The sequence below is a fragment of the Spermophilus citellus genome, assembly GCF_964194105.1.
Source record: "Spermophilus citellus genome assembly, chromosome: 8".
NCBI lineage: Eukaryota > Metazoa > Chordata > Mammalia > Rodentia > Sciuridae > Spermophilus > Spermophilus citellus.
In genome coordinates, this window is record NC_138189.1 from 55,650,753 (window position 1) to 55,772,648 (window position 121,896).

Consider the following 121,896-nt stretch of genomic DNA (forward strand, 5'->3'; position numbering starts at 1 on the left):
TATATAAAAATATATGTGGGTATATGTGTGTGTGTATTGAGATGTATTACACACACACACACACACACACACACACACACACATACACACACATACACATCTATCGTCTTATTGTTTCTGTTTCTCTGGAAAATCCTGACCAACATGCCATCTTTAGAAAAAGGCAAGTCATAAGGGCTAGGGATATGGCTCAGTGGTAGAGCACTTTCCTAGCATGCTCAAGGCCCCAAGTTCAATTTCCAGCACCACAAAGGAAAAAAGAAAAGAATAGAAAAAGGCAAGTCATAGAGAACACCACTGGCAGTGTCTAGTCAAACATCATCTCCTGAAGGAGAATTTCCCAGTGAACCAAACCATTTGTAAGGCCATCTGTAACATGTGAAAGATGCAGGAATTTGAAGCTAAGGAACCCCATGTAGTCCAGGCCTGGTGGATAGGTCCATCTCTATCTTGAACTATATATATCCTTCACATAAGCAATACGTCAATCTTTTTATGTCTAATATTTTTGTTCAAATAGAATTATATGATTACAATTTCTCTTAAGTCTTTCTCTAGGGAGACATGAGTAATATTATGAGTAGTCTGGCTATATATAATGAGAACTCTGCTGCTCATTATAAACTGCTAAAATTGTCTGATTTTAACTTTTTTAAAAAATATAATGATCCTGTCAAGAAACTTAACCTAAACAGTCCAAGAAAAGTATGTAGCAGTTTTAACATACCTGCTAAGACCACTTCCCTTGTAAGAGATTTCTTAGTCATGTCTATACCATTTTACTCTGCCTCCCTGGCTACAAATGTCTGGATTAGGGATGTATACTTTACCTGGCCAACAGTCTATGAGATACCCTCACTCAAAAGCTCTGCTCAATACTGGCCTCCTACACAAAATGGTGACTAGTTCAACTAGTTGTGCTCCTCTCTTGGAAAATTCAAACTGGAGACTTAGAAATAGTTGGTAACAACTGAATCATTTAAAATGAAACAGAGAATAGCTGTGTCTCTATACTAGTGGCTGTCAGTAGAGGAGAGAACCACAGTGCCTGCAAAATCATAGAGCTGCTGGCAGACATCACATCAATTACACAATCTTGGCTGACATCCTGTCTCCATGAAGACTGACAATTCATCTGCCCCTATTTTGCTTTCAAAAATTAAGAAGCATATTTTATTCTTACAGTTTATAATGGTAAAAGCCACAGGTTGTTATGTTAATGGGAAGAATAATTTAGCCACAGTTATCTTGTATGGTATAATGGGAGATAAGGGTAAACTCTTAAGATTTAGAGCATGTATGAAAATCTAAAATGTCTACCCAGACAATAGTAACATATGTGAATAAAGCCACCGAGGTATAAGAAAGTAAAAAAAGGACATTTGCCCTGTTGAAGGGAGCATTTCTTCCCAGGTTTGGTCATAGTTATCATTTAGAAGGAGAGATGCTGCTAACCAGAATTTCCAAGTTGTAAATGAGATAATGCATATCAAGTGGTTAGTATGTGCCCAATACCTGTAAGTGCTCATTAATATTAGTTATTATTGGTTTATATCATTTATAATCATTAGCTGTCACATATCTAAAGGAATCATCTGGAGAAATGAACCAACTTGGCAATTTATATTTTAAATTTTTTAGCATGTTTTTATCTCACAAATATTAAAAAGTTTCTAAATGGTGTCTTAACTGATTCATGAAACCCCTAAAATTTAAGGTATGCTGACTTTTGGCTTGCTTCTACTAATGATCCATTGGTTTGAAGGAACAAGAGCCTACCCATTTCTTGGTTTTTATGACCTATATTTTCCCTGGATAATTACCCCCAAAGACACTTTCAGACATTGCCTATCAGAAAAAAAAATGCATATTGGCTAAAATGTGATTTTCAAGTTGGTTTAGGCCTTTAAGAAGAGACTACTAGTTCTGACCAGATCTTACAAAACAAATCAGTGATTTCTCTTGTCTTTGACAGTTTAAAAACTGAAGTTTACTAATAAATGAGTGAGGAGACTATCTTCCAAAACAACAAAGTAATGCAATATGCACACAGGCCAAGCACTTTCACATTATTTACAACTCTAGACTTTAGAATGGTAGCAACTGATTTGTTTTGTTGTGTTTGTTTTATAACAAATTGAAGAAGGACCCATCACTAAGATAAAAGTTAATTGTGGACTTCCTTCTATTTTACCAACTTGTACAACTGAACATCCACAACATATTTAAATCACAAGAAAGTTTCGAATTATATAATGGTGTATTGGGAGAGTCCATTCAAATTCAGTTTCCTGCCTACGAGCAGTATGAGTAGAACAGAGCATACATGGATTCTGGAGTCAAACTAACCTGGATGCAGATTCTGACATGCTTATCAGATATGTATCTTTAGTAAATTCCTTAATCTGTCTGAACCTGTGTTACCATCTCCAAAGACAGGGACAATAAGTCTGACTTTAAGGCTGATATGAAGATTAAATGAAAAAAGAAAAAGTATCTTTCTATTGTATTTTTCAGACACTTAATAAATGGTTACTTTCTCATTTTTATTCCATCATCCTCCAGCACAATGTGAGGATTAATCAAGTTATTCAAACATTTCAGGAAAGAAGGAGAGATGGCATAAACGTCCTTAGATGCAATACTGAAGGACAAGGGTTCTTCCCCCTCACACTGTGAGTTATTGTGCTACCCCTTCATCCCAGGTAGATCTGTTGGAGTAGCTGGAATAGAGATGTCAGTGTTTGTCTACTTGCTATTTATTTAACAAACTTCCCAAGCCCTCTTATATGATAGGCACTGAAGATAACTGATAGTAAAATATTCCTCTAACTTCAAGGAGCTCTCATTTCAGGTCATAATAGTATTTCCTAAAGTGTATTCCACAGGACATCAGTTCCACAAGTAAGAAAATGTTATAAGAAAACTAAGTTTGGGGGAAAGTTTTTATATTTTCTTTACTATAAGGTTTTTCAGAACCAGTAATTTGCTTAGGTCTTAAAATGCAGTGTTCTTTTTGATCACAGGACCTTTTCTTCAAGGAGTATTTCCAGAGGCTAGCAGTATTTTTCAGGAATATTTTGGGCAGAGTAGACCTATAGAACTGTGGAAGTTTCCCTATCTGGTGCTCTTGCAAACCCTCTAGGGAGGTGGGTGGGAAGCAGGCTTTTTTTTTCCCAGTGTTTGGGTAGTGAATCTCCTTTTCTAATAGGGATCATAATACCTGCCTCCTAGAGTTCTTGGGAAGAATAAATATAATAACATAGGGAAATAAATAGGCCTAGAGTGGAAGTAGAACCTAATAGATAGTCTTCCCTTCCTCCCTTATTTTATGCTAGATTTTATTATATCCTGAAAACCATGGTACAACCAGTCAGAGATAAATATATCCTGCTAGTTGAAAGGGCAAAAGCATATGCTTCATCATAGTACTTTCTCTATCATTTTGAATGCAGTTTTGTACCTCTTTGCATTTCTGTGTTCCAGCCAGAAATGCTGAGACAACAGAAGAGCAAGTATGTATTCATCATCTTGTCCAAATAAGAAATTCTGACTGCCATTAAAGAGAAGTAGATCTTATATTTATACATCAATTGGTTCAGAGTCCTACATTTTTACAACCAAGCATTACCTTGCTCTATCAAACATTCACTAAAATCCTCCAAACTTTTTCTTGGCCAAAAAATTCCAAAAGCGGGGGTGGTGGGGATGATATATGTGATGATATTTAAGCCATCCTTTCATATGTCCTGAAATGCAGTGTCTAAGATTCATAATATAGATTCCTCAATCATTACTAGAATCCATGTCTGTTAGAAATAGTTCAACTGTTTTTTTTGTGATAAAGTTAAATCTGAAAAAATAATCAGGAAAAACATAAGCCTTAATACTACATTTACGGGCTGCGTTGTAGCTCAGTGGTGGAGCTCTTGCCTAGCATATGCAAGGCATTGGGTTCAATTCTGAGCACCACATATAAATAAATAAAATAAAGGTCCACTGATTTGTAGTCAACTTAGGCTGACTTTGAACGTGTGATTCTCCTGCCTCAACCTCCTGAGCCACTAGGATTACAGGTGTGCTCCACCAAACCCAGCACTATTCTAGAAACTTCTATTATTGCTTTTATTGACCTACAATGGAAGCTTGAAATATTAGCCGTTACCCAATATGACTATACTCTCTTCCCATTTTTCCCTTCTACTCAAGCTTATACATGATATTCCATCAGACTCTTTCCCTGAAATACTTAATACTTATCCATTCAGTCACCAACTATTAATTGAATATCTTGTTGAATCTCATCCTTCCTCCAAAGACCAGGTTGCATCTATTCTCCTCACACCTAGCCCAAAAGCCCTAAAGAATTTCTCCACTTCCAAAATTATAAAGCATTCTTTCCTAGAAGTTCCAAATCTCATGACATTTGGAACTGAACTATTGACATTTGGAGCAGAATGTTTCTGTGCAGGGCTGAACACTGGCCTCTATTCACTAGATGCCAGGAGAAAATCCTCTCCATTCTTCCAACCCAGGGCAAATTGTGACAATTAAAAATCTCTTTTCAATATTTCTTAGATGGCAAATTTTCCCTGTTTGGGCAAAAATATTCCCTAATTTAGAATCACTATCCTGTAGCATTCTTATTTTGAAGGTTAACCCACATGGGTTTATGCCTCTGATAATATATATGCTTTCTAAGTTATTAATTTATTAGTACTTGTATATTTTATTAATGATTTTTGTATGTATCATCTTTTTGTAAATATCTAATAAAACCCCTATAGACAAGTGAATGTTCATCTGCATCTGCCAATGACTGATAGGTCCCTGTCTTTAACTTGGTGATTGAATTCATTTTGAAACTGTACATAAGAGAAAAGGCACTGGATCCAGATGCCAGAGTTCTATTGTTCATAAAAGGATAAAATAGAAACTTCTTTATAAAATTCTTATGAGGATTAAATTAATATATGTAAAACATCCAAACTAATACCTACTCATAGTAAATACCATCCAAACATTAGTTGTTACAATACACATAGAACACCAAAAGATACAAGTTAGTAGAGTTATTTCAATATTACAGGAATGTTTCATAGCATTAAAAAGAATGAAAACTATATCCAAAACATTAAAAGACAGTAAAGAGAATAAAATGTTAAATATCTATAATAAGCAAACTGTCACAACATAGTATATAAATGCCAAATTAAAGATAAAAACATTGAAATTCAGATAGACATCTAGATTCAGGAGGCATTCAGCAGCCCAAATAGACAAGATCAAAGAAGACCCTCTCTATGACACATGGTAATTAAAATGCCTAACACACACACACACACACACACACACACACACACAGAATTTTAAAGCCTCAAGAGAAAAACATCATGCCACATTGAGAAGCAAGCCAATCAAAATTACTTCTGATTTCTCAGCACAAACTCTAAAATCCAAAGGGAATTGGAATGATGTTTCAAGCCCTGAAAAAAAATAACTGTCAAACAACATTGCTATATCCAGCAAGGCTATTCTTCAGAATTAAAGAAGAAACAAATACCTTTAAGATAAGCAGAAACTAAATTAATTCATAACTACTAAGCCATCCCTACAGAAAATATTGAGAGAAATAACTATACACAGAAGAAATAAAGAACAAATTCCAGAGTTTGTAAATAGACAAATGTCATCTAAAAGATACCTAAGCAAATGAGAAAGAGGTCCAAATTAAATATTAAAAATAAATCAAAATACCAGGAATTAATAAACATCTCACTGTAATATTGATGAATGTAAATGGCCTCAATTCTCCAATTAAAAGACATAGGCTGGCAGAAGGGATTAATAAACAAGACCAAACTATGTTTGCAATAGATACAACTCACAGGCAAAGACAGCCACAGGGTGAAAGTGAAAGAATGGAAATTAATGTATCATGTAATTGGAGCCCAAAATATAAGAAGTATTAACAACTCTCATATCCAACAAAGCATATTTCACTTCAAAATCAATCAGAATAGACAAAGTAGGTCATTTCATAATGGTAAAGGAAATAATCAAACAAGAAGATATTAACAAATCACATTCAACAACAAATTAAGAAGATTTATATCATAATGAAGTTAGTTTCACTCTAGGAATACAAGGATGTTTTAATATATGAAAATCAGTAAAAAAATATTAATAATTCACCACATAAGTAGAATCAAGGACAAAAGTCACTTGGTCACCTCAATAAATGCAGACAAAGCCTTCAACAAAATTCAGCACTCATTCATAATAAAAATACTGAAGAAACTAGAAACTAGAAGTAACCTACCTCAACATTACAAAAGCTATAAACAATAAACCCAAAGCCAATAATATGGTAAGTGGTGAAAATAGGAAAGCACTTTCTCTAAAATCCAGAAAAAGGCAGTGTCTTAGTTATATTTTAATTGAAGTAAACAAAATACCCAACAAGAGAAACTTAGGAGGAAATGTTTATTTTGACTCACATTTTCAGAGGTTCAGTCCATGGTCAGTCAATTTCATTGCTGTTGGCCTAAGATGAGACACAGCCTCATGGTTATGGTGGTCAGAAAGCAAGGGGGAGAAGCTACAAAGAATATAAATATTTTTAGGGTATGCCCCCAGTGACCAATTTCCTCCAGCCCTACTCCACCTGCCTGCAGTTACCACTCAGTTCATTTAGGTTATTAATCCATCAAATGAATTAATTCCTGCTGAGGTTACAGCTCTTATGATCTCAGAAATTTCTCCTCGGAACATTCCTAAATTAACATAGGAGCTTTGAAGGGAACACCTAATATCCAAACCATAATAACAAGGATGCCCACTCTCACCACTACTATTCAATATAGAATAAGAAATTATAGACAGAGAAATTAGACAAGAGGAGGACATAAAAAGGACAAAAATAATAAAGAAAGGAGTTAAATTATCACTGTTTGCAGATTATATGATCCTATGCTTAGAAGATCCAAAACATTCCATCAGATGACAGCTAGAGCTAATAAACAAATTCAATAAAGGAACTGAATATAAAATAAATTTACAAAAGTTAAGAGCATTCTTATACTCCAATAATGAAACTTCTGAGAAAGAAATCAGGACAACAATTCCATTCTTTTAACATTTTTCCCCATTGTTGACTTTATTTTCAAGATTATATGTTTTGTTCATTGCCTGAAACTCTGTCTTCTGAGTGGTCTAGCCTATTGGTAATGCTTTCCATTCAATTTTCAATTTTGTTTATTGATTCTTTCATTTCAAGGAATTTTGCTTGATTTTTTTTCAGAATCTCTCTTTTTCAAGTAATCTTTCACTTCCTGTATTTTCTCTCTGATTTCATTCCTTATATTGTCTTTTGTCTTGCAGATCAGTTTAACTATACACATTCTAAACTCCTTCTCTGACATTCCTTCCACTATAATGTTAATGGATTGTTATTGAAGTATCTTGGTTTGAGGTAATTTTTTCCCTTGCTTTTTCATGTTGTTCGTGTGTCTACCCATCTAACACTATGGATCTGATGCAGTGGAGTTTCTACCCTGTAGACTTATAGTGCCTCTGAAGGTTTCCAGTACCTCACCATTTAGGGGAAGACAAATAATAACAACAACCAATGCAAACAATATAAAGCATTACCAAATTGTTCCTGCTGTAACATCTACAAAGTTAATTGTCACAATAAATAGAAATGATATAGTCAGTTATTGCCTACAGTAGAAACAGTAAGTTTGCAAAAGGGTTTACAATTTTGAATTGTGGACAGAGAGAGAACAGAAGTGATGTAGGATGTGATGATTAGGAGGGAAGAAGAGAGAAGACAGAAGGAAAAATTAAAGAAAGAATAATAGAGATGGGCTATTATCAGATGAAAACAAAGAAAGAGAATCAAGGATAACATAAGTGAGAGAAATACATATATATAAAGTAAAAATTTTAAAAATTAAAAATAAACAATACAAAACAAAACTGAAATATTCTAATCAAACATCCTATGCCTCAAAATACTGACTCATGAAAAATAACTGGCTTCAAAAATGCTAGAAATTAGAAAAAAACAAATATGAATATGTATAAGCATGAACCAGTAAGGTCACAATTAAACAGAGAAAAGGAAAAAAAAAAGATTTCGATGAAAAGTTCAAAAATTGTTTCCATTGTTCCACTGGAGTTCAAAAGATTCTCAGCTCCCTTCTCAGCAGTGTTAAGTGGGTCATCTGGAGTGTGATACTTGCTCCACCCTTGTAGTAGGGTTGTTGGAGTAAGAGAGAGAGTCTTGTAGGCAGAACTCCTGGAAGCCGAGTTTAGGCTTAGGTAGGCTCCAGGTTCTTCACTGAATGCTAATTAGTCTGGAGATTTGCCAGTCCACTCTGGAAGACTGCACCCCTGGGTTCCATTTGTGTGGTGGAGGAGCCAATTCTTAGCCTACTCTGTTACCTACAGGCTGCATGTTTCCTGGTCTTGGGTTTAGTCTCCAAACTCAATCTCTCCCACCCCTTCCCTTTCAAATTCCAGGAGCATCTCTCCCAGCCCAGCTGGAGGCAGCAAGATTAGGGGAGAAGGGGGAGGGCTAGTGGGTTTCCACGACCAGTATTCCCCTGTGTAAACCCTTGTCCATATTTGATTTTCTGGTCACTTAGGCACACTCCATGTTGTGCAGTATGTATTTTCCAAGCCTGTATTTTGGGGCAAACTCTGGTTTGCCAGGAATTGGCTGGTCTCCCAGCTGCTGGCCACAACACTGCAGCTGCAAAATGGTTCCTCCCTCTGTCCTTCACACACAATCAGGACAGATGGGGCACAACACAACACAAGGATGTTGTGCAGAATGCCTTTCAGTTTAGTCATGCAGTCATGCAGTCTCCTTGATCTCTAAATTCTCCATACACTGACACATCTCAGGTCTCCTAAAATTGTGTGTTCCTTTAATTCCCTTATCCTTCCATTTTGCTGGTGGGGGGACTGCTTTGCCTGGTACCTCCTGCAGCAGTGGTGGTGCTGGGGATTTGTTCCTTACTTTATTATATCCAATCTCCTGAGTCCCCAATCTGCTTTGAATGTCTAGTATTAAATCCCAATAAAGTCCTCCCCTGTCCTTTTTTTTTTTTCACCCACCTTGCTGAGAAGCTGCCTGTCTGCTTTCTGGGTTTCGTACCATGGAGCAACCAGGAAAGTGACCTTCTCTATTTCTTTTTTTTTTTTTTCCATCTAACAACAAACCCTCTCTTGATGCCACTTTCTTCCTTTGGTCCCAATTAGCCTGTCTTTCTAGCAACAATCCTTGAGAGATTTGTCAGAACTAGAAAAACAGTCCTAAGATTTATTTGGGAAAAATAAAAGACCCAGAATAGACAAAACAACTAAGCCAAAAAAGCAAAATCACAATGAACAATTTGAAAATATACTCAGAGCAATAATAACAAAGACTGTATGGTACTAGCATAAAAACACATACATAGAACAATGAAACAAGAGTATAAGACACAGAGACAAACCCACATAGGTAGGGTAACATGATCCTTAACAACAAATACCAAAAACATACATTGGCAAAAAGAGCCTTTTTAACAAGTGGTGCACAGAAAAATGATTATTCATGTGTCAAAGAATGAGCTAGATCCCTGTCTCTGACCCCTCACTAAAGTCAATTCAAAATGTATCAAAGATCTAGGAATTAGACCAGAAACTTTTCAATTACTAGAAGAAAGCATATGGCCAATACTCCAACACAGGCACTGACAACAACTTCCTCAATAGAACTTCTAAAGCTCAGGAAATCATATCAAAAATTAATAAGTGGCTAGGGAAGAATAGAAGCATTTTGGATGAGCAGAGAGTGAAAGGAGGGAAGGAAATATGGAAGCAGGTGTGATAGTAGAATGAATCAGACATTATTTCCCTATGTTCATATATTATTACACGGCCAATGTAACTCTACATCATGTAGAACCAGAAGAATGAGAAGTCATACTCCATTTATGTATGATGTGTCAAAATGCATTCTATTGTCATGCATAACTAATTAGAACAAATAAAATATAGGAAAAAATAATTAACAAATGGAATCCCATAAATTAAAAAGCTTCTGCACAGCAAAGGAAACTATTAAAACAGTTAATATTCTTAAGAGAGAATTCTGAAGAGAAAACCTATGGATCAGGAGGAAATATTTGCTAGCTACTCTTCTGACAAGGATTAATATCCAGAATACATAAAGAACTCAAAAAACTGAACACAAAAAGAAACCAAATAATCCAATTAATAAATGGGCAAATGAACTAAACAGACATTTCTCAAAAGGAGAAATACAAATGGCCAACAAATATATGAAAAAATCTTCAACATATTTAGCAATTATGGAAACACAAATCAAAACTATACTGAGATTTCATGTCATGCCAATCAGAATAGCAGTCATCAAGAATACAAGCAATAATAAATGCTGGAAGGGATATAGGGAAAAGGAGCACTTTTATACTGTTGAGAGGACTGCAAATTAGTACAACCAGTACAGAAATCAGTATATAAAGGTTCCTCAAAACACTAAGAGTGAAACTACCTTATGATTCAGCTATACCACTCCTTGGTATTTAACATAAAGAATTAAAGTCATACTATATTGATACATGTATACCCATGTTTATACCAGAACAATTCATAATAGCCAAATTATGGAACCAGTTTAGGTGTTCACCAAGAGATGAATGGCTAAAGAAAACATGGTATATATACAAAATGGAGTTTTATTCAGTCATATAGAAGAATGAGCCAAGCACAGGGACACACATCTGTAACCTCAGCAGCTTAGGAGGCTGAGGCAGGAGTATCACGAGTTCAAAGCCAGCCTCAGCAAATGTGAGGTGCTAAGCAACTCAGTGAGACCCTGTCTCTAAATAAAATACAAAATAGATCTGGGGATGTGGCTCAGTGGCCAAGTGCCCCTGAGTTCAATCCCTGGTTACCCCCCACCCCCCCCCGCCAAAAAAAGAAGAATGAAATTATGTCATTTGAAGGGAAATGGATGGAACTTGAAAACATTATGGTTAAGCTAAGTAAGCCAAACTCCAAAAGCTAAGAGTCATATCTTTTCATTCATATGTGGAAGCTAGAGAGGAAAATAAGAAAGAAATGTGGAAAGGGAGGATCTCATGAAAATCAAAGGGAGATCAGAAGAGAAAGTGGTGTCCGGTAATAGGTAAATACTATGGAACAATCAAATTAGACTGTTATATTGGGTGCCTGGATGATTATGTAACAACAAATCCCACTATTGTATATATTAACAATGCACCAATAAAAATATGGAAAAAACAAATATTTGGAATTCAGAGAATGCTGAGAGCCATTGCCAAGTAGGAATGACGCATCAAAATTTTCTTGTCAGCCTACCCCGTGTTGCTTAGAGGAAGGACTCTCCATTGTGGAAATGGGCTTGTCTTAGACTCAGGTCATTTGCAGTGACATTGCATGTATGCTTTAGTAAGGTGACCTTGCTCAAGGACCAGGGCGGATCCGGGTTTAGGGCGGATCAGGTTTTAGGGAGTATCCCGCTCTTTGGGCTTAGGGCGGTTCCAGGTTTAAGGTGTACCCTGCCGGGAATAGGGCGTATCCTGCTGATTAGAGCCTGGTGGAGTACGTGGATTTTGCCCAGAACGTGAATTTTTCCCCAGAACGTGTTTGTAGAGGGCCGGTGTGAGTTCGGGAATAAAGAGTTGCTGTTTGAATCTACAAGGCTGTGAGTGGCTCATGATTTTGTGCCCAGCCAGACTGCGGCAAGAGAAGGGAAAAATCACAGTGGAATAGAATGGTTAGAGAAGGAGTTATAAAAGAGGTAAAATCTAAGTAGAACTTTAAGCAATAAGTATTAAGAGGGTAGAAAAGTTGGAAAGACCCACCATGTTCATAGCAGCTTTATTCACAATATCTAAGAATAAGATAGAGAACAATAAGATAGAGAACAATCTAAATGTCTATCAACAGATGAATGGGCAAAGAAAACATGGTATATACATATAATGGGATATTATTCATCCTCAAAAAGAGGGAAGTCCTGCATGGACAACAATGTAAATAAACCTAGAAGACATGCCAAGTGAAATAAGCTAGTCACTGAAGAACAAATACTGCATAATTCTACTTATATGAGGTATCTAAACTAAACACACACAGAAGCAGGAAGTAGAAGGAGGGAAAAATGGATAAAAGTTATGTTATTCATCTACAAGATGAATAACTTCTAGAGACCTACTGTACAACATACAGTAGGGCCTATAGTTAAGAAAACTATATTGTGCACTATAAAATATGTCAAGAACCAGGTACCATGGAGCACACCTGAAATCCTAGTGACTCAGGAGGTTGAGGAAAGAAGATGGAAAGTTGAAGGCCAGCCTCAGCAACTTAGCAAGACCTTTTCTCAAAAGTAAAATTTTAAAAAGGGCTGGAGAGTGACTCAGTAGTTAAGCACCCCTGGATTCAATTCCCAGTACCACAAAATATGTTTAAATATATTAAGATAGACCTCATCCTAAGTTAATTACAAAAATTAAAAAACACCCCACAGAATAACACAAGGAAATTTTTGGAGGTGATGGATATGTTTACTGCCTTGTTTGTAATGATGATATCATGAGTATGTATACACTAAATATGTGTTACTTTTTGTACTGATACACTTTTTGTACTTATTTTCTACCTCAATAATCCTTTAAAAAGTCCAATATGAAGTACACTTAGCATACATGTTTCTTTATTTCAACAATAATAATTCATGATCAATAGACATCTTCTGCATGCTAAATATGTACTTAATATTTATTATTACATTTAAATTTTATTAAACTAATGTTGACATCATAAATCACATTTTACAAATGAAAATATTAAATGTAAGTAACAGAGGGAATTTAAACAGATGTATTCTTAGTCACTATACTAACATCTTCTGCAGGATCTCCTTGTCCTAGAATTTTTCGTATGAGTTTTTCTGTAGCATATTACATAAGGGGTTTTGTTTGTTGTTCATTTTTGCTGTACTCTGGATGCAAGCATGTTATAGCTTTTTATCAGCACTCTGGTTGTTCTTCATATAGGTACAGTCATGACCAACATTATTTGTCCGCTGCAGTTATTGCCTCAACAACTGTAATGACTAGAAGAAATTAATTTTATACTAATTTCCAATTTTCTTGTAATTAAAATATGATTCATAGAATTTATTAGGATACTTATCAACTTTCCCAAAAACATACAGCAAAATGAAACCAACTCCAACTGATTGCAACAGTCATTATTACTGTATCAATGCACAGTAGCTCACATAAAGTGAGAGAAAAAATTGGAAAGGTAAGTTGAAATGTTAATTTAACTGTCTAATTACAGAGAGTAAATTTTACATGATAGCCTTAAGATCCTTAAAAAGTTTGTGAGTAGGGCAGCGAAGTGCTGAAACCAGTATTTAAGAAAACTTTGCTGTTGGTATGCAAGATATCGGAAGAGAAAAAAAAAAATACCAGGTAAACATCTGAAAATGAAGAATACAGGAGTAAGCATGAAGGACTTTTGAAGATAAGAAGAAGCAATATCAACTATGATCTATTGGATATTTTGCTTAAGAGCAAAGTAGAACATATGAATCCTACCAAAACAACTTCATCACTATTCCATAATCATGTTCATAACTTGTAAAACATACACATACCATCATTCCCCATTTTAGCAGTCTCATGGATTCAGCATCAATTTCCATACAGAGGAAATGCCTACCATTGGGTCTCTCCTTTAACTATTCTTGGAGTTCATACCACCTCCTCCAACACACACACACACACACACGCACACACACACATACTTCAGTGTCCTTGTGGCCCCATGTTTCAAGCAGTTTCTCCCACAAAAAGGACAGTCAACACATTTATTAAGCATCCACTGTTTGGCAACTGTTACATATTCATCATTTCAGTGAATTTTCAAGACAAGCCTGTGGCTATAAATTATTAGCCTTATATTATGAAAAAAGAAACCATGGCTCACAGAGACTAAGGGACTTGATCAAGCAACAGAGTTTGGGGCAAGTGGGGAGAATAACACTTTTATTTCAATAATATCTTACTGTTTACAAAACACACTGATATTATTTCTTTGCATCCTAAAGATAATTTTGTTATAAGTGGGAGAAATGGTTTTCCAAGGACAGCTTATTAGATAAACATTATTTGAAGCTATTAGACCTGTACTTGGTTATGGAGATGTCTTTCTTCCAAAATACCAGTTTCCTCCATATTCCCTATAATTGGCAAGATCTCTACTTCCCTAGAGTGTACTGAGTCATCCCTTCTTTAGAAACTGTTCCTTCTGTGCTTAACCCTACCATGTGTTAAATCACACCTTTGGAAAGACTAAGAGGGGCAGAGATGTAACAAAAGAGATGATTTTCTATCTATAGCTACAATATTTTTATCTATTCATGGAGAAAAACCCATCCATGTTGATGTTAACCTTTCAAGGGACCCAAATTTGCCTTATTAATCTGGCTTGATACCAATGCCTAGAAATGGATTTATCTAAAGAGTGAAGTGAGAGTTGTGCCCATTTATCTGATTGGTTCATGGAGAATCTTCTGAATCTTGCTCCCCTCCCCACAAAGAATATGCACTCAAAGCCTTACCCAAAGTGATTATTGCAGAAGGTTGAATTAAAATGTCTTACAAAAGCTTGATTTTCTCTAATCAGTTATCTTTGGATATGAAAATACCTGGAAAATTCTGTGGGGAAAAAAAACACAACTCTTTCCTTATGCATCTAATATTTCACCTTCTCTTTCAAACCCAGGAAGATACTTTAGTGTTTACCTCAAGAGTGAATATCTGTTGGAGGGAAGGAAAGGAGTTACTTTTACCACAATAAACCTGAGTTTGAAACTCCTGAGATTGCTGGCACTGGGTCACTAGCTTTATCTACAGATAAATACTTGCACAAAAACAGATAATGGCTTGTTTTGCAACTATTTTACGTATATTTCCCTCAACTCGCCAAAATGATTGTCTTTAAAACCTATGTCCGTTTTTCCCTTGCTGTTTTCCCTGTAATTCAGTTCTCTGAATAAACATAAGGGTTGAGTTACAATTAAAAATAATGAAACCCTACAGGGCCAATGTCCTTGCATGCAATAAAAGGGCGTGGGCTAATTGCAGGAGCAGAGATTTTTTTTTTTTCCTGCATTTTGCTTCACTTTGATTGGTGCACCACTACTTTAAATAAAGGTTTCTGATCTTCCCTAAATGAGAGGTACAGAGCAAGTCCTAGGCACAATCCAGAAAAAAAATTTAATCTTCTTTCCTTAGAACTATCTTGATTAGCATCAACAGGCCCTGAGAACACAGTGAATGTCAGCATCTAAGGTAAAATGTGATTTTATGGTTTCCATATATTTCCTGTAAGTTCTTTTTTCCTATCTTCAGGCAACCTTTATAAAGAAGATTTATCTTCATCTGTCACTAGATACTGAATAATAGCTTATTATAATCCATTAGCATGTTTCAGAGAAGACATAACTAATAACCATCCAACTAAGCAAAAAAAAGACTTAACTATAGACCTTTTCTTTTTACTATCTGTGATTATTAGTGACAGTACCTAATTTAGAAAAGTATTAGGAGATAAGCAAATTTATTTATTATTCAGATCTCCACTTATGTAAGAGCAAAGAGCCTTTTGAGCTTACAGAATAAATTTAGAAAGATAATTCATTTTAGGAGGAAAAACTGAATTGGGGGACATATATTCGACTAAAGCCAAAAGAAATTAAAATATTCCATTTACTCTAATTTGACAAAGATAAGTTTTGGCATACTTACATAGGTAATCTAAACATCAAATGATATATCCCATACATCTGCAAATAAAGGTTTATTGAAATTGCATTGTAAATGTATTTCAAAATTTGTCCCAAAGTTTAAGCAAACTATAGTTTTCTGTTAATAGTACTTGATAGACCAAGATTTCACATACTGGAAGGGATTTATTTATAATTTGTTTTATGAAATGCAGCACAAAATTTAAAGAATATCCTTAGAGGTCATTCCTAAATTGTCATTTAGATTGTAACTCCATAATAAAGTGTTTAGATATTTTTAATTGCTTGCCAATTCATTCCAGGAACAACTAAATTACAAATCTTTTTGGATATTTTTTTAAAACTTGATTATTTTGGAAGAGCATAGATTCAGATTCACTTTTTTAAATGTCTTTTAGCCACGATGTAAAAATTTACCTGATTTAATTCTCCACCAATTGTGTTTTAGATTTCATTTTTCAAAATGAAAGACTTGATACTGATCCTGTGCCTCCTGGAAATGAGTTTTGCAGTGCCGGTAAGTTTATCTTCTAGAGTATACCCTACATGGGTTCCTGATAGTTTGATATCAGGCAACACTGAAATGACATTGGCTAAGAGTCCTTACATGAACTCATTTGATTTAATTCATTGGTATAGATTCTACTGAATCAAAGTCATGCAGCTCACATTTCAGCCTTATTATCAAAATGCAATAAGTCCGTCACATATTTTTTCTATTCCAAACAATATTTAAAATATCCCAAAGACAATTTCTAAGTTTTATTTCATTCATTTGAAGTTAAAAGACTTAGGGGGCATCCACAATACCATGGCACAATTTTGTTATTAACTCCTTGCTATATCATTATGATATTTAATGGAAAGAGAAAATTTCTCTGAAAAAAAGTAAAGTATACTTCTTCATTTTAAAAAGGACAATATTGGCCAAATTACTTTGATTACAAAACTAAGCTAGGTAATTCTAGTTAAAGTTAGTAATTAAGTAACAAATTTACCTTTTAGGGGTGAAATTGTGTGACAGAGAGCTGCAATTTCTCAAAACAGGTCATGGCAATGGGGCTAAGTACATGTCATCCGATCCACACAATCATATAGGGTAAGGATCTCATACAAACATGATCTCTTGGAGCACTAAACTACTTCAGTTAAGCATGCAATTCTGATATGTCAAAGACTTTATTCAGTTACTATATGCATTAGCAATTACACACAGACTACATGCAATTACATGCACATACCATGCATCCAGCTATGAGGTAGGCACTGGAGACATGAAAATACATTAAGCCACGATCTCTTATCTTGAGGAGCTCATAGTTGGCCTCAAATGAGCTTCAGAATATTTTAATTCCTTGAGAGAAAAGGTTATAACTATTTGGGTTCCTTAAATGTTTTAAAGAGGATGAAAACTAATTATAAGAAGGAAAATTTCAATTTCCACAATAAAAGTAGAATTTCTGTCCTATCATGCAAGATGAATTTTAAATGAAAGAAAAATTGAGGTTGCCACCCTAACTTAACTTTATATGGTACCAACATTAGGGTCTACCTCAACTATCTATTACATTGATACTATGAACCTTATCTGATCTATACCTTAATCAATCAGGCCCACTCTGAGGAACAGGACAATTCCTTACAATTGTCCATCAAATCAGATATTCGTCTCCTTTTAATTCCTCATTGAAAATGTATTTTTATTTACATTTATGTAAATATTGTTCCTTAATTCATGCCTTGGAACATATAGAAATATATGTTCCAGAATATACTTAAATTTTGTCCTGTAGTTAAACCTATCTGTGTTATTTGTATTCTGACTAATGGGAAGGAAGAAGACTGCGCTCTTACAGTCCTCTCAAATTCTGAACAGTCTGCTGTATCATACATACTCATACCCATATATACACAGGTACTCACAATCATTCTTCCTATCTAAACAACTAACCTCCTTCTCTACCCAGAATGTTTGCTACACATTTATAATGTCCAAAACTAAATTATTTAGAAAAATTTTCACCACAACTCAGAAAATGGGATTTTACTTACATGAAAAAGTAGGGAGTAAAATGATATGGGGTACAATTCCTGAACTTCTTACTTCTAAAGGAAAAAATAATCCCAATATATTTAGTAGACATTCCATAAATATATGTAGTGCAAATGAAAAAAAAGGCATTCCTTGACACTAGAAATGTAAATATCCAAAGAACTAAAAACTTTAAAAATCCATTTACCCTAATTCCTACTCTTCTATTCTCCATTTTGTGCCCTGGTATTTGCACATATTAATATGTAAAAATATAAGGAAGGCTTAAAAAGGAAATAATTAAATTTTTAAACTAATTTCTGTAAATACAGCTATAATTTTAACAACTTTCAAGTGAACATATTAAGTATAATAGCACAGTACCTAGTGCTAGAATGCTTTTTATTTAAGGAAAACCAGCCTGGATGTGATTTAAGAATACAAAACACAGATCAACAGGTTGATAGAGTAATCATCCACTAAAGATGATGGAAGACTTGTTAAAGCCCTTTGAATGGGAAGCAAGTTAGGTCTTGCACATGATTTTTCTCAATGCCATAAACCAAAAACATGGAGGTTTGTTGAAAGCACATGAAAATTCAGCTCATGTGTAACCCCTTTGCTTTTTATGTAATATTTTTAAAGAAATTTTGCTTTATCTATTTACTACTATTACTTCTATCTATTTTACTACTCTTTTGTTGCTTTACTTCTTATTGTGTTTAGCTTTAAATCAAATTTTGCTTTTAAAGTAACATAGGAGTAAGCTATGCATAAAAATAAATGATGCATAGGTAGCAAAATTATTAAATATTATGGTAATTCTCCTAAATAACTTAAATTCTTCTTCATTCTGTCCAAAATACCAATTCATTTGAGTAATAAACCAATATGGTGGCCTCTCAGCTAGCCCTTATGTACTGGGGTGATTTTCTATTCCCAACAAGCATTTAAGAAAGTTTCTAAGAGAACTCAAAATTATTCTTATTTCAATTTAGATGTTTCCTCAGCAACCTGGGGCACCAGGCATGGCACCTGGCATGGCTAGTTTGAGCCTTGAGGTATGTATTACTAGAGTTTGTATATATAATATTTACATTGGCATGTCCCTGATCATGGAGAAACATAAGAAACTGTTTTTAGTTTTCCTAGTCAGAAGTCTGTGACTGTCATCCCGAACAGTTCTAGATACGTTAGTGAGATTTATTAGAGCTTTATTCTATAATTCTGCAATTTTAAATTTGCAGGTGCTTTAAGCTTTCAAACATAATCTATATGTGAATCAAAGCAATAATTATAATTAATACCTTATATTATGTACACATTAATGTAATTATGACATTAATTAAAACACATTGCTCTATAGTCACAAATGGTTTATATTTAGCCATGCCACTTATAATATCTTACATAATAAAGTTTTCATGAAGAAAACGTACCCGCACAAATTTATTTGTTCAAAAAAAGTGCTAAAATCAGCATACTACAGGAAAACAGCCACATCAATATTTAATAGCAGCAAATTCACAATAGCTAAATTGTGGAGCCAGCCTAGATGCCCCTTCAGTGGATGAATGGATTAAAAAATGTGGCATATATATATAATGGAATTTTACTCAGCAATAAAAGAATGAAATCATGGCATTTGCAGGTAAATTGATGGCATTAGAGAAGATAATGCTTAGTGAAGTTAGCCAATCCCCCCCAAAATTGTCGAATGTTTTCTCTGTTATAAGGAGGCTGATTCATAGAGGGGAAGGGAGGAGGAACATGGCAGGAATAGACGAACTCTAGATAGGGCAGAGGGGTGGAAGGGAAAGGGAGGGGCAGGGAGTTAGCAAGGATGGTGGAAAGTGATAGACATCATTATCCAAAGTACATGTATGAAGACACGAATTGGTGTCAACATACTTTATATACAACCAGAGATATGAAAAATTGTGCTGTATATGTGTTGTAAGAATTGTAATGCATTTTCTGTCATTTATTTTTTATAAATAAATAAATAGTATTTGCATTGTACTATAATACCACCTGTATAGCCTGTATTTCCCTTACTGCAATTCTCATAAATAATATATGGTCTGATTAGACAATCCCCAAAACATAGAAACTTCTGACCATACAATAAAACATTTACAGCTATAAACAGAAATTTAGGAGTTCATAAATACCACAGTTTCCACAAGGCATTGCAAAATTTCCTTCTTTCATAACAATCTGAGGTCAGCCAGTAGGTATATGGGCTAGACGTTTATCTCACATAGAAGCTCATTTCTTTGAAATTTTCTTCTCACTTTCAAGTTAAACTCATTATAAAGTACTCTAAATCTTTTCCCATTAAAAAAGTAAAATTGACTTTTTGATGATATAGTCACATTCTTGATAATCTATCCAGATGTTTCTTCCAATGTATTTTATACTTATGTTTTTGAAGTCTTTTTTCTCGGGAAAAAGTTGAAGATTGGTTTGCTTTGTTTGGTGTGTCTATTTTTCCAAATTGTTTTTCAAATTGAATGTGTTTAAGATAAAGTAATTTAAGTAGGGGGAAAGATTTAATGAAGCAATATCCTCACAATTACACTTATATTTCAGTTGAATGAGCCATTTTTCCATGTTTAATGTGACCCCCACACACACTTAACTGACACTCTTCCTTCTTTAATTAATGATAATAGCAAGCTCATTTTTTATTAGAATAACAATAATGGCAAATCCACACTTTCACATGTACATCTCTCAGTATGATTTGGGTCTACTCATTTTTTTATTCAAGTTAACCCATCCCACACTTTACCTTGATAATGTTAAATGTCATGAGAAATCAACTGGGTCAAAAGGCAGAAAATTATAGACATCGTTATCCAAAGTACATGTACTAATGCGACAAACACTAATTTTATTTTATTTTTTACTTAATAGACAATGAGGCAGTTGGGAAGTCTCCAGGGATTGAATGCACTTTCTCAGGTAATCATATTTTCAAATATTTCTAATTCAGAAATTAGTGGTGGTGATGATGGTGGTAGCAACAGCACCATAATTCAAAAAATTTGCTTATGAATAGATAATATCCTAAATACTGAAAAAACAAATAAGTAATTGAGATTGCTAAAAACAAAATAAGGTGGGTGGCAGGGGAAAACAAACACAATATTGAATTTTCTTTAGTAAAAAAAAATCCTGGGCTGGGGGTATAGCTTAGTGGTAGAGTATTTGCCTACCACATGGGAGGCACTGGGTTCGATCCTCAGCATCACATAAAAATAAATAAATAAATAAATAAAGGTATTGTGTCCTATCTATCTACAAATAAAAAAAAATTAAATCCTTTCTTACATTATTGGTTTTATTATATAGCCCAAAACACATGTGCTTAAAAAGCTGAATCTTAAACAAATTTATAGCAATACTGCAGTCTTACCCAGAATGAAATTTTTGTCTGTTGGAAGAGAGAATTTACATTAACCAATGTTATTTTTACTTTTTATTTGTATTCCATAAGATTGAAATGTAAGTATGTTTGTTTTGTTTTTTCTCCATGTTTATAGTTTTCTAGATTTGGCTTTGGGAAATCACTTAATTCTTTGTGGTTGCATGGTCTCCTTCCACCACATTCCTCTCTCCCGTGGCTAAGACCAACAGAACATGAAACTCAACAGGTAAGCATGAGTTTGTTTGAAATTTCAAGCTTTAAAATCTTTCCCCACTTGTCTTCTTTAAGTTATGTTATATTAGAAATAAGAACTAGCAATTTAGGATTAATTATTCTAATACCAAATAAAATAAATCCTATAACAACTGTTATTAATTAGGAAATTTAAATTTTCAACCCATTTGCTTATGTATTTCACATAGAAAGATAATGGCCTCCGGGTTCCATCCTCAGCACCACATAAAAATAAATAAAGGCATTGCGTCCATCTACAACTAAGAAAAAAAATTTTTAAAAAAATACAAAAGAGCAATGTTAAAATTATTAGCAAGGATAATAGATAAACAATCCTTGGAATTAAAAACAGATTATAGTTTGGACTATTTTCATTTTAAAAAATTATCTAAATATAATTCCCAAAGGCTAATTTCAAATGATGACAAACATCTTTGTTAAAACACAACAAAACCTATAGAATTCAATAAATATATCAATCTGTTAATCATTATTTGTTGGGTGCCTAACAAGTATAAAGTTAATCAAACTGTGCTTTGGGATAAAAATAAATGTATTTTAGAATGACTCCAAGCTTATAACATTTCAAATGTTTTGGGAGATAAGACAACATATTACAAGGTGCTAAACTGCATTGTAGAAGTAATAAATAGCATGAGAGTTTACACATGCGCAATGGTTGAAGAGGCAAAACAGAGCCAATTATTATTAGACTTCCATGCCAGTTTGAGGAATTTGTAACTGATCTACAAGAAATATGGAGCCACTCAGCACAAGTAATTTCTAAAAGAATCAAACAAACATGGTGGTTTTGACAGTATCTTTTAATTCCAGATGGTCTTCCTCATCAGGAGCATTATATGACAGTCCACATTTAGTAGTCAATAAATTATGTTAATGGTGATTGTTTCTTCACTTGACTAATTTTTCCAAAATGAACTTCATGATGAAGGGATTTGATGTGTATTTTATTTAGTTAGCTCTTATCTTTTCATTAACTCACAATTTATTAAGTACCTACCATGTGCCAGACACTTGTTAGGAACTAGGTTAATATGTTAAATACAAGAGCTATAAAGATAAAATACATTATTTTTTCTCAGTTACCAGGAGACCAAAGATTTATGACAAATAATTACAATGCAATGAAAGTAGTAAAATAAAAATACATACAGGTAGTCATAGAACCCAGAGGAGGAAATGAATGATTCATTCCATTAGGAAGTTCAAGTAGCTTTCCATCTCCCAGAGCAATGTTTATCCCAAAGGAGGTAGAAGAAACAAACATACCCAAAATTTCTTCAAATAAAATCAGTTCTGCTTCCTATGTAAATACTGCTTTAAGTCCCCTAACATTCCTTCCAAACAAAAACCACCCAAGTCTTTTGCTGTAGAAATTCTAGGCACCACACCCTTCCTGACACTCTTTTCAAATTTTTCTACAGTATGAATATTCTTTGCCTGTGCATCCCCCACCTCTCCCATCACAGCCATCCCTGCAGCCTCAACAGTCAGGACTGAAACCTTTCCTCCAGCCCACTGCTGCAACCGCTATCCAGGCAACAGCCCAGAAGGGTGGTCCTCAACCTCCAATGCATCCAAGGCAGCTGCCCCTGCAGGATGGAGAACCGCCAGCAACTGAGCAACAGGTGGCACCAACAGAGAAACCACCAACATCTAAGGTAATTCTTTTCTCTATATTCAGATCAGGATCACCTACTAACCCAATGAAAGAAAACTAATTAGCTGGCCAATTCTAAAAATCGCAGCCTTCAGAACTAATACACGAAAATATAAATGTTATTGATCAGCCTTTCATTTTGAGGACTATTTTTTTAAGTAAAACATAAATATTCATTTGTACCCTTTACCACCAGAGATAAGACACATTCAAAAAAATATTCTGTGCTTTTAAAACTTGGCTTCTTAGTTGCAAAAGGTGAAAGTTTTCATAGGATACAGGGCAGCCCAGAGAAGTCCAGGCAATCTACCATCATTTTTTCATTTGTTAGAAAGACAGAGGAGAGGATTAATCCTTCAGTATAACAAGTAGGATCTTATATTATCGCCTCTCTGCAGAGATGAAAACCAAAAGTACAAAAGTACCTTTAATAAAGTACCTTTTTTAATTGTTTTATTTATTTTTGCATTACAATTCTTAATATGCCATTATAACATAATTTATCGTATCTCTGATAAAGTATCTTTAATAGAGAAAAAAAACAATGGACAGAAAAAAAGAAGATATACCATGTAACTATTATGCTGGAGGTATTTAACATTCTCCCATGTCACCCTGCCTACAATCTAGAAAGATAGATATACAACATAAAGGTCATATTATAAAATATATATATGATCATCCCTTTTAATATCTATAAAGATAGATATAATTATCCCTTTTAAGGACAAGATAGACTTAAAGAAATTACAGAATTTGGCCCGGATTACATAAAATCAAAGTGGCAGAGCCAGAATTCAAACCAAGTATGTTCCAATTCCAAAATTCATTACTTTTTATCCTGCAAGATATAGCAATTCTGGCCAGACACACACAATAAAATTTAAAGGAAAAGTGAATTTTAGATCTAGCAAATTGTCCTGCCAGGACACTTGAGTCATGTTAGTAAAAGACAATTGTAAATTCTTGGGTCATCCCCTCAAAAGACTAAAAAAAATAAAAGAGAGAAACATATTTTAAATTGTTTTATTGTAATCGTAAATAAGTGTCTGTTCAGTTTGTTTATTTTGACTGGTAACTTTAATCCTTATCTATGATATAGCTCCTGGTAATGGATTTTGCTGGTCCACAGGTTCCATCAGTAAGTATAGATATCACTGAGATACTTTCCTAGGAAAAATATATTTGTATTTCAAAAAAAATTTAGCGAAATTTTTAATTGTTCCATTTGTCTATAAATATGAAGTATTATGGGTTCTTTTGTTTCCTGAAACGTTAAGTACCAATTCTTCATAGTAATCCATCTGAAAATTATTTCATATAATTCTTATATATTACTGTAGTGGGATTTGCCTATGTAAATTATTTGTTTTATTTTTACCACTTAAAGTTGTTCCATATAGCCCGTGTGATATCTCGGGGACCACTGCCACAAAACAAACCATCTGCAGTAAGTTTGTTTGTTTTTAAAATACAGCTTCTCTAAGTGTTTGCAATTTGATTTGAAAGTTCTTTCCTTGGAAAAAGCATTTTGTGATAACCATTTTATTTTGTGTAGCTTTATCCAGGAATGTTTTACACGTCTTATGGAGCAAATCAACTGGTAAGTTCATATTCTATTAAAAGTATATTTAATTAAATATCATCTTGAGGGCTAAAATTATAAAAATCCAGACCTCACATAAGATATTGCAAATAAATATTCTCTAAGTGTCTACATTATCAACTGAAATGGTAAGGAGGCACAGTTCCCTATTTGGATAATTCTGGCCAGACACAACAATTAGCATTAAGGAAAAGTGAATTTTAGATCTGACAAATTGGCTACATTTTTTCAAGAATGACTGGACTTTCTGCTCTGTCCCTGGATACTGCATTAATATTAAGCCTTAAGGAAATGCTAAATGACTTTTAACTTTGTTTTAGTAGATAAAAGGTAATAAAAGGCAGCTGGTTCATAATATGATGCACTGTTTCTCTTTGAACAGAATGCTCCTACCAGACTTGGCATGATGAGTTCAGAAGAAATGGACGTGAGTAATGTCTTCTAACTCTTCTTGAAATAGTGACCAAGAAATAACAGTCATAGATGACTAGCTACAAAAGACACTAACCATGAAAGTAGTCAAAAGATCACAGGACTTAGATTTTTCTACTCCCAAACCAGAAGCTTGACTCTGAAATAGTATCAAAAGATTTCATCGCATTTCCTATAGAGGAATTCCTGTGTTTTTAAATTTTTTCTTATAGTTGTAGAAGGACAGCATGCCTTTATTTCTTTGGATTGAACCCAGTGCCTCACACATGCAAAGCAAGTGCTCTGCCACTGAGCTACAGCCCTCGCCCAGGAATTCCTATGTTTTTTAATGATAACCATTCTTGAGTATAGGGTTCTGCCTCATTCTTTGTGTATGATCAGAAAAGACACCTCTCCTAAAAGGGCATCAGCAATGAACTGCAAACACTTTTAAAAAAAAGATATATGCAGTTCAGACACAGTCCCTTTCTTTCTAGGATCATTTAATCCCTTAAACACTCAATTCAATAGCAGCAAAAAATAATTCAGATCACAAAATTAAAAGATCAAAAAGGAAAAGAAAATTAGCCAAGTTTAAAATTTGATCATTATAAATTTAAAGTCCCTAAGTCAAGGATAGTATATTCTTATATTCATATCCACATATGAAGAGTACAGTTTAATATTTGAAATCAATAAACCCACACATCTTAACATTTTTTTCTCAGAAATTCCTGTTACATATGTTAACAAAGATAACAAAGCAAAAGTTATATTAAATTAACAAGGTATTGTCAACTATATATACTATCAAATTAATAAATATACACAAATGCTATCACTGAAAGAAAACTCATAGCTCAACATTTTTGAGTGCCTTTTGTTTGCTATATGCATAGAAAGATACCATAAATAAGATAAATAAGATTCCTGCTTTTATAGAATGCATAGAAAAGACAAGCACAGTGCAGATAATGTGAAATTCCTAGGATAAGGGCAGTCCCTGTCTTATTAAGGAAAGAAAGAAGAAAGGAAATATAACTAACCCAGACCAAGGATTCCCACCAAGAGCTGAGACTCAGAACAGAGTCAGAGAAGGCAGAAGTAAAGAGTGTTGAATCTATATAACATGAACACAACTGGCTGCAAATTAAAAATTCAAATTAAATGCTAATTATCATCTTATACTATCAATCAAGTTATTTATATTCTGACTCATTCCCAAGAGATTTTGTAGTGGCTTATGAAAAACACACAATAAAAATAGCCAAAGAAAATTGAAGGTAGGATTTAAAGTGAGTCAAAACTGTAAGGAAATGAGAATACAAACATGAGTCACACATTGCTGATCACCACAAACATCCCAGATTACCTTGTAGTAAAGGTAGAAAAGAAACATGATAAGTTATGGAATTCTATTTTAGTTCCTTCAGACAAATCAAGCTTTTTTAAAAATTATACTTGGTTAGAGGAAAGGAGAGAAGGAAAAAAAAGGAGAAAAAGAAAGAAAAATTCTTACATGGGGCTTCATTCATTTGGGGAATACTTTGAAATGCCATTGACAAGATCTTCCAAAACATTCTTCAACAAACACAGTTATGGATTTCAGTTTTTGTTTGTTTTCTGATGGTTGTAGCCATTTCAGCTGTTTGTTGTTTTCTTAAAATTAAATTCAAACTAACTTTTTCTTTCTTCTGCCCTGTGCCTGCTGCTCTCCTCACCCTCCAGCCAAGCATGGTAAGGAGACTCTATCTACCTTTCACAGAAGTTGCCTTCCCCCACTTAGATATGTGCAGAATCCTTTCTATTATATTTTAAAGCTAGTTCAATGAGAAATACATTTACACAAAGCTGTCAGCCAGTTCCCTGTTCTCTATCAATTTTTTCCTAAATTCTCAGACAATATGATCAGGTATAATTGTGTGACATTGCTAATAGAATGTACTAACGGTTTCCTTGATAAATGTTGGTTTTTCCAGGGAGGAAGAGGAGGCCCCTTGGGCTATGGAGCCATGTTCCCAGGATTTGGAGGCCTGAGGCACAGCCTTAGGAGAATGTCTCCCAATCCAGCCATGGGTGGAGATTTTACTCTGGAATTTGACTCCCCAGCGGGAACAAAAGGTCCTGAGAAGGGAGAAGGAGAGGCACAAGCCTCCCCCATGCAGGAGGCCAACCCAGCCAATCCAAAAAACGCAGCACTCCTTTCACAGATAGCACCTGCTGCTCATGCAGGACTCCTTGCTTTCCCTAACGACAACATTCCCAACCTGGCAAGGGGCCCTGCAGGGCAGAGAAAGGGATCCCTCCTCGGGGTCACTCCATCAGCTGCTGACCCACTGATGACCCCTGAATTAGCTGAGGTTTATGAAACCTATGGTGCTGATGTTACCACACCCCTGGATACAGGAGAAACAACCATGGATACCACAATGACCCCAGACACTCAGCAAACATCAATGCCAGGAAACAAAGTCCACCAACCCCAGATGGTACATGATGCATGGCGTTTCCATGAGCCCTGAAAACCTTGAGATATCAACTACTTTCTGTATGCACAAGCTTCCCAGTTTTGTCCCCACAGTCTACCTTTTTGCTAAAACACTTAATACCTTCTACAGCAAAGGCATTAAACACGCTAAGCATGTATTAATAAATACAAGTGGCTAGAAATAGTGTAGGTTCCCTTCTTGCTTTCATTCTCTTATTGAAATAAAATGTGTTGACTGTCTCTGTGATTTAGAAATACTATTAACAGCAAGTCTAAGAGTCTCAGCATTTGATAATCTTGTTTATTAACTCTCTTCAGCATTATAGGATTTCTCCTACTAGCATGACACTATTATATCCAGGAAATGCAGCACTGCTTTCTTTTTTTTCTAAGCAAGAAGCACATAGTCTCAGAATTCAAAGCTGTTTCATTTAAACTTGATTAAATTGGAATGCGTAAAGAACCTCTCCCTGGTATTACTGGGTTTCATACATTGGATTTTAAATTCTTATTTTTAGAGTATTTTATTTAATCTAAAACAATTAGCCTATTTTAAATAAAGATTTTTTTCTCATTGAAAATATGAGGAATTGTATGCTTATTATTTACATATTTGAGTAGTTAAGAAAAGCATACTCATCCCTTACCTTTTCTAGTCATTAATTCATTTTATTCAATTCATTTATTTTTTTTTTCAAAGTTTAACTGAATATCTACCTAAGTCCTACACAGTATGCAAGGCATCAGGCATACAGTCCCTTCCTTCAAAGATAACAAGGGGCATGATTGAAATGTAGATAGAGAATCACAATGTTAATTTTAAAAAACAACCACTCTAAGCCAAGATCAGCTACTTTACATATATTTTCTCACATCGATATTGCAAAATAGATACCCTCAACCCTATAGTACACATGAAAAGTACTATGAAAAGACCAAGCAAAAAGTGCTCTTTGGAATCACAGAGACACCTAATCCAGCATAAGTAGCATGGAAGACTAGGAGGAATCAGACAAGTATTCTCAGAACAGTATCAAAAACTGCAGAACAAAGTCTCCAAGAGAAAGAAATACAAGAAAAGACATGGAATGAGTTCAATCCTATGAAATATAATATAGGAAAGGAGGTATAGAAAGTGACCCTTGCTTGTGACTAAGGTCTGATATGTGTATGTATGGAAAATATGCCTAAATTAAGAGACTATAAATCCAGATTTGGTTATCCCTGAAAATTAGCCTCCTATTCTACTCTCCACTTTCTACTAAGTTGCCCAACCCATTCTTAGATTCCATGGAACTCAGACTCTCCTCCATTCCCTGATGAAGACTTTAGGAATACAACCAAGGAAAAAGATCCCTGAGATGCTTCCCAACCTGACATACTTCAGGAACCCTAGCAGGAGCATGTTGCCACAACTTACTGCCTTCCTCTTTTTAAGCAGGGCTATGCTCTCCCCACGACTAGAGCTAGAAGACAGATGTAGAAGACAAAAACTCAATTTACCTATCTTGGTGACTCCAGCAAAGGTAAAAAAGCAGGAGAATGACTTCCATAGTAGCCAACAGATACTCACTTAGACCCATTTTAGACTTCCAAACAGTATCCAAAAAAAAAAAAACATGGTAAAAGATATACTGACAGATCTGTGTTCAAACCTAGACATCACACCTGAAAATCGATGAGCCTTTAGATGTGAAACTTAATCTGTGTGTGTGTGTGTGTGTGTGTGTGTGTGTGTGAGAGAGAGAGAGAGAGTGATTTCTACAGTAGGGCTACTATCTGGATCACAGGGTTAATGTAAGAATAATATGAAATAAAGTACACAGATGAAATTACTGAATCATAACAGTGCCCTTCTTTTCCAGCTGATCCATTTCATAGCAAAAATGGATTATTCCCATAATCTAATGAATTTGTGTTTTTCCATGAACACTATACACATTGCCCTTTTGGTCCTTCTTTATAATTCATATCATGCATTTGTGAGACCACATATGCTGGCAAATGTTGTAATATATAGGGCCAAAGTTTGCTTCTGCTATTAGTAGGCTGGGAGCCTAACAGTGGTAAAAGCTAAATCAATTTTGGTGAGGAGTAGTATCATATAGAGCCCTTGAATGATCTCTCTCCCCAACACCACAATCATTTCAAACACTAGCACATTGAACAGACAACAAGGTAGCCAGAGAAAGAGGCCAAATATCACCATCAGAGACATCTTAATTATTGAGCATTCCCTCTAGCAGACATTTTCATGAGAAAAAAAAAATATCCTCATACAATGTCCCATCCTGAGAGGCCTATACAAATAGATTTTTTTCTGGACCCTCCTTACCACCAATCTTCCAATTTTATTCTTTCCAAATCCCTGGTGACTGATATGGAGTACCCTGATTGAGTATAATTCTGTACCTCAGATCATCTCTCTTTCCACACAAAATTAAAAAACAAGATACACCATTTAAAGTTCTGCCCCTTGAGTACATTAACTTTGCACTTTCAGCTGATTCCACACTACCCAGGCAGAAATCCATGAGACAGGAACACACTCTTTCCTCTCCATAAACTGGTTGCAGGAAGGGTAGCCATATAAGTTATTCTCTACTGGGACATTTTTGACAATGAAAAGAAGTGTCATCAATGATTATGCTGGACAACAAGTATAAACTAGTACTACCTAAGACAAACCTACTATCTGGTTATTCTAGTCTCATGAAACTCCTATGACACATGAGTAGATTGAAGAAAAGTCATCAAAATTATAAATAATAAAAAATTTAGAAGTCTGAACAGTTGCTTCTGGAACAGCTGTTCCAGACCAGGTGCATTTTTATTATTTCCACTGTTGTCATTTATGTTCATTTTTACTATGATTCAGTGAATCATATACCAACTAGTCCAAGATGGGTATGTCAGATGGAAAAATCACTTGACCTCCCATTGTCTCTATTCTATTAGAGTCTAATAAGAAAAAAAAGCAAGAATTACTTTTCACAAAGAAAATCTTAAAGTTCTATGTTGTTATTCTCCTTTCATGGTTTGTCATAGATCCTATACTGCTACAGATACTTCTAACAAATTGGAGCCTTGTGGGCCATAATGCTCAAGTGATAGGAAAGCTTGGGCTGGATCTTTTTCATGCTTTACATCCTACTCAAAACTGTCAGCCTTTCAAGTTATACAGTATGTGATATATGTTGTTTTCAAAACACAGAGAAATCCAAGAAGCATTGCACTTCATTTTTTGTATAGGATAATATAAGAAACAACAACTTGCCAACAACTTCCGCTCTCCCAGTATGCCTCAAACTACCCCTAGAAATGCCATCACAGTCCACAGACTTTTACAGTATTTATGTTCCACTCTATGACTTTTTACTCCATGTTAATCAAATCCTGTTGCATTAAGTCTTCAATGCCTGGACAGTCATGAATGTCCTCTGGAATTTAAAAATGATCAAGTAATACCTCAGGACCATATTAGGACAAACTGCAGGATAGTTGATACAATCCTAAAGCAAAACATTAAAAACTGGTATTGTTTTTATACTTTACAATCAAACTGCTTCTGATTTTTATTGTGGATTAGAATAGGAAAAAAAGCATCTGCCAGATCAATAGATATATACAAATGCCATGGGCTACATTATTTGCTCCAAGAAGGTTACATCTGCAAATACATCTGCAACTGGCAACACTACCTGATTGAGTTTGAAATATTCCAATTTAACACCCTATAATCCATTTAGCTTTTTACCAGCCAAATAATGAGTTAAATGGGGAAGTGTTAGGACACATTTCACTGCATCTCTCAAATCTTCCATGTTAACACTAATCTCCACATTTCACCCATACTACTTACTACATTGTTAGGAACAAAGAAGAAGGAGTATCCAGGGGCCTCCTTCCACTTGTCCCTTCCCACTACAGCTTTTATTCAACTGATGAAGGAATCACTGTGGAATCCTGCCAATTATTAGGTACAACTATTCTTACCATACATTCTGGGACTATGGAAATTACCACATGATAGATCCACAAGATCCACTGTTAGATGAATAAGAACCAAATTTCCATCTCTAATATGACTTCTATAAGCATTAATTAATAAACTACAAAGGCTTTTAAATTCATAACCACTATCTAATAACCCACAGAAAGCCTAGGTATTTTCCTTCCCCATCCCACCCTACACTGTATCCCTAGTAAATTGTTTCAGGACCCTCTAGAGAAAGTTTCAGGAAATTTGGTGATGCACATATATGGCCACATTACAAGGTCCTCCCTCATAGGGATCTGGTATCCCCCAGTTGAGGGACTCCAGATCTGAAAATTGGATAAGAGATTATGAATCCCACTATGATAATGTGAATTAGGTTCAGTGAACCTAGAATTTTTTTTAACTCAAACAGTACTGTAACGGATTGTTCATCCATTTTTTTCTAGAGTCCTGTGACCAACTAATGATCCAAACAGAACACTACTGGTCAAATATCCTGATTATCACTCCATCCTAGTTCAGAAAGAACTACGTTATGGGGACTAGTCACCTCTGCTGGGCCAAGAAGTCGGGGACATATCCTCAGATGCCACATCTCTTCCTTGGCAATAGCCTCACTACCACCCAATTGGTAGATTCATGTGACCTTTTAATAACTGAATAATGTCAAAAAATGATCCAAAATTAAAAATGACTTCTCTATCAAGCAGTAGAAAATTTTTCATACCACCATCCAGTAGCTGAATTCAGTTTGGGGCAGAAGTAAAACAAGTGAAACAGAAAACTGAAGATAAGAAAATCTCACTTTGAAACTATCTTTCTCCTTGACTACTCCTCACCCCCTATCTTTCTACTTGTTTAAATTTTGTTCTGAATTTATAAATAGTGAAGACCAAAGAAATAGAACACACATTTAGGAGCTTTATACTGAAAAATTGCCTTGAAACCTGCTATTCTGTGGGGGTGAAAGTATCAAGTTTCTGTCTGATTCTTTTCTAAAACAAGATTTCTTATATCTTCATATTTTAAAGATTAAGACAAATATGAACATATCTGCACATGTTGTGGAAGAGTAACAGCACTGGTGTTTTAAGAGCTTTGTTGAGTGGTTGTTTTGCCACTAGAGTTTACTACTCAGAAGATCTTTTCTAGAGTTTTAATATTATATTTTTGAACTATTACTTGGATGGCACTACTTGTCCATACATGAGGCCACCTGTCTTTCTTGCTATTACCTTGTTATAGTTTGCACTCACTGTGCAAATGTCCATGTATTACCTATTTAGGCAGCATCATGGTGCCATTATTCAAGGAAGTTGAATGAGGTGAACATAGACATAGTTCTTTTCCCTGAATCCGCTTTTCAAATGTGACAAATACTTTTATGTTTCCCACCCCTTTTGGAAGTGTGTGGCTTAGGGTAAACTATTGAGGGGACTGAGAGTAAGAGACACATAAAGCAGGGCTTCTTTGTGTTTCATCACAAGGCATATTATCATCCAAACTATTTCAGCACCTTTTTTAACATGAAAATGTCATGGGATATCCAAGTAGTAGATTCAAGGAGTTCAGAAAACAGAGATTATACTCTAGGATCCTGTCCTTGAGGTTGGATGCCACCTTGCTGAAAACAGACAATGGGCCTAAATGTCATAGCATGACTTTGTTTCTGTTTGGCTAAATTTTGCAATACTCCAGCCAGTTAAGTCACCTCCAGCCCCCTTTGAAAAATATGGAGAGCAACCATCCCCAAAAGAAGGTAGATTTGCTGTACCATATGTACCTCAGATAGAGGATTAATCTCCAGGATATATAAAGAACTCAAAAAACTTAACACCAAAAAAATATAACCCAATAAATAAATAGGCTAAGGAACTGAACAGACACTTCAAAGAAGAAATACAATCAATCAACAAATATATGAAAAAATGTTCAACATCTTCAGCAATTAGAGAAACACTAATCAAAACTACTTTAAGATTTCATGTCACTCCAGTCAGAATGGCAATTATCAAGAATACAAGCAACAATAAATGTTGGTGATGATGTGGGGGAAAAGATACACTCATACATTGCTAGTATGAAAAACAGGGCTGGGGTTGTGGCTCAAGCGGTAGCGCGCTCGCCTGGCATGCGTGCGGCCCGGGTTCGATCCTCAGCACCACATACCAACAAAGATGTTGTGTCCGCCGAGAACTAAAAAATAAATATTAAAAATTCTCTCTCTCTCTCTCTCTCTCTCTCTCTCCTCTCTCACTCTCTCTTTAAAAAAAAAAAAAAAGAAAGAAAGAAAAACATACGGAGGGTCCTCAGAAAACTTGGAACGGAACCACTATTTGACCCAGCTATCCTACTCCTTGGTCTATACCCAAAGGACTTAAAATCAGCATTCAGCAATGATGCAGCCACATCAATGTTCATAGCAACTCAATTCACAATAGTTGAACTATGGAACTAACCTACGTGCCCTTCAACAGATGAATGGATAAAGAAACTGTAGTATACACAGTGGAATATTACTCAGCTTAAAGAAGAATGAAATCATGGCATTTGCTGGTACATATATGGAACTGAAGAACATCATGCTAAGCAAAATAAAATCGGTCCCAAAGAACCAGAGGCCAAATGTTTTCTCTGATATGTGGATGCTAATTCACAATAAGGTGCGGGTGCAGTGGGCCGCGGGGAGCAGGGGACTAGGAAACAATAGAGGTACTTTGGGTAGACAGACAGGAGTGAAGAGAGGGGAGAGGGTATGGGAATAGGAAGGATAATAGAATGAATTGGACATTATGACCCTATGTGCATATATGATTACACAACCTGTATAATCCTATATCATGTACAACCAGAAGAATGAGAAGTTATACTCCATTTATGTATGATGTGATAAAATGCTTTCTATTGTCATGTATAACTAATTAGAACAATTTTTTTTAAAAGAAGGTGTATTTGGAGTGAGCTATCCACACAATTCCTTTTAATAGCTTTTTTTAACAATGAGTCACTATGACCTACAGGAGATTCCTGGCACCAGCCCTCCCTGTTCCACCATGATTCTGTAGACTCTGGTATCTTTAAGGGAGCATATCCTGAAATCACAGGAAACCTTTCTAGTTGGCACAGTTCCTCCCAAAGTCATGATGGAATGAGACAGCATAGTGGAGATGGCACAGGGAACTATTGACACTGGAATGGTAGATTCCTTTCCTAGAAAGGCTGTGCCTTTCAGGAAAACCCCACCTACAGAGATTAGGGAAGAAAAGAAAGAAGACAAGGAGGAAAAGTTGCAGTTACAAGAGGAAAAATTTCCTTCTTTGAATACAGAAGCTGGCAAACAGAGTCAGTCATACAGACCTATTGGGACCCTTTCTGGAGTGTGGAAACAAACACATAGTGCAAAGCAACCCTCCAAGACATTAGTTTTCAAAAAAGTTTCTAAAGAGAATCCTGTTGCTGCCTTCTCTGCTACATTCACCTCACCAAGATCTCACCATGCAAATGGGAACAAATCATCAATCATGATTCCAAGGGTCTATGCCTGCACCACCTCCTTCTAAGCCTGATGCACGGAAATCTAACAGACTGGAACCCAAATAAGAATCCCTTTCCTCTAGCCCAAAGTCTGCATTTACCAATCCAATCTGCTACCAAAGCAGTGGTACTAGCTGATGGCATAGTTCTAAGCTTTTCCAAGGAGATTCCCTCCAATATCACCCCTCCAATTAAGATCAGCCTCTCTCATCTGACCAAGTTGACCCACAAGACCACCAATAGGAAGAGTGAGTGCCTGAAGACTCAAGGATGACCAGAATGGAGACTTCTCAAAGAAAAGAGGCTGAGGCAAGCTGGAGGATTTAAAGGACAACAGCATATCTGAACCAAAGGAAAATGGACAAGAAGGCTGTCTTTAGAACTGTCTTTCTCTCCGTCATGGAAGGGCTATCCTGTCATACTCTCTAAAAGCAGAGCACATGTTATTGAAAGCAATGGGATGGCAGGAATATCCTGAAAATGATGAGAATTTCTTTCCTCTCCCAGAGAATGTGTTTGCAAAGAATGGCTTCTGGCAAAGCTGCAGTTCCAGCCTGCTCTCCCCCTGGAGAAGTACCTATAAAGCAGAGTTTGATGTCTCAGACATAGAAACAAATGAAATATCAGATGACAATGCCCAGAAGTAGACATAATAAAAATGAACATAAATGACAACCATGGAAATGATAAATATGACCCCTGGTCTAGAGGGTATCAGAGTAAATGCCACAGTAAATCTGACCCAGCAAACTTGTCTTGTATGTTTAGGGAATATACAAAGAAATCGTTCTTCTCCTTTACTTTTTCTTTTGTTGTTGAATACTTCATGTACAAGGAAGATAGTCATGTCCCAAAGAAAGATCAGTAGTTTTGTTTAGCTTTTGTTTTTGTTCTTCATTAGAGTTTGTGTGATGGGAAAGATTTTTTCAATGCACCCACACAGTGTATATAGAGGAGGAGACACTGCAGCAACAGCTTCTACAACCAGTCCTTAGAGTACTCAACCCTGTGCTCAAGCAATCATTGTCAAAGACAAAGTGACTATTGAAGTTATAACTGTATTAAATTAATGCTAATAATTTGGATATTTTGTTTTATTTGGGGCTGCTTGGGTAACTTTAGTCCTTACAAAGCATAGTGGTTTGGGGTTTTTTTTTTCCTTTTCCTTTTTGGGTATAGCTGTGAAATATTTGGTTATAGGAAATGTTGTGTTATTCTTGCAGCCTTGATAATCAGGGTGCATTGTAAAATATAAACTTTTGTGAGATTTCAAATATTATTCTGACAACATTATCTATAAATTTAAAATATGTGGTTAGCATAAGTCTATTGAGGGGGAAAACTACTGCATAAAATGACTAACTTGGAATAAATATTTTGCATCAGTTAAAATAAACAAACTCCATCCTATGGCTTCTTATGGTACTTGCATCCTCCTTGTCCTTAAGAGATAAGCCCAACTATCTGACCTCTATTTTTTCTTACCTGTTCCCCACTTTGAAAATCCAAAAAAAAATCCTTCAGTATACCTGACCACAAAGATTTTTGTTTCTTAATGTTTGGACAAAGGAATATTTTCTGGGCTCTTCTGGAAAGTAAAGGGTGAAGAGCAAATGTGGACTGATTAATACAACATCTCCATGATACCAGAATATCAAGTGCAGCACACCCATCAGCTGTGTGAATAATCTTTGTGGGGGTGGGGGGTAGGTACTAGGGGTTGAATATAGGAGTGGTCTACCACTGAGCTACTTCCCCTGCCCTTTTTCAATATATTTTTTTTATTTTGAAAGAAGATCTTACTAAGTTTTCTAGGCTGGCCTCAATCTTGTGGTCCTCCTTCCTCAAGCTCCCAAGCAGCTGGGATTATAGGAGTATATCACTAAGCCAGTAAGACAATAATATTTATGATACATATGCACAACCTCCTCTTTAACTTACAAATGACACTGGTTTTCCACTTACAGATTTAAAGAAGAGGTTCCTTTTGAAATAAGTTTTTTAATGTTTTTATGAAAGAAAAAATATTAAATAAATAATCTAGGTTGTAACTGGATATGGCAATAACCATGAAGATGACTATGATTGTGCACATAAATAATCTTGGGGAAAACACTAATTTAATTTAATCTTCTCACTTATGATTGAGGAGACCAATGCCAAGACTTTAATAATTCTTTAAGCATTCTTATAAATATTATTTTGGAAGATTCTGTATTATGATACATCTGTGACTAAAAACAGTAAGATATAATGGAAATATCTTAGTTTAATTGTAGCTTACCCTATGGTTTTCAAACTCCATTTAGTGTTAATATGACATTAAATGAGAGGAAGCAAATACTAAAACTAACCTAGACTTACTGTCTACATTTTATTAGAACTTGAAATATTATATTCAGAAAAATAAGTCTCAAACACATTAAAGCTTTTAGTTTCTAAGTGTGTTCCTCTTCTATCCAAAACTGCTCAGCACTAAAAAGTTGACTATTGTAGACAGCATGTGGCTATCTGTCAAATGACATCAACAGACAGCAGTGATGCATTTTACAATGGGGAGCCCAAACCAGAAGTTTAGACAACTTCTTTTTTCCATAAACATTACAGACTTGGAGAAAAGTAGAAACAGCAGCAACCACACTTCATAGAAGCCAGACATTAGAAACAAAAATTTCTAGCTTTGAGAAATGACCATTATCAAGCTGTCTGTCGAAACAACTTTTGCTGATGCTTCAGTTCTCTCCCAGTACTTTCATCTTTCCCCTAAGGTTCAGCAGCTTTCTACCCAGAGACCCAGCTAATAACTGGTTTGATAATGACTTAACGATAAGCTGCAGTGAGCACAACAAAGGAAATGAAGGTGAGTTTTTTAGAGTGGATGGGGACTTACATTCTAATTTATTCACAAACTAGAAATGCATGGGTGTTGAATATGTGTTTTGGGAAAACTGGCATTTAAAACAAGGTCAACCCTGGAGTTATGTGTCTAGCACACTTTGGATATCATTCCTATATGACTGTCTAAAACTTTGCAACCTCCACGAAACAAGGAGGACAGATCCCCAAAAGACAGAAATTTAGCACCTTTATCCTGACAGGCTACTGTTATTCCTCCACTCATAGGGAAAAATTGAAGGAAGAAAGAAAGAAAGAAACACTGTCAGAGACTGACTTTCTGTTTTGGTTCTCTAAGGCTTTCATTTAGATCTGTCCAATGGCCAAATATACCAAGTCAACTTCTGTCAAGCCAAGTTCACAAAATGTAGTTTTCCCTTTGATGGAAGATTCTTAAAAAAATGTTTTGAATACTTTTCTACAGTTTGGGGATTATTAGTTCCAAGCATATATTTTTGTGAAAGATCCCATGTGGGTTCTGAGGGTTGTTACCTATCTCACTCTCCTGGAAGACATATTTGCTCAGGAAAAATCCAAGTAAATGCTACATACTAAGCACTATTCTAGGCATTATGAAAACAGTAGTTTTTTTTAAATCAAATCTATAATACAATGTGAGGTTATGATAAATTCTGTGGCGAAAACTAAAAAGCACAGTGAGAGAAGAGAGAAGACAAAGAGATGTGGACTGGTCAGAGAGATCTCCTTGAGGAAGTGACATTTGAATGCAATGATTTCAAAACTGAAATATCCTTAAAGAACAGTTAGTCAAACACACACATTTTTTCAAAACCCAATTGCTAAATAACTTTCTTACAGTGGTCCAGAGAGGATAACAAGGCTCACAATTAGAAGTCAGCCTGATGTCTTCCTGACTAAAGCATTTTCAGTCTGGTTTCTGGGATAACATTTGCCACATACTGAAGTATCTTCTTGGTTTTAGTGTTTTCTGGTGGGGAGAAAATTTTTTAATTGACCTGGACTCCATACCTGATTTCATTAGAACTTGAAAATATTCTCTCTTATATAAGCACTAAACAGAAATAAAGCACAGTAGTTTAAATTCAAATTCTGCCTTCACCAACCCGTGGCCCTGTTACTTAATTTTTCTATGCCAAAACAAAACAATAATAATAGAACTCAATACTCAGGGCAAACAGAAGTAATAAACTAAACATGCAAAGAACTTACACCAGTGATTTACATATATGAAGACCTCAATAAGGCCAGGCACTGTGGCACATGCCTATAATCCCAGTGGTTTAGGAGGCTGAGGCTGAGGCAGGAGGATTGTGAGTTCAAAACCAGCCACAGCATCTTAGTGAGGCCCTAAGCAACTCAGCAAGACCCTATCTCTAAATAAAATATTAAATGGCTGGGATATGGCCCTGGATTCAATACCCAGCACACACAAACACACACACACACACACACACACACACACACACACATACACACACAAAAAAAACTCAATAAATAGAAGGTATTACTGTGCTTTTTCAGAGTTACTTACATTTACACTATTACCTATTATCCCAATTGTAAAAAAAAGAAAAAGAAAAAAATGTTCGGTAATATTTTGAAGATTTGCTACCCTATTATTTATCTTGTTTATCTTAGTGTCCCCAAGCCCTACAGTACGGACAAAAATGCATGCTCAATATTTTCTAAGTTAATTAATGACTTAAAATGCATAATTTCTGAAATCATTGGAAAGGAAAACAAAGCTGGTAAAAAAAAATGTATACTATTAAAAACAACCAGTGGACACTGACTTAAAGCTGTAATCTAGAACTTGATATTTGTTGTCACAAGGCAGAAGTTTGAGCCAGGTGCAGTAGTGCACACCTGTAATCAAAATGGCTTGGGCGCAAGTTCAAAGCCAACCCCAGCAACTTAGCAAGGCCCTAAGCAACTCAGTAAGATGCTGCCACAAAATATATATATACATATAATATCCCCAACCCTTATATATAAATATAGGGTTTGGATATTGCTCATTGGTTAAGTGACCCTGGGTTCAATTTCTGGTACCAAAAAAAAAAGGGGGAGAAGTTTGGGTAAGAAGTAACCTAACTTTATTTTATATAACCAGCAAAGTGTGCATGATCCCATACTTCCTGCCCATAACCACTTATTCTAAGAATTCAATTCAAGTAAGTTTATGTGATTGGTCTTAATTCATTCAACTAACATATTTTGGAAACTTCTAGGCCCTAGCACTGTGCTAGCCACTAATGATGCCACAAAAATTGGAAACATAAACAACGTGGTAAATGTTACCACCAAGACAGAAAAGCTTGACTGCTGAGAGAGAAGGGGAAAGTTTCATAAAGGGGATTTTTGAGTTGGCTCTTAAATGATGTGGAGAAATGTTCATGTAGAAGAAATGAAGAGAAATTTTAGGTTCAGTAAACCACACATGTGTAGACAGACAAATATGTAGAAAGATCTGAAGAATCTGGAAAGGGAAATGGAGCACTATGACATGAGTGTGAGATATCAGGGAAAATTATGTGGTGCTGTGTTGAGAAAAACAGGAGGAAGAAGTGACTTGTATGCCAAGCTAAGAATCATACATTTTTGTTCTATAGCTCCTAGGGAAACTCCAAGGGTGTGATAGAATCATAAATAAATCGGGGAAAATTAACTCAGAAATAACATGGAAGATTGAAGATTGTACCTGGATCAGAAATAGTTAGGCATAAATATAGTTAGAGCTATCTCTGTCGTTGTCTTCTTTTTTTTATTTTTTTTTAGTCTCTGCCTATCTTCCTGACTCTGTGTATATATGATATTTTCATTATCACTCTTCCTCTCTTGTTGTCTCTGCTTATCTCAGTATTTGGTATACTGAGTCTTCAACATTTAATATAACATCAATTGTTAAGAATTGCTCAAGCTGGGCATGGAGGCACATGCTGAGGCAGGAGGATTGAAAATTCAAAGCAAGCCTCAGCAACTAAGTAACTCAGTGAGAGCCTATCTCTAAATAAAATACAAAATAGGGCTGGGGATGTGGTTCAGTGGTCAATTGTCCCTGAGTTCAATCCCTAGTAACCAAAAGAAAGGAATTGCTCAAAAGAAGATATCATGTGGTGAAATGCACATTAAATTAAAAGTCAGCATCCCTACTATGACCCTAGCCAGCAGTGGATATGATGGAAAATCAATCAATCTCTCTAGAGCTCAGTTCCTCTTCTTTTTACAATAAAAGAATTGAACTAGATTTTATTTAATTCCACAAATATTTTCTGATCACCTATATTCTAGGTGCAAGGAATATAGTAACAAACAGAACTTCCCTGCCTTTATAGAACTTACATTGTAGTAGAAAAGATAGACAACAAAATTTAAATTAGAATATATTTGTGAATAGGGGATGAATACGATAGAGAAAAATAAAGCAGGAAAGGGGATTAAGAAGAATGATGAGGTTACATTTTCAATAGGTACGGCCTTGCTGAGAAGGTAGCATTTGGGTGAAAGACCTGAAGGAGACAAGAGGCATACAGACTTTGGAAGACAAATTGAGACAAGTCCAAAGATCCTAAGAAGCATGCTTAGTATGATCCAGATAGAATAACGAGGCCTATGTGGCTGGAGTAGAGAAGAGATTGAGAATTGTAAGGGCTGAGCCTCAGAGAGATTGGATCTGATCCCAAAGCTTTAACATAGATGGCAATAGGAGCGCCAGTGGGGGAGGGTATGGTCTGACTATGTTTTTAAAGTATCACTGACTGCTGATTTGAGGATAAACTACAGAGGGAAAAGAGGCAGTGGTACTAGTAAGACGGTTAATATTGAACCACAGTGGATGGCCATTTGTAAATTGGCCTCATTCTGGATTTATCTTGACAGAATTTGTCTGAGAATGAAAGAAGAGAGGAATTTAGGATGACCCCAGGGTTTTAGGTGATCAGAACTGGAAAAACAGAGACACATAAGGTCTTTTCTGACTGAGTTTCTGATTTGTACAAGCTTTTTCTCTTTCTTCATTTTGGAATGTTTTACTTATTTAGATATAAGTTATTATATACTACCTCTTTTAAATTCTTTTCTCTCTTCAGAAAGAATTAAAATATAGTAAAATTCTTTTTATAAAATACTGAAAGAAAAATGTCCATTTAAAAAAAATCAATCTTTTATAGATACTTATCTTTTGAATGCTGAATTGTGCTGTGTTTCCATATTTCCTTTAGATGAGGCTGGTAGGTTCAGAACAATCTTGTCTTGAGAGGAAGACAGAAGAACCAGTTTCCACATGTGTTAAATACCTGTTGTTCAGAGTTGGGGAAAAAAAGATAACATATCGGTAGTATGAAATGTTGGTGTCCAAGGGCACAGGAGACTAACATTCTAAGGGTGGGCTTATGAGAGACATTCCCTATGAATTTGGGTGGTAAATGGTGGAAAGGAGAACCCATATAATACAAAAGCCATAAACAGAGGGTTGTTTCCCATGAATATGGGCCTGTTTAGGAAGAGAGGCTGAACTGCATGCATCATTTGAATGGAGATGTGCCAGTGTATGTGCTAACACTTCTGGAAAAAGTGATTAGACAGTGTCTGGCCAGAAATGATGTCATAGACTCAATAAGCATCAACTTACTCAATTATCCAGTCTGCCATAATTGTTTATGTAAAGTTGGCTTATTTTGCCAGAATGTACTCCATTTCCAATACCAAGAGATTATTTGTTTGTTTTTCAAGGAAAGCAAAGCTTTTTATTTTTTCACTTTCCATGCAATTGGACTTTTAAAATATCTTAATTCATATCAGTACTTGAAACTGAAATTTTATAAACCAATTTCATTTAAGTTCACATCCCACTTCATTTTTTATAAAAAATCTTATTGGTTTATATTAATGATAAAGAATGGATTTCATTGTGGCATATTCATAATACGCATACAACATAATTTAATGGATTTCACACACCAGTACTTCCCCTTACGCACCTCTCCCCTCTTCAAGTCCTGATCCCCTTCCTCTACCCTAAAGGTCTCTCTTCTATTTTCTTTTTTATCAATATTTTGTTTGTGCATTATAATCAAACATAATTGTGGGAATCATTATTACATGTTCATAGATGCAAACGATAAAACAATATAATTTGACCAATATCATTCCCTAGTATTTTCCCTGTCACTCACCTCTTCCCTTCCCCTGGTCCCTTTCCTCAATTGATCTCCCTCTTGGTTTTCATGAGACTTCCTCTACCTTTCATTTCCTTTTTCCTCTCCAGCTTCTACATGTGAGGGAAAACATATGATCCTTGACTTTATGAATTTGGCTTATTTCTCTTTTATTTTCATGAGATCCCCCACTTTTGTTTTGTTTTGTTCTTTTTTCTCTCTAGTTTCCATGTATGAGAGAAAACATATGACACTTGTCTTTCTGAGTTTGGTTTGTTTTGCTCAACATAAAGCTCTCCATTTCCATCCATTTATGCAAATGACACTATTTCTTTCTGTTTTATGACTGAAACTCCATTGTGTATATATACCACATTTTCTTTATTCATTCTTCTGTTGACAGACACCTAGGCTGATTCCACAATTTGGCTATTGGGAATTGTATTGCTGTAAACATGGGACTGTATGTATCTCCAAAGTATTCTGACTTTAATTCTTTTGAAAAGATACCAAGGAATGGTATAACTGGTATAATTTATGTTATTTCCATTTTTAGTTTTTTTGAGAGAACTTCATAGTAACTTCCATAGTAGCTGTACTAATTTACATTTCCACCAATAATGTATAGGGATACCCTTTTCCTTGCATCCTCACCAGAGTTTATTATCATTTGTATTCTTGCAGACAGCCATTCTAACCAGAGTGAGACAGAATCTCACAGTTTTTAATTTTTATTTCCCTGATTGTTAGAAATGTTGACATGTTTTTCTTGTAATTGTTGGCCATTTGTACTTCTATTTTTTATATTTTATTTTTTGAGAAGTGTCTTTTTAGTTCACTTTTGCCTGTTTTAGTTTTGGTGTTAAGTTTTTTAAGCTCTTTATAAAGTCTAGATATTAATCTTTTGTTGTTAAAATACCAAAGAATTTCTCCTATTCTGTAGGGTTTTTTTCCTTCATGCTCGTGTTTCCTTTGCTGTCCAAAAGCTTTTAGTTTGAGGCCATCTCATTTATTGATTCTTGCTATTATTTCCTGAGCAATAGAAATCTTATTGAGAAAGCAGCTCCTATGCCAATATGTTGGAATGCTTCCCCTATGGACAGCCCACTTCAATTTTGCAGAGAAGACCTTTGTAGAATACTGGTATCCTGACATGACTAGTAAAACATCTATAGCTCTACTATCTCTATGCAGTGAAATGACTCTTTGAAGGCAGATTTAAGTTCAAATTCCTATTTTATCACTTAGACTTGGGCAAGCTATTCAACTTCATTAAGATTCCCTCTAGGGCTAGAGTTGTGGCTCAGTGGTAGAGTGCTTGCCTCACATGTGTAAATCACTGGGTTCAATTCTCAGCATTAATATAAATAAATGAATAAAATAAAAGTACATTAACACTAAAAAATATTTTTTTAAAAAAAGATTCCCTCTATCTAATGTTCCTTTTATCACACTTCTAAAATCAAATGGTCTTAGAATAATCATGACATTTTGAGGAAGCTGAGGAGATATATAGTTTAGATATAGTGGAATATATATATATATATATATTATTCTCAGTCAAATTCTATATATGGTTAAAATATTGCTAGACATCTCATGTAGGAATGCTTTTCAGGAATTTTCCTCTCTCCTCCTTTATTCTCAATAACTATTCACTTGGCATGTGACCCAAAGATGTAGGACCAGATGTTATATTGCAATATGAATGTGTCCTTGACAACTGGCACTTATAAACATGTGGGAGGTTAGAGGGAAATGAGGCATAGAATCAGAATAAAGGTGCATCAAGCAATTAGAAAAATATTGTTTTTCTGGATTTCGTGGTATTTATACTATTTTTCACCTTCTGAAAATCTGAAAATTGTTGCAATTCCTTATCAGAACAAATATTTACTTTCTTATATAATACTGTATTCTTTTTCTTAAAGAGATCATCTAAAATTTTATTAGTTTAGGCCTCATATAACCTATATCCACTGTTAATTAAGCATCAAATTTAGCTCTGAGTTTCCTAATAATAAGGGTAATAGAGAAACACAGAATGTCACATGGTTGTTTTATAGCAAAGGAAGAAACAAAGTTATGAAAAAGTGATAAAATATATTATTTCCACGATGAGGTGTCGTAACCATGAAACACTTCCTATGAGTCAAGTGCTATTGTAAGCACTCAGTATTTCCTACCTCAAAGCCTGTGTTCTTACCAACATTTTCTTCTCAAGGTGAAAAGATGGAGAAGAAGATACTCTTGTTTGATACTGAATTATTTTAAAGCTGATCTTGAACATATATAAGAGATTTTTTTAATTGCTCAGAGCTCCAAGAAGTAAATACTACCTCTGAGGGTGGTCCAAATAAATAACTACCCACCAACAGTTACTCACTGACTTCAATGAGTCACTTTGCTACTTGTAGACAAAATGCTGAATTTAAATTGAATAAAATCTGATAAACTTTATGATCTAGTTTCTTTTTCCTGTGTTCTGTTTGTGTAGGTATTTAGTTGTTCTTTTAAAGGTTTTTTGTTTGTTTATTCTTTTTTCATGAATAAATAAGTACAGTGAGGAGAACACGCCTCAGAAATCATGAGGAAACTTGTCAGTGATGAATAATAAAGCAAATATTGAGAAGCACTAATAAGAACAATAACAAGTAATATTTACTTATCTCTTTATTTACCTATAACATTCGTTTGAACTATGTGCTAAGAACTTTGGAGGGATATTGCTTGCTTTTTGTTAGGGTACTGGGGATTGAACCCAGGGGTGCTTTACTACTGACTTACATCCTCTTTTTCACTTTTTATTATGAGACAGAGTCTTGCTAAATTGCTGAGGGCCTCCCTAAATTGCTGAGGCTGGCCTCGAACTTGCAATCCTTCTGCCTCAGTCTCCTGAGTTTCTGGGATTACAGGCATGTGCCACTACTCCCATTTTATGTGCTAAGACATTTAAGTGAAGTATCTCATTAAATTATCAACAAACCTATAAAAGGAATTTTGTTATTATCCCCAATTTACAGATGATGAAACTGATTTTAAAATAAGTAAGTTGAAGAAACCAGAATTTGAAGCCCCTACTTAGAAAATTTCCTACCCTAATATCCTGTGAAGGGTGGGCAGACACCTAAGCCAGGGGTTTGTGTGAAGTAGCTGCTCAGCAACTATGGTATAAAATATGATTACTAGCCATTTAGTCTATGAGAGATTAAACTATTCTTCCTCTTCTGTTTATTAGAAGAGTTTCTCATACTTAGGTCCTGAAAATATACTGAATGGTTTCAGAGAGAAGTCAAGGTTGTGGACCCTTTGACATTATTTGGCACCGGTAATGGAAGCCTTAAGTACTACTTAGTCTCAGGCCCTTCACTGAGTGACCCTGCTGTGGCAGAATGCTCTGCTAATAAGACACAGAACTTTGATCAATACCTGTGCTTAGAAGAGGATCTATTTTCTCTGAGAAGTATGACTTTATTTATTACTTTTAAATCATTAATAAATCATTAGTAATCATTACAAGGTATAACGTAAAACCACAAATACCTTCATAGATTGGTCAATCAGATGCTGATACTTATCTACTACTAGATTCAAGGCATTTTACAATATTATTTCATTTATTTAGTATGAGTCTTGGTAATGTTACCCCCATTATACTGAACAGGAAAGTGGGTAGTTGGATAATTTGTGAAAAGTTTAAACTCAAGTCTGGTAACTCAAAAACCAGTCTCTTTCTGCCATAACTAAAACCAAAAAGTCCAAAAACGTTTCTGTTCTTAGTAGCTTACAATCTAAATCAACAAGGGAATGCTAACAATTAGAGGAACAAAAAAAAAGGGGAGAGATCATAGACCCTTGGGGATATGTTTTCTGTTTCATAGCGGGTATGCAGTACATTTACACATAAACAGACAAATTCTTATACAAAATTTCTTGGGTTAATAGATCCCAGGTTGAGAAGCCATGTTTTATGGATAAAACACAAAATGGATCAAGGACTTAAGAATACAACCAGAGACCCTACGTCTAATAGAGGCCCTAAGTAGGCCCTAATCTCCATAATGTGGGATTAGACCCCACCTTCCTTAATAAGACTCCTGTGGCACAAGAAATAAAATCAAGAATCAATAAATGGGATGGATTCAAACTAAAAAGCTTCTTCTCAGCAAAAGAAATAATCTGTGAGCTGAATAGAGAGCCTACATCTTGGGAGCAAATCTTTACCCCTCACACATCAGATAGAGCACTAATCTCTAGGGTATATAAAGAACTCAAAAAGCTAAGCACCAAAAAAAACAAACAAAAAAAAAACCCAAAACAAATAACCCAACCAATAAATGGGCCAAGGACCTGAAGAGACACTTCTCAGAAGATGATGTACAATCAATCAACAAATACATGAAAAAATGTTCATCATCACTAGCAATTAGAGAAATGCAAATCAAAACCACTCTAAGATTTTATCTCCCTCCAGTCAGATTGGCAGCTATTATGCATACAAACAACAAGAAGGAGAAGAAGATACTCTTGTTGTCGAAATGTGGGGAAAAAGGTACACTTATACACTGCTGGTAGGACTGCAAATTGGTGCAGCCAATATGGAAAGCAGTATGGATATTTCTTGGAAAACTGGGAATGGAACCACCATTTGACCCAGCTATCCCTCCTCTTGGTCTATACCCAAAGGACTTAAAAACTACAGGGACACAGCCACATCAATGTTTATAGCAGCACCATTCACAATAGCTAAACTGTGGAACCAACCTAGATGCCCTTTAATAAATGAATGGATTTTTTTTAAAAAAGTGGCATAGATACACAATGGAATATTACTCAGCAATAAAAGAGAACAAAATCATGGCATTTGCAGGTAAATGGGTGGAGTTAGAGAAGATAAAGTGAAGTTAGCCAATCCCAAAAAAACAAATGTCGAATATTTTCTTTGATATAAGGAGGCTGATCATAGTGGGATAGGGAGAGGGAACATGGGAGGAACAGATGAACCTAGATGGGGCAGAGAGGTTGGAGGAGAAGACAGAGGGCATAGGGTAATTAATCATGGTGGAATGTGATAATCATTACTATCCAAAGTACAGGTATGAAGACATGAATTCATGTGAATACACTATGTATACAATTAGAGGTATGAAAAATTGTGCTCTATATGTGTAATAAAAATTGTAATGCATTCTGCTGTCATATATAAATAAAAAATTTACATAAAAAGAAATACAGATGAAAAACAACAGAGAATATATTTTAAATATTTTTTATTGATTGTTCACAACATTACAAAGCTCTTGACATATCATATTTCATACATTAGATTGAAGTGGGTTATGAACTCCCAATTTTACCCCAAATGCAGATTGCAGAATCATGTCGGCTACACATCCACAATTTTACATAATGCCCTATTAGTAATTGTTGTATTCTGCTACCTTTCCTATCCCCTACTATCCCCCCTCCCCTTCCCTCACATCTTCTCTCTCTACCCCATCTACTGTAATTCATTTCTCTCAGTGTTTATTTTCCCATTCCCCTCACAACCTCTTATATGTAATTTTGTATAGCAATGAGGGTCTCCCTTCATTTCCATGCAATTTCCCTTTTCTCTCCGTTTCCCTCCCATCTCATGTCTCTGTTTAAAGTTAATCTTTTCTTCCTGCTCTTCCTCCCTACTCTGTTCATAGTTGCTCTCATTATATCAAAGAAGACATTTGGTATTTGTTTTTTAGGGATTGTCTAGCTTCACTAAGCATAATCTGCTCTAGTGCCATCCATTTCCCTGCAAATTCTATGATTTTGTCATTTTTTATTGCTGCATAGTACTCCATTGTGTATAGATGCCACATTTTTTTTATCCATTCATCTATTGAAGGGCATCTGGGTTGGTTCCACAGTCTAGCTATTGTGAATTGTGCTGCTATGAACATCGATGTGGCAGTATCCTTGTAGCATGCTCTTTTAAGGTCTTCAGGGAAGAGAAGGGCAATAGCAGGGTCAAATGGTGGTTCCATTCCCAGCTTTCCCAGGAATCTCCATACTGCTTTCCAAATTAGCCTCACCAATTTGCAATCCCACCAGCAGTGTACAAGTGTACCCTTTTCTCCACATCCTCGCCGGCACTTGTTGTTGTTTGACTTCATAGTGGCTGCCAATCTTACTGGAGTGAGATGGTATCTTAGGGTGGTTTTGATTTGCATTTCTCTGACTGCTAGAGATGGTGAGCATTTTTTCATGTACTTGTTGATTGTTTGTATATCCTCCTCTGAGAAGTGTCTGTTCAGGTCCTTGGCCCATTTGTTGATTGGGTTATTTGTTATCTTATTGTCTAATTTTTTGAGTTCTTTGTATACTCTGGATATTAGGGCTCTATCTGAAGTGTGAGGAGTAAAAATTTGTTTCCAGGATGTAGGCTCCCTATTTACCTCTCTTATTGTTTCTCTTGCTGAGAAAAAACTTTTTAGTTTAAGTAAGTCCCATTTGTTGATTCTTGTTATTAACTCTTGTGCTATGGGTGTCCTATTAAGGAATTTGGAGCCTGACCCCACAATATGTAGATCGGAGCCAACTTTTTCTTCTATCAGACGCAGAGTCTCTGATTTGATATCAAGCTCCTTGATCCATTTTGAGTTAACTTTTGTGCATGGCGAGAGAAAGGGATTCAATTTCATTTTGTTGCATATGGATTTCCAGTTTTCCCAACACCATTTATTGAAGATGCTCTCCTTCCTCCATTGCATGCTTTTAGCCCCTTTATCAAATATAAGATAGTTGTAACTTTGTGGATTAGTCTCTGTGTCCTCTATTCTATACCATTGGTATAGAATAAAGCTAAAAAACATGTTCACCAATGGTTTTAAATTGTTTGGAGACAAAAATAATTTATAAAATAAAAAGTGATGGTTGGAATAAAGGGGGAAAAGTCCCAAAGAACTGTTTCAAAACAGTTCTTTAGTTTTGAGTTTTCATTTTTAAGAAAAAAAAAGAGGTTTGGTTATTTTCTGAATCCAATCCAACAGTGAAAAGTTCACTCACTAATTAGCATGGATTTTAGAAATATGAATTATTTCATGACAACCAATAACTCCTGTGGCAATGGAAACAAGAGTAAATAGAAAAAGCAGGTAACAGTGAGGTTTAATAGCAACTCCCAATAACCTAATGTATGCTAAAGTCAAAATTAAAAATCTAGTTTACATGGATGGTACAGGCATATGGTAGGGTCATCTAGCACCAAAAGTTCCATTCATCTCTAAGAATATACTGTCTCCTAGGTGTCCTACCACTTGCAAATTCATTTCAATGTAAAGTATTATAATTGCTACTAATTTCTACAAAACCAGACAAAGGCAGCCACATACTTGAAGCAGAAACACTTTGAATATCTTGAATACATACAAACTTAAATATTTCTGGCTTAAAAGTGATTATTCTAGCACAATTTTATTCTTTGTGGTACTAAACTTTGGGAGCAGGACTGCTAAGAAATGCAATGTTATTTGGCCCAAAATAATAGACATGGCACTTCTCAATGTCTTGGAAGAATAGCACCATATACAAAAACTGGTTGAACTCACATACACAACATTACCAAGTAGAAACCAGCTTTTGGCATCAAATTCAATTATTCTCAATTTGTAAAATACCAGAATTAAACTAAGCAAGCATCAACATGACAAACATTTTATCTCATGGAATTATAAGGAAACAACAAAGTTCAATAAAGATAGCAAAGTTTGCTTTTGTCAATGGAAAGTATAATTTGACTTATTTAGAAGTGAAATCTTTCTCATGAAAAATCAGAGTGCAGAAAAAAATCCATAACATAACCACTTCAGTGAATTTCTTTGTTCCTCTTTTCATAGGGTTGTACTGTCACGAATAGCTGAGAGTTCACTTGCCATTTTAACCAGCTTTTAAAAAATTCTAAATCAATGACTGAACTATATTTGACTTTAATAAGAAACTAGGGCCCTGGGGTTGTAACTCAGTGCTAGAGGGCTTGCCAAGCACGTATGAGGCACTGAGTTCAATGCCTAGCACCACATAAAAATAAATAATAAATAAAATAAAGGTATTGTGTCCATCTACAACTAAAAAAAACATATTTTAAATTTTTTTTTAAAAAAAGAAACTAGGTCCTCATGGTCTTAACATAATACAAATCAAATCAAGTCATTGAGTTATAAATGGATATAACATTGCAGTTCATCCTGATTATATAGTAAACATATTAAATTGAATATATATATATATATATATATATATATATATATATATATATATATATATTGTTCTGCCTTCTAGTGATTGCCAGTGATTGATGACAATACTAAATAGTTAATATTCACCTTTGTTCCCCAAATATTTGTATAAATGATGTTTCTATACTTCAAAACCAAATTCACAAGGAAAGCATCTTCTAAATCTTACTGCTGTAAGCTCATTTCCCTGAACTGTAATTATATATAATAAGAGACTTGATTTGACAACTCCTGTAATAACATGTGTGATGTGTGTGTGTATGTGTGTGTGTGTGTGTGTGTGTGTGTGTGTGTGTATTACCTTAAACTCTTGTGATGGCAAAACCTTTTTCCTCAAAGCTGATTGGTTATACATGTCTACAACAGTGCTTAAATGTGATCTTGCTATGCCAAGCTTTCTGTGAAGGAGGAATCTTTTTTATTTTAAGCCTTTTGGTACTGAACATGACATATTCATTTTTGTTTTATTATTTAAAAATAAATTTGTCTTGCTCCTTGGATCTCCCTGGCTTCAGCAATTTATTTTCATTTCCACTATAGATCATTAGGAATATATTTCAAAGACAGGCAAACAAAGTTCAAGTAAACGCTTATTTTTTTTAAATATTGCAGTTTCCAACCGGCATTGGGTGAGTATTAGATATTGTCAACATAAATTTATAGTTCCAAATAATGAACTGAATTCATAGATGTCAACTGATTTCCTTATTGCATTTATGTTGATTGTACCATCATATTTGTAGACTAATCTTCTGATAAAAAATTTAACTCTTTGGTTTATTTGGTATGTTTATCTATGCATTTTCTTCCTAACTATTTAGAACTCCTTTAATATTGTATCTTTATACATTTCCCCCATAAAGAAGTCAAGCTTTGTCAACAATGTACTACAAGTAATCTCAAAAATACAATGCCTATGTCATTTTCTCTCTCATTGAGCTCTCATCTTAATCTTAAAACAACAGACGATTAAGCTTGATTTTGAGGATCCTCTAATAAGGGTGTGATTGGATAAAATGGTTAACATGACATGTGCTTCCTTAGAGGTGAAGCTTTGCTATTGTTTGTTTCTTTGTTCCGCTTGTATATTTGAGTTTCTTTTCATACTTTATCTTTAATTTTTCCAAAAGCTTATGAAAATTTTGGTGAAAAATGTTGCTGCTTCAGTGCAGGAATGGAGCCTCTTTTCCTAAGTTATATAACTTGGTGAGTATTTTCACTTATTTTTCCTAATATCTATCTTATGAAACTAGACATTACCAGAAGTATATTTGAGAGCACAAAACACTATTTAAGTACATCAGAAAAACCAAAGCATATTGTGTTCACAGACGAAATGGAAGAACTTACACAGTCATTGTACTTCATAGAAATAAACCACTATCATTTTCAATTCAAAAAATATCATAGACTTACATCCAATTATGCACTTTTAGAGGTAATGAGGATATTAAGAATCATCTAACATAATACATCAACTTTACAAAAGAGAAAGTAAGTGGCATTTTATATTAGTAAAATAAAATTCCATATCTTCCTTCCTGAGTGTGCAGAACTAGCAAAAATCGTTGTGACAGCTAGTACACAGATGAAACGTATGATTGAGAGAAATTAAACAAAGGTTCCCCATATCTTGATTTATTATCTTAGAAACATTTAGAAAGCATCCACTTGTTGTAACCTATACTAAACACAAGTCACAACTGTTACTTATCTAATGAAGAGATAAGCTTGCATGTCTGCCTATTTCTTCCTATTTTCCTGACCAGCCCTTGAGGAGAAATGATTTATTATAATAAATAATAAATTACTTATTATTTATTATTTTTAAAATAATAAAATGAATAATAGAGGAAAGAAGAAAAATAGGATTTTGGAATATTCCAGTTTCATTCGAATATTAATTAACTTCTATATAATGGAATGTTGTTTATAACATCTTTTTTTTTTTTTTTTTAAAGAGAGAAAGAGGAGAGAGAGAGAGAGAGAGAGAGAGAGAGAGAGAGAGAGAGAGAGAGAGAATTTTTAATATTTATTTTTTAGTTCTTGGCAGACACAACATCTTTGTTGGTATGTGGTGCTGAGGATCGAACCCGGGCCGCACGCATGCCAGGCCAGCGCAGTACCGCTTGAGCCACATCCCCAGCCCTGTTTATAACATCTTAATAATACAAAGTCCTGGGCTGGGGATGTGGCTCAAGCGGTAGCGCGCTCGCCTGGCGTGCGTGCAGCCCGGGTTCGACCCTCAGCACCACGTACAAAGATGTTGTGTCCGCCAAGAACTGAAAAATAAATATTAAGATTCTCTCTCTGTCCTCTCTCTCTTAAAAAAAAAATAATACAAAGTCCTAATGGATACTCATTGAAATTGAAATTATTTATTAAAGTGAATGTAGTTGGATATTATTATGCCTTTTAATCTAATTTAGAACTAGAAATTCAAAACTATAAATATTCCTATTTTTAGGTTACTTCTTAATTTCTAATTTCCATATTTTAATGTTATGAACCATCTTCCAAAGCATCATTATTCTTTTTCTCTTTCTCACTCTTGCTCTCTCCTATCTTTTCTTTCTAATCTGATACTTTGGAACAGTACTAGGTAATACTGATTTCTTAACATAAGAAAGAGCAGAGACCCCTTGTATTTCTGTACTTTCCTTGACAGATAAGTTGATTGGCAGTTAAATAACTGCAGAGTGCCCTAAGCACAATATTTCACAGTACAAAAATAATATTCAGTTTTGTATTCTAGGTATCAAGTGGAAAAATGAAGATTCTCCTGGTCTTTCTAGGTCTTCTTGGTAATTCTGCTGCTATGCCAGTGAGTATTTTTTTTTTAAATATTAGGCCTTTTCTTTGTGTTCTATTGTTACATAGCTTGGGAATAGCTGTTGGGCTTATTTCAACTAAGGTTCTGCATTTGTCACTGATATTCTCTCAGTTCCAGATGCATATGCCCCGAATGCCTGGATTTAGCAGTAAAAGTGAAGAGGTATGTATGCTCAGTATTAGGGGAAAAGTTTCCCAGGGCCTTATCCTCTTAAGTTCAAAAAAATTAGAGTACTAGCAAAATTTCTCATGAATTATGAAATTCTTATTAAAATTTCTAATGAAAAAGGTAAAGGGAGGAAGCATTGCAAGTATTAAACTCTCAGATCAAGGCTAATTCCCTCCAGCATGATCCTATCTGGTTGCTTCAATATTTCTTTTTAAGTTAAAGATGGATTTATGTTAAAATTTAGTTCATATCAGCTTTTTGGATACTTTTGTTAGCTAGAAAAAGTAGTCACTTGTACCAAAGGTTGTTAGACAGTAGATGCTTAAGCATATAAATATCTTTTATATACTCATACAGGGATCACTAACCAAATTCAATGCAGATCAGAAAGAATCATCTTATCAGAGAATTATCTTGTTCTCAAATTCTGAACTTCAAATGAAGAGAACAGAACATTTTAAAACAACAAAGTAGACCAGATGTTTATATCTATCATTCTATATTGATTCTTCTGAAAATTCTAACGTAAAATGCCCTAAAAGTTTTTATATATACTTATTTTTAATCTGTGTGTAACTAGTAAAAGACATTATAATTTCTGTTCCTTAAAAATCAGAAATTCAACTTGCTTATCAATTGTGAATTAACTAAATAAAACCTTTTCAACATTAATGGATCCCTTTCATTGCAGATGATGCGTTTTGGTCCATTCAACTTTATGAATGCCCCACATGTAAGTTCTTCTTTATAGCATTTCTGAGGATTTCTTGTTTAAATCCAGATAACTACATTATAAGGTTTTACTTAGCTAATAGAGACATTAATAGCTACATACATTTTAATTACCATATAATTGCTATAAAAGTTTCAAAGGGGAAAGTCATTTCATTTGTCCCTCCTTGGTAAATTTTCCTCCTTTTCATTACTATTATTCTCCCATAAATCAAAATCATCCAGTAATTACAAGGGTTCTTCATATAAAAAAATGGTTCTAGGAAAATATCACAGATAACATATTCACAATAACAATAAAAATAGCATAATAAAAAATAACATAATAAATATTTGGGGGTAGTAAATTTTATTTGTATTGTCTTGACAGATAACACTAAAATTGTGAAAGAGTTTTTTTTTATTTTATTGAAATAAACGTGGATTATTCTTATCACTGTGCTAATTCTTAGAAAAAACTAGTACATGAATCAAGTGTCAGTTGTATATTTTAGTGTAATTTTCTAACAAACTTTCAAAACAACCCAACATGTCACTTTTGACTTTTGTGGCATGATGATGATGGCCATTGATGGCGGGGGGCGGGGGGGGGGGGCATGAACTTATCCAGTCATTCTCTCTTGAAGACCTTCGCCTAAAATCATCATCATTTTCAATATTCTCTCCCTCAATTTCTCTTTGGTCCAACTTTTTCACATCCTCATTCTTGGTTTTAGTGCCTTCCATCAATAACCTTTGTTTGATTGTATTATATGCATTGTCATATGTAATCATCCAGCAGATAGTAAGAGACTAATTAATGAAGACTGGAGAAAGAGACTGGCATTAAATCATGGAGGAAATCATGGGGATTGATATTGCAAGACTAACATCAATTCATAAATAATCATTTTCAGATTATAATGACTTTTGCTTTCCTGGTCAACCCTGTAACTGGGGAAATTCTGAAAAAAGCAGCATTAAAGAGGTTCCATCTGTAATCAAGAAATATATGCACCATATAAGGGTGTTTTCACAGAATTTTAATTATTTCTGTTTGGCAGTTCTTGTTCTTGTTGTTGTTTTGTCCTTTTTGCTTGTTTTTCTACTTTGCATTATAGTCACACTTACTTTATTTTCTTTTTCCTTTTTGTTATTTTTATCCTGCCTTATTACAAGTCACACTGGGTTTGAGTTTGACATCAAACTCCCTGGAACCTAACTTGTACACTTCTTTTTTGTTGCTGTTGTTGTTCTAATTAGTTATACATGACAGCAGAATGCATTTCAACTCACTGTACACAAATGGAGCACAACTTTTCATTTCTCTGGTTGTACACTCTACATGTGCAGTCATATATGTACCTAGGGTTATAACATTCATCTCATTCCACCAACTTTCCTGCCCCCATGCCTGCTATCCTTCCCTCCCTCCCCTTTGCCCAAAGTTCCTCCATTCTCCCCCATGCCCACCCCTCAACCCCCATTATGGATCAGCATCCACTTATCAGAGTGAACATTCGGCCTTTATTTTTGTGGATTGGCTTACTTTGCTTAGCATGATAATCTTCAACTCCATCTATTTACCACAATTTTATTCTCTTTTAATGCTAACTAATATTCCATTGTGTATATGTATCACAATTTCTTTATCTGTTCATCTGTTTAAGGGCACCTAGGTTGGTTCCACAGTTTAGCTACTGTGAATTGAGCTGCTATGAACATTGATATGGCTGTGTCACTATAAAGTATGCTGATTTTAAGTCCTTTGAGTATAGACCAAGGAATGGAATAGTTGGGTCAAATGGTAGTTCCATTCCAAGTTTTCTAAGGAATATCCATATTGCTTTCCATAGTGGTTGGAAGAATTTGCAGTGCCACCAACAATATATGTGTGTACCTTTTTCTTCACATCCTCGCCAACACTTATTACTGCTTGTATTCTTGATAACTGCCATTCTGACTGGAGTGAGATGAAATCTTAGAGTAGTTTTGATTTGCATTTCTCTAATTACTAGAGAAGTTAAACTTTTTTTCATATATTTGTTGATCCATTGTATATTTTCTTCTGAGAAGTGTCTCTAACTTTACACTGCTTACCTGAGTCAGGATTTCAGAGTTAGAAAATTATCAAATTCTGAAATAAACTTCTCATTGAATTCTGAGCTTTGGTTAGTTTGATTTTATAGAGAAGTTCATTTATGTAAAAAAGTTCCTGCTAAAGAGTCTGAAGCTTCCATTGTGGAGCCAAGTTCCATAGAATTTTTAAGCTCCTAGGATGGGTTTTGGAGACTAATATTAGAGGGTAGGGACAGTCTAAATATCAACCCTAATGTGGTTTCACTGTTTTTTGTTACTCTTTCAGATGGCACATATGGGCCTTTATGGAAATGGTTTTCAAATCCCTCAGCCATTTCCACAGTACCAGATGCCCATGTGGCCTCAGCCACAACCCAATGCATGGCAGAATCCTCCAGAACCCCAACACCAGACCAAGACTGATCAAACCCAAGAGACACAGAAACCCAACCAAACCCAGCCAAAAAATCCACCACAAAAACAGCCTTTAAAGCAGCCACCACAAGCCACAACTCAGGGCAAAGAAGAAACCCAACCTCCTCAGGTAAGGCTCACCCATAAAAAAAAAAAAAATCCCAAATCAAAGTCAGTAAAAGCCAAAAATGTATTTGGAGGTCCATATCATCCCTGAATACACACTTCCTCTGAAACTTAATACAGGTTCTGTTATATGTAATATGATATTGAGTTCTGACATTTATCCAAAACTGTCTGAAGAGTCAACTCCAACCTTGTTTGGTTCAAAATTATTCAAATACATTGACTTAAAGAAGATCCTTTTAAAATACAGAGTCAATATGGTATAACAAAAATGGCCGCGAGAGTAAGAGTCAAGAAATAAAGGTTTAAGTTCTACCCCCAAGTTTTATTGGTTTATGATCATGAGAAAGTCACCTCACCTTTATAGACAACTGTTTCCCCATGAATAAACTATATGGTCTCTAAGTCCTTTCTAGATCCACACTTAGATGACCTAAACTACTGCTCTAAAATAAATACTTCTTCTAGTATTTCAGATGACATAAGTGCAGTCCTGAAATAAGAAGATGTGCAAATGTTTTCTCAAAATCTCAATCAATGGTTTTGGGTCATTTATTATCACTTACAATTATAATACAGGAAATACAAAATTGAATAAAAAGACACCACTGGGTTTGAATCCTGGTTTCAATCATTCCCCTGCCATGAGAATCTGGGCAAGTGACTTACCTTCTATGAGTCTCAGATTCTTAAATAAAATGGAAATAATGAAGTACCTATCTTCCATGGTTATCTGAGCATTATATGAGTTTAACAATATATAATGTTAAGCACAGTACTTGAAACATAAAGGTTCAATATAGTAATTATTATTATTATCTCTGCCCTAAAATAAACACAGTTTAATGCAAAAGGAAATAAAAGACCCCCAAGATTCAAATAATAATATTCATTTTAAATTTATTTTTCTCACTTCCACATAACTCTGATTCTTTCTTTCTCTCAAGGCATTCCCACCATTTGGCAATGGACTATTTCCCTATGGCCAACCACCCTGGCCAATTCCACAGGTAAAAATGTTTTATCTTGACACTAGAAACAAAAAATAGTATTAGCAAGTTATATCTTAAATTAATACAAGTTCAGATGCTGTAATAGAATGCCACATTCTAATCAATAGAATATGAAACAAAAATTATCACATCTGTAACCATGCAGGAAAATGATAATTTTTGAATGAATTTTTTTGTTCAGACTAATTAATGGCATGAACACTGCCTAAATCACCAAACAGCTATGACCCCACTTCCCTATGAGATTACAAAACACAATGACTGTCTTCATTTAATGTAATGGGGAAATTGACTGTAAACAGAGTTTGAAAAACATAGGGTAAGCTATGATTAAGCTAAGATCTTGGGGGTGGGTTGTTGCTCAGTGGTAGAGCATTTGCCTAGTGTGTGTGAGGCACTGAGCTCAATCCTCAACACCACATAAAAATAAATAAATAAAATAAAGGTATTGTGTCCATCTACAACTAAAACTACAAGATCTTTTCATCATACCTTAGTGTTTCTAGTCACAGATACATCATAATACATAACCTTCCAAAATGATATTTATAAGAACACTCAAAGAATTATTAAAGATTTAAAATTATTAAATATTGAAATTACGTCATAGGCATTAAAATATGGATGGCAAAATAAACTATTTGAATTAAGTTAATAGTAAAGACTAGTTGTCTTAAAAAAAAAAAAAAAAAAACCTAAAACAACATCAAGAAATACTTGGTGACTGTACATTCAGCTATACCATGGATTTTTTGTTGTTGTTCACAACTCTAATGGAAAGAGCTTATCAACAAGAACAATTCATTTCAAGGAGTATGAGTTCCTTTCTTTTGTTGTTTTGTTCTACTTTTTGTTTTGTTTTTGATTTTTGCAGTACTAAGATTGAACCCAAAGGTTCTCTATCACTAAGCTACATCCCCAACCTTTTTTATTTTTTATTTTGAGACAGGAACTCCCTAAATTGTCCAGGCTAGTCTTCAATGTGGGATCCTCCTGCCTCAACCTCCTGAGTTGCTAGGATTACAGACATGCCACCACACCCAACTGAGTTCCTTTCCCCCACCCCCTTAAAAAAGCAACTTCCTTTTACTGGCCATAATAAACTAAAAAAATTAAAGCAATTCAAGGTAAAGATTTTTAAAATAGCATGATTCTCATGCCAAAGTAACTATTAATCTCATTTACATAGAACTTCTTGAAAATCTATCCCCCTACATGGCCTGTAGTCCCAGCTACTTGGGAGGTTAAGGCAGGAGAATTACAACTTCAAGGCCAGCCTGAGTAATTTTTTTTTTGTTTGTTTGTTTTTGTCTTATTTATTTATTTATTGCCAGGAATCAAATCCAGAGGCACTTAATAACTGAACCACATCCCTAGCCCTTTTATTTATTTATTTATTTATTTTTTTGTTTTGAGACAGGGCCTTGCTAAGTTACTGAGGGCCTCACTAAGTTGCTGAGGCTGGCTTTGAACTTACCATCCTTCTGCCTCAGCCTCTCCAGTTATTGGGATTGCAAAGCCTGAGTAATTTAATAAGACCCTGTCTGGAAAAAAAAAAAAAAAGAAAGAAAGAAAGAAAGAAAGAAAGTCTATAGGAACCAAACTACTTTTCTAAACCCTCCCACTTTGCAAATCACTGAGCAGAAATTCATCCTCCAAATTTGATTAGGAAAATTGACCCTAAATATGATGCACACATTCTAAAAATAACATTATTCAATCTCTATTACTAGATGTTCAAATATGAATGTTTAATATCACTCAAATCTCAATTTCAATACCTTTATTTTTTCCTCCCTCCCTATCTCCCTCCCTCCCTCCCCTCCACAGTCTCCCTCCCCCATGTGTGGAGTGGTGTGTGGCAAGGTGTGATGAGGGGGTGGAGGTTAGGAATGCTGGAAGTAGTAGGGTGGAGTGATGGCTAACATATGTGGCTATACAAGGTATTTTGAGTAGGATAACTCTTTATAGTTAGTGAGATCTAATGACTCAGAAGCTAAAAGTTCATATTACGAACATCCAATACTGACTTGAGGTAATTTAACGTACCTTCAGTCCTATAAACAATGGCAGCATAAGGGGGTTTTCTCTTGTATTCCCTGTGTTTTTCACCTTTCAGAGGGTACCGCCACCACGTTATGGACGTCTACCACTCAGCAATGAAGAAGGAGTAAGTTACATTCTCTATTAGAAATTACAGTCTATTAGGTACTATTTTTTTAATATTTTTTAGGTGTAGATGGACACAATACCTTTATTTTATTTTTATGTGGTGCTGAGGATTGAACCCAGTGCCTCATGCATGTGAGGCAAATGCTCCACCACTGAGCCACAACCGCAGCCCCAGCCATAACCACAGCCCTAAGGTAATATTTTTTAATCTACATCTAGTAAGAAAGCTCAAATCCAACATATGAACTTTCTATAGCTCACGTTCCCAAAACTTAAAAAAAAAAAAAGTGAAATGAATCAAGTCAGTAGCCTAAGTAAAATGTGACACATCATTTCTCTTCTACATGCATTGAAGGATCTCCCTCACACACTTGCTAAGAAAGCTAATAAGCTCAGACAGTAATAAACAGAGAAGGAAGTTAAGAGCATCATACAATGTTATTTTCAGAATGGAATTTAATGATCATTTAGATCCCTCGTTGTATAAATAAACTGAAGTCCAGACAAGATAAATCACAATTTAGTTTTGTCTACTTACTTAGTGGATGAACTGGACCCAGAATCTAAGTCTTTTGATATCCAGTCCAATCTTTTTTTACTACCTCACACTCTGTCACAGGGTAATATACTCTTAAAATATTCCAGCACCATGTCATTTTAGCAGTTATGGCATAAGACCCCACCCCTAGAGCTTATTTCCTCTTTTTCCCTAAATGTATGATATGTGCTTAGTGAAATGCAGAACAATTTGGTGAGGAGAGAGAAAAAGTGTCCTTAAACCAGTTGATAGTGAAGATTACTAAGTCAATGATGATATATACTTAAATATTAGGGCAATGGTTGTAGCTCAATGGAAGAGTGCTTGTCTAGCATGTGTGACACTAGGTTTGATTCTCAGCACCTCTTATAAATAAATAAAGCTATATCCCCAACTAAAATTTTTTTTAAAAAATAAAGTACTTTAAATATTGTAAAAACCCAAAATAAAAATGATGCATATAATTACATGCAATCTAACCTAAAAATTGGTACTTCAGATTTTCTCAAATATAACATGAGAAAATGAAACAGAATAATCCAGGCAATTAGTATAGACATTAAGTCCATATTCTACCAGTTGGGGCCACTGCCACCATCGCCAGAATGATGGGGATTGCTTATCATTCATCTTTCACACAAATGGGGATAAAAATACTTTTTCTTGGAATTGAATTTGTTTTAAAACAAAAACTAAGTTACCTAAATGCTTCACAAATGTCTAGAAATTTACAGAGTCTATGATGATTAAATCATTAAATGACCATTTATTACACACTTCCTACTGTGCTAGATACTGGAAAACTAAGATGAGAAACGTTTCATTCAAAAATTTCACATGGGAAAATCAAGCGGGAGAACCCAGGAATATAAGCAACTGAAATTCAGTGGGATGATTATTATGACAAAAATTGGTATTGCTGTGGACACCTGGCAGTAGAGCCTAATTATGCCCATGGAAGTCAGTACAGACAGTCAAGTTGAGTCCTGAAGGATGAGTCAAGTTTGCCAGAAAGGATAAACATGTAGGTGGGAGAAGGTTGGATATAAAGAAGCCATGTGCAAAGGCATGAAACATTTACGTTCATAAAGAGAACTGAGTTTCCAGAAAACTAATAGTAACAGTGATTTACAATTGCATTAAGTACAAGGAGGAGGAAATGAAGCTGAATGTAATACTTATAGCTCAGACAATCATTAAAAATTATTGTTATTATTATTATCATCATCATCATCATCATCTTATGTATAACACTTATTATCAATTCCCAAGTTCCAGGCACAGAACTTTATACATGTTGTCTCGTTTGACCCTCATAACAAGCTATAAAGTTGATATTATTTTATTATTATCTCCACATTACAAATGAATAAACTGAGGTAAGTCAAGAGTCACAGTACTAACACTTGTAGAATACAGATGTTAACCCACATCTGTCTAGAGCCCCATTTTTTAGCACTAAGCTGTACTGCTTTCTATTTTATGCTAAAGGGTTTATATTTTATCCTGTAAGGTGTAAGGAACTTTAAATACATTTATATTAAAAGAGGAAAGTGGAAGGATTTCCACATGCCCATCCCTAGCCTTCACTACTCTGATAGCAATTAAGAGGCAAGATTAGAGGAAAGTAAGATTACATATAGAGCAGGCATTAAGAAAATCATTAAAACAGTTCAGTAGTACTGGGGATAAAGATGAGACAATATGAAAGTTTAGATTTTCTAGGACTTGGTAGTTAATTGGAGAAATAAGGGTTAGAGCAGAAATCTGGGAACTCGGTTGATTGTACTTCTTAAATATAGAATGTTGAAGGAGGTTTTAGAGGAGATGATCCCAGTTCTAGGTATATTCAATTAAAAGTACTCACAAAATCGTTAGTGAAGCAGCCTCGCTGTCTTACCCTCAAGAGAAAGTGTTGTAGGCCTTTGGGGGTTATCAGTATGGATTCCTACTGGAAGTATTAGCATGCACTCTGCTCCAGGTATGTGTGTAAAACAAGAACAGCAGAGTAAGGAGGATAAAGTATAGAACAAAAAAAATATTTTTTTAACCCTCAGATTTAAAATCTAGGCCTAATGGTCAGAAAGAATACCAGAAGAGAAAACCAAAAATGGGCAGACAGGGTCATGGAAAAAGAATAATCAAATTTCAAGAAATAAAACACAGCCAATTAAGTTGAGAATGTGGCTGATAAGATTTCCCTATTACACTATAAATTTCCAAGCAACACCATGGTAGGAAACAAAGAATAATTATTGATTTCCATTTCCTTTCCTACAGAATCCTTATTTTGGATATTTTGGATATCATGGCTTTGGAGGTCACCCCCCTTATTATTCAGAAGAGATGTTTGATGATATTGAAAAACCCAAAGAAAAAGATCCTCCTAAAGCTGAGAGCCCACCCGCAGAACCCTCAGCTAATTCAACAGTTACTGAGACTAATTCTACCCAGCCAAATCCTGGAAGAAGTCAAGGTGGAAATGACACCTACTCAATAGGAAATAATGCCCCAGTACCCAACACTGGGAGCAACCCTACAGCTCAAAATGGTGTCTTCCCACCCCCTTCAGTTAATGTTTCAGGCCAGGGAGGGCCCAGAAGTCAAATCCCATGGAGACCAAGTCAGCCAAATATTCATGAAATTTACCCAAATCCTAACATCCGAAATCCTCCTACTGGAAGACAATGGCATCCCACTGGTACTGCCATGGGACACAGACAGTACGGGCCTTTATACCGAAATCAACAAGTTCAACGGGGTCCTCGGTGGAATTCCTTAGCTTGGGAAGGCAAACAAGCAACTCGGCCAGAAAATCCAACTTATCGTAAAGCTTATCCTCCCACTTCAAGAGTCAATTACCCCAATTATGCAGGAAATCCAGCAAATTTCAGAAGAAAGCCTCAGGCGACAAATAAACACCTTATGGGAACCAATGTCGTACCCTTGGGCCCCAAACAGGCTACTGTTGGCCGCAATGAAAAAATTCAAAATCCACAAGAAAAATCATTAGGCCAAAAAGATAGAATAATCAGTCCTACAAAGGATACAGCTGGTGTTTGGAAAACCTCTCAACATTATGGAGTTAATAAACCAAATTATAAATCACCTCGCCCCGAGGACAATATGCTAGGTCCAAATTTTAATTCTATTAATCAACGTGAAAATTCTTATTTTCCAAGAGGAGATTCCAGAAAAGCACCAAGTTCTGATGTACAAACCCAAAGTCAGAATTTGCCCAAAGGTATTGCTTTAGAACCAAGAAGAATCCCATATGAATCAGAAACTAATCAGCCTGAATTAAAGCACAGTACACAACAGCCTGTATACCCTGAAGAAATTCCCTCTACTACAAGAGAACATTTTCCTACTGGAAGAAATACTTGGAGCAACAAAGAAATTCCTCCATACTTTAAGGAAGATCCTGGGAGGCAAGAAGAACATTTGCCACAGCCATCCCAAGGCTCTAGAGGAAGTGTTTTCTACCATGAATATAACCCCTATTATCCCAGGGAAAATTTACCATACATTAGAAGCAATACCTGGGATGAGAGAATTGATTCTCCCAATACTATAAGGCAACCAGAAAATCCACGATACTCTATGAATACTCGAGTCCAGAAAGAGAGAGTCCATTACAATGAAGAGGACCCAATAGATCCAACTGGAGATGAATCTTTTCCAGCACGAAGTAAATGGGGTGAGGAAGAGTTGAGCTTTAAAGGAAGTCCAACAGTGAGGCTCTATGAAGGCGAGCAATATGCTCCAAATCAACCAAAGCAGTATCCTCCCTCTTCCTTAGATAATCCATCAAAACCCAGGGAAGACTTTCCTTATAGTGAATTTTATCCCTGGAGCCCAGAAGAGACTTTTCCATCATATAATCCAGGTCCCACTATATCACCACCTGTGGAGAACAGGGGCTATTATGGTAATAATGCTATTGGAGAAGAAGAAAGCACTTTCTTTCCTTCATGGAACTCCTGGGACCACAGGATTCAACCCCAAGGACAGAAAGAAAGAGAGTCATATTTCAACAGAAATTTCTGGGATCAGGCAACAAATTCACAGAAAGCTAGTCTACCAGACCAGAAAGAGAACAATCCCTATTCCAGTAATACCCCAGCCGGGCTTCAGAAAAATCCAACATGGCAGGAAGGTCAGAATTTGAACTATGACATGCAAATTACTAGTTTAAATTCACCAGAGAGACAACATTTGGCTTTCCCAGACTTCATTCCTCAAAGCTACCCATCAGGACAAAAAGAAGCACGTTTATTTCACCACAGCCCAAGAGGTTCTTGCTGTGTTAGTGGCTCCACGGGACACAAGGACAATCCACTGGCTCTTCAAGATTACACTTCATCCTACGATCTTGCACCAGGGGAGAACCAAGCCACCAATCCTATGTACACAGAAAGTAGTCTTACCAAGCATACAAGACCTATTGTCTCCCCAACAAACATTCTCCCTGGTCAAAGAAACAGCTCAGAGAAGAAACTGCCTGGGGAAAGCCAAAACACAAGTCCTTTTAGAGATGATGTGTCCACTCTGAGAAGGAATACACCATGTTCTGTAAAGAATCAACTGGACCAAACAGGAATGATGTCCTCTTCTGAGACCAGCTCTCCTCAATCAAAAAATATACCGTGTCTCAAGAATGATCTTGGAGGAGATGGGAACAATATTCTAGAACAAATTTTTGAAGGAAACCAGCTCAATGAAAGATCTGTTGCCCTTACTCCTGAGCAACTTGTTATTGGTACCATTGATGAAGGCTCCAAGCCTGAAGGCATTCAAAATGAAGTCCAAGAAAATGAGGGTGAGAGACAGCAACAAAGACCACCTAGCATCCTGCACGTACCATGCTTTGGCTCCAAATTAGCAAAGCTTCACTCTTCCAGCACTGGAACTCCATCTAGCAATGGAAGGCAAGGCCAATTTGATGGGGATCTAACTATACCTACTGAAAATCCTAATACATTGGTTGGGTTAGCTACTGAGGAACCATTTAAGAATATAAATGTAGACCAACTAAATGCAGATGAACACATTCCATTTGAATCCTTTCAAAGAGGGACCAATCCACAGGACCATATACAAGACTGCTTATTACTTCAGGTCTAGGAATTATTTTAATCAAATGTTCTTGGGGAAGGAAAATAACTAATATTCTATACCAATGGTTCACAAACTTCCTCCCCACCCCAAGACTTAATTATATGACCCTCTTGGTGATCCTTAAGTTTCCCCCATCAGTAGGAATAGTGGCTCAGGTGAAGTTAATGAGATTGAGCCTCTGGGGATAGTTGGATCCAGCACTTTCACATATTAAGTGCAGACATAAGAAAGAGCATGAAGGTCATGACCACCCCTGCCCTGAAACTTGGAAACCACTTCTCTAGATTTGTTCCTTTTTTTTTTTTTTTTTTTGATGATTCTTTTTTCTCCTTACTTACAAAATTGTCTGGTTTTGCATGTCTGAAAGGCAGATGAACTTTTCATTTTATATATGGAGGTCTAAATATCAGTTTAGTTGTGATGCACTCTATATTTCTTTTGTGTGTGTTGGTTTTTGTCGGGTTTTTTCCTAGTTAATATTCTTGGCATTTTTTAAATTCCAATGCCTCTCTCTTTACCTTTATCATTTACTTTCTTACCTTTATTCTTTTCTTTCTCCCTCAACCATTCTATATTTACCTTTCTAATTTTTCTTCTCCATCTTTTTCTCTATCACTTCTAACATCCTAAGAAAGCTATCTTTAACCATTATTAGCTTCTTCTTTATGTTCACCTCCTCCATTATATGTTCCTTTCTCTTCACTTTCTATCCTGTCTCCCAATGTATCACTTGCCAATTAATCACTGTTCTCTGACTCCTTTCTTCCCCTCAATTTCTCTTTTTCCTGCTATGCCATTTTCGTATCTTAAGACTGAATGTCACTTCCCCACTTTTTGTATCTAAATTCAACTCTAATTTTTTCTTGGCTAAGCCAAACTGTCAGTGTAGGGTATATTTAGGAAATCACAGACACTGATACCTACTTATGTTTTTAACTTTTTATGATCTCTATCAGGTAGACAGCTCAGTTAGAGAAATATATTCTAGGAGAAGGGAAGACAGGTTAGTTACTAGAACTAGCAGCCTAGGGGAAAGGGTTAGAAAAGTAGAGAATGAAGAATGAAAAAATTGTCACTCTGGGACTATACATCCAGAAAAATAGAGTAGGTTTGCCACACGCCTATCACCAATTTGGAATCTGCAAGATCTATATAGGATATTTCAGAAACACTATCTCATGCAGATAAGACATTAAATGTTTAGTTTTCTTTACTAATGCAGTATAAGTGGTTACACCAGCATATACTACCACTAACATGCTTATTCTCCATATCCTTGTAGAATTATTCACAGGCACAGTTTCTTGGTGTTTTGATTAAATAGTGTAAATTATTTTGTAAAGTAGTTATTTCTATATTGTCTTGCTTAGAATACATCTGAGTTTTTAAATTATTATTATAATATATTTTAATTTTACTAAAGGCATTTTGGCCTATTATCTGGATGGTGCTTGTGTGGAGGAATAAAATTCTCAAAATTACCTAGAAAATTAACTTCTAATCCTAAGGAGTTTCTTGGGAAAAAAAATTCCCAGAATATATTTCATAAGATCTCAGAAAATTAGGGAAAAACAATGTTAAAATTTCCTGAGAAAAGAAACTTTGCCCTTGAAGTACCTAGCACAGTGTCTTGACTGTAGAAGGTACCCAGTAAAGATTTTTCCATTGACTGATTTTTTTAATGGTTTTTCAACACTTGCATGAAAACACTATAGTCTACTTTTCCTGCAGGTGAAATGTACGGGATGCTGAATAAGGATACCACATTCTGTAGCTTTATACATTCAGCAACATTTGCTTCATAGAATTACAGATTATGTATGCCATCCGCTAGTTGCTAATTCCTCCCCATGTCACTAGTTTTACACTATCAGATATTAAAAAGTCATTAACTTAATCTGTATAAAACTGTCTTTTGAGAATTACACTCTCAAAACATTTCACCACTTTTTTAAAACAATTTTTATCTCAATGTGAATACTTTCGCTGTGAAATATATTTCATCAAAACATGAGTCACATAGTTATTTTGGCAAATAAGTTGACACATCTACATCTGTAAAGTACTACTGCTTAAGTTATCATCTGAGATGTCTGCTAAGGCAAAAATGGAAAAGCACTGTGCGACTAAAAATATCTACTGAATTTGAGAATATACTGTAAAAAGAAGGGGAAGTATTCCTGTAGAAAATGACTTTATCTCATGTTTCTGCAAGCCTCAATACCAGAACTGAGTTATTTATATTTTAAAAAATTAATCACTGTGTGCCCTAAGTTAGGGTGCACACAGTAAAGATGGAAGGCTCTGAAAACAATCCCCTTGCTCAAGCATCCCCATCCCGCCACTACAGCCCCACTATAATGGTGAATTTCTACATCTAGCAGTCATCACCTGCTGATTTTAAATGACTGGTTATAACCTTTAGTCGATAAAGTAAATAAAAAGAAGAAGATAATATCAGAGGATTACAAACACAGAAGATAATACAGCAAGACTAATATACATCTTGCCTTATAATGTTTCTGTCACACAGTCTGTGATGGACTTTTCTAGAGGCATTGGTCCTGATGATGAAGAAATCTTTCTGTCACTCTATGTGAGAGGTAGGATGATGAAATGTAGGGTTCCACAAAACCTCTGAAATTTAGCCTAGAAATCACTTTCATGGAGATTCTTTCTTTGGCTTTTTGAAGCACCTAGGGATGCAGATAACAGGTCTTACTTTGTTCATTCACAGCAGTCTTAACTTTCCACATCTTTAACAAGAACTTTGAATTATTTATTACTTACTTGCAAATCTCTACCCATCTGTTTCCTCTTTCCTCACTTACTCCTGTCTCCTTCAGTCATGACCATAACAAACCTAAAAAAGACCCATCTTGCCCTTTGGAAACCAAACTTCATTTCTAAAAACCAGAAATAATATACTTAAAATCAACAGGCCTGTCCCTCCTCCACAAAACTATAAAGGTTCAGGGTGACCCAAGCCAACAGCTAATTAAAACTCAGAAGAAAACTGCACTTGATGGAAAATAGAATATCACCATTTCACAAAAGAATATAGTGTTTGGTTATACCCACCTGCCTCTTCAAATCACTCCATTCCAATAACAGTCACTGTACCTTTTTTTCCCTTTGAATTTATAGTTAATGCAATTTAGAAACAATTCAGCAGGTAAAAATGAAAATTCCAATTCTAGCAGCAGGGAACTCTTCAAATGAAGAAGCAAGGAGGAAGCCAAACTATAATTTGATACAGACAAAAACTGTAAATAGATCAAGGTGACTGGTCACCTCCCAACCAAGGTTCCCTGCTCTTAAAGTGTCCCGTTTCATCTGCCTGAGCAACTAGCACCCTCCCATTTCTGCATTTCATCAGAGCCTATATATTAATTACCTCCGAACTTATCCAAATAACCATATCTCCTTTATTTCTGCACTGTATGACACATGTATTTGCTGTAGCTAAATCTGGTAAAAAGATTTTTCTCAAGTGTTGACTAGTATGTAGTATTCCCATATCATCCACTATTCCCTTAAAGAGTGTGTCTAATCATAATGTATTTAGTGAAGGATAATTGCAGAAATTTTTGTTGGTAGAGGACCTTTTCAGTACCTTAGTTATTAAAACAAAGTGGCAATTGCCTCCTTTAACTAGGATTTAGGCTGTTTTCTGACAGTGATGCTTGCCATACCAGCATTTCTCATGTTTTAATGTGCACATGAATCTTGGTAAAATGCAGATTTTAATTCAGGAAATCTGGAACAGGGTCCACTGTTCTGTAGTATTAACATGCTCCCTGGTGATGATGGCTTAACCTGTTAGTAGATAAAACTTGGCATCGCAAAGTGCTAGGCGGTTTCCCTTAAGTATGTAATAACTGCCCATTTACCAGGGAAGAGACAGAAAGGTCTTGATCACTAAAAAAACTAAATAGCATCAATTTGAGAGGAAGTGTATAAATGAAGCATATAAGTGAGAAATCTAATAGATAACAAAAAGAAAGAACAGGGTGACCCTCTCTATATTCCTACATCTATGTTATACTTCCTCCTGGCTCTTTGCCTAACTCATATAGTTCTAGAATTTTCTACTCTCATCTGTGAAAATCCTATTCAGTTAAAATATTTTCCAAGATTATCCCAACCCTAATATCCTAGGTTTCCCTGAAAGTTCACAGTACATCATTTTTATATTTAATTACATTTGTCCTGTATCATGTGCTCATTTATTCCTGTTAGTTTTGCCTATAGAAGTAGTAGGATAATTTCTAAAAAGTGAGGTCAGTTCTTATTTCTCTTATGTATCACTCATAGCTACTGGCACTGTGCTGGGCACAGAGTAGAGGTTAAGTAAACTTCACCTTCTCTTTAAATACATAGGTAAATAAATAAAATTTTATAATTTCCCCCAAATCAATAATTGAAATACTAAAATTAATAATCACTAACGTTTTTACAATTTAAAATATACACTGTTTGTAGAACATCTAGAAAATACTAAGAAGTAAAGGGAAACAAAATAACATTTGGCCTATTTCCCTCAAGTCATTTCTTATGTATGTGTAAGGGGTTGCTCCTAAAGTCATTCTTTTATGTAATATCCTAATTTTTCTCTTTGCATTGTATAAGCAATTTCTATAAGATTAAAAATTTTTTAATTTCATTTTTATTGTCTGTAAAATATTCTCAAGTATATCTATATTATCATTCCCTTATGATAACATTAAAGCTACTTATAAACTTTTGCTGTCATAAATAATGTCATGATAAATATCTCTTTACCTCTTTGTCAGTAATTCTGGTTATTTCCTCAGAATTGGAAATTGTCTAAAAATGTGTTCAGAAAGAATAATTGAGAGCACTAACTTTTACAGTCTTGAATCCAATCATCAGTTCCCCCTATACTACTTGAAAAACTTTAAGCAAGTTAATTCTCTTCACATTTCAGTTTTATCATTTGTAAAATGAAGATAGTGAATTTTTCATAGGGCAGTAAACATTAGTTAAAAATGCATATACATTGTACTTCATAAATTAGCCACTAGGTGGAAGTGGAAGATTATAATTCCAAAGCCAAGCAACTCCCTACTGCAGCAGAAGCAATTTCTCCAGCTGCACCACCGAACAATTTAATCATCATGTCTGGGGGTAGGATGCAGTAATCTGCTTTAATGAGTCCTCCAAGTTATTCTCATGCCACTTTAAAGCTTTAGGATCACTGATCTAACACATATCTACATTTTTCATTGGTTTGTTGCTTTGGCAGAGACAAAAAACAACTGAAATATAGTAACAACTGCAATTTACACAGTATTGTTGACTGCTATTAACAGCTGTACTGTCTCATACAAACATACACACATACAAAAATACATACATACATATGGGGTATATCCTAATATTTGTAAAAATCTGCAATATATTATTTTTATTTCCATTGTTTAAATGAGGAAACAACTTTCAATTGAATTAATTTGCCCAATGTCATTTAGTCTGTATTCCAATTTAGGCCATGGATTTACCCACTAGACTATATAATACACTGCTACTCCAAAACAAAGACCTGGAAGGTCCATTAAAGAGTAATTATTCTATCTCACTGTTCTCAGGTCAAGAAGTATGTGCATGTCTACTTATGAGGTGCATACATCTGTATATTTGTGATTGTACAATTGAAACTATGGTTCATTTTTAATATCAAGTCACATAACACCATTAAAAATGACAATAGTAGGGCTGGGTTTGTGGATCAGTGATAAAGCATTTGCCTAGCACTTGTGAGGCCCTGGATTCAATTCTCAGCACTACATATAAATAAATAAAATAAAGTTCTATCGATAACTAATTTTTTTAAAAAATAACAACAGTCTTAAACTGAAAACTGGGTGTTTGGCTTGGCACAAAGAAGCATTACTCTAATTGCTAATTCATTTTTTTTTAATCTGGCTGGTGCTGAGAATGCTCATTGGACAAACGGCTTACTTATAAAGACCTATGCAGATGGGAAAAAAAAAAAAACATTTCTTACCAAAGGTACCTACTTTTGCCTGTCTTTTAAAAATATCATCCATTTAATTCAAATTTTAAAAGAGCATATAGAAGCTGGGCATGGGGTGCATGCATGTAATTCCAGCTACTCAGGAGGCTGAGGCAGGAGCATCACAAATTCGAGGCCAGCCTGGCAACTCAGAAAGACCCTGTCTCAAAATTTTAAATAATTTTTTTTGAAAGGTGGGGTGCTGAGAATGAAGCTCAGTGGTAGAGTGCCTCTGGGTGCAATCCCCAGTCAATCACAAAAAGTGCACAAATGATGATAGACTTAAGGACAAGTAAGTGAATTGGGTGCATTAACCTCAAAATGCCACATGAGTTGCATGAAAATGTTACAGAAAACATGACTAAGAACCTCAGCTGATGTTTGTTAAAATATAGGTGAGTAAAAAAATACATAAAGTATAGAAGAGTGATTGAGAATTATCATTATCATTTACTAGACTAGTGAACAAGTCAAACTGCTACTTACCCACTGAGTTAGCTTTCTCCTTTACAATATGAAAGTAATATCCCAAAACTTATTATAAGGATTAAATGAGATGACATATATAAATTATTTGGCATGTGAAGAATGCAATGTTCAATATCATCATTAAATCAGATAGATCATAATTAGGTATTATGTTAATTCAAACCCTGCAGATATCAATTGTGAGATAAATTTAAAGGTATAAGAGATCTTTTAGGAAAATATCTGTCAGGAAAAATGGGGAGGCAGCATTAACTCTCATTTAGGAGTCATCAGCTACTCTGGATTTTTATTGAATGAGTAAATATTTATAAGGAACTTAGACTGACACTTAATGCTAAATTGTTATTAACTTGGTTATCTTAGAATTTAACTGAACTCCTGGGGCTGGGGCTGGGGCTCAGCGGTAGTACACTTTCCTGGCATGTGTGAAGCACTGGGTTTAATTCTCAGCACTGCATATAAAAAAATAAAGGTCTATCAACAACTAAAAAAAATTTTTTAATTTATCTGAACTTCTGAAAGAAAGAAGACTTGCAGGATTATAAATTTGCCATCCATTTCCATCTAGCATTTAATAAGGTAAAAATGCTAGAATAGGATCATTTATACAAGAATTGACAATGTAATAGCAAAATAATTTCCTATTGTGTACACAGAGAAACTACAGCAAAGATGAAGGGAGAGTAAAAGAACTTCTTAAAAGCAGTATTCCATAAATTCTCATAACGTTTTGGAGTCTATTTCTTTGACTTTATCACTTTCTGCCAAATAATTATAATTCTTTATGTACATATACTGTCTCAACACATGTTCTTCATTCATTCAACAAATACATATTTAGAGCCCCTATGTACCAGACAAAGTTCTAGATGCTAGGAACATAAAAATAGGCAACATTAAATTGCCTGCCCTTGTGGAGATTACACTCTAATAGGGGGAAACAGACCAGAAACATGATAAATAGGTAAACTATATAAGTCTGCTTGAAGGTTATAAATATATGGGAATAATAAATCAAAATAAAAGAACGAGAGGTTTTTCCTAATTAAAATTTTAATTTTTTATATAGGGTGGCTCTCACAGAGAAGAACTGAGCAGAAATCTAGGGAGTGAGCAATAATGGTGACTCTCTTAAGCTTAATCACCATAGAACATTTCTGTGCAATAGGTTAATAGTCAAAAAATGTTTACTAATTAAATGAAATCCAAAAACTTAGTTGCAACCACATTTTAGATCAAAGTTCAATAAATAATGGATGTATCTTTAGTATATGAAAACTATTATTCCTACTGACAAACCATAGTCCCATCCTTATCCCTAAAGAAAAGCTAAATATCAATATAATCACAATAGAAGTTACCAAAACAACTATCATTATTTTTAAAAAGGAAATAGGGCTTGGGTTGTGGCTCAGTGGTAGAGTGCTTGCCTAGCATGGAGGCACTGGGTTCAATTCTCAGCACCACATATAAATAAATATCCATGGACAACTAAAAAAAGGAAACAGAAGACTGCCTCTTAGAGAAATTGACTTTTACTAATCACCCATCCACTACTTTAAATAAAGACTCAGCATTTACTTTCCACCGAACCCTTAGATAGGTATAACATTTGGCCCTAGCTCTTGCCATAAAGTTTTATGTGCCATGAAGACCTTGCCTTTTTATTAATTGTAGGTGTAAAATCACAAAGCCACCTCAAATATGTACAAATATGAATTCAGTGATTAATGCATCATTACATTGTACTTACACACTAATTATTCATCAAATTGTATTTAATTCACATATAAGAAAGTTAACACAAATAAAATTTTTTAAATATTTATTTTTTAGGTGTAGATGGACACAACACAATGCCTTTATTTTTATGTGGTGTTGAGGATCGAACCTGGGTCCCACCCGTGCTAGGCGAGCGCTCTACCGATGAGCCACAATCCTAGCCCCTAAATGTTTTCCAAATAAATTATTTCACACAGGTACATGCTTATGAATCTATTTAATTGTTCAAACTGTACTAGAGAATACATATTTTGGAATACATATTTCATTAAATTCAGTTGCAACACAGATGATTTCTAATGGGAATTTCTTACACTAGTCAGATTGTCAAAAAAATTTTCTTATCAACAAAAGAAAAATTGTTTTACCTCTTGCAAAGTCTATGTGTCATATCAGAACACATTTTTCTTTTCTTTTTTGGTGGGACTGAGGTGGTACTGAGGGCCTCATGCATGACAGGCAAGCAGTCTGCCACTGAGTCTCATCCCCAGCCCTCGAAATAAATTTTTCAACGATGCATTTAATTATATCACTTTTAGCAATCTTAGAGATAGCATTTTATATTATTTTATAACTGGTTCCAAATAATTGGTTTTCCAATTATTTTTCTACTGAAGGCAATATAAATGACCTCTGTTTACACATGTATTTTCTCTACACAGTGAAACTTTTGAAAAAGAGAATAGGATATGCAAAAGCTCTGACTCTCCAAGGCAAAGCAAAAACAAAACGAAATAAAACAAAAACAATGAAAGGCATTTAATTTATGCCTCTTGATTTTTTATTTTTAGTCTTCGAGTTTTATTTCCTCCCTTCATCTATTTTTTTATCCTTTCAGAAAAATTATAATTGACTGATTTTAATACTTAGAGTTGAGAAGTAATTACCTAATAACAATGTTATTATTTCAGTTATTTTGAGGGAAAATTGGTTTACATCACCAAAAAAAATCTTAATTTCAAATTTATAGCCAGTAAATATACTAAATTTCTGGATCAAAATGGAGAGCCTCTCAAGAAGAGTTGTGCAGTCAACAATGACTTAAATTAGTCAGGATAACAGGAATCTGGAGTCAAAGCTGTTTGTACCATTTTGGTCTTACCACCATATGTAAGTGGGACCATAGCTGTATAGCACTTGTTTCTATCATAAGTGTAGCAGGTCTCTGTAGCACTGTCTTCTTCACAGATATTGCTCTGAGAGGCAGTAACCACCTGATTATCCAGCTCCACTTCTGTGGGATCACATTTTTTACAGCTGAAAAACAAATAGAAGTCCCCATTAAATGCTATCTCAAAATATGTATGACTATGCAGTTTTATCTCAAATCAATTAGTTGTTGCAGCTCTGACTTCTAATAAAGGATGCCTTTTTTCAGAACTAACCAGCTCTACAATACAGAATAGTATGAGATTTTTCAACCTTGATATACAAAAATTAGTTGAAAATAAACAATACATTTAGTTATATCTACACCATACAGCAATTTTTACTATGTTAAACTTATTCCCAATTGTATATTTATTTAGATGAATTATTAAGAGTGACAAGAATATTTTTTAAAAACTGTTTGATATTGGATTCTACCATTTCCAAAGAAACATATGCATGTTAATAAGCTGAAATTCACTTCTTGAACTATTAGGTTACACTGGACATTCCTATATAAATGGAGATAATTTCTTCTTTAGACTAAATTTATAGGTACTTTTTATATGTGACAAAATTTTATGAAGTTATAATATCTAATAATTAACACATGAATTAATGTATTCAAAAGTTCAGATTTTCAGAAACATTAACAAGGTAAATTAAAAGTTATTAATTATGAAGGAAAATCTCTTACAGATCAGACAAATGGTACACAAATTTGGTTCTCAATGGTGAGGTAGGATCAGAGATATTCTCCCTGTTGTTGAAAGGAACACTAAAAAAATAAAGGAAAGAAAACAAATCAAAATAATGGAACACCAATATTGCTATTTATGGTAATAGGTATAATGCTAGAACAATACTTATCATGACTTTTAACCACTGTATGGTAATACTATCACTCAGGTTTTGACAATAATTTGCTGTATTTTAAATATTTCCCACTTAAAATAAGCCTCAAAGCAATTCTTCTGTCAACTCTCTTTGCTTACTTGGCAAAATCCTGCTTTTCCTTTAAAACTAAGCTGAAATTTTATTTTGATCTATTCCCCCTCAATATACTTCATTCCTTGTAGTCTCATTAAAGTGCCTATACATTTATTATAACAAATGACATATAGTCACTTATCTATAGTTGCTTTCCTAGGCTATTTAAGTTCTTTAGGCAAAAACACTTTTGTAATCCTAGTGCCTAACTTGATATCTGACATGTGGAATATGTTCAATACTTGTTAAATGAATAGGCAGATATTATTATCCACATTTTAAAGATGTGAAAATTGTAAATGAGAGGGGTTAGTAACCTAACCAAATAACATAGCAAAACTGAAACTTTTCCATGATGCTGTGCTAAAAAAAACCTTAAAGATTATCAACTAGTTCATATTATTTCATTAACTTTATTTTTTTAAATAACAATTAGATTTGAGTTTAATACCAATTAGATTTTTTAAAAGAACAGCAAAGATAGAACAATCTCTACAAAGGAAAGAATTTCTGTCTGGCCTACGGCTATGTTTAAAATGCTGCCGGCCAAAGATGAGGGCTCTGTAGGATGAGTAAATATCACACTGCCAGCGGAGGTATTCAAATAAGTTACAAGCATTATGAAAGCAAATGTTTTGGACACAAGCATACCTAATACAATAATTAAAAAAAAAAACAGGCTTGAAACATTCCTATTTGAGGGTGCTCAAGAGGGCATGCAGGCGGGCTTTCCACTATCTAATGCCATCTCTTTTGTCATCCTCGACCCACCTGACCCACCCGGCATTTCAAAGGTCATGAAAAGACCATTTAAAAACTAAGCATGCGTAGAGCCAATAGATTGTGGACTCTATTGTGTTAGGGACAGCCTCTACACAATCTCAGAACACCAGTCCTTTTCTCTCTTCTGAATAACTTTGGCATTTACAACTACCTCACCTCACCTAGTTACACACCCCATTATGTGGCTGAATTAAACCCAGACCAACCCTTACAACAGTAAAGACATTACTGTCTTCTCGGTGAATATGCTAAGCTTTGAAGTACAAATTTTACTTCTACACCAGCCCCTATGAAGACATTAGGTGTTTGAAAAGAGTTTAAATGTGAAACACTGCATTTAGTTTTAGGAACTTGGCTATGAATGAGATCACTATTCATTTAGTAGTTCCCCAAATGAGTTAGAAGAATATGTAAAAAGAAAGGAAGGTCCCTTGGAGACTTGAAATTCTGCACAATCCCATCTTCTTTGTTCTAGAAGACTGTAGTTCATTTTCAGAATTCACTCCAGAATCCAGTGATCTTGGGATGTCAGCAAACCCATCAGGGCAAGAGGTACACGAAGCGGAAGAGCACCACGTCCAGGAGCACGAAGAGCCAGAGGTCCAGCCAGTAGGAGTGCTTCGGCAGGGGGTTGGTCCCGGCCTGCGGGGCCCGAGGCCCGCGACGCCCATGGCAGCCGTTCGCCCCGCGCTCAGGGACCGTCACTGCCTCGCGCCACCGCTCAGGAAGCAAAACGCGGGTGGAACCATTTCATTAACTTTAAAATGTTTCACCTACATCATTCCTCCTCATATGTACCCCATATGAGGGGTACCAAAAGAAACAAAGAAAAATGTGTTTCCTAATGTGTTTCCTAACTCAATATTTAGCAATACCATCCACATAGATATCCAAGTCAAAAACCTGGATACTGTCCCCAAATCCTCCTTCCTATCACAGACTATATCTAATCAATCTCACAGTCCAGTTGAATCTACTTTTTTTTTTTGCATATGTGAAATCCATCCACTTGTCTCTTTTCTCATTATTACTGCCTTTGTTCAGGATACCACCATTGTCCTACATTGTAGTGACACTCTTTTGTCTTCACCCTCCCAATACACTAGTCACATTATTGCCCAAATGGTCTTTCTAAAATAGAAGCCCAATTTTCTTCTCCACCTAACCAATAATATCATCTCCACGGATAACAGGGTATCATTAACATAGCATAGAAGGCATTTCAAAATATGCCCCTAACTCTCCAGCTTTCTCTCTCTCAATGCCACCATGTCCCTCTACATGCCATCATCTATAAACAACTGCTTGCAATTCCACAAACTTAACATGGTTTTCTCATCTCCAAATCTTAACCAGTTAAGCAAGAAACAAACACTAAGTACTTACAGTGTACCTGGTACTATACTAAACATATTACATGATAATCTCATATAATTCTCAAAGCAATCTGTTTCCTTTTCCTGGAATGTTTTGCCCCAACTATCAACCCTCTCATTCCTCATATGTATTTAATCAGTCAACTACCATTCAGCTAATAACCATCAACCATCCCACCACTTACTACCAACACATTCTTCTGCCTTCCATTGTAGCTTCCTCCTGCCAAAGTGGACTGAAAGCCTTTCTACAGGGCTCCTATAACATCACATGCCTATTCCTTTCATAGCATTTACAATGGAGTGTTGTAATTGCCTTTTTTGGGGGGCGGGGCAGGTAACCAAGGGACTGAACTCAGAGGCACTAAACCACTAAGCCACATCCCTATTCCTATTGTATTTTATCTAGAGACAGGATCTCACTGAGTTGCTTAGAGCCTCACAGTTGCTGAGGCTGGCTTTGAACCCGCAATCCTCCTGTCTCAGTCTCCAGAGATGCTGGGATTACAGGCATGGGCCACCACGCCTGGCTATAATTGCCTGTTTAAATCATTTATTTAAGGTTTTCCATTAGACTGCAAATTATTTGATAGAATGGATTAGTTTTATATAGATTGTTGTAACCCCAGCACCAACCCATAATATTTGGCATTCATTAAACAATTATTTGTTGAATGAATGAATGTATCTGTTCTTTATTAGATTATAGAGACTCTTATAAATGATTTTAATAATGAGAAAAGCATGGTCTAAATATTATGAGGGTCTACTCTTGAGTCGAACACTGTCCTTTTATAAATTATTATATTTAATCCTCAGAATTCTATATATATGTATAACTAATTTGAGCCTGTTCCTAAACTGCAAAACAGGATAAATGTATGTATAAATAATATATACACATACATGTATGTGTATAAATATACATACATAATTATTCCTTTTTTACAATTTAGGAAATAGGCTCAAATTAGTTAAGTTACTTCCCCCAAAGTCACATTATTGTAGTAAGTGATGGAGTTGGGAATAATGCCATATTTATACATCAATGGTAATATACTTTCAGAAATAAGATTAGGGTAAATCAATATACCTCAGGCAAAGATGCATGAAATAACTGAATTACCTGATTTCAGTGAATAATATGATAAAAAGAATAATGTTATAAAAAATGATGAATTAGAGAATCATGGAGAGTTATTTGAAAAATGTCTCTGCTGGGTGTGGTGGCACCCTCCAATCCCAGCTACTTGGAAGGCTAAAGAAGTAGGATCACAATTTTGAGGTCAGCCTGTACAACTTAGCAAGAATCTCTCTCAAAATAAAAAATAAAAAGGGCTGACATAGTTCAGTGATAGAGCATCGAGCATCCCTGGGTTCAATCCCTAGTATGGCAAAAAATAAATAAATAAATAAATCTTCTTTTCCTTACACATAAGATTAACACTCTTCTTTAACATGGTTTAAATGTCAATGTCATGGATGCCATTCCTTTCAGTTACAAGCCTCTGCAATTGTTCCATCCCTAACAGAATAATGAGAGGGATCTAAGTGATCAAAGAAAACCTGGTATAAGAAGTAATGGCTAGGCCAGACATGGTGGTAGGTATCTGTAATCCCAGCAACTTGGGAGGCTGAGGCAGAAAGATCAGAAGTTCAAAACCAGCCTTAGCAATTTAGTGAGGTCCTAAGCAACTCAGCAAGACCCTGTTTCTAAATAAATTACAAAAAGGACTGAGGATGTGGCTCAGTGATTAAGCATCCCTGGGTTGAATCTCTGGTACCGAAAAGAGAGAGAGAGAGAGAGAGAGAGAAAAAGAGAGAGAGAGAGAGAGAGAGAGAGAGAGAGAGAGAGAGAAACAACAATAAGTGCTGGCGAGGATGTGGGGAAAAGGGTACACTTGTACATTGCTGGTGGGACTGCAAATTGGTGCAGCCAATATGGAAAACAGTATGGAGATTCCTAGGAAAGCTGGGAATGGAACCACCATTTGACCCAGCTATCGCCCTTCTCGGTCTATTCCCTGAGGACCTTAAAAGAGCATACTATAGGGATACTGCCACATCAATGATCATAGCAGCACAATTCACAATAGCTAGACTTTGGAATCAACCTAGATGCCCTTCAATAGATGAATGGATTAAAAAACTGTGGCATTTATACACAATGGAGTATTACGCAGCACTAAAAAAATGACAAAACCATGGATTTTGCAGGGAAATGGACGGCATTAGAGCAGATAATGCTAAGTGAAGCTAGCCAATCCTTAAAAAACAAATGCCAAATGTCTTCTTTGATATAAAGAGAGCAACTAAGATCAGAACAGGGAAGAAGAGCATGAGGAAAAGATTAACATTAAACAGAGACGAGTGGGGTGGGAGAAAGGGAGAGAGAAGGGAAAATGTATGGAAATGGAAGGAAACCCTCATTGTTACACAAAATTACATATAAGAGTTTGTGAGGGGAAAAAAAACAAGGGAGAGAATTAAACAACGGCAGATGGGATAGAGAGGGAAAATGAGAGGGAAAGGGAGGGGGAATAGTAGGGGATAGGAAAGGTAGCAGAATACAACAGTCATTAATATGGTATTATGTAAAAAGGTGGATGTGTAACCGATGTGATTCTGCAACTTGTATTTGGGGTAAAAAAGGGGAGTTCATAACCCACTTGAATCAAATGTATGGAAGATGATATGTCATGAGCTTTGTAATGTTTTGAACAACCAATAAAAAAAAAGAACATCAACAGAAAAAGAGAGAGAGAGAGAGAGAGAGAAGTGATAGCTAAACTAAGATAAACAGTGTAAAGAAGAGTTAATCAGACTGAAAGGGAGGGTAGAAAGAGTTTTTCAAACAGAGGAACCAGTAAGGTATAAAAACAAGAGAAAAAAAGCTCTATGAATGTGAGGAAATAGAGACACTGAAGAACTGCTAGATTTTTTAACATAAAGTAAAAATGGCAATGAATGATCTTGAGAATTATGCTAAGTTATGAGATTAAGCATAGGAATTTGAAATATGCCCTAATAATAATGGAGAAACCATCAAAAGGGTTTTGAGCAGGATAGTGGCAATGATAACTGACACATAGGTTAGATAAATGAATAATAGCAAATATTTTTTAGTGTATGCCAGGAACTATATAAGCTCTAAAAGGAAAAAACTTCTCAATTTATTTTACGATAACACTATGAAGTAAGCACTATTTCCCCCTATTTAAAAATGAGAACACTAAAGCTTAGAGTGGACAAGCAGCTTGTTTATAAAAGCATGCAGTTATTACATGACCCAGCCAGCACTTGGAAAAAAAAATTTTAACACAGTATACTTTTCCCATGAATTGAATGGGATTGAACACTGTGTTCTTTTTCTATGATAGGTATTTGATGTGGGGGTGGGGGGACTGTTAAGGAGTGTTTAATAAGGAAAATTTACTACTGATTGGATCTAATAGGAATCTCATTTCTCAAACATTTTTAGTATTCTTGATATTGAATACAAGCTACGTAACATGTAACTCTGCAGTATGTGTAAGGTGAAATAAATACCTAAAGTCCACTCTACAATTGAAGACTGAAACAAATTAGATAATTTGACCACTCTGTTCATCTTAATACAGACATCTGAATAAATGTAAAATACCCAGCTGCCTATATATGGTATAAATAGGGCTTTTAATCTTAAGTTTCAGTTTGAACTGATCAAAGACAATTCAAAGTTCTGATTTAAACTGAAATACAGCGTATGTTAATGACTAGATCATTGGCTAGAATTTTATCTAACTGATTTTTTGATTGTCTGGAACACTTTGTTCCTGCCCTCAGCTTCTACAAAACTGCCTCAAGCTCACTAACATGATTCGACCTCATGTAAGGTATTACAAGTCAAAAAAGAAGTAAAGATATAGATATTAATCTAAATAATGCTTAGTAACATAAAGTATCTCTGTGTACAACAGAGAAAAAAGCAAATATGGAGTGTCACGTACATAATTCGAATATTTCTCTCCACAATGTCCTCATTAGGATCTTCAGCAGAACGGATGATCCTGGTAGTAACACGGGCACATTTACATTTGTTGTCAGCAAGAACAGTCCTCTCTTCTTCATCTTGGGCTTGAAAGGTAAATACATTGTCAAAAAAATGGAAAACAAAAGTCTGTATATATAGCTTCTATTGAGTTCGTTTATATTTCTTGCCTGCAAAAAAATTAACTTTATTGTTAATCAATCCCAGCATTTTCTACTTGCTGTCTTTCCTAATCTTAAACAGCTAAATTGAAGGTAGGTGTGGTAATCCTATAATCCCAGTGACTCAGTGGATCTCAGTGAGGCAGGAGGATTGCAAGTTCAAAGCCAGCCTCAGCAACTTAATGAGACCATAAGCAATTTAGAGAGACCCTGTGTCAAAATAAAAAGGTCCAGGGATGTGGCTTTGTGGTCAAGCACCCATGGGGTCAATCCTCAGTACCAAAACAATAAAATAGTTAAGTGGAATCTCACATCACAGTGAAAGAAATCCAAATGTACTCTGAAGGGAATTTTCTCTTTTATCCTTAGATCAATCTATGAGAACCTGAACTAAAAGAATTCCAGTTTTCATGTAATGCTTCTAATAGAAGCACAGGTCTTTGAATGACACAGCCTTATAAAAATCAGGGCTAATAGTTACAAAAAAAAAAAAAACCTAGATTTTTCCCCAAAGTAATTCATTCAATGTAAACAAAAATAGCATTTGCCTTTTGAACCTTATTTAAAATATCACATCCTAAAAAAATAAACATATCCTTACCCTTCCTTCCTCAACACAAAAAAAAATAGTTTGGGGGCTGGGGTTGTAACTTAGTGGTAGAACCCTTGCCCAGCACGTGTGAAGCACAAGATTTGAGCCTCAGGAGAACATTTAAAAAAATAAAAACTCAGTCTTCATTATTAAAAAAAAAAAAGTTTTCTTTTTTTTATTTGGTTGTTTTTTGCTTAAATTGCATTACAGGTAAGAACAGGCATGTTTTCTCCTAAGATAACCTTATTTCCTAAAACTTTTAAATATTCTCCACCATAATTTTCCTAAACTAATTATATTCTGTTTACAATAATAATCAGATTATCATGATACAATGATTAAGTCAAATCAAATACATAAAGGTTATATTAGTATTTCTTGTATAAATTATTTTCAAGGATAGAAAATATTCTATGATATTATGATATTAAAGAAAATATTCTATAATATGAATATTCTATACATTTGAAAAAATAATTTAGAAAATATTATGAGGTACTAGCCATGCTGTATAATATGGCAGTCTACAGGAAAAAATGAATTAATGAATTAATGCACAAATGACCATTAAAAAGGTCCTTAACTCTTGAATGTCAAAATATATAAGCTAAATATCAGACAGAGAAGTCTGATGTTACAGAATAAACAAAGAAAAATTCTTATTTTCTGGATTTGGATCAATTAACAAATATTTAAAGAGTTAAGAATATCATTAATTAATAGTACTAACTTTAAAATTGTTAAATATCAATTACATTCTTTTTAAAAATATTTTTTTAGTTGTAGATGGATACAATACCTTTATTTTATTATTTATTTTTATGTGGTGCCAGGGATCAAACCCAGCACTTCACGCATGCTAGGCAAATGCTCTACCACTGAGCCATAACCCCAGCCCCATCTTTATATTCTTATAATTTCAGTTAAGTGGCCTTTAAAAATTCCTCCCAGTATGCCTCAACTAAAAATATGCAAATATTTAGCATATAAATTTTAAGTTATAAAGGCTATATGATTAGGATAGATATTATTATAACTGGAAGTCTAATTATTCCTGAAATGATTCCCAGAGCAAAGATCTAATTGCAACATTTCAATCATAATGATAACAGCTATTACAAAAACATTTAAAGATCATTGTTATTTTCCTTATAATTGCTTGAAGTACTCTATAATGCATTATTATCCCATTATTCATAATATTTTAATAAATCTGTCCCAAGTCTGTATGGTATTGGAGAAGAAGCATTACGAAATCAATTCAAGATAGTAATACAAATCTTAATGTTCTAAAAAGAGTAAAATGATTCAGATGATAGCTTCTTCCCTACTTCTGCATCCATAACTCTCAAATTTTTTTCAATTAAATATAAAAAGCATATAATGCCTGACTAAAAACATACATTCAGTCAAGTAAAAGGCTTGACTATTAAATACGAAATTTTAGATGCCATATTCTATATGGCATGTAATTTATTTCCTTACCAGAAATCAAAGAAGAGATTATCATTACTGTTATTTTATAAAAATATTAGGCAGTCTAATAGATCTACCAGAAAAAGTATAGACACTTTCAATTCATCAACCCTTGGATTTTAACATTCTCTCACAGAAAGACAGTATTTTTCCTAATAAACCTGTTATTAGGGATTTGCCTTACTTTATTCTAAGAGGGCCTGAGAGACATAGTAAGTGCTCAATAAACAGTTAAGTTTAATTTAATTCAACTCAAACAAATAAGAAAATAACTATATAACAATGCATTGTAGATAGGACCACATGAGTTTACTAAAAGGTGGTTTCCCTTATGCATGCAGAATAGGGTAGTAGTTAGAAGCATGGACTATTGGGACAGATTTTACCTATCACTTGCTGCTGTGTGACTCTGGGTTTAAGCTATTTCACTTAAGTTTCAATCGCTTCAACTATATGTTGGAACCTAGCCTCATATAGCTATTGTAGAAATCAATGGAATGTGTAAAGCTGTTAGCATAATACAAAAACAGTATTCAATAAGTGATGCTCATTTTATATATAGCTACATATAGTTTCATATATATACTTATAAGGTACATAAACATGTTTATAAACATTTTACATGTTCATGTATATATATTATATATGCTTTATTACTAATATTTTATATTTTAAATATTATTTTATTTTAATGCCATTATTAAATACATATATATATATATGTATACATATATATATATGTAAAATGGCTATTCTTAATTACATTTTGGTTATGCTCTGTCTAGAAATAAAAATAGGCTCAGTAAGTGTTAGAATTAAACTGGTCAAATTATGTCATTTCTAATTCATATGCCCTAGATGAAAACAACTTAACATAGTACTTCCATATCCAGAATCTGATCATTTTCTAAGTTGTTTGAAAAGTCGATAAACAAAATACCAGGAGTGCAGCCATCAAGATACCAACCTGTTTTAATGTTAAACATTGTTAAAGGATCATAATATATCTGTAGCCCAGATCTAGGAAAGTTGTTAGAACTAATACCATTCACTCTGAGTAAATAAAATCACAATGTATTCTACGTTGTGCTTATGGTAATTATTACTTCATTTCTCTAGAATATTAAGAGACGATAGGATGAATGATTTTTAAAAATCAGTGTGGACATTCATATGATATCTACAGTTAGCCAAAAAAATGTACATTCTTGTTCTAAAGAGAAAACAAGAGAAAAAAGAACAAGAAGAATCACACCAAGTCTCATCTGTATAAATATCACTATCCATATAAAAATTAAAGCATGTTAGAAGAAATTAGCTGGTTATCTGACCAACCAAAACATAAATATAAATCTTCAAATCTGAAACACAGATGTATAGTATATTTTTCCTTTTAGCTGAGTTTATTATATAAATACTACATACCTGTCACAAGAACAGCCTTAACAAAAATGGCAAGAACTCCCCAGAAAAGCAAATGGTTCTTCATCTTCACTTCACTTCTTTTGCAAAAGTCGAACCAAAAAGTCAGGGTTAAGGTGTGTGTTCTCTAAGGAGTGTGCAAATGATGCTGCTTCTGCTTTCTTAAAATAACACTCCCTGCAACTAACAAACTAAAAACAATCACCACTGCGGTTGAAGTCTGAACTTTAAATGCTCCAGTGGAAAGAAATGTATGATTCATATTAAAACATTTTCTTCTAAGGCATCCCCCCCCAAAAAAAAACATGATTTGATGCAATCATTTTTATTCTGCACTAATGCTATATAAATGTATAAACCAAAAACAAATAATAATGTCAAGTTAGGAATCTTTTAAAAATGATGTTCAAATAGGGGTCCTCAACTTTATTATCTAGATACATTCATATTAATCTTCAAAACAAATATCTGACGTTTGTTGTAGCTAGAACCATTAAATTAAGGGAAAGGAAGAAAAAGGATGAAGCAAAGGAATAAATCAAAGTACTTTAAGATCTCCATTCTATTAATGTCAATTTTTCCTACTAGTCTTTAACCAAGTAACCAGACTTAAATATCTACGTATATTTTCATATTACTTTCAGTTATTTTATAAGTCCAAACATGTAATTAGAAGGAGAAATTGATGGGCTAGGGCTGTGGCTCATTGGTAGAGTACTTGCTTAGCATGCACAAGGCACTGGGTTCAAGCCTCAGCACCACATAAAGATAAGTAAAATGACAATATTGTGTCCATATATAACTAAAAAATATATTTTAAAAAAGTAGAAGAAATTGTTGAATACTGGATTAATCAATTGCCACATTTTAATTTAATAGCATTAAGGCAGACCTGTTTTCCCATCTAGTAACATCTTTCACAATTGTAAGCTCGTGAGATTTTTTTTAATGAGATGCCTCAACAGAAAACTGAATTGTTGAAATATTTGCTTAAATTTTTTTCACTTAATTAGCGTAAAAAAAGACCCTGAGCTTTGGGACAGAGCACCCCCTACCTCTATTTCAACATGCTAGAATTTCCTATGCCCTAGGACTGGTTCCAGTAATATATTGGTTACATTTATATGCAACAGCATCAAATCTGTCACTTTTGATTCCTGGGGTCTCCTAGAATTGTAAGAGGTAGTAAGTAACACTTCGAGATCATAAGAAAGCAAACTGGAAGTCAGAAATGGAGAAGGAGAAATTAAAGGTTAGCATATACTTGCATTCCTTCAAAGAATGTATATTGAAAGTCTAGCAAGAACAAAGTGCCAGCCACTGGAACAAACAATATTACTCTAACATCAAAATTCATTCTCATTTTATTTCTACTGTCAGTAGGACTTAGAAACTACTTAGGTTTAAGAGAAATATACTGAAATCACATGAACAATTTTCTGTATTAGAAAAACAAACAGAGCCAGTCATGGTGGCACATACCTATAATCCCAGATATTGGGTGGTAGTGGGGGAATAAGGCAGGAGCATCTCAAATTTAAGGCCAGTCTGGGCAACTTAGTAAGACCCTGGTCTCAAAACAAAAATTTTAAAAAGTGTTGGGAATGTAGCTCAGTGGTAGAGCACTTGCCTAGCATGCATGAGGCCCTGGGTTCAATCCTCAGTACCACAAAGAGTGAGAGAGAGAGAGAGAGAGAGAGAGAGAGAGAGGAACAAATTCAAAAGCACATTATTACTTCAGTTTGTGGTCAGGATGTCAAAGAAATATAAATCACTCTAAGGGCTCCTTGCCCCTAACTATAGATTTATTCTATAGTCAAAGAGAGAGAGAGAGAGAGAGAGAGAGAGAGAGAAACCAAAAGTTAAATGCATACTTTTAAAAGTCATTAGTTCCTTGAAAATATATTCAATGCTTGACTTCCTCTCCAATACCTGGGGACAAATTAAAGCTTCCCTCAAAGTTTTTTTTTAATAAAAGCAAAGATTATTTAATTCATAATTACTAACCTAAAGAAAAGCTCTAGGGCTGGGGTTGTGGCTCAGTGGTAGAGCACTTGAGTAGCATGTGCGAGGCCCTGGGTTCAATCCTCAGGACCACATTAAAAAATAATAATAATAAATAAAGGTATTGTGTCGAACTATAACTAAAAAATAAATATTTTTTTAAAAAAGAAGAGCTCTATATTTTGTATTTCCATTCTTTTAATTTTACAATTTTGTATTTCTATTATGTAAAATGTTTTTAAGATAAACTATTTTAATAAAAGAAAGATGTGATAATTTTGTCACCAGAAGCGAGTGGCCTATGCAGGCAATATGGGGTCTAGAATCAGTGTTTTACCTCATGTGGTCTACAGATCACCTGCCTAGAATCACTTAATGTACTTGTTAAAATATGGATTTCTTGGCTACTTACATAGTAAGAATTTCTGGAGATCTAGCCTTGGCGTATGTATTTTCAAAAAGCACCCCAGTTGATTCTAATGTACATTAAAGTTTGAAAACTGATGGACAGGAAGCCTGTGGAATAATGGGGAGTGACTAGTAGCTTTAACTATGAAAGAGCAAGATGTTAATAAAGGTAACTTAAAAAAATAGGCTCATACTGAAGACAAATTAACTTAGATTTTTATTTACATTTACAATTCTGGAATATAGGTAATTTTTTCATATTCTTTTTTAGCATTAACTAAATAATTTATGTCCCAATTTAATTTTTTACATGTATAATATAAACATATATAATTGTTTCTAAATTATCAAGTTAAATTTCATATATATGCATTAGATCTCCTTAACCAATTTAATTTTTAAATCATTTCATCTCCAATATCAATTATGTTCTTCCCACTAAAAAATGCAAAATGTGAATAGTAGGACCCTTTACATTCAAGTGAATTATGTGAGAACTACATGTTCTAAATACATCACCAAAAAAAGGCTTACTTTTACATTCATATTTAAGATTCATACAATAAGAGACTTAGTTGGGGCTGGGGATGTGGCTCAAGCGGTAGCACGCTCACCTGGTGTGCGTGCGGTCCGGGTTCAATCCTCAGCACCACATACAAAGATGTTGTGTCCGCCGATAACTGAAAAATAAATATTGAAATTCTCTCTCTCTCCTCTCTCTCTCTCCATCTCTTACTCTCTCTTTAAAAAAAAAAAAAAGAGAGAGACTTAGTGACAGACTCATCTAGAGAAAAGATGTCTTAAGGGTAATTTAGTTACTCCCACTCAAATTTTCTTTCAATTTCCAATATAACATACATTTTGAGTTCAGAATTTGTTTGAAAACAAATAGCTGGATGCTTCACTCTGGACACAACTTACTATATTTTAGGATATGCAAATCATAATAAGATTTTATTTTCTTGGGACACTGAGAACATACTCCCCTTGTTTTCCTCTTGTCTCATTGGTAACTCCTCAGTCTCTCGGTGAATCTTCATCTGAATATTGAGGGAACCAACAGTTAATTCTCTCCTTTCTTTTTGCTCATCCTCTACCTAATTAATTTGATGTTATCCCATGGCTTTGAATATAGGATATGCTGAGGATTTTCAAATATATAATGCTAGCCTTGACTTTGCCCATGGAGCTTCAGATTCCTGTATCCAACTTTCTATTTAGTATCTCCATCTGACTAGCTAATCAATCTCTAAAACTTGATTAGGCAAAACAGTTCTCTTGATGACCAATAAACTCTCACAATACTATACCAATCTCTTTCTATCTCAAATCTTCCACATCTCAGAAAATGGCACCTCTTTCCCCCTGTTGCTCAAGCCAAAATTGTCTTCTTCAACTCCTTTCTTTTCCTTGCCCCTACATCCCAACTACCATGTTGGCTTTACCTCCAAATTACATTCCAAATTCACCTGATTGTCTCCCTTTCATTACCACCCTAGTTTAAGCCATCATCCTTTGTCCCAAACTACTACAACAGCCTCTGTAATAAAAAGTAACTTTTCCTTTTCCCATGGTGGGACTAGACACACAGTAAATAAAAATGACTACGTACCCCAAATTCTAAAGTGAGCCAGACACTCTCCCCAAAAGAAGGAATAGAAAGAAGCAATAGAACTCAACTTCAATTTACTTCCATCAATCACCACCTCAGCACTCCCATATTCTCATCCTGTCATTAGAAAACTAGAGAGAAAAAAGGGAAGTCTCATCAGAAGCTGTTGGCCTTGTAAACAGAGACTCCCTCTCCAAAATCAGGTGAGAAAAGAGTTTAAGAAAATCACTCAGAGATATCAGTAATGCTGAAAGAAGGGGAAATTGAGACACTGTATAGCATAATAACTAAGAGAAAGGACCTTGAGCCTGACTAATTGGGTTTATCTCCCAATTTGACCACTCTCTAGCTGTGTGACATCGGACAACCCTTAGAAAAATCACTTAACCAGAGTTCCCCTATCTGTAAAAGAGGAAAATAACAATACATACTTCATAGGATTTTGTGAGGGTTCATATGTATTACTACATGTGAAGAAGTTAGAACAGATCTCAACATACCATAAGTGCTATGAAAGGATGCACATCATCATCACAAACATCAACATCATCATCAAGTCTGCAACTTTATGTTGAGTTGCAGAAAATACAAACTCACCTGTAGGTAACACCTGCAATGAAGCTTAGGAAAGCATTCCTGAAAAAGTTTAACATGTCTCATGGCCATGAGAACACGGTTGCAGATATGTAGGAATACAGAAATGGATATGTGCTGATGCTACTTAAGGTATGAATGAAAATATTTATAGTATTTTTTTTAACTTGGGGTGTGCAGGGGAGGTAGAACACTTGGAAGAAATGTTAACTTTGTTTGAAATAGGCTAAAGCTGGAAACAATCTAAATGTCTAGAAACAAACTGGATAAACAAATTGTAACATATCCATAGATGAATCTCAAAATAATTATTCTGGGTGAAAGTAGCCAAACAAAAACTTGAAAAGATAGTATCTACTATATATAAAATAATACAAGCAAATCTACAATTGGCAGAAAGCAGGTTGCCAGGGAAGGTAGGGACACAGAGAGAAGGAATGGAGGAATACAAAGGAAATGAACAAACTTTGGGGATGATGAATATGTTCACTACCATGAGGGTAATAAATTCATGGGTGTACACATGTCATAATTTATCAAATTATATAGTTCAAATATGTGCTTTTCATTGTATGTTAATTATAACACAATCAGGCTCTTAAAAAGTTCATATGTTCAGAATTCAATTTTTAAGTATGATAAGTTTCTCTTGGATGCCCTTTATTAAGTTGAGGAAGTGTCCTTCTATTCCTAATTTGCTGAAAGCTTTTGTCAGAAATGGATATTGGATTGTATATTATTTTCTCTGTTTATGAAAATAACCATATGATCTTCCTTTTTATAGTTTATTAATATGGTGAATTACATTGATTTTTAAATGTTAAACTGACCTTTCATTCCTGGAATATAAACGTCACTTAATCATGATGTAATAGCCTTTTTATAATTGCTGGATATGACTTACTAAAATTTTGTATCATAAGGAATATTGATTGGAAATGTTCTTGCAATATCTTTGTATGGCTTTGTTATTATAATAATGTTGGCCCAAAAGAATGAGTTTAGAAGTATTTCCTCCCTCCAATTTTCTGGAGAAGTCTGTGTGAAATTATTATTTGGAAGAAATGCCAGGGTTTGGAACTTTCTCTAAGGCAGTAAGTTGGGGCAATAGTAGTGGTCTTTTTAATTTTTTCCTGTCTTAGAAATCTCCACCTTTTGTTATCCAATGTCTTAAAACCCATTTCATAAGTTTTGTCAATTTTTTTAAGTTGTTTCAGGTGGGAGGGTAAATCTTATTTCTTATTCCATGTTATCTGGGACTGAAGGTTGGAGACATGAGTTAAAAGTCAGTTTGAGAAGAAGCTTTTACACTGAGGTAGACTTTTTAAAATAGGCTTTATTTTATAGTAGTTTTAGGATCATATCAAATAAATAAAACTCTTAATAGTGGAAAATTGTGGAATCTTCTTAAAATATAATCAAGAGAAAGCAAAGGAAATTTTTTTAAGAGACAGAGAGAGAGAGAGAGAGAGAGAGAGAATTTTTTAATATTTATTATTTTTTAGTTCTCAGCGGACACAACATCTTTGTTGGTATGTGGTGCTGAGGATCGAACCCGGGCCGCACGCATGCCAGGCGAGCGCGCTACCACTTGAGCCACATCCCCAGCCCAGGAAATTTTATTGTAGTAATTTAAAATCAATATAGGGAAGAATATGGTTTCACATTTAAAACTATTCAACTATTAATTACATCCATTTTTCAACCTCACAAATCATCCACTAAGCAAAGTGACCTTTTCAAAAGGTAAATCACATCATATCTGACTTAAAATCGTCCACTGGCTTCTCATTACATTTTTTTAATATTTATTTTTTAGTTTTAGGTGGACATAATATCTTTATTTTATTTTTATGTGGTGCTGAGAATCGAACCCAGTGCCTCACGCATGCTAGGCGAGTGCGATACCACTTGAGCCACATCCCCAGGCCATCATTACATTTAAAAGAAATTAAAATTCATTATCCTGCCTGATTTCCCACAACTCTCCCTTGCACTGATCATTCCTCAATCTTCTTCTACTCAGGACCTTTCTGCTTTCTAGATCCTCTGCCTGGTACTCTTTCCATATCCTTACACAGCTGGTCCCTTATTCAAATATCAAGTCAAATGCCATGGCCTTGGAGAGAACTTTTCTGATTGTTATCATCCTAACTAATCACCAGTCACTGATGTATTACATATTTTATTTTTTTCATGGTATATTTAAAATTCTTTTCATGGTGTTTATCATTATTCAAAATTCTAATTCAACTTATTTAGTATCTGTCTAATATATCTTATTAGAATACAAGTTCCTTAAAAATAGCATTGTCTTGCTGCTCACTTCTGTTTCCAAGAACAAGTAAAGAAATAGCAAAAATATATTGATTGAATCAAGGATGGATAACATATTAATAAGGAATTGAAAGTTCCATCTATGTTTGAGTCCTCTAACAAATATTAGTATCTTTTTTAGATAGGCACCATATTGTCAATGTACCTTTCAAAATGTAGTATCTAGATAGGTATACAATAGTCAAGTGTTATCCTATCAGTACAAAATATAGCAAAGTTAAAACATTTGTTCATAAATGCTACTTAAAATGATAAAGTCTCTTTTTTGGTAGTCACGTTATACAACTGGCTTCAATTAAGTATATAATCAACAAAAACCTCTTTAAAAAAAAGAGTTTCCATGCTGAAAAAAGAAATAGAAGAAGATACCAGAAGGTCGATAGACCTCCATGTTCATAGACAGAAAGAATTAACATTGTTAAAATGGCCATATTACCAAAAGCAATCTACAGATTCAATGTACTCCCCATAAAAATACCAATGATAGTCTTCAGAGAACTAGAAAAAACAATACTAAAATTCATATGGAAGAGCAAAAGATGCAGAATAGCCAAAACAATTCTGATCAAAAAGAGCAATGCTGGAGGCATCACAATGCACAATTTCAATTATATTACGGAACCATAGTATGATATTGGCATAAAACACGTGTAGATATATAAAATAGACTAAAAGACACAGAGACAAATTCACATAGCTACAGTAACTTGATTCTTGACACAGAAGCCAAAATTATACATTGAAGAAAAGACAGCCTTTTTAACAAGTGGTTCTGTGAAAACTGAATATCCCTATATAGAATTACATTAAATCTCTATCACTCTGTATAAAAGTCAACTTAAAACAGTTCAAAGACCTAGATATAAAACCAAAGACTTTGTAACTGCTAGGAAAAACACTTCAATATATAGACACAGGCAATGCCTTCCCGACTAGGAACTCTATAACTCCGGAAATTAATAGCAAGAATCAATAAGGGGAAAGGCATCAAATTAAAAAGCTTTTGCACAGCAAAGAAAAAAACAGTGCAACAAGAAAACCAATAGAATGAGAGAAAATCTTTACCAGCTACTCTTCCAACAGAGAATTAATATCCAGAATATATAAAGAACTCAAAAATCTCAACACAAAAAAATAAATGGGCAGATGAATCGAACAGGGACTTCTCAAAGGAAGTACAAATAGCCAAAAATTATATGAAAAAATGTTCAACATCTCTAGCCATCAGGGAAATGCAAATCAAACCTATAATCTGAGCCCAGTCACAATGGCAATCTACAAGCATATAAAAAACAATAAATGCTGGTGATGGTATGGGAAAAAGGAACTCTTATGAACTGTTGGTGGGAATATAAGTTGATAGAGCCACCATGAAAATCAGTATAGAGGCTCCTCAAAAACTACAAATTTAACTACTTATGGTCCTATTATATTATTCATCAGTATTTATCCAAAAGAATTAAAGACGCATGTATACCCATGTTTACTGCAGCACAATTCACTATAGCCAAATTATGAAATCAGTCTAGGTGTCCTTCAACAGAAGATAAAGATAATGTGGTATATATCCACAATGGAGTTTTATTCAGCCATAAAGAATAATGAATTTATGTCATTAGCAGGAAAATGGATGAAACTGCAAAGCATCATTAAATGAAATAAGCTAGACTCAGACAATTATCATCTTTTCTCTTTCTCTCTTTTTATATACTTATTTTTTAATTGTAGATGGACACAATACCTTTATTTTATTTATTTATTTTTATGTGGTGCTGAGGATTGAACTCAGGGCCTTGCATGTGTAGGCAAGCACTCTACCACTGAGCCACAGCCCCAGCCCCTCTCTTTTTTTTTTTTTTTTTTTTTTTTTGGTACCAGGGATTGAACCCAGAGGTGCTTAACCACTGAGCCTCATTCCCAGTCCCTTTTTAATATTTTATTTAGAGACAAGGTCTCGCTGAGTTGCTAAGTACCTCACTAATCTGCTAAAAAACTGACCTTGAACTCACAATTTTCTTGCCTCTGCCTCCTTAGTTACTGGGATCATATACATGTGCCACCACATCCAGCCATCTTTTGTCTTAAATGTGCAAGCTAGAGGGACAAAAGAGTAGAAGGAAAATCATTATGGTAGAGGAAGAGGAAAAGGGGGAAGGAGGCAAAGATACAAGGATAAACCACAGAGCAAAATTACTCAAATTATGTTCCATGCACATAATGAATATGCCACAATGAAACCCTCTATTCTATATCATTAATATGTACCAATTAAAAATAATAAGTAAAAATAAATAAATAAAATAATGACATTTAATACTTAAATATTTATCTGGGATTTGGATATAAGATTTAGCATTGGTCCCTACATTTTACCTTGCTAACCTCAGCACAACATTATAACTTATTATTAGATTCTTCTTTCATCCAGATTCTGAAACTGCACATACTAGTTATTTCTCTCAGCTTCGCAGTATCTGCAAATTTGACATACATGCTATCAGATCCTCATTTAAGTCATTAAGAAAATTAGTAATGTAATGCTTAAGATCGATTTCCATGGCATACATCTAAAGTCCTATATATAAGTTAACAATGATCCATTAATAAGCCCCCCCCCTTTTTTTTGGTACTGGAAATTGAACTCAGGGACACTCAACCACTGAGCTACATCCCTAGCCCTATTCTGTATTTTATTTAGAGAAAGGGTCTCAATACTTAGTACCTCGCTTTTGCTGAGGCTGACTTTGAACCCTGATCCTCCTGCCTCAGCCTCCCAAGCCACTTGGATTACAGGCATGCACCACAGCACCCAGCTAAGCACATTTTTTAGTATAGTAATTTATTTCTTATTTAACTCATATATCCATACTACCACACACTGATATTCCCTATTTCATCCATAACAACAGCATAAACATTTATCATTTTTAAAAAGTCTCTGCTTCAACCTCTATCTTTAATATCATCTAATTTCTCCCCTTAAAAATCTTCTCTAACATAAAAGATAGAGCAGCCTGGCATTTTGTCACATAAACACTTAAAAGAGGATGATATCTGTATTGACTTTCTTGGCTTCAAATCTAAGATGTAGCCAATTTTCCTCTTAATGGATTAAGTTCTGCATGTAATGTAATAATGCATATTTCTCATTTGTCCTTGAATGTGAAATCAAAAAAAAAAAAGTTTTGGTAATGAACAGAATTGCCCAATCAACTCCTCCCCAAAAAATCAGAAAAAAAGTGAAGTCTACCTTAAACCTAAAATTAAATGTCAATCCCTAAATTCCAAGTAATCTAACAGTCTTTTAGATTTTAGAAGTAACTTCTTAGTGTTTCCAAAAGTGCCACAAAAGAATAAATATATATTTGTGTACAAAGCCCTAAATATATTTGAAAGCATCATGGTGTTTATCATAAAGGATAAATGAAATGAGAGTCATCAATCCTGAATCTTTAAAAATTATATTATTTCATTTCCTTAGCATTTTCATGAATAGACTCCAGAATCTCTATTGATTCCAGAGTAGGATAAAAAAGTAGTAATTTTAAAAGACTGTAAAATGTATACTTGACATAAAGATTTTATATCTGAAATAGTTACAGTGTGATACAGAGGAATTTCATGTTTAGTTTTATAACCAGGAACACATCATCACCTCAGAAACCCAGAATTAATTGACACTCCCACAAGGAAGATATATGGGGGAATTGATTTGAGAGGGTTCTTCCCCAAAATACAGCTTCCCAAATTTGTTAAAGGCTAAAAGAAAAACAAATGAGAAGGAGCCTATGTTGGCATAACAAATTACCACAGATTAAATGGTTTAAAACAATACAAATTGATTATATAGAGAGCTCTTTTAAGTCAGAAGTCTGGGTAGGTTAGGCTACCCAGTTTTACTCTACTCCAGTTTTCACTCCAATATGGAAAGCAATGTGTCAGGCAACCTGTGATTTTTACCTTCTACATGGACATGGAGCAAGGAAGAAAACTCCACAGAGGCAGCAGGGTGTGTTTAGGGATGGGGGAAGCATAGGAGATGACACATGTACTTGTAAAATAACCTTTTTCTATTTAAATTGTACAAATTAAGAATCTATTCTGAATTTTAAAATCAATCTTAGTCATTTTAAAGCTAAAGATGAAGTAAAGGTCTAAATTCCAGTCCTTTTTACTTCCTGCAATACCAAAAGCCATTAAGACTATTTTTTCACAACTGTGTGGAGAAATTTCTTCTAATTGCCTTTTTTCTTAACCCTAAACACTTTGGTTCTTGCATGCAGAGATTACAATATTGACCTTTATCCAATATAGTACATGTAAAACTTATATATAGATATCAGTAGGCAAAAAAAACTAAATATAAAAAGAATTCAAACCAGGATGAAGAAACTTTATCCCAAATTCTTTAAAAATTAAAAAATTAAGACAAACAAAAAAGCTAATTCTTTTTTTCCAACAGCTTTCCACATAGACTCAGGGCAAAATTTTGTGGTTAAATGTTTATATGGAGAATTGCACCTGCACTGTGGTCTGTTTTTAAATAAACTTGCACCTGCAGTGGCTTTTCATAACTGCTATTTGGGATACTACACGTCAGTTGCTTGACCATCACACAAAGCTATTTCCCCACCACACTACCTTGTAGACAGGTCTTAATTTTACAAATGGCCTACTTCAAAAATTCAAAATACCTGTTTAGATTTCATGATCATTTCTCTAGAGGCACAATAATAAGCAAGGTTTCCAGGAAACCCCTCAAACAATGAAAACATGAATAGTTCATGAACTTTAACAGTTTGATCCCTCTCTGCTTTAAGGAAACTTCTAATCTATTTTGGGGAGAGGCTTCTACTGTAGTCAAATGTCTGTTTTCTTTTTCCTGTGTATATGATTTGCTATTTCCTGTTTCATAATCTTTTTATTCTGTCAATTTCCTTATCATAAGTTTATCTTTCTTCCACCCAATTCTTATCAAAAATCTTAAAATCTTTAATTCTAGTAAGTCCCTGCTTAATGTAATCCCATTTAGTTCATTCCTTTATTCTAATTTCTTCATAATTAATAAATTCATCTGATATCTCCATATACCATTATATACAGATTAGCATATTATTGTACATTTTTATTACTTTTTTCACATGTATTTAATTTTTCTCCTATACCAAATAAATGCTTTCTAGATTCAGAGAAATAATCAGAAAGAACAGTATCAAATGACACCCAAAAAATGAAATGCAGAGACACCAAAAGGGAACTGTAGAACTACGGGTATAGTTCAGTTGATAGACTGTGCCCTAGCATGGTTGATGCCCTGGATTCAATCTACACACACACACACACACACACACACACACACAAACTTTAAAGACATATTCATCAGGGAAACAAATGATAAAATAAAATTTTTCTTGTTTTAACTGTTCTATTCAGTGTTTACATCCCTTGTAGTGATTTAGCTTGTAGGTGCCCTACTAAATCCATCTTCCTTAATAACAAGGAAAAACTGTAAATTTATGGTGGAAAATACTGGGCCAATTATTTACAAAATGTTGGATGCAACTATAAAGATATGTCTTTTGTCTTAAAGTATTTTATTGGTTCTTTTTAGTTATACATAACATTAGGATTTATTTTGACATAAATATAAAAGCAGGAATATATGTCCCCAGTACTTCCCATTTCTCTTCCCTTTTCCCTCCCCCTATTCCCTTTTCTCTACTGATCTTTCTGATATTTACTTAGCTTTTTAAAATTAGTGTCTTGTGGATATATATATATAATAGTGAGATTCACTGTAGTATATTCATACATGTACATAGGAAAGTCAGATCAAATGCATTCTATTGTTCTTCCCTTATCCTGTTCTTCCTCCTTCCCCCTCAATTTGCTTCCTCAACTCCACTGATGTCTTAAGAGACACATGTACTCAGTATTCCTACTCAAAGAATAAAAAATATTTTGTTTTAAACCACCAAGTTTGTGATAAATTATTATAACATCAACAGGAAACATACATCCATCTTTCTGACTCATAATTTCCTTGTATAGTTGGGGCAACCACATATTTTTACTTAAAAGAATTTTTCTTTAACACAAACTAAAATAAAGTTTCCATTAAGGCAAATGTGCAATATGGCCCATGAGGCTAAGGCTGCTTTCCTGGCCCTTAATTCAAATGTTTTTTTCACTAATTTATTCTTTCATTGAACAAGTATACATTGGCATTTACTCTACATGGCAGAGACGCAAGTAAATAAAACATATATGTCCTTCAGATGCAAATACAGTATACTTTGTAATAAATACAGTCTATTCAATAATAAATACATTTTCATGATGATGTGGTATGTTGTGCCACAGAAGTAGAAAGTAGGGGCAGGTAGACAGGGTTAACTCCTCTCAGAGAAAATGATATCAAAGCTAAGACAGTAGGTTGAGTGAAAATCTGGCAAAAAAAAAAAAAAAGATGAATATGTTCAAGTAGAGACTACAATATCATCCAGATTTTATGTTAATATATACCTACCCTTAGTCACTTAATACAGTGATGTATGCTATGGAAAACTAAAATATTTCATCTAGATGTACATTTGGCATTATTATTTTATTTGTTTGCTTTTTTTTTTTTTTGAGGTTGTACTGGGGATTGAACCCAGGGCCTTATGCATACTAGGCAAACACACTTCCACTGAGCTTATCCTCAGCCCCAAATCTATATTTATTATATGATATGGTTGTGGAACAGTAATTTTATAGAGATGACTATAATGTACACCTCGTTATTTAATACTTTCACCCAGTTTAATTCATTATCAACTTAAAATAAGTTTTCAAATATAATATCAGAATATTATTAATTATTTACATTTCTCTGAAAACAAACTTCATGCATTCACTGTTATTTTTTTGAGGGGGAGGTGGGGAGAGGATACTGGGATTGAACTAAGAAGCACTCAATCACAAAGCCACATCCCCAGTCCTATTTTGTATTTTATCTAGAGACAGGGTCTCACTGAGTTGCTTAATACCTCACTTTTGCTAAGGTTGATTTTGAACTCGCAATCTTCCTTCTAGCCTCCCGAGCCGCTGGGATTACAGGCATGGGCCACTGTATCTGGCTTCACTGTTATCTTAAATGTTATATACTAGAACATTAATTATAGTAGTTAGTAATTACAGTATGAAGTAATGTTCTGATATGACAATCAGGATAGACAAAAATACATTGGATGAAAATAAAGTAATTTATAGTAAATAAACAATCTTATCAAAATCAGAGGCAAAAAGCAAGAACTAAATCTTCCCAAATTAGAAGGAACAACAAACCAATCTCTGAATAATAACCTCTGATTACACATTATGATTTTTTTTGCCTATACTCTGACCATATCTACTACAAACATGATTTCCCAGGCTTCAAAACAGAACACGAAAGGTGCAACATGACTGATGCTCCATAATTCACCTATTTTATACCATTATACTGGTTAAAAATGATACTATGTCTTTGAATAATCTTAGTAAACCTGAGGGTTCAAATTGTTTCAGTACACACTGAAACAGAAATACATTTGTCTATGGGCCCAACAAGTTTTTCATTGGTGATAACACACAGACTAATAATAATATAATTCAGAAGTTCAGAAAACCAACCTTAGAGTGAGACATAGTTGGTTTTAACCACCAATTATATAACCTTGGGCAAATAACTTCACATTTTTGAGCCTCATATGTAAAAAGAAAATGTTAATGGCACCCTTCTCATAGGTATGTTGTGAGAATGAAATAAGATAATGGACTCAAAGTAATGAGCACAGCCTAGCACATAATTAATGCCTGAAAAAATAGTCAATGTTATTGACTACTGATAACAACTGAAGAAAGCCCAGACACTATTAAAACTTCTGGAGGTGGGCTGGGTTGTGGCTCAGTGGTACAATGTTTGCCTAGCACATGTGAGGCATTGGGTTTGATCCCAAGCACCATGTAAAAAAAAAAAAAAAAAAAAAAAACTAAATAAAAAAAAACAACTAAACATATTTTTTTAAAAAAACTTCTGGAGATAATAAAAATTTGAACTAAGTAGACATGAATGTTTTATTCAGATGTATTTTTAGTCAATAAATTTTCATAAATTTAATTTCACAATGTTAGAAGTTTTAAACTTGAATAGGTAATTACGTATCATTTATTAATCCAAGCCTTTTTAATTTGACACTTGGAGATTGCTATAGTTTGAATCAATGTCCCCCAAAGGCATGTTAAAGGTGTGGTACCCAGCCTGCAGTGCTATTGGGAGGTGGTATATCTTTTAAGAGTTGGGTCTAGTGGGTGCATGCTCATGTGCTTGTTTTAGTCATATTCTATCTATCTATTTCTCTATATATCTATCTATCTTTAGCTCCTGGCCTCTATAAGGTAAGCAGCCAGGCACTGTCTATGTACTCCCCACCATGATATGCTGCCACACCATAGGCCCAAAGGCAATGGAGCCAATTTTATCATGGACTAGAACCTCTGAAACTGGAATTCAAGAAAACCTTTTCTTTTTTAAGTTGATTATCCCAGGTATTTTGTTAGAGTAATTACTGAAAACTAACAAAAAGATACATAGTCCTATAACTATAGTGGCAAGTATATAACTCTTGGTGTGATAGTTCATGTGTGCAAGAAGTCACTTCTGCAAACAATCCAAAATTTTATTTTGTTTGTTTTTAGATAAATATCAAATATGGTCTCATGTTCCAACTGAATTTGAAAGACTGTAAAATATCTCCCTCCCTCCCTTCCCCACCCGCTGTCGTTCAGATTTTTTCCCCAGGCTTCAGACCTTTATATATCCAATTGTCTAAAATATATCTAGACCCTTGAATATCTTCACAGACACCTGTGAAGCATGTTCAAAATTTAATTTTCCCTATTTGCTGCTTGCTTCTAAACTCTTTCCTCCAAAATCTTTCTCTCAGTGGAGAATACATCATCCACTCAGTTTTCCAAGAAAATCTGGGAGTGACTCTAACTCCCATTCCTCGTACTTAATCAAATATTAAATCCTATAATATTATCCCACAATCTATGTATTTTCTCATATTCTTATTTTCAGGGTCCTAGTTTAGATATTAAAATTCATCCTTAGATGACTTTTATAGTTTCACAGTAACTTTCAACCTAGAAGTTTTTACCTTTTAATCAGTTCTCCTATCTTTCCCCATTTAAAATCCTCCAATGGTTCCCCTTTGTTTTTAGGGTAAAGTCTAATTTATCTCTCAATATCAAAAATACAGATCAAAATCACTTCTGCAAACAGTTTATTAAATACTTGAGTTGTTTTTTAATAACTTCTAATACCTTATTGAAATTTAAGAATTCAATATTTATCTCATTATTTGATCAGTTATTGATCAGTATTTACTACATGTAAGTAACCGTATTAGATACTGTAAGTTTTACAGAGAAGAATGGTAATATATCTAGCAGAAAACAAGTATATTAGTCTTAACACTAGAAAATGTTTAAACATGCCTAACATAGGAAGTGTTAAGGGACCATTAAATGTTATTGGAAGGAAGTATATCAGAGAAGACAGCCTGGAGATAATAATGATTTTAGGTTGAGATTTCAGACCATGTAAGAACTAAGATAGTAGGGCTGGGGTTGTGGCTCAGTGGTAGAGCACTCACCTAGCATGCATGAGGCACTGAAATTCAATCCCCAGCACCAGGTAAATGTAAAATAAAGATATTGTGTCCACCTAAAACTAAAAAGTAAATATTTTTTTTAAAAAAAGAATTAAGATGGTGGCAGCCTAAGCAAAGAAAAGACCAAGAGAAAGAAATCTGAAAATGAGAAAAAGAACAATGAATAGTTTAGTTTGGCTGGAATGCAGACCTCAAGAAGAATAGTAGTAGGAGAGCAACTGGAAAATAAGTTGCAGGCAAATAAAAGCAGGTCCTGAATGTTAGGCTAAGAGGTAAGGACTTTATTCCATAAAGAATGAGGGGTAACTAAAGAAAAGCTTTTTTACTTAAGAACTTTACCATCAAAGATATAATTCCCATTGGATTCGTAGTTAATATACAAATAATGGTGTCTATAAGTTTCCTCATGATTAAAATAATATATAAAAAATGATTATAGAGGGTTTTTAATATTTATTTTTTAGTTGTAGTTGGACACAATATCTTTATTTTATCTATTCACCTCTGTGTGGTGCTAAGGATCAAACCAGGTCCTCGAACACACTAGGTGAGCACTCTACCACTGAGCTACAACCCCAGCCCCTGATTACAGAGTTTTTAATTGGATTAGAGTTTAGAAGAAAATGCAATGTCACAATTTCATTAAATTCTTCATCTTGTAATTAAGAATATCAAACCAAGTCATTTTTACATAAAAGCTTATAAATGTTCAAATGTTTATCACATATTTCAGTAGAAGTTTCATATCTTATTTCCAAATAACTTTTGTACCTTAAAATAGATACAGCCCCAATTTGCAAAAAGAATCTATTACATATTGGTTTCAGAGTAAGTGGTTTCTGACAGAAATGAAAGCAGATGGCAACTATACTTCATCTCTTCCATTTTCTTTCATACACCTAAAAATAATCCTTCTTCCTTTTTTGTACCAAGAAATAGTTTAGTAAGTCCCTGTGAATATTCTGTATAAATAGCCATTAGCACCAAAAATACATTTTTCTATTATGACTCTCATATCAAACTACTATTTTTATTATTAATATCTCATAAAATATTCCAAAGAAAAAAAGCTATTTCTTTTTGACAACTTCAGTCATCCCAACCATTAAGATAAGTCTTTAATGCTGGGATAAAAAGTAAATATGCAGCTAGGGTTGTGGCTCAGCAGTAAAGTGCTTGCCTAGCACGCATAAGGCCATGGGTTCGATCCTCAGCACCACATAAAAATAAATAAATAAAAAAAAGGTATTTTGTGTAACTACAACTAAAAAATAAATATTTAAAAAAGTAAATATGCATTCAACTATTATCTTAAATTTACAAGAACTGTATATCAAATATTTCACTTTTAAATGTTACTTTGAAACTTAAAAATTTAAAAACTTGTACTGATAACCATAGAATCTCAAAAGACACTGAACTGTTAACTTACTGCTTTGAAATGCTATATAGTATAGAAACATACACCACATTGAGTACAGAGGCATATTTACCTGGACTGGGCTGAGTCTCCACTGTTCCTCCATCCCCATCAGGAAAGAATCATATAATCTAGCATCTATCTTGGAAATCATAACCTTTGAACTCTTGAGTCTGGACTTGGCTATGGACACCAAGGTAAAAAAAAAATTACTGTCCATCTGAACAACATAATTCAAGCATAGTAATGCACAACTGATTCCCTAACTATACCTATACATAGTAATCAAATTAACCTATTTTTTTAACCAGTTTCTGTAAAAATTGTCCACACACAGCTATTCAAATAGTGAAGTGGCATAAATTTATAAATTAATTTGTCTTTTTTTTTAAATTAGGGATTGAACTTAGAGCTCTCTTTACCACTGAGCTACATCCCAGCTATTTTTATTCTTTATTTTGAGAAACAGTCACATTCAGTTGCCTAAAGCTTCACTAAGTTGCTGAGACAGGCCTCTAATTTGCAATTCTCCTGCCTAGCCTCCCAACTTAATTGGGATTATAGGCAAGTGCTACCATACCTAGATAATTTGTCCATTTAAAAAAAAAATTTTTTTTGGTTGTTGATAGACCTTTATTTTATTTATTTATACATGGTGCTGAGAATTAAACCCAGTGCCTCACACATGCCAGGCAAGTGCACAGGCTGTTCCCTGATTTGTCCATTTTTTTATGTTTACACATAACCATCTAGTCTTAGTGTGCCTTGAAGAGAGATTTCAGGAACATGTTTAAAACTGGTATTCTGGGGCTGGGGATGTGACTCAAGCGGTAGCGTGCTCGCCTGGCATGCATGTGGCCTGGGTTCCATCCTCAGCACCACATACAGATAAAGATGTTGTGTCTGCTGAAAACTAAAAAAAAAAAAAAATATTAAAAAATTCTCTCTCTCTCTCTCTCTCTCACTCTCTCTTAAAAAAATAAATAAAACTGGTATTCTTTTATAAGAGAGTTCCAATTTGTTATTGTTCTAGCAATGAAAAGAATTCAGCTATTTTACAAGTTCCTTATTCTCATTATACATGCCAAAAATATATCAGGAAAGAAAGGAAGCCTCAAATAAATGAAATGTTTTGAATGCTTACTATCTGCATTAAAAAATACTCAGTAACATGGAGATTTATGAATTAAAATTACTTGCTCCTTATATTCAAAAAGTCTGTTTGGAGAGATAAGATCTATACACTTGATCCCTTCACTCAAGTAGTCACAAATTCTTTCTTGGAGTGGGCTTGGTAATGAAGATTGACTCCAGGGCCTCACACATGCCAGGCAAGTACTTTTACTGAGCTGCACTCCCAGCCCTTTTTTCAATTTTATATTGAGACTGGGTCTCACTATTTGCCCAAACTAGGCTCAAACTTAGGGTCCATCTGCCTCAATCTCCAAAGTAGCTGTGATTATAGGCCAGAGTATCTGGCCTAACCAGAATTATTGAAATTTAAAATATGACTTTGTGGGCCCAGCCTTACAGGGTTCATAAACATAGTAAAGAGAAGCAATAAATATAAACAGAGATGTATGAAACATTATGAAATGCAAATAATGATGTTCTTCACCCTTCCTGGGAAGGTCAGGAAAGGCTGTTAAGATAATGTTTATAATTAGTCTTAAAAGATGAAAAATAGTTTTACAGAAAGCATAGAAGAAACAACAAGTGCAAAGGAAAGGAAGCAGGAAAGAGCACAGCCTACAAATGTCAATATATATTGTGGGACAGTGCCAAATGAAGATGTGGTGGCAGTGAGTGTGGTAAGTGGAAGACCTACACAGGAGTCAGGCCATAAGGCTCATGAGCTTCTTCCTATAAACTCTGGGAACTTTGTGAAAGACTTTTAAGTTAGGGATTGATACAGTTAAACTTTTTGTTTGCTCGTTATTTTTTTTTTTTTTTTGGTTTTTAAAAAAGACTTTTTAGTTGTAATTGGACACAATACCTTTTTATTTTATTTATTTATTTTCATGTGACGCTGAGGATTGAACCCAGGACCTTGCACATGCTAGGCAGGCACTCTACTGTTGAGCCACTACCACAACCCCTGCTCATTGTTGTTGTTTGTTTTTTTTTTTTTTTAATTGAACCTCACATACAGTGAACCATGCTCTACAGCTGCTGACACATTATCATTACTGGTCCATGAAATGTTCCTCTTCGATTCCTTCTGATCTTCACTCCTCATACCATTCTTTGCCCCTCCTTAAGCAATTGTTCTTTGTGTTTATATTACTTTGTATATGTTATCATAAAATGCATATTATTATAGTGTTGCATGTTTATTTTATGTGAATGGCATCCTATTACATATAACATACTATTTTTTATTTTTTGCCCTTAGCACATTCATATTGCCATGTGGATATATAACCCACTGCTTCCAATTACTGAGTGGTTAAGACCATAAGTAGGATAGTAAAATGACCATAAAATTGTATGTTACTTTTATGGTAAATGACCATAAAATTTATCATCTGAACCATAAAAGTGAAAGGTGCTATCAATAATTACACTGGAATAACAGTTTTAAAGGGCTGTCCAGGGCAAATCAAAACCATGGTCATCCTGTGCTCCTAAAATCCATATTGTTCATCTGTGACATTTTACTGAACTACTCTTCCAGGGATGGTCATCCAGATTATCTCCAAATTCCTACTAACAAAAAAAAAAAACTTTTCAAAGATCCTAATAAAGACCCCCTTATAAACAGACATGAATGAGAATTCTAAACCAAAACATTATCTGTAATAATTTATAAATATCTGACACAGATATTTATAAATTTATTTATAAATTATTTATAAATTATTTCAACTAAATGTTGAAAAAATGAATAAAGTGATAAAGAAGTAAATTACAATGTTTGGAGAGTAGAGAAGTAGAGTAGTTAGGTTAGTATGAAAGGTTTTCTTAGGGAATTAATGAAAGGTATGGATGAAAAGGATGTTGTGGGACAAGATTTTAGGAAGGCCATGTATGCTGTGAATTTTATCTTGTTATGAAATGAGAGTTACTGAATGTTTTTGAACCAGGGTATGGAGTTGACAGAAATGGAAAATACTGGAACTTCTGATACTTATACTAGGAAAATATTGAATCAAATATAGCACAGACACTAAAAATTAGGAGACCTAATAAGGGAATATTTGAAAGCCAATACAGAACAGTAATTATAGAAGAGCATGGATTCTAGAGCTAATACTGGTGTGTTTGTTTTAGTACTGGGGATTGAAACCAATGGCACTTTTACTAATAAGCTATATCTCCAGTACTTTTTATTTTTATTATTATTTTTTTTATTTTTGAGACAGGTCCTCACTAAGTTGCTGAGGCTGGGCATGAACTTACTATTCTCCTACTACCATGCCTGGTACTAGGTGGGTTCAAATCTACTTCTACCACTTAACCAGTGTCACCACATCATTTAAGTTCTATGTGCCTCCATTTCTTCAGTACAAATTAGAGATTATAATAGTACTTCTTCCACAGGTTAACTATAAAGACTTTATGACAGAACCTCGCATGTTATAACTACTCTTAATGTTAGCTAACAATATTATTGTTTCAAAAGTCCAGGAAGAAATACAGATCAATTTAAACAAATCTGGTGGAATGCTTTCAACACCCAGGACACATGCCCTTAGGGAAGTACCCAAGTATCACATTATGTGTAATACATAGAATCCTATCTTTCACAATAAGACAATACCTTAAATGGCTTAGAGTAAGGCAAAAAGGAAATTTGTTGGTCTCCATTATGTGTAGTTTGCTAACTCCTGAGTCACACATCATAAAAATAATCATTCCAGTTAATGACAAATTGTAGATGCCACAAATATAATAGCTAAATTAGGCTCAATGGTGCATGCCTGTAATCCCAGCAGCTCAGAGGCTGAGGCAGGAGGATTGTGAATTCAAAGCTACCCTCAGCAATGGCAAGGCACTAAGCAACTCAGTGAGACCCTGTCTCTAAATAAAATACAAAATAGGGCTAGGGATGTGGCTCAGTAGTCAAGTGACCCTGAATTCAATCCCAGTACCAAAAAAAAAAAAAACATTATATATATATATATATATATATATATATATATATATATACACACACACACACACACACACACATAAGAGCTAACTGTCGAATGTTAATCAGTATTTATTAATTTTCTATGGAGACTCAGTGTTTTTCTTTTTAATTGTCATAGGCTTATATCATAAAGCCATAAACCCATCTATTCAAAAATACAAATTTTCAACAACAAAAATTCTTTACCTAAGTGTTCAATAATCCTCATATTAGACTTAGGAAAAGTACAACGGAACTGCTAGAACTGAATAACTGATTTCTAAGCTATTCTTTATTAAAAGTAAGACTATTAGAATATAACACTTTCTGAACATTCATTAAATATTGAAACTCTGTTATTTAGATAGGAAATATAAAACTTAGTGTAAACTAACTAAATAATATTAGAGCAATATGATCATTCCCATTTAAAATGTTCAAAATAGTTTCCAACTTATATATAATAATATGTGTATTCTGGTCCAAATATGACTATAAATTCTTAAATAATTTGCATAAAAATGAACAGAGCAATTGGTATTTCTTTTATGTGACTAAATAAAATAATATTTAGGTATAAGAAAAATTTAACATATTTAGAGCAAGTATATAATTATAATCCTAGTTTAGATGCAACATTCTTTAAGCAATATTCCCAAAGTAACAACCTAGAAGTTTCTTATAGCATTGGGTTTAAGACACACCCTGCCCTATTTTAGTAATCTGTATATGTGTTTGTTATTGGGATTTTTTTGTGATAGTTTGTTTTTTGGTACTGGAGATTGAACCCAGGAGCACTAAACAACTGAGCCACATCCCCATCCCTTTTTATTTTTTATTTTGAGACAGGGTCTCCCTAAGTTGCTTAGGGCCTCGGTAAATTACTGTGTCTGGTTTTGAATTTGCAACTCTCCTGCCTCAGCCTCCCCAGCCACTGGGATTACAGGCATGCTTCACCATGCCTGGCTGTATATGTGTTTTCTTTACTACCTTGTTTTAGTACTGGGGATTGAAACCAACGGCACTTGGGGTGCTCTTTGAGGCCATGTCTTCTTTCTACTTCATTAAATGCTCTGTAACTAATTTGGTTTTGGACATACTACAGTAATATATTGTGCTACAAATAGTAAGTAGTTAATATATGCTGAATGATAAAAATTAAAACTTAACATTCAAAAATTAACTCCATAGCCCAACATGGTGGCATGCACCAGTAATCCCAGCAGCTCTGGAGACTGACACAGAAGGATCACAAGTTTGAAGCCAACCTCATTAACTTAGCCAGACCCTGTCTCAAAATAAATTTAAAAAAAAAAATAAGGGTTGGGGATGTAACTCCATGGTAAAGTGCCCTGAGTTCTATCCCACTGCCAAAAGAAATTTTTAAAAGTATGTCATGTACATTTCTATTCACATTTTCTATTCATTAAACTGTATTTTGTAAAATCTTATACATTTTTAAGAATGCTGAAGACACCATTAAGCAATTTTAAAACATTAATTCTAAATGTCCCTTTTCTAAAATTTTGTATTGTTTTTCTAATGACACTATACTTTCTGCAAAGAAGTGGTATGTCACCAGAAGTTCAGCTTCCAAAACATGTGAAGGTATTATTAATTTTGAACCCATCATATGCAATGTCTGTAAACTTAAACATTAAATTGCAAGGCAATTCTTTTGTATCTCTAGCCCTGACAATACTTCTGAAGACCATTTTGACTATTTCTTCCCTTATTACCACCTTCTTCAAAATACTTTATTTATTTTTTTTTTTAGAGAGTGGGGGGGGGAGGGAGGGAGAGAGAGAGAGAGAGAGAGAGAGAGAGAGAGAGAGAGAGAGAGAATTTTTAATATTTATTTTTTAGTTCTCGTCGGACACAACATCTTTGTTGGTATGTGGTGCTGAGGATCCAACCCGGGCCGCACGCATGCCAGGCGAGCGCGCTACCGCTTGAGCCACATCCCCAGCCTTCAAAATACTTTAATCTGTGCTCCTGGGGTTTTATCATCCACCAGCAAAATCTACCCTCTGGAAAAGAACATAGACTTACCTACACTTTCACTCACTTATGTAAAGAGGCAAAGGAAAGTCTGGTGTAGGATCTGTCTCTGGTTTCTGTGTTGGATTTCCTTATGTAATCTTGCCAAGACTCTGTTTCCACATGTATAAAATTAAAGTCAAAATTAATCATTCCAGGACTGGGGATGTGGCTCAAGCGGTAGCGTGCTCGCCTGGCATGGTGCGGCCCATTTCGAGCCTCAGCACCACATACAAAAAAAGTGTTGCGTCCGCCGATAACTAAAAAATAAATATTAAAGTTCTCTCTCTCCCCCCTCCCTCTCTCTTAAAAAAAAAAATTAATCATTCCTGAAATCCGTTCTAGCTCAGGTTATCTCCCTTAGACATGTTTATAGTTGTGTGCATTTATCATTCATTCACTCAGCTTTATATAGCACCTAAAATAGGTAATCAAATACTGTTATTTTAATACTTACTTGTTAACTGAAAACCTATTTTGTGCCAAGCATTGAACTAGATGATTGAAATCTAATCATAGAGATCCACCCAGTGCTATTGAGGAACTTGAGAGAAAAACAACTGAAGAAGAGATCAAAAAGGCGAATATAGCTAAAATTCCCCCAGTTTGGGCACAAATATCAAATCCTTTTAAATGTGGCTGGTAAGTACAGGGACATAAACACTATGTTGAGTTTTCAGTGTTGAACTCCGGCTAACACAGGAATGTGTGCTTATGTATTCACAGTACATACCCCAATCATAATTTAACATGTTCTCTATGATTCGTCGATGAATGTGAGTCCCCTACCAGATCCCCAAGAGCGGGAACAACATCTGCTTTAGTCACCACTGTTCTCTCATTGCCAGATATGCTGGCCGGCATGCCTTTGACGCTTTACGTTGAAAAAGCCGCACTCTATGCACTTTCACTAAATGTTACAACTCCACTCTAAACAATAAGGGATCTATTCTTTAATAAATACAGTCTGCCCCTGAAAGTTAGAATATGATTTCCCAACCATCTTGGACGACCATGTTCATGTTTTTCCAGCTCAAGGAAATGCCTTTTCCCCTAAATAAAAGAATAGACCCCGGGAACCCACTGGAGTTCCTCAGGAAGAGATAAGCCCTATAGCGGTGCTTGACTCCCACCGTCACCCCTTAGGTCACCTAGGATTTTCAAATCCTTAGGGAGTGGGGCACTGAGACCTGCAGGCAGGGAGACGCAAGATGAGCTCAGCCCAGAGGAGATCACCAGCCTTCGCTCTCGCGGCGACGCGGCCATGAGGATTCAGTAGCCCTTTGGCGCCGCTGCCTCAGGCTGTGGTGCTCGGGTATACGCCGGTCCTGGACGTGGGGGAACAGCGCCCTTTACTGGCCAGTGCGAACTCGCCTCATGGAGCTGTCACGATTCAGAACCTTCCCTCCCCAGCCACGCCCAGGCTCGAGAGATAAAGTACGGAAATCTCCGGAAAGGGCTCTGCGGAACGGAATTTCCTCAACATGTTGTTCCTACACGGAAAGATTTTAATTCGCCGGAATCGACTAGCATTAAAAGGACACCGCGAAAAGGAAAGCGCTATCAATGTAACTAGGCTTACTGGACAGACCGGAAGTCCTAGTTGACACGCCACGCGGAGAGCATCCTGGGACCGGAAGGAAGTGAGAACTCCAGCAGCCGATCTGGACGTCCGTAAAAGTCGCGTGGTAAGAGGCCCGCGGCGGTTTAAAGCTGCTTGCTGCTAGAACGTGTGGCTCCTGTGCCGAAGCCAGAGTGGCCGAAATCCCGGTGTCGCTGCAGAACGTGAAGCCGAGGGAGAGCCATGGTTGGGAGATCCCGGCGGCGGGGAGCGTCCAAATGGGCAGCTGTGCAAGCCAAGGCAAGTGGCACCACCGCGTATGAAAATGAAGATTTAGGATCGCCACCCTCACCTGGAGACTCCAGCTACTACCAGGATCAGGTAGATGATTTTCATGAGGCACGATCTCGGGCAGCCCTGACCAAGCGCTGGAGCGAGGTTGAGAGTGGGGATGAGGAGGACGGTGATGAGGAGGAGGAGGTGCTGGCCTTAGACACTGACGACGAGGATGGAGAGAGTGAGGGGGATGAGGAAAATGATGATGATGATGATGATGATGATGGTGATGATGGTGGAAGCTCCGTGCAGAGTGAAAATGAGGCTTCCGTGGATCCCAGTTTGTCGTGGGGTCAGAGGAAAAAACTTTACTATGACACAGACTATGGTTCCAAATCCCGGGGTCGGCAGAGTCAACAAGAAGTAGAGGAAGAGGAAAGAGAGGAGGAGGAGGAGGCAAAGGTAATTCAGCGGCGTCTAGCCCAGGCCCTACAAGAGGATGATTTTGGAGTTGCCTGGGTGGAGGCCTTTGCAAAACCAGTGCCTCAGGTAGATGAGGCTGAGACACGGGTCGTGAAAGATTTGGCTAAAGTTTCAGTGAAAGAGAAGCTGAAGATGTTGCGAAAGGAATCACCAGAGCTCTTGGAACTAATAGAAGACCTGAAAGTCAAGTTGACAGAAATGAAGGATGAGCTGGAGCCATTGTTACAGTTGGTGGAACAACGGATTATTCCATCTGGAAAAGGAAGCAAATATCTGAGAATCAAGTATAACCTCTACCTGAACTATTGTTCCAACATCAGTTTTTATTTGATCCTAAAAGCTAGAAGAGCCCCTGCACATGGACATCCTGTCATAGAAAGGCTTGTCACCTACAGAAATCTAATCAACAAACTGTCAGTTGTGGATCAGAGGCTGTCCTCTGAAATTCGTCATCTACTCAAAGGTGATGCTTTAAAGAAAGAACTGAATGCAAAAGCAAAATTCACCAAGGCCAAGCCAAAGTCTGTTTCAGAGGCTTCTGCTGCTTCAGCTATAGATCTCTCTGATGGTTGTGATATTGATGAGGAAGATGCACTGAAATTCTACAAAGAAATGGATGACAGGCAAAAGTTGAAGAGAAAGATAGAAGAAAATAGCATTGAAGAACAGGCTCTTGAAGATCAAAATGTAAAGAGAGCCATTACCTACCAGATTGCCAAAAATAGGGGACTTACACCTAGAAGAAAGAAAATCGATCGCAATCCCAGAGTGAAACATAGGGAGAAGTTCAGAAGAGCCAAAATTCGAAGAAGAGGCCAGGTTCGAGAAGTTCGTAAAGAGGAGCAACGCTATAGTGGTGAATTATCTGGCATTCGTGCAGGAGTTAAAAAGAGCATTAAGCTTAAGTAAAGTTTTTCCTGAACTTACATAAGGTTTTTGGTAATAATTTTAGATCAATAAATTTTTGTTTTAACTGAAGTGATTGTATTTATGTGTACCATATAATCTTTCAAAAATGTTTGTCAACAGGGATATTTTGCCTGAGTTATTAATTTATATGCTGTTTGATTTACATTAAAGTCTTACTAAGGAACTGAGGGAGCAGTATGAAGATGCTTGGGGAAAGATATTGTTGAAAAAAGTTCTCCAATATTTTGTCAGGTATTAGCCTAAGAAAATTTCCCAGCTGATTGTGGAACTTTACTGAAACTTATTTGTGTAACTTTTCACATTAAGAGAATGCAACTCTGGCAGTCAACTATTTGTAACATAACCTATAAAATAGTTCTGGTGTATATTTCATTTACCCACCTACAATTCTTGAGTAGGATTCTTATTAATATGTGGGTTTAAGGTTAAACTGAATTTTGCACATTCTGTGGTAAAAGCATGGGAATAAAGAATTTTAGCTAAAAGTAGAAAAAGATATACCTAAATTATAGCAATTTGTGAATACTTTCTAGTAGTCTTTCATGTGGTAAATAAGGCAAAAGTTCCATTTTCCCCTTTTTTTTTGTGGTGGTAATTTACAGTGGTTGCTGTTAATATTCATATTCCCTTTACTGAAAATTTGTTATGATTGCTAGTAAGTAAGTGATGACTTTAAGTGGTAACAAAGTTACAATTTTATTTATAGTTATTCTGATCTTCATAATTGAAAAATATTGTTAGTGCACCTAAAAATACTCAGGATGATACCAGGGAAGAAAATGAGAATATATTGAAGGGAAGCACAAAAAAGCATTACCACTGCCACTGTTTATTCATTAAACATTATGTTAGGGATGTAGCGTGGATCCATAGTAAACACTTGCCAAGTAACAGTTGTGTATCACCTCATCTAATCCTTAAGTAGTACTATTCTCTCAGTATCACAGATGAATATGCTGAAATTCTAGGTCAGCTTTCTAAAGGATACCGATGTGAACCCAAACCAACTTAAGCTGAGCATTTGTTCTCAACCTCTGGTTTACAGCTGCTTCCTCAGGGTAACATGCCAGTTTATTTTCTTGTTTGTCTTATAATGAGGTAAGTTAAAAATAACCGTAACACTTACTACTGACTAAGGTACTTTTCTGAGCACCTTATTTGTACTTATTTCCCTACTCCTCAACAGCCTGATGTGATAAATTGTATTATTCACATTTGGAGATGAGGAAAATTAATTTTCTCAAGGTTACACAGTCACAGGGTTTCAACCCAGCCTTTCTGACTTCAAAGCCTAATCCAGTACTTCTTTTCTGCTAAAGTAGAAAACACGGGCATACAGGTTTGGAGTTAACTCACCAGGGAGATTTTTGTGGTTTCTTGTTTTTGTTTTGTTTTGTTTTGTTTTGTTTTTGTAGACTGGTCCAGACTAGGCTGTCTGTATAGTTTGTCTAACGTATATCAACTGAGCTACATCCCCAGCCACCAGGAGAATTTTGAGTTAATTGAACTCAGATGAGTAGTAAGGGCAGACTGTAGTTAAGACTACTCAAATTCCTAAGCCAGCTCCATCACTGGTACCTGTGACTTTTTGGGTAAGTTAGTTGGTATCTGTTCCTCAGTTTTTTCCATTTAAAATCTGAGTAATAACAGTACTTATTTTGTGGGGGTTATTATGAGGATTAATTATGTCAAGCACTTAGAACAGTATCTATTACATAGTAATCACACAAAAAGTGTTAGTTTCTCAGTAAAAAAGTTAACACCCGAAGTTTTGGGAGAAATGAGGGGAGTATTGTGTAAGGAATACTAGATTTAGAAAATCTGGGACAGGGCCAAAAAAAAGGAGGACATCTCCAGAATTTTTAACATTTAAAGTAGCCAGGCATGGTGGCTCACACCTGTAATCTCAACAACTCTGGAGAGTGAGGCAGGAGGATCACAAATCCAAAGACAGCCTCACTAACATAGCAAGACCCTGAGCAACTTAGTGAGACCCCTGTCTCAAAAATTTAAAAATGGGTTTTAGGATGTAGTGACCCTGGTTCAATCCCCAATATTAAAAAAAAATACATTTAAAGAACACTGAAATGGGGGTGGGGCTGTGGCTTAGCTGTAGAGCCCTCACCTAGCCTGTGTGAGGCCTTGGGTTCAATTCTCAGCACCACATAAAAATAAATAAAACAAAAGTGCTGTGTCCAACTACAACTAAAAATTTTTTAAAAAATTAAAAAAAAAAAACACTGAGAAGTGCTGAGGACTATTCTATTTTCATTTTTCCAGTATAGGGGCTTGAACCCAGCAGTGCTTTACCACTGAGTTTCATCCCCAACACTTTTGCGCTGAGGCTGGCCTTGAACTCGCAAACCTCTTGTCTTAGCCATCGCTGAGATTTCAGGGACCAGCATCCCTGACTTCAGTACTATTCTGAGGTATGAATAATAAATTGCTACAGTGTGGTGGTCATTTTTCACAGTGATGAGCATCAATATAAAGCACAACCTGTTTGGTTGGTTGGGGTGGTACTGGGGTTGAATCTTGGGACTCATGCATGCTAGGCAAACACTACCACTGAGCCACATTCTCAGCCCACAACCTGGTTTTATGATAGCATGTTAAAATACGGACAGCTATGGGAAATATTAAAGTAGACAAAAATGTCAAATTAGTGATCCAGCACCTTACTCTATTGTTAACCAGCTGATTGGTTTTGGACTAGTTTTTTCTAAACTGGTTTCTTAACAATATTCTTTATAAGAAGTTAAATAAGCATGCTCCTTTTGTATAGAAATAAATTTTATTAACCTAAAAACTACCTAATAGTAATGTTTGGAGAACTAGAAAGTTACCTTTTGTAATCTTAAGGCTAAAATTAGCTTACACCTGGGCAATTTGGGAGGTTGAGGCAGGAGGTTTCCAAGTTTGACAATAGCCTTGGGAACTGTCATTGAAAATTCTTTAAAAAAGGATAGGAGATATAGCTCAGTAGTAGGCAAGTGCCCTAGGGTTCAATGCCCAATACCAATTTAGGAAAGATGAAACAGTATACATGTCAGGGATCACAATGATGAACATTGAATAGATGATCCCCCCAAAACGCAGGATTTAATTAAAATTTTAAATAATGAAAGCTGATTTTTTTCTGGTATAAATTATATAATTTTTTCAGATACTCATCCCCATTTGTTGTTGTTACTTTAGCTTTGTTTTCCAGATGATATATTTTCTTGATTCTTTAAGCTATCCTTGAAAAAGTGAAGCTTTCAATAACAGTAAATATAAGAATCAACATTTGTTAAACTATGAAACAAAAACTGACAGGAAACTAGTAAAATGTTTGGCCTTTAGAAAGACACAGGTAGGGTAGCAATTAGAAGCTTGTTCTCTGGAGTCGGACTGAGTTCGCACTTTTGCTTCTCTAGTTTCATCGTTTGTCATGTGTCTTTGATGTACTTATTAATCTCTCTGCCATTTCCTCACTCTGAATAACATATGACCTTTATGTTCATTTTAGTTAATCCATATAACATATTTAGAAAAGCACTTGGAAGGTAATATGTAATTAGTTACTATTAATCCATTTTTTAAAAACTACTTTGAGTTAATTTCTCCTTGAGTCTACCATAATCTAATTTAGAATGCCCAAGAATCAGTTGGTAAATTTAAAATGCAGGTTTCTAAGGACAGGCATGATGGAGCACACCTGTAATGCCAGCAACCTGGGAAGCTGAGACAGAAGGATCTCAAGTTTGAGGCCAGCATCAGCAACTTGGCAAGAGACCCCATCGAACAAAAAAATTAAGAAGAGCTGGGAATTTAGCTCACTGGTAAAGCTCCCCTGGGTTAAATCTCCAGTACCCAAAAATAAAATACAGATTCTTATGCCCTATCTCACATTCTTGATTCAGCAGGCCTAGTGTGAGGTCCAGGGATTTCTTAATTTTAACAGGCACTGTACAAGATTCTGATCCAAATGGTCTGTAGTAAACACTGGGAAACATTGCTCTGGGCACACTGATTTTTAGAGTCTGCTGAAAATAATGTCCCTACACCACCAGAGCCATAGGATGGGTCTAATCAACATTTTACATTCCATGTCAGTAGGTTTCTGGACTTCCTGAAGCCAAGAGTCCATGAACCTTAGAAAACCTTACACTCAGGGAATATTGTTTTTTCCATGGGTAGAAGAAGGAATTATTCAAATTAAGTAAATGACAACAAAATTTTATTAAGTGATCTTTTTAGCCATATTTTACACCACATTGAATATAAAAGAAAATTTAAGCCAAATAAAAATAAAACTTCCCCAGATGGCCACAGACAGAATCAAAGAACTTGGATAGGATCTTAGGCATTTGAAAAATGAAGGACTGGGAACTACTTAGAGGAATACATTTGTACACTGTAAAATGGAGAAGATAGGCCTATTATAATTAAAGCAATTAACTGCTTAAATAAGATGCTATTGGAACCTCAAAAATAAGCTTGTAGGGAGAATGAAAAAAGTTTCACGATATATTCAAGCAGAATCTTGGCAGGAAGAATGAAAAAGTGGCTATGGCAATAGGGGAATGCCAAACAAAGTTTTAGCCAACAGCTACAGAAGTAAAGCAAGGTAGGAAGATAACACTGAAAAGCTAGGGGTTAGATGACGAAAATCCTCCTAGGTGGTTAAGGAGTTTATATTGTATCCCAGATAAGGAGAAACAAACCAAGATTTTTGAGAAATGGTACAACATATTGGTCAATCTTCAGAAAAGTAAATTATACTACCCCTAATAGCTGCTGTAGGGAAGGGAACTAGGATGCATTAAAACTAGAGGCAGACATTAAAACTAGAGGCAGAAGGACTGGGGTTGTTGTGGCTTGCCTAGCATGTGTGAGGCTCTGGGTTTTTCTCAGCACGGCTTATAAATAAATAAAGGTCCACTAACAACTAAAAAAATATTAAAAAAAAATAGAGGCAGGAACCAGCTGAGTCTTTTGCAATAATATTAGCAAGCAAAGAATAACAAAGCAGAGAGAACAAAGGGATATTTGATAGAAATCTGGAGAGCATAAGAATTGAAACAAAATAGATGAAGTCATTAGAAGGAAAGTAAAAGCAACCAACCAGATGACTTCAGCAACATTATTAAAATATTAAACACTAAATAGACACAAACTCCTATGGGTTTGGGCCTCTTAATACCCAAGGAACACAGCCTTCCTGTTGGTAAATCTTCATCAAAGATATAATTATTTATTAATCAAAATAGCATTTCAGCTGGGTGCCCTGGCACACATCTGTAATCCCATCGGCTGGGGAGGCTCAGACAGGTGAATCGCAAGCAAAATGCGAAGTGCTAAGCAACTCAGTGAGCCCCTGTCTCTAAATAAAATACAAGATAGGGCTGGGGATGTGGCTCCGTTGTCAAGTGCCCCTGAGTTCAATCCCTGGTACAAAAAAATATATATACATATAGTATTTCAACACATTTTCTAATATAAAAGTAACATCCATTTTAGACTGCTTGCAAAGATGAAAAATAGAAAAATACATCCATGTTTCTACCACCCAGAGAAAACTGCCATTAGTTGATCGAACTAAGTATATTGCTTTTATTTCTTAAGAGTACAATAAACAGGAAGTACAACTGGCTAATTCATGTTTTAGAAAAATAAGTTAATGAGTCATCAAAATTTAGTAATTCAGAAGTACAGTGGACTTAAAAAGTTTTCACATTTGAGGCATTGTATTAACTGGTATAAATAAACTACATTTATTAAAATTAATTTAAGTTTTGTGGATTTGGGGGGCATGTGTTTTGGTACCAGGGATTGAACTCAAAGGCGCTTAACCACTGAGCCACATCCCCAGCCCTTTTTATTTTTTGAGACAGAGTCTCACTAGGTTGCTGAGGTTGGCTTCAAATCTGCAATCCTCCTGCCTCAGCCTCCAGAGCCACTGGGATTACAGGTCTGGGCCACCATGCCCAACTTTCACCCAAATTCTTAAATTGAGTGCCTTGTTTTCAAATAAGACTTTTCCCAAGTACCATACTCTCAAACAAAAGATTCAAGGAAACCATTATCTCATCATCATAATTATTCTTATAATGAAAAAAGTAAATCTACCCTTCTCAAGTGGTATCTTCTGATTCACAGCATTAAGTAGCTTATACTAAAAACATATTATCATCCATGACATTGATCTCTAAAAGGCTTTTGATATATTCTAAATATATATTCTTTTGATATATTCTAAAGATCACCAAAGGATGTTTAAAAACTAAACATGGGTAACTAAAACTGCAGATAAAAAGGCACCCCCTGCTTTTTTTCCACAAGAAAAATAAGAGCTTGATTCTCAGTTATTATGCTTGGATTTTGTCACTATAAAACATACAGGAAGATGTTCTCTGCATTTTCAAGAAGGAACAACATGTTTAGCCTTTTTTTTAAATCCTGGCTTTCTTAAATGTGTGTAGCAGCTGAATCAGCCCTTTACGTCACTAACACTAATGCAGAGCTGTGATTATATTATTGATCTAAAACCTAAATGCATAAGAAATTAGGAACTTGGAGTACTATCACCTTGAAAGAAAAGTTTAGTCTTGCCTATAAATTTTAAACTAGTAATTCAGTTGATTTTTTTTTTTGTATTCATCACACTGTCAATGACAATAGAACCATTTTTAAACTAGAGAGGCACAAAAAACAAAACACTGCAAAATTCCACAGTATATATCTACACCTCTGTAAATATCTTGGCTTAACAAGAAAGGATAAAGCTGGCATTTAGTCTAGATAGCATTTTATAACTTGGTGACCTCCTTGGCTAATTAGATTGGCCTTTCTCAGGAATAATTATTCAGGAGATCCTAAAGAACCTGGCAGGGGAGTGGAAGGCAGTGACAAGAAGCTGGTGGTGACAAATCATGAAGGCCAAGTATACGAAGATGAAATAGAGTTGCAGTAATCTTCAAGTCTACAGAAATATATGTCATCTAAAGTCAAAAATTTAAGCCGGTAGTGGTGGCACATGCTTGTCATCCCAGCAACTCAGGAGGATTGCAAGTTCTAGACTAGCCTGGGCAATTTAGCAAGACCTTGTCTAAAAATAAAGTAAAAAGGGAGTGAGAGTGTGGTTCAGTGGTAAAGGGCCTCTGGGTTCAATCTCCAGTACCACACACACACAATAAATAAAGTCAAAAGTTTAAAAATGGGGGGCGGGGGGGAGGCTGGAGTTATGGCTCAGGGGTAGACTGCACACCTAGCACATGTGGGGGCCCTGGGTTGGATCCTCAGCACCACATAAAAAAATAAAATAAAGGTATAAAAAAAGTTCAGGAAGCTTCTGATTTCTTTTCCTTTAC

General features: G+C 35.0%; 4 protein-coding genes across 5 annotated transcripts; 3 read left to right on the forward strand and 1 right to left on the reverse strand.

Moving 5' to 3' along the window:
• Positions 1-15,398: 15,398 nt before the first annotated feature.
• AMBN (ameloblastin) lies at positions 15,399-27,790 on the forward strand (the record flags this gene model as incomplete). The annotated part of the gene is made up of 10 exons (XM_081304356.1): positions 15,399-15,413; positions 16,317-16,385; positions 18,899-18,961; positions 20,823-20,870; positions 21,452-21,562; positions 23,016-23,252; positions 24,642-24,701; positions 24,810-24,854; positions 25,240-25,284; positions 27,248-27,790. 10 exons carry the CDS (start codon positions 15,399-15,401, stop codon positions 27,788-27,790), a joined length of 1,236 nt encoding a protein of 411 aa, XP_081160482.1.
• A 24,955-nt stretch (positions 27,791-52,745) lies between these two features.
• On the forward strand, positions 52,746-66,774 carry ENAM (enamelin; the record flags this gene model as incomplete). Its single annotated transcript, XM_081304357.1, has 8 exons — positions 52,746-52,799; positions 54,349-54,417; positions 54,544-54,588; positions 55,286-55,327; positions 57,671-57,928; positions 58,872-58,934; positions 61,057-61,107; positions 63,928-66,774. The coding sequence occupies 8 exons, from the start codon at positions 52,746-52,748 to the stop codon at positions 66,772-66,774; spliced, it is 3,429 nt and encodes a 1,142-aa protein (XP_081160483.1).
• An 8,505-nt stretch (positions 66,775-75,279) lies between these two features.
• On the reverse strand, positions 75,280-112,729 carry JCHAIN (joining chain of multimeric IgA and IgM). 2 transcript variants are annotated; one of them, XM_081304905.1, is made up of 4 exons: positions 112,482-112,729; positions 83,367-83,493; positions 76,926-77,006; positions 75,280-76,336 (listed from the first exon to the last, which is right to left on the reverse strand). In XM_081304905.1, the coding sequence occupies exons 1-4, from the start codon at positions 112,555-112,557 to the stop codon at positions 76,126-76,128; spliced, it is 495 nt and encodes a 164-aa protein (XP_081161031.1). In that variant the 5' UTR covers positions 112,558-112,729; the 3' UTR covers positions 75,280-76,125. The 2 variants fall into 2 exon arrangements, with proteins under 2 accessions (XP_081161031.1, XP_081161032.1); XM_081304906.1 differs by lacking the exon at positions 112,482-112,729 and adding an exon at positions 87,062-87,267.
• Positions 112,730-112,936: 207 nt separating this feature from the next.
• On the forward strand, positions 112,937-114,589 carry UTP3 (UTP3 small subunit processome component). The gene has a single exon (XM_081304904.1). The coding sequence runs from the start codon at positions 113,096-113,098 to the stop codon at positions 114,518-114,520; it is 1,425 nt and encodes a 474-aa protein (XP_081161030.1). The 5' UTR covers positions 112,937-113,095; the 3' UTR covers positions 114,521-114,589.
• Positions 114,590-121,896: the final 7,307 nt, after the last annotated feature.

Coding starts and splice junctions, on each gene's coding strand:
- UTP3 (XM_081304904.1), top strand. CDS start 113,096: ATGGTTGGGAGATCCCGGCGGCGGGGAGCGTCCAAATGGGCAGCTGTG.
- JCHAIN (XM_081304905.1), bottom strand. CDS start 112,557: ATGGCCGCGTCGCCGCGAGAGCGAAGGCTGGTGATCTCCTCTGGGCTG. Junction 83,494..112,481: donor TTGCGTCTCCCTGCCTGCAG/GTCTCAGTGCCC, acceptor TTACCTTTCAAG/CCCAAGATGAAGAAGAGAGG. Junction 77,007..83,366: donor GAGAGAAATATTCGAATTAT/GTACGTGACACT, acceptor TTATTTTTTTAG/TGTTCCTTTCAACAACAGGG.